Here is a 121,253-nt window from a genome sequence, read left to right as displayed (position 1 = left end):
CTCTTCAGAGAGAGTGGCAAGGAAAGTTCTCTGAGGATGTGATATATGAGCTGAAACCTGAAGAATGAGAAATATTCAGACATGCAAAGAACTGGGAAAGAATTACATGCCACGCCTTTCACAGCGCATGCCACTCTAGGCTCTTAATAAATGTTATTTTTGTGTGCTTTTTCCTTTCCTCTCCCTGCACAACCCTAGATCACATCCTATCCCCTTCAAACCCTTTAAAAAATCTTTATCAGCATCTTTTAGAACATCCTTCCTATGTGAAAATGTACATGAAACAAATGTCCAGTGGTAAGACAAGCTGTACAGCTGCTAGGAAAGAAGACACAACCCTGGTGACAGGCTGGAATCTGACTACTTTGCCACTTCTTTATTTGCGAACTGGGTTAGAAGTCTGGGCTCTCAGCCTGGCCTCCTGACTTGTTTCTCTTCATAGGACGTCCTATAGGATTTTGAGTTTGTCTTTATTAAAATCTTAGAGGAAGCCTACCTGTTATCTGAATCAGAGGTGTAGTGAACAGCCCTAGAATTTCCTGTGTAGACTTACCTATGTGACTTTATGCAGAGAGTGACACTTTGCCCTTCTGACCCTCAGTGACCTCAACTGTAAATAAGTGTCATCCACCCTGCCTGCCTTACAGAATGTTTTCAGAGTCTGATAAATTGATGGAGGTGAAAATCTCTTGCAAACTGCATAGAACGGCTCTCTTACTGCCTCTTTCAGACTTAGCATTTTCAATTGCCTTTCATTCAATGTGATATTTTGATTATCTTTTGGGAAACCTTAGCTATGCAGCCTTGTTGACATCTGTCCATTTTGGGGGACTCATCTGTATAATGGTTGAAAGGGTTTGGCCTCACTGTAGTTTATAAAGTAGCCGGAGCAGATTGTTTCCTTTGGTCTACACAGTGGGTTTTTGCTGATTTAACTGAATGTGTGGTTAACATTTAAAAACAAAAATCTAGGTGTCACCTGTCTTATCCCTCTAATCATTTGAGTCTGCCTTCCCTGGCTAGAATGTCTAGGAGTCTCTAGCTTCTCAGTGCTAGAATCCTAGAAGATTCCAGATTAGAAATTTGTTTATTTGAAATTCAAAGTCAAATTCACATCTTTTATTTGATCTGAAAATACTGGCCGTGAGAATACAACACTTAGGCCAAGAGCCTCTGACCCTGACCAGGCTGGACCCACCAGATCTCTCTCTTGAATGTTGTTTGACATCATTGATGAGTGGTTTGAAATTGTTCCTTTGGCCAATGTGGTGGCTCTCGCTTGTAATCCCAGCACTTTGGGAGACTAAGGCGGGCAGATCACTTGAGGTCAGGAGTTTGAGACCAGCCTGGCTAACATGGTGAAACCCCCTCTACTTAGCTAGGCATGGTAGTGGGCACCTGTAGTCCAGCTACTCAGGAGGCTGAGGCAGGAGAATCAATTGAACCCACATGATGGAGGTTGCAGTGAGCTGAGATCGTGCCACTGTACTCCAGCCTGGGGGACAGAATGGGACTCGAGAAAAAAAAAATTGTTCCTTTGTTCTTTTTGCATAACAAGCCCCCAGATTTTTTTGTCATTGGGAGCCCTATTTACATACAGTGAAGAAAGCCAGAAAAGTAACTCAGTTTGCCCAAAGACACACAATAAGATAGTATAACCAGAAATTGATAGCTCCCAATCAGCCAATAAATACAGAGACCAAAAAAAAAAAAAAGCTCTCTGCTTTTTTTCTACTTTTTTTTTTTTTTTTGGATGCAGAGGTTTATTACATAACAGTGCTTTCAGTGTTATTTAAAAAAAAAAAATAGTGTGGGGAAATTACAGTCTGGGAGCAAACCAAGAACACTCCGGACACACTGAAGGCACTGAGGAATGCTGGAATATTCCATTGCTACTTTTCATCTGAAGAAAAAGGAGGAGTCTGAATTCAAGGATCTACAGTTTAGCTGTTTACTTTTTTTTTGGTGGGGGGGGGACAGTCTCACTCTGTTGCCAAGGCTAGAGTGTAGTGGCACAATCCCAGCTCACTGCAACCTCCACCTCCTGGATTCAAGTGATTCACCTGCCTCAGCCTCCCTGGTAGCTGGGATTACAGGTGCCTGCCACCATGACAGGCTAATTTTTGTATTTTTAGTAGAGTCGGGGTTTCGCCATGTTGCTCAGGCTGGTCTCAAACTCCTGACCTCAAGTGATCTACCCCCTCCTCAGCCTCCCAAAGTTCTGGGATTACAGGCGTGAGCCACCACGCCCGGCCTACAGTTTACCTTTAAAGTATCACTATCATCATTATCATCATGCTTTGCACGTATGAAGTACTTTGATGTTTCATTCAAAAATAGCTCTTGAGCCCCTTCCATATGCTTAGTGGTGGGCTCTGGGTCTTCCAGAAAGATGTCAGCCCCTCTGACAACACAAAAGCAGTGAACAGAGGCACGCAGAAAGTTCCTGAATGCTAGTCACCTCTCTAATATTTGACATCTGCAGCATTTCCTATATTATCTTTTTCCCCTTAGCAATGGTCGCTTTCCTACATATTATACAAGTATTTATATATATATATTTTCTGCATATCCCTCTAAACTGTAACCTCCACGTGGACAGGGATTTTACGTGTTGTCCCTGCTTGTATCCTTAGTGCCTAGAACAGAAGTATGTGTTGAATGATGAATGCCACAGCCCCCTTTATGGACAGAGCCAGCATCAGAAGCCAAGCAGAAGGAGTACCTCCGGAAGCAAACCTCTGTTCTAACCAGAAATCAGAACCAAGAGAGAACAAGAATTAAACATGAACTGAACACTCTCTGAACCCGGCTTTGTTCTTTTTGTGTCCCCTCCAGAAACTGGGTAGCAGAGAGTTAAAAACGGCTCTTCCCTATTTTTTAGTGTAAAAATGGCACAAGAACTCCAGGCTGGGAGTCAGTGGGGTTGCTTCTGTGGGTGAAGAGTCGGAGCTGGCTCTCTGACCCTGCCACACAACTGGCACCGACCAAGTGAGGGGAAGAGTGATTCTCAGTAATCACCTCGAGCAGGCACAGATTAAGTGACCTGCCCAGATTACCAATCGGGTGACTGGAGTCTCCTTCTGGAGCTAATTGTTGCATCCCAGGACTGGGGCACAATCCTCCTTCAGGAAGGTGCCACAAAAGACCATCCATATTTTATGCTTACCAAGGTGCAAGAATAGGATTTCTGAATACGTCAGCAACCAGCTCAAATTCCAGGCCCACAAAGGAAAAAAAAAAAATGGGCATCCGGGGAGATGCTTGCCTCCAAGACTCGTAGAGAGCAGAACTACGTCTTTCCTGCCTTAGGATTATCAGACAAGGAAGGGAGCCCAACACTGAACATCTAGATTGGACAGGATCTAAACTCGCTGAATGCCACTGGAGTTCTAAAGGTCCCCAGCAACCCTATGATCTCTGGGGGTGTGGTGGGTTCCAACTACATCTGCACCCTAGTTAGGTCATACATTAATTACCCTGGCCACATGTGGCAGACCTGGAATGGTGGTAAGCCCTAAAATTGCAGAGCACAGGATGCTTGCTGTCATCCAAACATGTGGACTCTTGCTCCAATGTGGTGTGAAAACTTGAAAAACAAGATTTTCTGAAATCAAGATGATCATCCAGGGCCACACTTGGGTTGCTAATGGCAACACTGAAGTAGAGAGCATTCTAGAAGGGGAAGACTCCTTACAAACAAAGCTGGGAGAGAGGATCTGGGAGCAAGTCCGTCTTGGGCTTCACAAGCTCCTTGGCCTGTGGGAATTGTACCTTAGGCCCCTTCCCCTCACCAGGCGGGGCGCGGTGGCTCATGCCTGTAATCCCAGCACTTTGAGAGCGAGATGCAGGTGGATCACAAAGTCAGGAGTTCGAGACCATCCTGGCCAATGTGATGAAACCCTGTCTCTACTAAAAATCCAAAAATTAGCTGGGTGTGGTGTCGGGCACCTATAATCCCAGCTACTCAGGAGGCTGAAGCAGGAGAATCGTTTGAACCTGGGAGGCAGGGGTTGCGGTGAACCGAGATCGCCTCACTGCAGCACTCCAGCCTGGGCACCAGAGTGAGACTTCGTCAAAAAAAAAAAAAAAAAAAAAGAAGAAGAGAACATAAGAGTCACTGCTTCCACCAGGAGAGCCTGGATGTCATGGGCCCCAGCCCTGGAAAGGAAAGTAAGAAGGTGGGGCCCTGGAGTCCATCTGCCCTCACTAGCTGGGTGACCTTGAACACGTTACCTGATTTCTCTGGCGATAGTTCCCACTTCACAGCCCCATCATTAGTCCTAAATAAAATAATGCAGTAAAGATCTGGCACATATTAGTGGCTCCATCAGTGTCAGCGATTCGATGATTTAGTTTGGCCCGATTCCCTGAACCCACTTGACCAAGGCAATAATACATTCAGAGTCTCTTACATGGGCAGTGGGTAGATTCTAAAATTACTTTGATTGCTATGGCCCTTGTTCATATGAGAGTGACTGGAATGGGATTGTGGTGTAGGATCTAGCGGAATTTGGTGCAATGCAATGTGGATATGGTGCTGGGGACGTAGCAGAGGCCTGACTTGAAAGGGCTCAGGCCACCAAGCTAAGGGGGCATTTGAATTTATTTCCCCACAAATCGAAGACTTTTGAAAAGCACTCCCAATGATTCTAATGTGCAGTAGATGTTTGGTTGTGCACCCGACCCCCAGTCTCTCCTGGCCACAAAAATAAATAAGTATAAACGAATTGACGTGGGAAGACTGGAGCAGGGCTGCGATGACGTCATCATTTCTCATCTTGTCTGCCTCCTTCAGAAACATTTCACTTTCATCTAAAAGCCTCCAGCTTGCCCTCCTCCCCCTACAACCTACCTGCCCTTAGACTAACAGCAGGGGCAGCTTTAGAGATAGCATGCCTTCCCTGACCCCCTGGCATGTAAGTACATCTTTGTTCCTGACTGGCATTTAATAACAGTACTTTATGGTGAAACAAAAGCTGTAATCAGAGCCCAACAATGGAAGCTGCAGTCAGTGCTGAACAATACTCAGAATTCCTATGGTGATCCACCCCCATCCGCAGCTGTGAGAACCAGAAGTCACAAGCACAAATTCCATTCACAATTATTCGCCCAGTCCCACTGCGACGTATGCGAACCACGGCTTTCCTGACTCCTTGGCGCGGCTTTCAAGGGGCTGAGAAGGGATGCCAAGCCTGGGCCCCAGCCAAGGGCAGCCAGTGCAGGTGTGCACGTGGGGCTGACTCTGAGAAGCCAGTGCAGTGGCACGGTGACAGAGCCAGACTGCTCCCGCGCTGGAGACTCCAGCAGCCATCTCTGCACCAGCACTTCATGCAAAACTTCCTTCACACAAAAGAAAGCTTTCTACCTATTTCCTTATCTGAAACTGCAGTCTACATTCTAGGATAAGCCCAGCTGCAGACTTCTCCTGCACCAAGTCCTGGACCCTTGGGGAAAGAGGGTCTTTAAGAGGGACTGCTCTTATGGGTGTCATGCACATTAGAATCTGCTTCACATTAGAACCATTGGGAGTGCTTTAAAAAAAGTGGGGTTTTTTTGGTTTTTTTTTTTTGAGCATGCAGTAGCGCGATATCTGCTCACTGCAAGCTCCGCCTCCCAGGTTCACGCCATTCTCCTGCCTCAGTCTCCTGAGAAGCTGGGACTACAGGCGCCCACCACTGTGCCCAGCTAATTTTTTTTGTATTTTTAGTAGAGATGGGGTTTCACCGTGGTTGCCAGGATGGTCTCCATCTCCTGACTTCGTGATCCACCCGCCTCGGCCTCCCAAAGTGCTGGGATTACAGGCGTGAGCCACCGCGGCCGGCCAAAAAAATTCTTAAGACCTTACCCCAGACCAATCTGAATCTCTGGTCATGAGGGACTGGAATTACTATTATTTTTTCCTTCTTTTCTTTTTGCTTTGTTTTGAGGTATAACTTAAATATAGTAAAGTCTACAGCTCTTAAGTATAAAGCTCAATCAACTGTGTGTCCATCATCCAGGGGAAGATACAGTTCCAACACCCCAGAAGGCTTCCTCTAGCTCTAGCAGCCAGAGGTAACCACTATTCTGATTTCTATCTACATGGATTAGTTCTGTCTGTTCTTGAACTTCATATAACTGTCATTACACAGTATGTATTATACTCTTTTGGGTCTAACTTCTTTTGCTCAACATTGTGTCTACAAAATTTATCTTCATCAATGTGTGTTGTATTGCTGTGTAATATTCTCTTTTGCACACAAAGCACAATTTGTCTATTTTCCAGTTGACGGACATTTGAATTTCCAGTTTTGGGCTATTATGAATAAAGCTGCTATGAACGTTTTTATGCAAGTCTTTGGTGGACAATTGTACTCTTTTCTCTTGGATATTGGGTGGAGTCGCTGGGTTATATAGTAAGAGTACATTTAGCTTTGTAAGAAGCAGTGAAACTGTTTTCCAGATTGGTCCACCAGTTTTACTCTAACCAGCAGTGTATGAGAGTTCCAGTTGTTCCATATTCTCGCCAGCTCTTGATACTGTCAACCTTTTTATTTTAACCTTTCTAGTAGATGTGTAATGGAATCTCATGGTGGCATCAGTTGTTTTAAAAGACCTTCAGATGATTCTAATGCACAGCCAGGGCTGGGACCCAAGGATCTTATCTGCCTCAGTTTACAGACAGGAAACTGAAGACAAGAGGAGAAAGAGTCAAAGTCAAACTCAGAGCTCCCCACTCCTGGTCCAGGAATCTTCCCATGATACCTCTCCCTGGATGCTTAGTATTTGTCTGCCTTCCTGTCAGAACAAGGACAGATCTGGGCCAGAAACCGGGCATGACTTAAGCATCTTAGCACCACTGAGAGGGAGAAGGAATTGGCAAAGCCCCTAAAGTTGGCTCCAGGGAGAGCATGTATGTGGTCTGAGGCACCACAGCCCAAAAGCAGAGAAACTCCAAGCCGCCTTCAGTACCTGGAGAAGGCTTGAAGACAGCAGTCAGCGTCCTAAGGGCAGCACCTGGCAAAGCCGAGCCCCTTATGAGTTCTCATCTCAGTCCTGCCAGCTCCTAGTCACCCAAACAGAAGCCTGATTACCACCTTTGACTCCTTCCCGTCTTTCTTCCCCATGTCCAGTGAGAGACCAAGTCCTGCCGATTCTGACTCCTAAACATCTTTTGAATCCATCAATCCTCTGTCTCACTGTTCCTAACCTAGTCCAGGTCCTCCCATCTGTGCCTGGACTCCTGACCAGCCTCTTTCCAGAACAATCATTTTCCCATACAAACCTGACAGCGCCATCATCTTGCTTAAAAGCCTTCAGTGGCTCCCAGTTGCCTCGGAATAAAATCCGAGCTTCTCACCACAACTCTTCCTGGGCCTCTAAGCCTTCAGACACTTTGTTTCAGTCTAACCCAACTGCCTGGGGCTCCCCACACCCCAGCTATTCCAGGTTTCCTACCTTAAAAAAGAAAACAGTTTTGTTGAGATATACTTGATATGCAATAAACTGGTGGACATACGGAAAGAGTACAGTTTGGTAAGATTTGACCTATAAATACACCTGTGAAAACATTGCCACACTCAAGACAATGAACAAGGCCAGGCATGGTGGGTCACACCTGTAATCCCAGCCCTTTGGAGGCCGAGGCAGATGGATCACTTGAGGTCAGGAGTTCGAGACCAGCCTGGCCAACATGATGAAACTCATCTCTACTAAAAATACAAAAATTAGCCAGACGTGGTGGTACACGCTTGTAATCCCAGCTACTTTCCTGGCCAACATGATGAAACCCCATCTTTACTAAAAATACAAAAATTAACCAGACGTGGTGGCATACGCTTGTAATCCCAGCTACTTGGGAGGCTGAGGCAGGAGGATCGCTTGAACCCAGGAGGTGGAAGTGGCAATGAGCCAAGATTGTGGCACTGCTCTCCAGCCTGGGTAACAGAGCAAGGCTCTGTCTCAAAAAAAAAAAAAAAAAACAAAAACACAATGAACACATCTGTTACCCCCAGAACTGCTCTCTGTCCCTTTATCATTCCCCCTGACTACTTCCTCCACCCCAACCACAACCACTGGTCTGCTTTTTGTTACTACAGTTTGCATGTTCTACAACTTTCTGTAAATGGACTCATACAGTATGTACTCTTTTATGTGTGGCTTCCTTGGCTCAGCCTAAGTATTTTGAGATTCCTCTGTGTTGCGTGTATGAGTTCATTCTTCTCTGTTGCTGGATAGTACTCCCTTGTGTGGATACACCACAGTTTGTTTATCCATTCACCTGTTGAAGGATATTGAGTTGTTTCCTCTCCTGTGTCTTTTTTCCTGTTGCTTCCTCTGCGCAGAATGGGTTTTTCCTTCAGCGCCACCCCACCCCCTAACCTCCCACAAATAAAATCTGCCTACACTGGAACACAAACATTAACTCCAATCAAAACTCATTGACTCTGAGACATCTTTCTGAGCTTACAGAAGTGGCCGTCTCTCCTCTGCAACCCCACTGCTCCCCATTTTTAGATTATAGTGTTGTTTTCCCCAGGAGATCATGATTTCCTCAAGAGCAGGGACCATGTCTTAATTACCTCAATAGCATCAGACCCTAGTACAGCGTCCAGGATGAGAGATGGGGCAGTGGGGGCGGGGGTTATCAAGGGATAGTGGTGTGGTGGATGAGCCTGGGGGCAAATCTGGCTTTCAGAAGGGAGGTTGGCAGACACAAGGCAAGCCCCAGGCCTGGAAAAGGACTAGAGACCCCTGTGGACAGTCTGACAGGAAATCCAGTGGAACAAACTCAGCTTGAATGTGATGTGTAGTTGCCCAGGGCTCACTCCTGGTAGCGGCTCCAGGTGACTTAATTCCAAGCCCCCAGCTTCACATCAGATGCTGAGCTCTATATGGCCCCTGTGGAGATGGGCTTAAGAGCCTGGGAGAATGGAGCCCCTAGGTGGGGCATAAGTGAGCCCACCTACAAGGGACTGGCGGCTAGAGTCCTGGCATGGCCCTGAGCTCCATCGTGGGCACTGCTACATGGCCCTGATCTCTCCATTTCTGCCCACTTTCCACTGGGGAATGTGGAGCTGCCCGGGAAGCTGGTCAGAGGAGACCATTCTGGGATTCATTGTGGGATTCCTTCTCTGATTCCTCTTGTCCTCTCTCTTGTCAATTAAATAAGCCCATCAGTATAGTTCTCAATCCAGTATGGCAACCCAGCAGCACCACTCAGAAAGCCTAATGTCCTGGTTCAATAGTTCTCCATCCATTTAGGCTTTTTGTCCCAAAGAGATGATTAGCACATTGTTTAGGAAAACTGCTCTAAAAATATGAAAATGATTGATTTTTTGCAAAGACCTAAATGATCACATCTCTGCGATCTAAGCTTTTTGACCCATGATGCTGTTGCAAAGGGGTGCTGTTGGTGCTGGACAAACCCGAGTTCAAATCTACTGCTTGCTGGCTTGTGGAACTTTGAGCCACTGGCTAAAGGGTTCTGAGCTTCGGTTTCCTCCTTGGGCAAATGATCCCTCTGCTGCATAGAAGTTGTGAAGATGGGAATTAGAACACAGTAAGTTCTCAATAAGTGGCTTTTATTATGGTGTCTATGGGGCCATTAGAGGAGTCACACACCCACGCCTACCCAGGCCTATTCCTGGGTTCATCATCTTTACTTCCTAACAACAAATGAGCTTTTCTCTGGAAGCTCTCCTGGTTATCCTGAAATGCCCTTCTCTTAATTCTGGGGCCCACATGCTGCCTGCCAGACTGTTTGTTTTGGATGGAAGAGGCCAGCCAGGGAGTGGCGGGCCTGCCCATACGGTTCCTTGAAACAAAAGTTGCTCCCTGAGTCATTGCCGGGAGAAGCCACTGCATCCAGGCACCTACACAGACATGTTAGAGGTAGGATGCCCTGTGGGCAGGGCTGCTGGGTGTCGGCCAGGTGCAGAGGCAGAGAGACAGGGACAGAGGGCAAAGGGTGCGGGTTTTATCCTGAAGAAATGGAGAGGAGATATTGAAGAGTTTTAAGTAAGAGAGAGACACAGTCAGATTTGTGGATTACTTAAGTCCTCTGGATTCTTTGGGCAGTCTTTCTGGAAGGGAAGGCCCCACCTACATTCCATCTTCCTTTGCCCAACACAGGTGTCCTGCTCTAGCCAAACCCCTAAACAGATTCTGCACCTCTGCTTCATTCGGAGTGCTCTCCAGCTGGCAACATTCCCTAGTCCTTCAAGCCTGGCTTGGCTCTCCTTCCTTTATAAATCCTCCCCTGCTCCCCAGCACATGATCATCACCCCCTCCTCAGAACCCAGGGTTCTTTCCCATATACCCAGTGAACAGAGCCACTCAGAACTTGCTACTCCAAGTGGCTAATTCTTGGAGCACACAATGCTGTGGAAAGAACAAAACCTTTGCATTCAGAAGACCTGAGTTCAAGTTCTAATTTTGTTCTTAGCCACCATGTGGCCTCCAGCATCTCACAACCTCCCTGAGCCACACTCTCCTCATTTGCACAGTGGGGCAATATGATGCATCTCCCAGGATTGTGGTATCACAGGAATACCAAAGCACTTTGTAAATAGTGATGATAAACAGAAACTGGAAAAGACAGGGGCTAAAGAGCTAGGAAGCCCTGGGTTGGAACCTTGGCTCTGTCTCCTACTGGTTGACTGTCTCTAGACAGGTCATCCAGTTTCTCTGGCCTTACTTTCCTCCCCTGTAGGTGGGAAGCATAATACTTGCCTCTGGGATTAATGTGAAAATCAAATATGTTAAGAGGTTGGCACTGTACCTGGCACATAGTAATCTGGCAATGGATGTTAGTGCCCTTCCCTGCTTGCTCCCAAAAGACAGTGCTTTGGATATTGGAGTACATATGTGTCTATTGATTGCCTGGCTAGTTTAATTCCTGACTGACCAAATGAAAGGATGGATGGGTGGGTGGATGGAGGAATGGGGAGATGGGTGGATGGAGGGATGGATGAATGAGAAGACTGGTGGACAATGAATGTCTAACTGAATAACTGAATGAATCAATGGATGGATGACCAAACTGATAGTTGAATAAAACCAAGGAGCAAAGTAGTGCCTGAATGAATGAACAGTGAATGGAGAGGATGAGTCACTGAATGCAGGACAGGATAGACATGGTGGTAAATGACTGTGGCCCTGAGGCCGAGCCCCTCGGGCCTGGCCTTTGTGGTGTTTGTAAAGCACTAGTTACTGTCAAGGGCCTCCCCCTGTGGCAGACAGATATCCCTGCCAGGTAACCAGGGTAACGAAGTTCCTGAAGAGAAGCAGCTTCTGGTTTCTTTGAAAGTGCATCCGGGCCTATCTTGGTAACAAAGGCAAACATTCTGGGGCTATGTGGACCAGAGGAAGTGCCCACTCCAAGCTGCCACTGGCGAAGAACATCAGCCCAGGTGCCCTCCCATCCTGAGGTGGGGCTGTCCCTTTTGCAGCCACCAACCTCCTTTGGAAAAGAAAGGGCATCATTTGCTTCATTAGTGAAGATGCAACTAACATCAGCAAGCCAAGGAAGCACGTTAGAATCCCAGGAAGAGGGAGTCTGAAGGTGGGGCACGGCCCTCATCCTACTGTCTGTGAGCCTGTGGGTTGGAGATGGCTCTGTCAGTCACAGCATCACCCTCAGTTGGCATGTCTGCAAGCCACCCCAACTGACGAGCCATTCACAAGTGCTGTCTCTCATAGCCATGCTAGAAGGGAGGCAGCAAGGGAGTGCCAGCTTCTCTTTCCACCCTTATGCAGATAGGGAGCCCCCTCCATGGGAAAAGGTGTGCTCAAGGTTAGAGAGTGACAGCAGAGCCTGGGCAATCCCCTTGAGTCTCTTGATGCCCCCATCTTCTCTACCGGCTCACAGGATAAAGCTGAGACCCAGTTCCAGTTCAATTAAAGCTTCCTATCAACTCATTGAACAGTCAGTTAGTTCTGCAAGCCTTGCACCTGCACCTGTTGCCTGATTCTCTCGTCTAGATCATTTTGCATCTTTGCACCTAGACTTTTACCACTTCTTTAAGGCAATGAGGACACTATGGACTTGTTATCTCTTCTTTGATGATGGACCCTCAGACAAGTGGAGCAAAACCAAAGTACTGTGTGGGCCACACTGTTTTAGGTTCGGTTTTGCACATGTAGTTTCATTTAGAGCTTGGTACAACCCTGCCAGGTGTGTGTCCCATTTTACAGAGGAGGAAAGAGGAGCATATTATGCACCTAGGAAATGGAAGAGTTGGGACTCAAGATCTAGCATTTCCTGCCATGTCTACCATGACAATCTTAAAAGACACATAAGAGTGCTGGGCTTAACAGACACACACACACACACACACACACCACAGTTCAACTTAATATCATAATCCTGCACACACAAATTCCCCGCTGGGAAAATCAAAACAAATCCGTGCTCATCAAAATGAAGAAAAATGCCATTGAATTTGCATATGTTTATCTAATTAACCTGCATGAAAGGATCCTTCTATAATGTATTAAGAGTTGGTGATAACATTACCTAGCACACTGGGGCTCAAAAAATTATGATTACATTATTAGTGTTGTTACTAGTTGGAAGTGTTAATATCCACCAGTCTAAAGAAACAGGAGGATCTCTATTGCCTGTTTTAAATTTGGGTTTTAAACTAAATTTAAGAATTGCTGGCTCAAGTGGGAGTTAGAAATTATCTGAGTTAATTAACTGAGGCATTCTCAAGGGCATAGTAAAGAGGGGTGAGGGGACGATGCAGGTTAATTGCCTAAGAAATTAATTGCCCTGATCAATGATCAGGAAAGCAGTTGGTGCTGCACTGGGCTCTTCAGAAAGGCTATCCCATAATGAAGGTGGCAAGAATCCCTCCTGGGCCTCTGGGCCTCAAATCCATCCAATCACCCACAGTTCATGTCCGTCACAGGCCAAGGCAAAATGGAATGTGTCCTTCTTTCCACTTTCCCTCCCTCTTCCCAGTGCCTGTCAGGCCCCTTTTATCTACTTTAGATGTTAAATTAAAATAACTCGAATAACAAATAGAATATGAAGAAAGTGAAAATCACTCCTCAATGTCACCTTTCAGTAATAATCACTCAAAAACTAGGTAAACATCCTTCCAGATACCTCTCCACACAGATACATTCACCTGTAGATAAAGCTAAAATATTTTACAAAAGGACATCATGTTCTGAATACTTATTTGTCAAAAAGCTTTTTATTTTGAAATAAAGATTCATAGGAAGTTGCAAAGATAGTAGAGAGAGACCTCCTGCACACTTCACCGAGTTTCCCCCAATGGTAACCAGAAAATTGACATTGGTACAATGTGCATGTATAGCTCTATGCCATTTTGTCACATTCGTTTAACTACCAGTGCAATCACAATGTGGAACTAGTCCATCACCACAACAATCTCCCTTGTGCTACACTTTATAGTCGCAAACACTCCTCCCCACCCCATCCCCCAACATCCTTAGCCCCTGGAAACCACTAATGTCCTACATCTCTATCCTGTATCCCTATAGTTTTGGCATTTTAAGAATGATACATACATGGAATCATATAGCATGTAACCTTTTGAGATTGACCTTGAGATCCATCCAAGTTGTTGTGTGTATTAATAGTCCATTCCTTTTTATTGCTGATTGCTGAGTAGCATCCCATGGTACAGATGTACTGCAGTGTGCTTAATCATTCACTTATTGAGCGACCTTTTGGTTGTTTCCAGCTTAGGGCTATTACAAATAAAGCTGCTATGGGCCTGGCACGGTGGCTTATGCCTGTAATCCCAGCACTTTGGAAAGCCAAGGCAGGTGGATCATCTGAGGTCAGGAGTTCAAGATCAGCCAGGCCAACATGGTGAAACCCCATCTCTACTAAAGACACAGAATTAGCTGGGAGTGGTGGTGCACACCTGTAATCCCAGCTACTCAGGAGGCTGAGGCAGGAGAATTGCTTAAACCCGGGAGGTGGTGGTTGCGGTGAGCTGAGTTGTGCCATTGCACTCCAGCCAGGGCAACAAGAGTGAAACTCTGTCTCAAAAATAAATAAATACATAAAGCTGTTATGAACAATAATGTGCAGATTTTTGTGGGGATGTAGCCTTCATTTTTCCGTGATAAACACCCAAGAATGAAATTGCTGGGTCACGTGGTAAGCATATGTTTAGTTTTTAAGGAACTGCAAAATCATTTTCCAGAGTGGCTGTACCATTTTGCACTTGCACCAGCAACATAGGAGAGATCCAGTTTCTCCACATCCTCACCAGTATTTGTTCTTGTCAGTTTTTAAAATATTAACTATTCTAATAGGTGTGTAATATGCAAGGTTTCTTCTTTCATCATTTCTTTGTTTAGAGAGTTTCCTTTAGCTATTCTTTTAGAGTATGTCTGCAAGTGACAAATTCTCTTGGTTTTCTTTATCTGAGAATATCTTGATTTTCTCTTCTTTTTTTTGAGACAGTCTTGCTCTGCTTTCCAGGTTGGAGTGCAGTGGTACGATCTTGGCTCACTGCAACCTGTGTCTCCCAGGTTCAAGCAATTCTCCAGCCTCAACCTCCTGTGTAGCTGGGACCACAGGCACAGGCACGCGTCACCATACCCGGCTAATTTTTGTATTTTTAGTGGAAATGGATTTTCACCATGTTGACCAGGCTGGTCTCAAATTCCTGACCTCAAGCGATCCTCCTGCTTTGGCCTCCCAAAGTGCTGGGATTACAGGCGTGAGCCACCGTATCCAGCCTTCTCTTCATTCTTAAAAGGTATTTCACTGGATATAGAATTGTAGGTTGATGTTTTTTTTTCTTTCAGCACATAGAAAATGTTTGCCACATCCTTCTGGCCTCCATGGTTTCTGATGGAAAAACCTGCTGTCATTCAAATATAGTTTTTGTTTGTTTGTTGTTTGGTTTTTGTTCTGCCCCCACCTCCATAGGTAAAGCATCATTTCTCTGTGGCAGCTTTCAAGATATTTTACTTGTCTTTAGTTTCCAGAAGTTGGCTATCATGGATGATTCTTGGCATGGATTACTCTGAGTTTATCCCATTTGGGGTCCATTCAGCTAGCTTTTTGAATCTAGGTTTATGTCTTTGGCTAAATCAGGGACATTTTCAGTTATTATTTCTTCTGTCCCTTTCTGCCCCACCCTCTTTTCCCTCTCCTCCTGGGGTTCTGATGACATATTATAGTGCCATAGGTCCCTTAGGCTCTGTTTGTCAGTCTATTTTCTCTCTTTTGCTAAGATTGGGTAATTTCTATGTTTCTATTATCAAGATCATGATTTTTTTTTTTTTTTTTTTTTTTTTTGAGACAAGTTCTCACCTTGTCACCTAGGCTGGAGTGCAGTGACATAAACATGACTAACTGCAATCTAGACTTCTCGGGCTCAATTGATTCTCCTACTTCAGCCTCCTGAGTAGCTGGGACTACAAGATCATGATTCTTTATCTTTTCCATTCCGTTCTTGAGTCCATCCATAGAGTTTTAAATTTTGCTTATTGTATTTTTCAGCTCTAAAATTTCCATTTGGTTCTTCTTTGAATCTTCTATTTATTTGTTGAAACTTCTATTTCTGTGCTGGATATTTCTATTTTTAAAAATTTATTCCAAACATGTTTGCAATTGCTTGTTGAAGCATCTTTATGCTGGCTGTTTTAAAATCTTTGTCAGATAATTCTAAATCTGTGTCATCTTAGTGTCGGTGTTTGTTGATTGTCTTTTTTAACTCAAGTTGAGATTTTCTTGGTTCTTGGTATGATTAGTAATTTTTTAGTGAAACCTGGACATTTTGATATGAGACTCTGGAACTTACTTAACCCTTGTATTTTAGCAGGTCTTCCGTGACACCACTGTAGCAGGTGGCAAGGTGTGTCACTTTGTTACTGCTAGGTAAGGGTGGAATTCCAGGTTCTCGACTTGACCTTCATTGACACCCAGAGGGGAGGAGATTTTTGTTATTGTTGTGCAGGTGTGGAAGTTCTAGCTCTCCATTAGCCTTCCTCTGATACCACACCAGTAAGGAAGGGGAGTGGCACCCCATCATCTCTGGATGGCAGTGGAAGTCCAGGTTCCCTAGGTGTTCTAACCAACATTGTGGGTGGGGTGAGGGGTCAGAGGCTTGTTGCTGCAAGCCCTCTCCTCCCACCTGGCCTGTTCTGTAGGTACGCCAGTGTGTGTGTGTGTGGAGGCGGGTGGAATTGGAGCAACTCATTGCAGCCTGCTAATGGGGGACGTCTAAGCTTTCCACTCAGCTTTACTGGCTTGAGTGGTAGTGGGACCACAGTTTTTCCTATAGTTTGGCTGCAGTAGAGTGGCTGTTGTCTGAGAGTTTTCTGTGTTGCTTGGCTACCCCTTTCCTGGTCCTCTGGCTATAGAGAGTCCACTTTTCTTGGGGGTTTCTTTGTTTGCACCTATTGGTATTTCCGTGTTGCCAGCTTCTCCAGTGTGCATTCTGGAACACGGGAGACAAAAAGAAGACCAAGGAACTCACTACCATGTCATGCCTTGGGTCCTAAAGTGTCCAGCCAATTTGTCTTCTTTTCTCCACCATACAGTCTTCTGATGTTGTTTTAAACAGATTTCTAATGGCAGGATTCCAGGCAGTGGGACAGTTTGGGGGGTGGAGGGGAGCAATTATGCCAAAGGTTCTTTTCTGAAATGTCATTAGTGGGCATCACCTGTACTGCCAGTGGATCACTTTCTATTTTCCTTAGGATAAAAGAACTCTTCTACACCATCTTCATTGGCCTTTCACTCACGAAGAGAGGGCAAAAATGTCCTTTAATTTACTAAGAATGCCTTTAAAATACATTGACCAATTTAGATCTGTCAGGAAGATAGTGATTCTTTGCCCTCGTAATGACAGAGTGAATGACATCCAGAATGAATTTAAACACTGGTCAAGGACTGTAGTTTTCTATTAATATCATCAATCCCAAGGAAGCCATCAACCTTCCAAAGCTCCTGACTTCCTCACAGTATCTCTTACCTTGCTCAAAGCCAGCTGCAAGCACAGTTGCAGCTGGATGACGAGGGTGGGCCTTTGTCTCCAGCAAGGCAGTGACTGACAGCTCCGCAGCCTGATAGTCCCAGGCTCAAATCCTGGCTCTGCTGCTGCTTAGCTGTGTGACGTAGGGCCTGCTCCTTAATCTCTCTGTTCCTCATTTGTAAAATGAAGCTAAAAATAAACCTGGAACCTCACAAGGTTATTTAAATATTAAACAAAATGTTGTACATAAGGTATTCATCATAAGGCCTGTCATGTAGTAAAGACAATGAATCTTAGTTATCATTACTAATACAAAGGTGACATTATTGTTGTTGTTATTAGGGTCTCTCTTTCGTTCTTCGTGCCACAGATACTCCCTTTTTCCATGCCTCCCAGTTGTGGATGGGTTGATTTTGGGGGTCAGAGGAAACCAGAAAATGTCACCTGTCATATGTGGTACAAGATGCAGCTGGAAATTGAACCATGGGCTCTGTGGATTCCTGGTGTGTGTGCCTGGAGCTCAGTGGCAGGGGCTTCCTCAGCCCCACAGGCTGTCAGTGAGGCCATGAGCACCCAGCTCAGAGATTCTGTAGGAGAATCCTTGGGTCCGGAGCTTTTCCAATAGCTGAGAATATCACTGCCCACTTAGGATTCCAGGTGGTATGCCTGGGTTACATCAGGAATACTCAGTAAAGGTGGGGGACAAACAATTCTTGATATTAAAGCAAATGCACATATAATGGCCCAAAGGGCAAATTGATGGTGACTTTTGAAAATACGACATAGACGATTTCAACAACACTCTATGCACATGGGAGACAGAACAAGTCTAGGAAAGGGCACTTCATGAAGACTCCAGGAGTATGTTCCAGAAGTACGACTCCCTTTGTTACCTCCTTGCCATCTGGCCATCAGAGGCAATTAGGCCATCAAGGTCTAGGAGGCACCACACGACATTTACATGGATTGGACTTCCCTGCACCCAACTAAAGCCATCCTGCCTGCACAACCCCAGTTTTGAGTTCAAGCTCTGGCAGTTAGGGCACTGAAACAACACCCAGACCTTCCTCACCCTCCAGGTAAAGCTTGGCCAACAGCTTTCCTAGATATTATTATGCAAGATAAGGTTCTGTCTCCTTCCTTGGCTTCGGGCACATAAAGAAAAGCCCCCATTTAGTATCTTGACCCCTAGCTGCAATTAGATGTGCACTTCTACCCAACAAATATTTATTAAGTGCCAGGCATGTTTCTAGATACTTGGGATAAAAACAAAGCCCTGAGTCCTCTTGCAGCTTCTGTTCTATCTGAATGGAGTAGGTGGAGCTGGGCTGGGAGGGACAGATAGTAAACAGTACACATGATAAGTGAGTACATGTCATGAACCATTGAAGGTGGCAAAGGCAAGAAGAGTAAAGTGGATTGGGGAGGCCAAGGAAGGGAGAGTGTGGCCAGGGCCGGCCTCATGGTGAAGGTGATGCTCATGCTCACAACTGGTGGAGCAGAGAGAATGAGCTTCACAGACATCCACAGGAGAGCGCCCAGGCTGAGGCGTTTGCGGAAGAGCACCCCACCTGTGGCAGGAATATTTTAACCTCTAGGCACTAAAAAGCCAGTCCCTGGTCCTATGAGCCTTTGGACATGATTAAACGCTGAAGGAAAAAAAAAAAATCTATTGGCTCCAAAATACAAAATAACAACATTGGAATTAATACATATTTAATTAAATATTCACATATAATTTTTTTTTTTTTTTGAGATGGAGTTATGCTCCTGTTGCCCAGGCTGGAGTGCAGTGGCGCAATCTCGGCTCACTGCAACCTCCGCCTCCTGGGTTTAAGCGATTCTCCTGCCTCAGACTCCTGAGTAGCTGGGATTACAGAGGTTCACCATAATGCCTGGCTTCTTTTTTGTATTTTTAGTAGAGACTGGGTTTCACCATGTTGGCCAGGCTGCTCTCGAACTCCTGACCTCAAGTGATCCACCTGTCTTGGCCACCCAAAGTGCTGGGATTACAGGCATGAGCCACCATGCCCAGCCTAGATTTATTTCAATTCACAAAAAGTTCCCGAATATACAAGACTGCTAAGAAATCATGGCCACTTATACATTAAATATTTCTTATGGCTAAATAATTCCAAAAGCAAAATTATAAAAAATCCTCTCAAAATCAACAAGAGAATAGGTTAGATGTAACATGGAAGGGGCTGAGTTTTCACATGTTTGCTGTGATATGAAGTGGATCCTCTGAAAAGTAACACCAGGTCCAAGAGGGTCCTGAAATAATAGCCCCATCTGTCAAGTCTGATGTTGCTTTGTTGACCAGAGTGATTCACTTTTCAGGCAGAAGTCACAACACAGTGTCACCCATCATGTGCAGGTTGGATTCTAGTGCACTGAGAGCCTGCCTGCCTGGGCTGTGGGAGTGCTGGGTTGATTTATTCCTTCTCTTGCATAAAATGTCAATTTCCCTATGGAATCTCATTTTCCATTACCTTCCCATGTGTCTTAGTCTGTTTTGCGTTGCTATAAGGGAATACCTGAGTATGGGTAATTTATTTTTAAAACGAGGTTTATTTGGCTTATGGTTCTGGAGGCCATACAAGGATCATGGTGCTGGCATCTGCTTGGCTTGTTGTGGGGGCCCAGGAAGCTTCCAATCATGGTGGAAGGCAAAGGGGAAACAGGTATGTCACGTGGTGAGAGAGGGAGCAAGAGAAAGGAGGAGGAGGCAGGCTCTGTTTAACAACCAGCTCTCACATGAGCTAACAGAACAATAACTCACTCATTACCATGGGGAGGGCACCAAGCCATTCACAAGGGATCTGCTCCCTTGACCCAAACACCTCCCACCAGGCTCCATGTCCAACATTGGGGATCACATTTCAACATGGAATTTGGAGGGGACAAATATCCACACCGTATCACCTTCTCATTTCTGAGCTGAGTCAGTACATCTCCAATTTTAAAAGTAAGTAAAATAATGTGGGGAGGAAGAAAAGTATCAGCTCTTTCTCCCACCCAGAGGATATCTAGGAATTCACAGGATTTGCTAATCGAAGAGAATCTACCTGGGCACTTGGTAAACACCTAATTTGCACCTGGCACGGGGCTAGCAACATAGTCCAAGAGGTATCAGAGCATTTGCTTTTGAGCCCTCATGCCCCAAAGCTGAGTACGGCTGTGTTGCATTTAGAGAGACTGGTCCTTTGCAAAGGGGTGATGGGAGGATGTCTGGAGCAGACAGCGGAGCTATCAGCAGGCTTTTCATCCACACCCCCTCAGGACCGCCTCACCCAGGGAGTAACAATCCTATTCAGAGCACATCCCAGAGCACAGTCCTGCCTGTCTCTCCACCAGGGACTCCCAAAGTGTGAGCCAGGGACCAGCAGCCTCAACAACACCTGCTGCTTTGCTGAATGCAAATTCTCCCATCTCACCCAGACCTACTGAGTCAGAATTGCTGAGGTTGAGAGCCAGCAGTCTGTGTGATTACAAACCCTCCAGGTAATTCTGATGCATGTTCAAGTCTGAGAACTATTGCTCTACGTGACTTCTGTGGCTGAATTCTTGCTCTTACATAGTTTCAATGCACAGAGATTGCCTTTGACTCCAGGGAGCCCTGTGCCAGGGAATATTTTTCCAAAGCATCCTGAATAGCCCCTTTTACAAACCTGGGAGGTGGCCTGATGCAGCAGATAAGGGTGCTCTGAAGCCAGATGGTCCCTGTTCAGATCCCAGCTGCCATGCACAAGTCTCACCTTATTGGCCGTGCCCTCTGGCTCTTTGAGGCCGGTTGCCTTATCTCTGAAGTGACAATGATAACAATGGCAACAACCAAATAGGGTAGCTGAAGATGACACCTTGGGAGCCAACCACATAGTAAACACGCAAGCCATCCTAGGTGCCAATGGCCCTTTTTTTTTTTTTTTTTTTTTTTGAGATGCTCTTGTCACCCAGGCTGGAGTGCAATGGTGCTATCTCAGCTCACTGCAACCTCCACCTCCTGGGTTCAAGTGATTCTCCTGCCTCAGCCTCCCAAGTAGCTGGGATTACGGGCATGAACCACCATGCCAAGCTAATTTTTGTATTTTTAGTAGAGACAGGGTTTTGCCATGTTAGCCAGGGTGGTCTCAAACTCCTAACCTCAGGTGATCCACCTGCCTCAGCCTCGCAAAGTGTTGGGATTGCAGGCGTGAGCCACCATTCCTGGCCCTCCAATACCGTTTTTTAAATGGAGTCATCACGACTTGGAAGTCATGGCACAAGATTCATGCTAATCCTCAGAACTAATGTGGCAGTAACCACTCCTCTCACATGGGCCAGCTTCCCTGACAGGACTGGTGGAGGGCACCATGACACACCCCGTCTCCCACCCAACATGACCTCCAGTGTTCCCTCATGGCAGAAGTGTGGCTTCTCCCTTTCCTAACAGTCCTGGACAACCAAACAAGGCCCTCTCTGTCTGCTGCCAAGGAGACAGTGGCTTAGTGACCCTCTGTTTATTGGAGCTCGCTTTTTCCCTGTAGCAAGACCAGGGTGAGTGGTAAAGCATCAGAGTGGCTTTTCTTTTTCCGTCTCTACTGAGAAAGTCTTTGGCTGCAGATCCATATACTAAAGAATAACTAACACTTGCAGGACTCTAGCCTTAGGCAGGCAGTCTGTCCACGAATCTATGCTGTCAGCTCCAAGTGTGTTCGCAGACTGGTACCAGTGCACAGACAGTTATTGTCCATGCTCAATGGGATAGCTGCAGAAATGGGGAGTAAGCATCTAGAAACCTTTACAGCATTGGGGTGTTGCCACACACAAATGCACCATGAACGAGGTTGTATTTTGTAAATCTTTGAGTTACTCATTTTTCTTTGTACTTTATACAAGTGTCCATCTAAGATGACCCAGGGGAAGAAAATTGTTTCCTATCACACACAACCATTACCCATGTAGGGCTTTGAGAGTCTCAGAGATCAAGAACAGTTGGGATTTTGTGGACTGACTTCCAGAAGAAGAAAACCTTGAGTCAATGAAGATGTTCTCTGCCTCTTTCTTTCCCCTTTTCTTCCTCCTCCCACCTTGGTACCACAAATTTTATATCAGAATGATTCAAAATGGAAAACACAGAGATGCTAAGATCCTCTTGTGAGATTTTCTTAAGCACTGGGTGACCCAGAAGGAACTTTCCAGAACACTCTTAACACTTGACTGGAGGAGTCAGGCCTGAGAAGGGAGGACAGGCAGGGCGGTGGCGGGGACAGAAGATGCAGTCTGTAACGATGCTACAAAAATGAGGCCAAGGAGGAGAAGGCAGGAAGAGAAAGACCCCAAAGGAGAAATCCCACTTGCTTCCTCCTCCCTCCCCCATCCCCAGTCTCTCCCACACCCTCAGGGAAGAGGAAGCTGTCACGTGGCAGAGGACCAGGTCAGTTTCTCCCACAGCTTTCCACTGACCCTCCCTCAGGCCACTGCAATGGAAGAATCGCTCTGTGGGCTTCCTGTGCTATTTCCATATGGTTCATTTCTGAAATCTTCCAGCTCAGCGCGCAGTGGACCTGGAGATGTGCCACATGTCTTTCAAGTCCCAGGCACCCGCCCTCCACCCTCAGTATGCTTGGGGCGTCGACTAATTAATTCACTGAGATATGAGTGCTGTGACATGTTGCGCAGCCGTGTCAGAGCCAGGCGTTCCATGGGGGAAAAGGCAAAGTCCACGCTCTCCTGGAGTCATGACGAACAAGCCAGAAATGAGCAAGATCAGTCTGGAGAGTGGCAAGAAGCAAGAAAATAAGATAGAGCGAAGACACAGGGCCAGAAAGAGAAGCCTGGTGGCATCTGACCTGCCACTTGCCATCGAGTTTCATGGCTCTCCAGGTGGATTCAGAATATGTGTTGCAGGTAGGGAGGAGTGATAAGAACTGGAAAGTATTTTTCCCAGAGAATCATACATGATTTCCTTACATAATGGGAGGTGTGGTCATGTCTGTGCTGGGGACTCAGGTCACTGGGTCCACTAGGGAACAGGTGTCCCGGAGAGAAACCTTGGTGGATGCCAAAAGGCAGGCCCTACAGTGGCCTGGGGGTCCCAAGGCCTTATCTGTGGGTGGGCACCAACACACATTAATCCAAATGCCAGTGGCTTTTGCTTAACCACCTGCAATGGTATCTTCAGGGGAGCACCATATCTCTGGCTCAAACCTCTTGGTGATGCCTGCTGCCTGCAAGAGGATATTTCTTTACTGCCACCTGGACAGTGATCAAGATTGAGGTCTGCTAGTGGTCTTGAGATGTCTGTAGCCTTCAGGGTGTCAGAATACATCAGGTGGTGTCTATCCAGCTGTAGCCATGCCATAAAGTGTGCAACAGAAATGGAACAAATGTCCCTGCCCCCTTCCACACCTCACCTGTCACTGGGCCCCAAAGCAGCACAGCTTGTACCCACAAGCTGTCAGAGTCCTTGGAGAACTGTTCCTTAATCTCTGTCCATAGAGTGTCTCCTAACCGGGCTTGGGCTCATATCTGGGTGACCAGGCAGGGTCAGGCAGCAGGCATAGTCCAGCCTCACAGGCAGCACCCTGCAAATAAGCTCATGCAAATAGACACCTGCAGGCTGACAGGTTCCTGGCTTATCAGGCACACCCACCCCTTTGGGCCTCACCTGGCTCTGGCTACATTACAGGAGATTCTGCCATTTTCACCGGAGGACTTTACAAATCAGCCTGCATTAGTTTCCTGCAGCTGCTGTAACAAGTCACAAACTTGATGGCTTAAAATAATACCAATTTATTCTCTTACAGTTCTGGAGGTCAGAAGTCTGAAATCAGTTTCACTTGGCTAAAGTCAAGGTCAGCAGGGCTGGTTCCTTCGAAGACTCCAGGCAAGAGTCTGTTCCTCTAGGGCCTGCTTGCATCCCCCAGCTTGTGACCACATCACTCCCATGTCTGCTTTGGTAGTCTCATTGCCTTCTGCCTCTGTGAGGGCGTGCCTTCCTCTTATAAAGACCCCTTGAGTATACTGGGCCCACCTGGATAATCTAGGATAATTTTCCCATCTTAAAATCCTTAACTTCATCACATTTGCAGAGCTCCATTTGTCACATAAGCTAACTTTCACAGGTTCTGGGGATTGGGGCATGGATGTCTTTGGGGCCATTATTCTGCCTATCACATGTCCCCATTCTGCCCCTCATTTAGTATTCACAATGGTTCTGTGAGGATGAGAAACTGAGGCTCAGAAAAAATAGACAATTTGCCAAAAAGTCACCCAGCCAGAGAGTGGTAGGGAAGGAGGGGGTGGAATCTAGATCTATAGGGTCTTAACTAAGTTGAACAGATTGTATAATAGAGTAAGAGAGGGTAAGGCAGCCACCATGTGAAAAGGGCCTGCCGCTTTTCCCTCCACAATTTGTGTGTCTCCAACATGCCCGAGCAGGCCTTTGTTCCTACTTCTTTCTTTCAAGGGTTAAGAGTTGAGTGTTTGTCTGAGCACAATGGGAACACCTGCAGACTGTCCTAGTTCAAGGAGTGACCCACATTGGAAGAAAAGAGCTAAGCAGGCCACAGCTGGGTCCAATTTTCCCTCCCTATCCCTGGCCTCTATGGCAGTCCAAGGGTTGCTTGCACAGCACACACTCATGTGGTTTCGTCAATGATTTTCTCAATTAACCCATGAGTTAATATACTTCCTGTTACTTACAGAGATGCCCCACATCCCAGGGACCGTCGGTCGTGACCCAACAGCCAGGAAAAGAAATGAGAACCTATCTCCCTGGCACTGAACCAGCAAAACAAAAGAGTCTTAGTGCAATATTCACTTGTTATTGTAACAGCAAACCATTGATTCAATATTTAGTTGGTGTTGGGGGAGGACAATAAGCATTATTCATTTCCTGGGTATCTCAAAGGTACATACAGGAACAGTTGCACCTGCTTGGAATAAAACGTGCTCAGGCCACAGTAAGACATCGAGTGACTCATATCTCTTCTTGGGGGAGCCAAGCAATTGGCTGTGCTGTGCAGTGATGCGTAGATTAAAGAGAAGTTAATCACTGTGTTCAAGACTCACTGAACTCTTTCTGGTGGCTCAGGGCAGACAAATGACAACCCCCCTGCTCCCGGCTGCAGTTCCATCTGTCTCTCAGAAGCCTGGCTCCCTGCTTACAATTCATGATGCTGCACCCAAAGTTTCTCTCTCCTTAAAGGAGTCCGGGAGCACATGATGCCCCTTTGGTTGGGTGAGAAATAAGTCCTGAGACGGTGTCTCTGAGTGACCAAGAAACCAGGAAATTCTGCTAAGTGAAATGAAGGTTGAAGCTTCCTTTGCCTTAACTCACATCAGCTCTGTGCATGGATTGACCAGCCTCTCAAATGTGTCAGTCAAGCACCCTTTACCACCTGCAACAGGGACAGAAAGCAGCAGCAAGGTTCCTCAGTGTTGGGAGGAAGACGAATTATCACACCCGCATTACAGAACAATTTTATACTATCAAATCAAAGCTGCATATGCTTCTGGACCCATCAATTTCATTAAAATATATTTAGAATATGCATATTTTAATAGATCATGTTTGCATACTTAAAAAGAATTGTCTTAGTTTTCTAGTTAACAGTATATTCTGGAAATCTTGCCACTAAATTGCTTCAACAAAAACTTTTTAGTGATTGTCTAGCATACAGATCTACCCTATTCTGTTTAATTCTTGCTGCTGGGCAACTAAAATCATGCTGATGCTTTGTATTACAAACGACGCTATAAGGAATGCCTCTGTACCTAAATCATGGGCCATTTTCTGGATTTTTATTTTATAAGTATAAATTACTAAAGTGGATTTGCTTAATTCCAAGGGTATGTATTGCAGTTAGCTCTTGCAGGGTAATAAAGCACCCCCAAACTTAGTGATTTAAAACAACAATTAACTACTTCTTATGATTCTGAGGGTTGGCTGAAGAAATCCTTTGCAGAGTTTCTTCTGGAATCACTCATGAGGCTGCATTCCACAGCAGGGTCGACTGGGCTGGAAGGTTTCAGATGGCCTTACTCACATGTGTGGCAATTGGGGCTGGCGGTCGGGTTGAGGTTCTCCTCCACATGGCCACGTACCCTCCAGCAGGTTAGCAGCGACCTGCACTACACAGTCCCAGGTCTCCAAGCAGCCAGAGCAGAAGCTGCAAGGCACATTGAGCTCCAAACTACTGAATGCTACCATGTTACTTCTGCCACACTCTATCGGCCAAAGCAAGCCCCAGGGCCAACCCAGACTCAAAAGGACGTAGAAATAGACTCCATCTGTTGATGGGTGGCACCACAAAGCCAAGGGGTGTGGACACAGGGAGGTGTGATTCACCGGGGCCATCATTATCATGATCTACCACAGTAATTAACATCCTAAGCTCTTTTCTAATATGCTGCCACACTGACCTCAGAAAGGCAGTGCCAATTTATACTGCCACCAGCCAGTGTCCTTTGGGAATGTGTTTCTTTAAACAAACTGGTACAACCACTTTGTGATATGTGATAGCAGAGGAGCTTTCTGCCCCAACGGGCCACAGGCACACCCCTCAATGGTAACTCAGGACCAGGGCAAGTTAAGGAATCATGCAGGGAAGTTAAGGGATTCTCCCTCCCTCTCTGGGATGGGGCAGGGGCTGAGCTCTACATCTCTCCTAGCCTGTCCTCCTTGTGGAGTCCTGGTTAGGGAAAAGGAGTCAGGCTGGTGGGAGCAGGGGAAAGCTCCCACCAGGGGATGTGGGGCAACTCCGTAAGCTGCAAATCTGCCTTTCTTCATGGCCCGGAACAGGTACCCCTTGTGCACCCAACTTATCACCAGACACCTGCAAGTTGGCTCCCTGCAACCTCGCATTATCAGTATTGCACAAAGCCCTCTTCAGCACACAGCATAAGCATTATTCTATAAAATCTCCAGCCAGCCTTTGTTTCCTTGCAGTCAGCTCCTCCTCTGCTGGCCTGCCCACTGCCTTCTCACAACATAGTTTCATACTTTCTCTAGTAAATTTGCCTTTCATTCTCTACAACTGTCTTGGTAAATTCTTTTACCCCTGCACCACTGGCCCAGATAGTCATTGCTCACCCACAAAACATCTCACACCGTGTTGACACCTGGCATTTTTGCCCAAGCTCCCCTCACCTCTGCTTGCAAACAGCATCTAGAATAACTTTTTCAAAACCTATGTTTCATCAGGGTAGCCCCAGACTTGAAACTCTTGAATACTAGGTGCTCTTGAGAAAGACACCAAAACCCAGGGATGTCCCAGCTGCCCACATCTCCAGCCTCTGCTGCTGGCTCTGCTGGTTCTGACCACTGGGGCCTTCTTCTGTGTTTTTTAAAGGCACGAGGCTCACTTGCACATGTTGTCTGGGCTTAAATCTTCTCCCAAGCCCCTAATTCCTCCTCTTTTTTTTTTTTTCAAATAAACCCCAGTTTTATTGAGGTAGAATTAATGTATCACACAATTCATCCACTTAAGTGTACAGTTTAGTGGTTTTCAGCATATTCACAGAGTTGTCCAATCATCACCATCGTTCAATTTTAAAACATTCTCATCACCTGAAATGGAAACCCTGTGCCGTTTAGTGACCATCCTCTTATCTTCCAGCCCTGAGCAACCACGAATCTACTTTCTGTCTGTAGACGTTCCTTCTCTGGACATTTTGTATGAATGGAGTTATATAATACGTGTTTTTTTGTGACTGCCTTCTTTCACTTAGCATGATCTTTTTAGGGTTTATCCACGTAGCACGTGCCAGTCCTACATTCCTTTTTAGGGCTGAGTAATGTTCTATTGCATGGATAGACCACATTTTGTTTATCCACGCATCCACTGATGGACATTTATGTTGTTTCCACTTCTCTTTTTTTCTTTTTCTTTTACTTTTTTTTAATTTAAAAAAATTTATTAAAAACATGGTACATTTCACAAATTTTTATGTCATCCTTGTGCAGGTGTGATGCTAATCTCTGTATCATTCCAATTTTAGTATATCTGCTACCAAAGTGAGAGCTTTTTTTTTCTTTTTTTGTAAAGGGCGGTCTCATTCTGTCACCCAGGCTGGAGTCCAGTAGTGTGATCACGAGTCACTGCAGACTCCACTTCCTGGGCTCAAGTGATCCTCCCACCTCAGCCTCCCAAGCAGCTGGGACTACAGGCATGCGCCAACCCCCTTTCTACAGGCACCTCCCCCTTTTTGCAGGTGCACACCATTTCTCCTGGCTAATTTCCACTGTTTTGCCCATTGTGAATAACCCTGCTATGAACATTCATGTTCACGTTTCTGGGTGGGCATACGTTTTCATTTTCTCGGGGGTATGTAACTAGAGGTGAGAATTGCTGTATCACATGGTACCGTACGTTAATTGTTTGAGGAGCCACCAGTTTTCCAAAGTAACTGCACCATTTCACCCTCCCACTAGCAGCATATGAGTAGTCGTGTCTCTACATCCTCACCTAAACCTGTTTCAATTCCCACTCCTACTTCAGCTCTCCGTGTAAGCACTGCTTCCCTGGGAGGGCTCTCCTTGGGCCTTGACCCCCACACCAGGATCTAGGTCAGCTTTCTTTGCTTTATGCTCTCTGGAAACTGTGCTCTCCAGGGCCCTCAGGCATTCTTTAGTGCATATTCCACTAATAACTGTCTTTCCCCACACACTGTAGGCTCCGAGATGGCAGAGACTGTGTGTTTTGTTCGCCTTCGCAACCTCACCCGAAGCCTGGCCTGCAGCAGCTCGCTGTAAATCTATGGCGTGAGTAAAGTCAAGGAACAAAAGCGCAAAGGTCACATGACTCATTCAAAGTCACAAAGCTCAAAGTCATGAGGGGCAGCCATAGGAGCCCTTTGTCCCACATCTGCCATGCCCACAGGGCAGCCACCAGCCATTGAGTCCACTGAGCACTTGAAGGGTGGCTTGGCCGACTCTGGGTGCACGGCCTGTGAGTTAGCCCTCCTCTGCAAGGAGGAGTTAAGAAACAACAAAAAGAAACATGACTAGAGTGACTAAGAGTGAAATTTTAAATTTTATTTCATTTTAATTTACTTAAATTTAAGTGGTTAGCGCAAGTAGAAGGAGCAAGATAAGAATAATATCAATACCGAGCTGAGCTCCACTTCCCCAGCATGGGAACCTTCCTTTTCCGCAGCACGGCTTTCTCCAGAAAGAAGTCTGAGGTGGCCTCAGGCTGGGCCTCAGGCATGGGCATGGCCTGCCACTGAGGCTCCACTCGTGGGTGGCCTGGGAAGAGACTGAGAGGCTCAGAACCCTAGAGAGTCTGCAAAGTCAGGAAGCATCCAGTTCTGGTTTCACGCTGGGTGCTGTTGTTACCTTGCTTCTTCTACTTAAGCTTATGGCAATTTAAATTTAAATGAATTAAAATGAAATAAAATTGAAAACTCAATTTCTCAGTTTGCTCCAGCCACATTTGAAGTGCTCAAAGGCCACGCATGGCTAATGGCTACCACATCAGATACCACATCGGATGCCACATCGGATACCACATCAGATGCCACATTGGATGCCACATCAGATGCCACATCGGTTGCCACATCAGATGCCACATCGGATGTCACATCGGATGCCACGTCGGATGCCACATCGGATGACACATCTGATGCCACATTGGATGGAGCGGATATGGGACATTTCCATCATTGCGGAAAGTTCTGTTGGCTGGTGCTGCCCTCAGGGTCTGTCTCACTGAGGTTTCTTCTGTCTCTCTCTCCTCCACAAGAACCTCTTTTCCCAGCTCTCAAGGCCTCAGGGTCCAGAGGCCCAATCCCCCACATCCTACACCTACCCCCATGTTCAAGCAGGGCCTGGGACTTCTGGTACCCAAGTCATCCCTGGGAAGCTCACTCGTCTCCCCAACAGCTTGGCCAACCCCAATCAGTAGCCTAGGCTTACAAGAGCAAGAACAAACTCTCTCCTCCCCAGAATTACAAGACACACCAGTCTCCAAGGATGCAAAGCCCTCTAAAGAGGGGCAAGGAAAAAACCCTCTCTTACTCTTTCCAATTCATTCCCGTTTTGATGAGCCCACGGGAAAATAAGACAGTTTCTTTCTCCAAATCCTCCTCCTTCTGGTTCACAGGCTCAAGCACTCACATCTGTTTTTCCATATTCACAGAATTTGAGAATCTGCTGATTGCAGCCAGAAAAGACTGCAGAGAGCACCTGGGTCAACCTTTTCATTTTGCATAAAGGGAAGTAGGCCCAGAGAAAGAAAAGGGACTGGCCCAAGATCGCACAGCAACCATTTTGGCCTTCAACAAGTACTACCTGACTCCAAGCAATAAGGGTGAAACAATAAGGAATAAATTGCATAAAGCACGTATTATGTGGTAGGTGCTTTACAAATCACATCAACTTATTTAATTCTTACCATGAGTTTGATTGCCTATCTCAGATCAGTCTCTGAGGCTCAGAGAGGTTAGATGGCTTGCCTAAGACCACACAGCTGGTAAGGGGCAGGGCTGAGACTCAAACACAGGTCAGTTGTACTCTAGAACCCGAAAGACTTGGTGTGTGTGCACCAAATGAGTCCAGGGCCATCTCCCCCTTTGAAGGGGAGGGGCTAGGAGGTGAGCCAGAAGGTGGGCATCAGGAGAGGTGAACGAGACATTTCAGACATGGTACATAAGATGTTTCGTTAACCACTGCTCATGGCCACTGCTTTGGGCATTGGGACTTTGGGCTTTAAAATTCAAATTCTCCCTTGAATCTCTACGAATTTCTCCCTTGTAAGAAAAGCTTGTAAAATTATCTTAGGAATTGTTGTCTCAAAACTAACACTTCTCAAGTTCAGAGATTTTATGATGTACATACTGTGGATGTTTGGATAAACAGAGCCTCTCCCAGGATGTACAACTCACTTTCAACCACAAAGCAAGGGGACTCCCTGCTGTAAAATGAGTTTTTAGGTTGCAAATTTTTGCCACTAAAATTTTTGAGGTGGACCATGCCCCCTAGTGGAAAGGGGTGAACTGTGACTGTGAATTATGGCTCACCCACAGGAGGGGCCTCATTACTAAGGTCTGTTTATTTCATATTCTAGGAAATTTGTTTTGCTTTGTTTCGAATCAGCCAGTGTGGTGAAATCGATTCACAGGTTTTTTGTTATTGTTTGGATTTTGTTTTGGCACTGGGTAAGGAAGACAATTGGGTGTGTGGAGCACAGTAAGAAACCCTGCTGTGGAATTGACACACAGATCAGTTTCTGGGTGTGATCCACAGACACCCTGCATCAGCATCCCCCAGGAGGCCTGTTATAGTGCAGATTTCTGAGCGTCTCTCAGACTTCAAAATCAGCCTCTCTCAGCTGGGGCCCAGGATCTGCACGTGCACAAGGTCCCAGGTAATTCACATGCATATTCCGTCCTAGAGCCATGGGGCTGGAACACCATCTGTGTACTGTTTCCCTCCATCCCCACCTGCAAGGACACCCCCCCCCCATCCTTCCAGGCCTAGGTATGTGCCACTCTCCCACCCTCGCCCCTGCTCAAGGCCCCATCATAATCAAATGAGATATCATATGGGGCACACCCTGCACATCGCGGCCTGGCGTGCAGCAGATGCTCCATGCACATTGCTTTTGAACAGATAGATGTTCAAGAAATATTTGAATTAAACACCCTAAAACATTTTCACTCTTCTCAGTGGGCCATCAGGGGAACTAGAAACAGACAGGCCTATGGCCAGGCCTGAGCTGGACTCCCAGCTCTGCCACATTGAGGAGCCTTGGATGAATAAATTTACTTTACTTTATCTGGGCCCAGACTGGAGTGCAGTGGCACAACCTTGGGTCATTGCAACCTCCAACTTCCTGGTTCAAGCGATCCTCCCACCTCAGCCTCCCAAGTAGCCAGGATCACAGGCACACATCACCACACTCAGCTAATTTTTGTATTTTTAGTACGGTCAGGGTTTCACCATGTTGGCCAGTCTGGTCTTGAACTCCTAACCTCAAGTGATCCACCCACCTCAGCCTCCCAAAGTACTGGGATTACAGGTGTGAGCCACCATGGCCTGGTCTCAGTTTCCTTCTTATCAGACATGGAAAATACACCTACCTCATGGGGTCGGGAGGATTCAGCGAGATGGTGCTTAGTAAGCATTTTCCCACCAGAATCATTACTCCAGCTTGCTGGGGCTCCATTTCCCCTCTTGTACAATTAGGAGGTGGAAATGCCATCACAGGGCCCCTCCCTGACACCCCAAGTCCTACTGCCTCCGGTACCTTCCTGTTGCCAGGTCAAGAGGAAGGGGAGGAAGCCCAAGCCTTCAGTCCTTCCCTGTCTTTTTGGGGTTGCCTTCCTTCTGCCACCTCAGCCCCGCCCCAGGTTTTGGGGCTGCCTTTCTCCTGCCCGCCCCAGCCCCTCCCTAACATTCCCTGCTCTGCTCTACTGATCACCTTACAGACACATTTTTGGCATCACTGCTTTGCAAGTTTCTCCCACTCTTGCAAACTCCTGGCGAATGAGTTTACATATTTCAAATACCTAACAGTTGTTTCCCCTAGAGACTGGGCAATCATTCATGTTTCAGAGACGCTTCCAAACAACCTCTCCTCTCTTAGACATCTGCAGATTTGCTTGTCAGTGTTTTCAGTTCTCGTCATCCCTGTTATCCTACAGAACTGTGGTAAAATGCCACAAGGTTGCATTTTTGCTTGAGCCAGTAACACCAAGCCCCCAGGCATCTGCACAGGGGCTGGTCCATAAAGGGGCCTCACATACAGTGCTGCCTGCGGGGCTCACAGCGCTGAGAAGGAGGCAGAGGGGACAGCTTATGTCTCTTTTACAGATAAGAAAGTGACAGTCATGGAAGATAAGTGACAAGTGACTTTTCTGATGCCCCACAATTTGAAGGTGAAACAAAAACACCATCTCCTTTCTCCGCAAACATTGTGCTCCCTATTAAAGAAATCACCCTGTTATCTTGTTTAACCTCCCCCGCCTTCCCCGCTTTTTTTTTTTTTTTTTTTTAAATTGAGACAGGGTTTTGCTCTGTTGCCCAGGCTGGAGTGCAGCGGCACAACCACAGCTCACTGAAGCCTCAACTGCCTGGGCTCGAATGATCCTTCCACCTCAGCCTCCCAAGTAGCTGGGATTACAGCTGCGCACCACCATGCCTGGCTAAGTTTTATATTTGTAGAGATGGGGTTTCACCATGTTGCCCAAGCTGGTCTTGAACTCCTGGGCTCAAGGGATCCACCCACCTCAGCATCCCAAAGTGTTGAGATTACAAGCATGAGCCACTACACCCTGCCATCCTGTTTAGCTCTCTCAAGAGAAAAATGAGGCTCTGAACTGCAAATCCCATTTTAAATGGAAGGAAAACTGTAAATGCACCTAAAATTCCTCCTGGAAGGTCGCCTACCAAACATCTCAGTGACGGCAGTCCCAGGCCGTTTGATTTTCTTCTTTGTATTTTCTCACTTTTCTGTGACATGTATTATTTTATTGAAGTAACATTTAGTTCTTAACAAGTAAAAAAGTGAAACTATCATGTTATTTGAAAATAAACTACAGCTCCTGGTGAAAACCTGGATGAATCTCTTAAATGCGATGCTGAACAAAAGCATGCAGGCATGAAAGAGTGTGCACTGTCAGATTGTTTGTAAGATATTCAAACTGAAGAGCCAAACTAATTCACGGAGATGGAAGTCGGTGTTGTATTCACCTTGGGGGTCCACTGGGGGTGTCTGGGGTGCTGGTTATATGGGTGTGTTCACCTTATGACATTTCACCAAGTTCTGTCATAGATTTGTGTGTGTTGATTTTGGTCTTTTAAAACATTGAATTAAAATACTATTTATCTATATTACTGAGTATTTCGGTGCCCCCTTGGGTTATATGCCCAAGCAAGTGCCTCACTTGCCTCATCCTAGGCCCCGCCCTGCAGGGACGGGAAGAATCACTGAGGCCATGTTATCCAATCATCCACCCCACTGAACCACATCTGCCAACTCACCAAAACCCTTTACATTAGGGACTAACCTGGAAACATAAACTACTCTAGGGGTTTCAAACAGAATCAATATAATACAGAGAACTGGTTCCCAGATGAAGTAAAACTCAAGAAGCTAAACAGGGAATGAGGCGACCCAGGGACTGCAGTGAAGGAAGTCCCCACTGCCCCAAAGTCTGGAGGGACACAGGGATGAGGTGTTATCAGAACCAGAAGCAGGGACCTTTGATGGGTACTGAAACCCTGGCAGGAGGCTGCAGGCATGAGCTGGGGCACGAGCTGGGCAGCGGAGGAAGGAGACACAGTTACTGCTGGAAAACGTCCTCTGAGCCCAGAGGGTACAAACTACCCAGGCCTCTCCTGTTCTCTGTCTTCCAAGCTCCCATCCCCACCTCCCGTTGACTGAACCAGGCCAGAAGCAAGCTGGTGAGGCAGCCTGGGAAACAGGGCTTGGGGAAGGGCGGGGAGAACCTGCCAACAGGCTCCCAACGCCCAGTTCCTTTGCGCCTCCCTGTCAGGTCACACTGCACTGGTTTCTCTGCTGGGAAGGAGGCTCCCCCAGCTGTGTCTGACTCTAAGGTGATTATTAGACTAAACTTATCCACCTAATTGTCTGCATAGCGTCATCGACTCTCCATCACTTTTCCAAAGACAATGGGTAATACAGTGTGGTGGACACACCCTCAGGTGACCCCTTGTATAATTCTCTCCCCTTGGGTGTGGGTGGAACATGTGACTTACTTCTAGTCCAGAGAATAGGGCAGAGGGGAGGGGCTGTCACTCCTATGATTACCTTACGTTATGTAAGATGCTGTCTTAGCAGACTAGAGTGAGAGATTCTTCTGCTGGCCTTGAAGAAGCAAATAGCCATGATTTGAAATGTCTGTAGAGAGTCACATGGCAGGGAACTGCAGGGGGCCACTAAGGCCTGCGCAGCCTTCTCTCTACCCTGGTAGCAGCCGGGGCCCTTGGTCATACAGCTGCAAGAAAATGAATCTGCGAACAACCTGAACGCGCTTGGACGTGAATTCCCCTGGCCATCTCTTCAGAAGAGAAGACGGCCTGCCTGCCACTAAACCATAGTCTTATGAGGCTCTGAGTATAGGACCCAGTGAAGCTACACCTGAATTCCTCAACCATGAAAACTGTGAAGTAATCACAGTTGTGTTGTTTTAAGTCACTAAATTTGTGGTCCTTTGTGACACTGCAATAGAAAATAAATAAAGTGGGAAGGAAGGTTCTCTACTTCCCTCCTTCCGAACTGCAGAGCTTCAGTTTAAAAGGTGGGATAATAAATAAGTCACTCTGTACTTAAGAATCACTTCCGTCCCCTCCTACCTCTTGTTCTGTCTGAGCCCAAACTGCCAGGGACAATTGGCAGGCAAGTTGTTCTGTGTAGCAGACAGAGCTGCATCTAAGGGAAGTCCTCCATGCTCCTGGCTGCAGTCCGTTGCCGCCGCTGGTGCTTCCATGGTGCTGGGAGAGGGGAGAAAGTTAGGGCTGGACTCAGGGTGCCGTGGGGGCAGGGCTGGTAAATGCACTCTTGGGTCTGGCACGTTCCACCCTCAAATGATACAAATGTGGACAAAAGTTCGAATGAGACCATCACCAACTAGGAAAGGCAACGGAATGCTTGAGTGCTCCCTTTTATGTCATTTTATTTTCTTTTATGCAGACCAGTGGGGGAAAAATCCCATAGATTCTTCTGGAAACTGTCAGGATGGTGGGAAGATGAATGCAAAACTTACATAGATTGGGATGCCCACAGTTTGGATTTTCAAGATCTAAAACATGAAACAAAACCAAGCGAATGTGACTTTTAGGATAAACACAATGGCCCCCCAGAAAGGGAAAGAGGAAGGCCTAACAGTTGTAGAAAATGCTGGCTCTCAACGATGGCTGCACATCAGAATAACTTGCAGAGGGTATTGGAAATAAACTGCCAATAAATTAGGAATAACTTAAACACAATAACGTGCACAAATCTGAAGAGGACAGCTTGATGGATTCTCACAAAGTAAACACTCCTGTGTAACCATCACCCTGATCAAGACAAATATTTCATCCCAGCACTTTGGGAGGCCGAGGCGGGCGGATCACGAGGTCAGGAGATCGAGATCATCCTGGCTAACACGGTGAAACCCCATTTCTACTAAAAAATATAAAAACTTAGCCAGGCGTGGTGGCGGGCGCCTGTAATCCCAGCTAATCGGGAGGCTGAGGCAGGAGAATGGTGTGAACCTAGGAGGCGGAGCTTGCAGTGAGCTGAGATCGTGCCACTGTACTCCAGCCTGGGTGACAGAGTGAGACTCCATCTCAAAAAAAAAAAAAAAACAAAGACAAATATTTCCAGCCCCACAGAAATCTCCTTCATGTTCTCTGTCAGTTAATTTCCCAGCCCCTCTCCCTTGCCCCCACAAAGGAAATTGCTACTGTTATTTCTAACATCATAGAAAATAACCTGGAAGCCTTTAAAAATACTGATACTCAGGCCTGACCCATGGAGTATCTATCTAGTCTGGTGATCTGGGTGGGGCTCTGGCCTTGGTAGTTATAAAGCCCCCAGGTGATTCTGACATGCAGTCAGGACTGGGAATTACTCACTGGCTTGTGGCAAAGTCTTATTCTGGTCAGAAGCCAGGCCAGGCAGTGGATCTGCCTAGATGCTGGCAACCACCTACTGAGGTAGGTGGGCCCCGTCCTTCCCCAGTGGGCCAGAGTGAGGCAGGTGAGTCTGGGCTGTGGATTTCAGGGAAATTAATGTGTCACTCACAGGCATCAGTGGAGGTAGTGATGGCAAATACGCTCCACGGAGCCTGCTCACCTAAAAAAAAAAAATACCCTTTGATGCTTATAAAATAGATCTAGTGTGACCCAAATCAGGCAGTCTGATTTGGGTTATAGTTATTCATATCCATGATTTTTCATTCTAGAAGAGATTTCTCTTTAGCATTATTTGAGGCTGTGATAATCCTTAAGAAACTGAGCCAGATTTTCCAGGGATCTTCAGTGTAGAGCACTGGAGATTAGAAGCCAGTGATCCCCAAAAGGATGGGGGAGAGAAACAGCAAAAAGGAAATAAAAGAAAAAGACAACATGAACACTTGCGTGGCTTTTGCAGGATGGCTTGGTCAACCCAAACTTCTGCATGATCTGGTTTGTCCTGAACTCCTGCCACTTGCCGTCAACCAGGGCCTGGGCTCTGATCTCATACTTCACCATGCGTGCCGCTCGCAGGCTGACGGGCTTGTGCTCGTAGACCACGAAGGGGGATTCCAGGTCTGTGTGCTTTATTCTCTGCAAAGAGAGTGACCCACCTCAGGTGGAACTGCAATCGGGGTGGCCTAGAGTTAGCGAAAGCCGGCGCCTGGCACATAGACCCTGGTATATAACGTGTGCAGGCCGCAAGCGGGCTTTTCCCAATTGGCACCGTCTCCTAAAAGTTGCTGCTGCTGAGTAGGTTGTTATTTGAGCCCCCACCGTACATAAACCAGTGGCTGATGGCCTGGGCTTTGGCCAATCTAGAAAAACACCATAAGTCAAGCTTTATGATGGCTTTGCCAGAATTAAAAAACCAATGTAGTACTCAATAAGGGCATTTGGACTATTGTTGTCACGTAATTCGTCTCTTCCACCCAGAAGAATTCATTGTGTAGGGAGATGCCTGAGTCAGTGGAGACCACTGAGGACACCAAGAGCTGAGTCCCAAGAAAGAGAAATGACTTGCTCCAGGGCACATATGAGGTACTGGCAAAGCTGAGACTAAAACTCTGGTTTCTTCATTCATGCATTAGTTCACTCATTTATCCATTCATTCATTCAGCCAGCCATTTAAAGCCCCTTTATATGGAGGTTGCAGTGAGCCGAGATTGCGCCACTGCACTCCAGCCTGGGTGACAGAGCAAGACTCCATCTCAAAAAATAAAGAAAAATAAAAAAATAAAACTCCTCTATGTTCTCGGTACTGTGATTGGCAGTAGTAATAAAAAGATTAATAAAGTATGGACTCTCAAAAGCTTGCAGTTTAGAGAAGAGAGACTTGTAAGCAAATCTTAAGTGGAACACAGAGATCTTTCACCATAGTTGTCGTTGTCATCATCAACATCATCTTCCTCATCTTCCCTAACGCACATGGTGCTTTGTGTGTCAAGCTTGCTCCAAGCCACCCTGCACAGATTAACACATTTAAACTCACAACAATCTGGTGAGGTATGTCCTGTTACCTTCTGTGTCTTAAAGGTAAGGAAACTGCACAGAGGAGAGTTCCTGGCACTTGCCCAGGTCCTATAGCTCACAGGCTGTTTGCCTGCGGACTCTCCATTCCTAAACATGACATTCTCCTTCCTCTCCTAAAGTCCAGCAGGAGCACTACGGAGAAGTCAAGCACCTTTCTGGGGTCCTGCCCATAGCCCACTTTGCAGCTAAACAAAATTACCCCCTCTCCCAGTTGGGGACGTTACCGGTTATCTTCATGGGAGAATAACTGAATTGTTTGTATAAATTGAAGATGAAGTGAACCCCACATGTGGAGACAGAAGACTAGAATCTAATCCTGGCTTTACCAGTAGAGGCCATATAAACACAAAGACGCTCAGTTTTCAGATCCTCATCTGCTAAATGGGCTACCAATACCTACTTCCCAAGGTCGTTGTAAAAATCAAATGACATCACATATACGAGCATGGTTAGCACTTACAATACATTTCATGTCAATTAGTAATTAATGATGAATCAATTATTATTAATTCAACATGGATTGACTCTAACTCTAAAAGACTTTCAGAGACATAACTTTCGTGTACTCTATCCTTACCTGCATGTAAAAACTATAAGAAGTAGTATCATGTTTGAGTCCCGTTATCTTAAAGAAGAATCCATATACAGCAATCATTTTCGAATAAGTTGTATTCTCCTAAATTGAGAAAGAGAAACAACAAAGTGAAGGGGGGAAAATATTTAGTGTTCAAAGTCAGCCAGGTGCAGTGGTGCACACCTGTAATCCCAGCACTTTGGGAGGCTGAGACAGGCAGATCATCTGAGGTCAGGAGTTCAAGACCAACCTGGCCAATGTGGCAAAACCCCATCTCTACCAAAAATACCAAAAAAAAAAAAAAAAAATTAGCCAGGTGTGGTGGTGCGTGCCTGTAGTCCCAGCTACTCAGGAGGCTGAGGCAAGAGAATTGCTTGAGTAGGGGAGGCAGAGGTTACAGGGAGCAGAGATTGGGTCACTGCATTCCAGCCTGGGCGACAGAGTAAGACTCTGTCTCAAAAAAAAAAAAAAAAAAAGTCAAGAGGACGTGGTAAAACAAAGTATAGCGACAACAACAAACATCAGTCATTCAGCAACTGATTTGAAAGTGAAAATACAATGGCAATTTTAACCTAGGAAACATGGAGAAAGCAAAACTGAAATCCTTGGTAGTAGTAATTACTACTAACAATTTGGAATAAATTCACTCCAAATTGGATGGCAATTTCAACCTGAGTTTAAAAAAATTCTATACTACATATTAATGCTTTTAAGTGTAACTTATATTATTTTGAATGAAATATACTTCTAACAATCATGCAAGAAGATACCACTGCCCAGTGAACCCTGGAGACTACCTCTAGAACTATTGTTAAAGGAAGAGCCATCAGTGGCCCTTGAAGTTCAGCTTTGACTGATTCATCTTATTCCTTAAAAATATTTCAGGTCTCCAATGAGATCACTTGGACTCGGGAAGGGGAATATCACAGACCGGGGCCTATTATGGGGAGAGGGGAGTGGGGAGAGATGGCATTGGGAGTTATACCTGATGTAAATGACGAGTTGATGGGTGCTGACAAGTTGATGGGTGCAGCACACCAACATGGCACAAGTATACATATGTAACAAACCTGCACGTTGTGCACATGTACCATAGAACTTAAAGTATAATAAAAAAAAATTTCAGTTCTCACAATACTACAGAAAAAAATTACAAAGCAAAAAGGAAGAAGATATTTAGGCTGCACACAGCTCCAACTTAAAATTTCTTCTATTTTTATGTTTTTCCCCATATTTTTCCCTATATCTCCCTTCTCAGGTCCCTGGGAACCCATCAAGTTTGCAAAAGTTACAGTGTACCCCCAAAGCCATGCCTCACCCCAACATTCACAGTCCCCTGGCTGCAATCCTGCTTGGCAAAAAAGGTTTGAGATCAGGTAATCAGTGTTTCTGCAGGGTTTAGACCCTCCTCTCCTTGGTCGCACTACGAACAGTTGGTACAGTTAGTAGAAGTTAGTAGTAGCCTTAGTAGTAGCTACTGAACAGTGACAATATAATTTACTCTTCATGTTCCTCAGTGAAGTAAAGAATAGGTTAGGTATGTTCTTAGATGTGGTCTATAGACCTTTGAAAAAAGCATGTTGTTTCAATTTGATGGACCCAAGAGCCACTCATAGCACTTGCGGGAAGTCCTGGCTCTGTGATCTCCATCTGCCCACTTAGGCACGACATCTCTGCAACCAAAAGGCTGAGCCAGCCTCTCCAGGGATGACTCAGAGGGGGACTCTCTAATGATACATTCAGCACCTTTTAGTTCTTGAAACATGAATTCTTTTGAGATCACTGCGGGGGTGTCTTGAAATAATCAAAGGAGATCAGTGATTTCCTGGAGAATTGTTTCCATCACAGGAAACCCAGCACGGAGCACAGCTACCAACCCCAATGCTCCCCTGGTCACTAAGTGCCAAGATGCCTTGCAATCAAGCTCCTGGACCCACTGCAGTTTTATTCTGAGATCTATCAAAATAGCTGCCTAGACTGAGTTCACCCCTATAAGCTTAAACATGGACTTGGCGTGGAGTCTCTTGTTGAGCCAGTTTGCAACTGTTGGTGTTTGTGGGAAATAGGATGACCAACCTTTCCCAGTTTGCCTTGGCCTTTCCTGGCTTTAGAATTGAAGTCCTACATCCCAGGGCAACTCCTCCATCCCAGTATCACCAGGATCGCTGGGCCCCTTAGTGGGGTCATTATTAAATGGCCTGTCCCAGGCCCCTGCCTTGTGAATTTTATTTCCTGGGAGCTGATGACTATGCAGGAGAGACACCTATGATTCTCTCTTTTGGTTCCCTGACCTTCCTACCAGGAGCCAGAAGTGATCGTGGCTGCCCTCCAAAGGTTCTTAACTAAGCACAAGAGGGACAATTCTTCCCCTTGTTTGGGTGCAGTTCTCAGTACCTGGTTAAAAAGCAGCCCAAATCTCACAGCCTGGGTGTTAAGATCTTTCAGTTGGTCCATGTCGCCCCCATTCTCCAGCTGAAAGGAAAACGCACACAACTGACCACAGAGGGATCCTCTGGACACAAGTGCCTGTCTCCATCTTCATGCCTCTTTCTTGATGCCTGCACCCCTCACCATGTTTGAAAAAGAATTTTGCCTCTAGACTCACATTCAGCCATTCATTCAGTTCATAGACATTTACTGAACACCTACTGTGTCGGGTGCTGTGCCCAGTGCTTTCAGAGGATGCACGGAGAAGACAGAAAAGTACCTGAGCAGTCTCACCTGGGAAATAAAATGTGTACACGGGGCAGAGACGATCACGGTCACAAAATCAAGAGCAAGCGAGGCCCCTCATGGGAGGCTCCAAGGTGAGGGCTGGGGCGGGGAGGGAGTGGATATTTGAGAGGATGGCATTTAGGAGCAGGGGACAAAAGGAAGGAGGTGGGCAGAGTCAGAGGACCGAGAGCGAGGTGGGGACTTCCCAAGATGTCTGCACAGACTGTCCCCTCTCTGTTACTCCTCTGCTGCCTTGTTAGAGCATGGTCCTGAGTTATGTCCCATAAAAGCACCTCCTTCCACGGAGTCAAGATCTATGGTGCGGGGAGCGCTGAGCACTGTGGCTTGCATATTACAATAGGTATTTGTTGAGCAGGATTGAATTTTAACTAGTGACTCATACATCTTCAGAACTCACACACTGCCCCTCTTCATCTCTGAAAACGCGAGATTGAAACACATAAGAACTACAACAGTTTGCATGGACAATTCACAAAGGGGAAATGCCACATGGAAAAACATTCATAGTCACCAGTAATAAAGGAAATGCATGTTAAAAAATGAGATGCCGTTGTTCCCTTCTCAATTAAGAAAAGTAATTAGAAATGTAAACGCTCTGTGTTGCTGAGGGTGCACAGAGAGAGATATGTTCATTTATTACTGGAGGAAGAGTAATTTGGTCCCAACATTGGTTCATCTGTACCAAGAACAAAAATGCGTATGAGGGGAGCTCGAACTACCCGGATCCCAAATCTGGGTCTCCTTCCTTCTCTCCTTCCCAGGCCTTGCTCTCCCCACTTTCCCTGGAGGACAATCCAGATATGTCCTGACCTCAGAGATCTAGAGGTTTCAAAAGTGAAACCCATCTCCAGTAAAAGCAAAGTCAGAGAGGCAACACATTTCGACAAGTGTGTCCTCACAGAGCAGGCAACTCACTGCGTGGTAGTGGTTGGCTGTAACCCGGTTCAGCCACGACTCTGGGAAGAAGTTAATGTACCGCAGCACCTCCAGATCCTTGCCTGGGAAGAAACACAAAGAGAATGGTTTTTAGTGTTATTCACACCAGAGCCTCAGAAGTCTCATTTACAGAAAGGAAAAGGAAGAAGTCAGGAGCTGAGGGAAGGGAAAGGGGTGGATGGTCTCCTTTAAGGTTTGATTGACAAAGCGGAAATAAAACATCTCAGGGTCACTGTGGTTATGTTCAGAGTCAATTACTTTTATATTCCAAATCAATTCTCTTTTAAAAACTTACAGAAATACCAGCCTGGCCAACATGGCGAAACCCCGTCACTACTAAAAGTGCAAAAATTAGCTGGGTGTGGTGACGCACGTCTTTAATCCCAGTTACTTGGGAGCCTGAGGCAGGAGAATCGCCTGAACCCAGGAGGCAGAGGTTGTAGTGAGCCAAGATTGCACCAGTGTACTCCAGGGGACAGAGTGAGACTCCATCTCAAAAAAAAAAAAAAAAACGCACCTTATACAAATAATCTTCCAAGGAAAACAATACATTCACTCCAAATTGGACGGCCATTTCAACTTCAGTTTAAAAAAAAGTCTATACTACACATTAATGTACAATTTCAGTGTAACTTATCTTATTTTGAATGAAATATACTCTCAACAATCCTGCACGAAGATATTGCTGCCCAGTGAACCCTGGAAGGTACCTTGAGAACTACTGTTAAAGGAAAAGCCATCAGTGGCCCTCGAAGTCAGCTTTGACCAGTCCTCCTTATTCTTTAAAGATATTTCAGTTCTCACAATATTATCGAAAAAATTACAAAGCAAAAAGGAAGAAGATATTTAAGTTGCACATAGCTCCAATTTAAAATTTCTATTTTTATTTTTTTTCCCCATACTTTTCCCTAGATCTCCCTTCCCAGGTCCCTGGGGAAGAGTCAGTGTTCCCCCACAACCACGCCTCACCCCAACATTCACAGCCCCCTGACTGCAATCCTGCCTGGGAAAGGAGGTTTGAGATCAGGTAATCAGTGTTTCTGGAGTGTTTAGAAGCAACTTGGACAAAACTACCTGGCCCCATCAACCATTCCTGAATTCTAGAGCCACTTATTGTATCTGGATAGCTGGAAATGGCTTTGAAAATGTTCTCAGATGTCCTTTCAGATGCAAAGATCTCACTGGGTGGCCTCCTGGACTGCCAAAAACATACTCCCCCACATTTCTTTCCTCTTTCCCAGTTACAGGTACCATCCCCTGTGCCCAGAGCATGAGGTTGAGGGAGCACAAATCCAGAGTTTTCTCCCAAACTGCAGAACAAGGGGCCTAGAAGTGAAGCATGTGAAGAGGTAGGACATACAATTAGACGCCAATAAAACAGCCCTTGGCAGCTGTACACAGCTTCACAATATATAAGCCCCTTCTAGCCATCACTGCATTTCATCAGAGCTCCAATTACCCTCATTTTACAGACAGGGAAAGTGAGACCAAGAGGCTGCATGACTTTCCCGACGTCACATAGCTTGGAAGTGACAATGCCATGTTTCAGGTGATTCCCTCGGAAACATCAGGTGAGTCTCCCCCAGCAGTGGCTATGGGGTGGGCTGCAGGTGCCCAGCAGCTTTCCTGTGGATGCGCTCCCCGGGACTGGGGCTTACCTTTGGTGATGCCGTGCAGACGCAAGCAGAGGAAGAGTGGCCTCAAGCTCTGTCCTATATCCCGGTCCAGAAAGCAACAGTTCTCAGGAAAGCTTAGCAGAGGCATAAAGAAGAATAACAGACCTTCAGCAAACTCCTTTCTGGAATTAGCTCGGGCTAGGGAAAGCCATGTTGTAGAGACTAGTGGCTTCACCAGCCAGGGGGAGATGGAGCCTCAGTCTCTCTGGAGGGGTCAGGTACATGGAAGCAGATGGTGGCTTAGATGACATTTTATAAAGTCCAGCCCCAGAGACAGTAATGGAGACAAATGCTTATATTCTCCTCAGCATCTACCACTGAGTTCTGCACATAGCAGGTGCTCAATAAACGTATATTAAGTGACTGATGGGAACGCATGTTACTTCACAGAGGACCTCAATATGCATTTTCTCACTTGAGTCTCACCAACTTCCTGTGGGGCAGACGGGGCAAGGATCGGGAGCTCCATTTTACAGATGGGAAAAAGAGGCTCAGCTTGGACTGGAATCCGGGACTCCTGACTCCCCCTGTACATATGCTGCCCTTCCAGTAAGTGACCAAATTAGGCACTTCGTAAGTGCTTTCTGGTAAAATTTAAAAGAAGAGAATGACTGTGTGGGGAACTAGTTTTAGCAGCTGGTTTCAGGATCAGTTCTGCTATACTCAGCGTTCATACCAAGCTCCAATTAACTTCCTCATGAAGCTGAAGGTCAGCGCCGGGTTGAGAAGATCCAGTTCTTTTTGAGAAGACACACACACACAGACACGCATTCCCTGCCCTTGTTTTGAAATAACTTACTTCACAAAAATGGCCACTTTTCATAAATGGGGACAACGGGGAACAATGTTTCCAAGTCCCTTTGGAAATGCAGTCACTCCCTCAAGGCAGAGCCTGCACAGGACCCACCCAGGGTACTTGCACATTATTTTTCCGTAAATCAAGAGCGATGTCCAAGTCACATCCTGTCTCAGCTGGACAGAAGGCACCACTGACCCTGTGGTCCCCTCTGTCAGAGATGCCCGCCAGCTTTCCCAGAACCGTTTATTTTTATAAGATCTGGGAATTTCTGGGACCGCCCAACCGCTCCACGCCAGAGGTCCCAGAAGATAGGCCTAGGGGCGCAGAAAAGTTGTAGGCACAAAGACAAGTGAGTTCTGATTCGATTCAAGGGTTATTTACCAGCATCTACCCTGTGCCTGTCTCCGGAGGTGGACAGAGCAGCCATAAATAAAGTCAGGCAGAGGCTTTCAGGAGTGCAGAACTATTGGTTCTGGAACCAACCCTCCATTACCCAGGGTGAGTGGAGCCGGGGCTGGTGGGTGCGGTGCCTGTGCCCTGAAAACACTGACATCTTCGTGAGACAAATAACACTGGCTCACTTCCTTTCCTCAGATGATCTGAGCCTCCTCCTTCTTCTGCCTCTTTTTCATCATGTCATGGAGGAACAGCTGAGGCGTCATCATGGCTGGGCAGCAGGTGCCAAGTGGCAAGAAGGGGCCAAGCTGACGCCATCCTCCTTAGCCCTGCCCAGTGCTCTGGGGACAAGCCAGCACCTATGGCCAGGGCTCCACAGCCGGGTGCTGCCCTAAGCAGTGGGCCCCTGCTGGAGCTGCAGCTTAAAAACAGATTCAGCCCCAGAAAGGAAAGGACCCATCTGGAGGAAAGCATTGCCTCCACCAGGAAGCTCCAGATGCCGGTTCTGCTGACGTGCTTGGCATGGCAAGGCTGCTGGCAGGGGCAAGAGGAACCGAGACCCCGATCCTCCCTTTCAGAGGCACTCAGACCCACAGGCCATTCAGCCAGGGCCTCTCTGGACAGCCATCCTGTCCCAGAGGATTTGGAAACAGCTTTGTTGAGACAGCTGGTTGGATGACCCCTTGGGGCCTCTGGGAAATGGCAATGATGCCCACTTTTGTGGCTGACATGGAAAGGCCATGAGTCATCTCATCATCCAACCAAGTTGGAGTCCCTGAGGCAGGCAGACCAGGGTCCAATCCCAACCCAGCCAGTCACAGTCCTGTGACTGGGCCTCTCAGAGCTTCACTCTCCTCTATCAAGTGGGAGCAGCAGCCACAGGTGTTGCTTTGGGGAGAAGGGAGGAGTAAAGCTGACAGTGGGAAGGGCTTGGATCGGCTGCTGGCACCCAGTGAGTCCTCAACACCCATAAGCGCCACCATTGTCCTCCTGCCCCAGGGAAAGTGAATGGACTCAAGCAGGGTCAAATGCAGGGAATTGTTCTTGGCGGTGTTCATCATCATTGCCACCCTCCAAATCACCCAAGTTATGGGCCACCTCAAAGAAAGAAAGTGGTGTCCTCAGCTTCTGATTTCCTGAAATCTCAAAGGATCTAAGGGTTGTGGTTCATCTTCAGAACTGATCAATATCACCTGGCTTTGGGAGCCTAGCAAGGTCCATTGTCTTAGAACCAGTGTCCTACACAGGCCACTCAGGGCCAGTCCAGCACATTTTCCATTTTACTTGGCGCCACTTAACTGTCTGGGAGCGGAGGCACCTGCTCCTCTCTGGCCCAGTGGTGAGTGCTTTCACATGGTGTCACGTAAGATGGGAGGGAGCAAGCAGCTGCTAAGTCTGGGGACTACTGTGCTTGGCTACGCTGGTGAACTCAAAGACTGGCATGATTTCCCTGGTACTGTGCTCTGTTTGTGCAAAGACCTCTTTTGGTTTAGTGCTTACTTTTTTGAGACAACTTCAGGCGATGGTCTATGCCTCCCAAAGTTCACTGAGAAACCCTGGGGCGTGACCTCTCTAGGGAAGACAGTTCACAGTTCCTTGCTACTGAAGGATACATCCAGGTTGGCCCTCGGTTCTACTTGCCAGACCTTGGGGACAAATCTCCCATAGACTCGAAAAGACAGTGCCTGGGGACAAGTCTCCCTCTGATGGGTACATATTGTAATTTTAGAGGTGCTCTTAGCCACAACTTTCTCACTTCCTCTACCCTGTCATCTGCTGGAGCCTTCCACCCTTCCTGTGAGTATCAGGCCCACAGCCCTGATAGTCCCAGCACTTCAGATTTTTAGCCTTAACATACATATATGCTACAGCATGATGGACCTGGGAGCAGTAAGCCAGGCGCAAGGGTGAATGCTGGATGATTCTACTTTGTGAGGTACCTAGAGTCATCAAATTCATACAGACAGAAAGTAGAACGGTAGCTGCCAGGGACTGGGGAAGGGGAATGGGAGTTGTTTCATGGGTGGAGTTTCAGTTTGGGAAGATGGAAAAGTTCTGGAGATGGCTGCATAACAATGTGAATAAACTTAATGCCACTGAACTGAACACGTAAGAATGGTTCAAATGGGAAAAATTTATGCTATGCATATTTTGCCCCAGTTTAAAAAAGACATTAGGGTTAAAAATGACTTTGCTTATTTGAGAAACACTTGAACTAACATATTAAATTTTAAGACAACGTTTGAAAAAAACACACATTTTAGGGCAATAACTCACAATGAGAAGAGAAAATGGCTTTTTCCCCCCGTCCAAAATACAACTCAGCATAGAAGACTTGAGACACTTCTGAAATCAAAGAACCAGGAAATGGAGGCTGGTAGCGGTGGCTCACGCCTATAATCCCAGCACTTTGGGATGCCAAGGTGGGCGAATCACCTGAGGTCAGGAGTTGGAGACCAGCCTAGTCAACATGGTGAAACCCCATCTCTACTAAAAACACAAAAATTAGCCAGGCATGGTGGCAGACGCCTGTAATCCCAGCTACTTGGGAGGTTGAGGCAGGAGAATTGCTTGAACCTGGGAGGCAGAGGTTGCAGTGAGCCGAGATTGTGCCATTGCACTCCAGCCTAGGCGACACAATGGGACTCCATCTCAAAAAAAAAAAAAAAAAATCTATCTATCTATTTATCTATCTATCTATCTATCTATCACCAGGAAATGGTCCTCTTGGCTCCTGACACTCAAGTGTGGTAAATGAAACAATAATTCCTGCTGCCACCCCCACATCATAACCTACCAAAGGTCACCACATTTTAGGACCCCTGTCACATGCTGTCTCTTACAGGCGTCTGCCACCACGCCTGGCTAATTTTTGTGTTTTTAGTAGAGATGGGGTTTCACCATGTTGGCTAGGCTGGTCTCCAACTCCTGACCTCAGGTGATTCGCCCACCTTGGCATCCCAAAGTGCTGGGCCTTTTCTTTGAGTCAGGGCTGACCCACCCATCAGTCCTGGTGAGTGCGTGTCGTTACCTGAATGCACAGTGCTTAGGGTGCTTGCCCAAAGTCTACAGGCAGTGAACGGCAGAGGTGGAGCTAAGACTCGGGCTGACTTCTCCTAACATGCATCTCATTTATTGCTTGTCTCTGCTCCTAGATTGCAAGCTCCGTGATGACAGGGTTTGAGTCTGCATTGTTTATTGTTGTACTCCTGGTATCTTTTACAGTGCCTGGCACTTAGCTTGCAATATGTTGGGTGAATTAATTGGATGAACGACCTGGTCCCTGCCAACTCTCCAGCCTCATTTCCACCATCCCATCCCTCCATTCACCCACAACTTACCTTCTAGGAATGCCAGTAGGGCCAGCCCTGGCGCACATACTCACACACACTTGCTGCACATACAGGCCAGTCTATGCTGCTATCTCCATGCCCATGTGGTCCTATCTGCTGTCACCATGACCTACCAGCTTTTCACTGAGACTGAGTTCAATGTCCTTCTGTCTGTCAAGATGGTCCTGACCCTAGCAGAAAGGGAAATCCTGTCTACTCACAACCACAGCTGCCCTTTTTAAGAACCTTCTACACTCAGACCCTTATACTTCTTCCATTCCTCCATGCTTATTGTTGAAGGTATGTTTTGGTGCTTCTGCTTCTCAATATGCCTGGAAAGCCACGAAGCAATGTGGCAGAGGTGGAAAATTAGTAAGAACTAAGCGTAATATTTAGGGACCCTGAGAACAATAGAGACTCAGGTTCCAGAGATCCAAATTAAAGGGGAATAGAGTCATCACCTCTCAGAGCAAGAAAAGACACAAACAAGGCAAGAAGTACGAACGTCAGATAATGAGAAATCCTCTTGACCCAGAATACATCAACCTCCCTGCACAAGGCTTGGTTGAGCTATTCTAAAAGAGAACAATTTAATGGCCCTAATGTCCGTGACTCATGGGATATTTCAAAATTAATGTGCTGGTAAAGAGATCAGTGTTGACACACCAGGGTTGCCCAGTTTTATGCTAACTCTGGCTACATCTGCAAATGCCATTCATTAATCACAAGAGGCACATGACCTCGCCCTCCCTGGGGACACAGCATCATAGCACATTTCCCTCAAGAAATCAGTGGGCTCAGGGCACCCAGGATACAGGGCATGGCAGGGAAGCTCTCCTTGAAAGATTCCCCCTGCAGTTCCCTTGGGAATGGTATATGGGGGAATGGGTGGGGGAAGGTGCTGTTGGGTTCGCCAGTGCACACCCATGCAGCCAGCACATGCTCTTGTTCTCTCTGCAAAGAGGACCTAAGAGGAGGAATTCATCCAGTGCACAAGTGAGATCAGAGAAGGCTTTCTGGAACCAGCTTTGTCCCGCTCTGTAAAGGCTGGGTCAGCTTTGGGTAGGGTAAAGGAAAGAAGAGACTCAGCTGAAGAATCAGGGGAATATAGAAGTTTGAATCATATGGGAATTGGCTTCATTGGCTACGTTCAAATTAATTCCTCCTTCTGGTGAGGTGGAAGCTCATTGCCAGAATCTACCCTGCGGTGTCTGAGAGATACCTATTTAGTGACTAATAAATCAGCTAAGGATTAGAATTACATGTCTGCTGATTTGCCCTTGACCCTAAGAGCTAAGAGTGTCAGAAGACCTTGAAGACCAAGGTCAACCCCAGTACCACTATCCATTTGCAAAAGGAGCCTAAGTAAGCTCCTCATTATCCCTGGGCCTTAGCTTATTCAACTGCAAAATGAAAGGGTGAGACCAGGTGATTTCTAAGGGACCTTCCAGCATCAACCTTCTTTGAATTAATAAAGTGAGTAATTTACAAACTGACATGAACTGAATGCATTTTGTTGTCCTGTAGCTCCCAAACTGCCAATCATTTCAATTAGTACAATCATAAGAAGAGTTCTACACTATTCTCCTGAAGAAAGCTTTTTGGAGGTGGGAAGACATTTTCTGCTTCTAATTATAGTGACCAATTTCACCTGATTGAGGACTGAATTCTCCACCCTTCTAGCAGTCATGCAGATCCAGCCCTGCCCCACATACCATAAAAGGACATATAAGAAGCAACAAGAAGCTACTTGTCAATCTCCTGCTGAACCTGAGCATACACAAAGCAACTGGAGAGTCATCTCTAGGCCCTGAGAAGACAGTTCCACTTGAAATGTAACATACACACTGTAATGCCTAAGGCTGGAGGGAGAAAGTTGCAAATCAAGGTCAAATCCATACCCAGCAGGACTGAAACCATCCCATGCTTTGTGCACTTCAAGCTGTCACTCTGCAAACAGGACACTGTTTCAATTTAATACTGAAAAGCTGGCCAGAAAGTCACTATATTCCTTCTTACGGTGTGACACGCAATGCAGAGTAGTTTTCAGAGTTAAAGTGAAATATTTCAGAGGTGAAAACCACCATTAAAGAACATTCAAAGCACCATTCATTCAGTACTTAGTCAACAGCTACTAGCTACTAAAGATTGAGGACTGGGAGGGTAAAGTGAGTGAGACACCATCCTTGCTGCAAATGGCCAGTGTGGGAGCCATGCCTAGGAATAGATAATCCCAATAATTATTTTATTTACAAGTGAGAAAGCTTACAGAGATGGGCGAGCAATACTATGGAGCCCAGAGACTGAACATCTGAATCAGACTGTGGGGAGAGAGGGTGCTCCTGGAGGGTTTCCTTGGGGATAACTGAGCCAAGTGTGGAGGCACAGCAGATCACTCTAGCAAGATGGCTTTTGAAATACACCATACCCCTGAGCTCCTGATAAAGAGCTGATCTCTTTAAATTCACCATAATTAATCCAAAATAAGATCATCTTCCACAGATGCCATATTTTTGTATAAATCACCATGGATTCCAAACTGCAATGGGCTGCTTCTCCCATCGTCTTTCATCTCCTTTTCTAGCCAGGTGAACCAGATGAATGAATTAATTCTCTTGCTACCATATTTGTTCTTACAGACACTCTTTCCACTCCATCTTCTTGATATCACCAGAGCTCAGACCCTTTGCCCCTCATGGAGAGAGTGGCAACTGTTCCCAAGTCCTCCTCACTTTCTCCACCCACCTGTCCCCTACTAGAATGTCTGATAAAGCCGCCCCCACTCCTGACCCAATACACTATACACATGCAGATTATATCAAAACTCCTGGGATGCAGTTAAAGGAAATGTATAGCTCTAAATCAGAAAAGAAGAGATCCTGGAAATCAGATATCTAAATACCTATCTCAAGAGGTTAGAAAAAGAATATCAAATAATTCTTGAAGAAAGTAGAAGGAAAGGATGAAGAGAAAAATTAATGAAATAGAAAATATACAATTGAAAAATATCAACAGGTATGTCAAGTCAAAAGGTGTTTTTTAAAAAAATGAATAAAATAAACCTCTATCAATGCTGATCAAGGAAAGAAAGAAGAGAAATATATAAATTATCAATATCTGATATGAAAAGAGGGCTATCACAACAAATTCTACAGATACTAAAAACATAATAAACATTTACCAAGTGGATTAAAGACTTAAATGTAAGGCCTAAAACTATAAAAATCCTAGAAGAAACCTAGGAAATATCTTTCTGGATATCAGTCTTTTCAGAGAATTTGTGATTGTCCTCAAAAGCAATTGCAATAAAAACAAAAATTGACAAGTGGGACCTAAATAAACCTAAGAGCTTCTGCCCAGCAAAAGAAATCATCAACAGAGTAAACATAAAAACTATGCATCCAACAAAGGTGCAATACCCCAAATCTATAAGGAACTTAAATCAACAAGCAAAAAACAACCCCATTAAAAAGTAGAAAAAGGACACGAGCAAATACTTTTCAAAAGAAGACATACAAGTGGCCAAGAAACATACGCTAAAATGTTTAACATCTCTGATCATCAGAAAAAGGCAAATCAAAACCACAATGAGATACCATCTTATATTAGCTAGAATGGCTGCTATTAAAAAGTCAAAAAATAACAAATGTTCCCAAGGCTGTGGAGAAAAGGGAACACTTATATACTTTTGGTGGGAATGTAAATTAGTTCAGCCACTGTGGAAAGCAGTTTGGAGATTTCTCAAAGAACTGAAAATTGCACTATGCCATTTGACCCAACAAGCCCATCACTGGGTATATACCCAAAGGAAAATAAATCATTCTACCAAGAAGACACATGCACGAGTATGTTCATCACAGCACTATTCACAATAGCAAAGACATGGAATCAACCTAGGTGTCCATCAATGGTGGATTGGACAAAGAAAATGTAGTGCATATACACCATGGAATCCCACACAGCCATTAAAAATATATATATATTATGTTATTTGCAGCAACATGAATGCAGATGGAGACCATTATCCTAAGTGAATTAATGCAGAAACAGAAAACCAAATACCATATGTTCTCACTTATAAGTGGAAGCTAAACATTGGGTACACATGAACATAAATACGGGAATAATAGAAACTAGGGACTACTAGAGTGGGGAGCGAAGGAGACAAGGGCTAGAAAACTACCTATTGAGTACTATGCTCAGTACTTGGGTGACAGGGTTAATTGTACCACACCTGAGCATCATGTAATATATCCATATAACAGACTTGTACATGTACCCCCTAAATCTGAAATAAAAGTTGAAAATTTTAAAAATATACATAAAATACAATCATAAAGAATTTTTAAATTTTTTTACCAAGAGAGATCATATTGTGAGCCATAAAACAGGTCTCAATAATTTAAAAGAACTAAAATCATACAAAGTATTTTCTCTGATAACAATGGAATTAAGTTAGAAATTAGTAACAGGAAGATATCTTTAAAAATCCTCAAATATTTGCAAAACAAAGAACACAGTTATAAATAATCCATAGATCAAAGAAGAACTCAAAGGGGAAATTAGAAAGTATTTTGAACTGAACTTTAAACACAACATATCAAAATTTCTGAGATGCAGCTAAAACAATAATTAGAGGGAAATTTACAGCACTAAACACTTAGGAAAAAAGGTCTTAAACCAATGACTTAAGTTGCCACCTAGGAAACTAGGAAAAGAAGGGCAAACTAAACATTTGACAAAATAAAACATCTATTTCTGATAAAACTAATCATCAAACTAGAAATAAAAGGAACCTCCTCAACATGATAAAGGGTAATTATAAAAAACCTATAACCTATAGTTAAAATTTTATTTAATAATGAAAGATTAAATTCTTTCCTCCTGTAATCTAGAATAAGGCAAGAAGGTCCACTCTCACCACTTCTGTTCAACAATGTACTGAATATTCTATTCAGTGTAATAAGGCAAGAACAAAAACAGGCATACAGATAAAAAGGAAGAAATAAAATTATCTTTGTTTACAGGTGATATGATTGCCTATGTAGATTCCTAAGGAATCTATTTAAAAAGTTTCTAGAACTACAGTTGAGTTCTACTAAGGTTGCATAATACAAAGTCAATGTAAAAAAATTAATTTTATATTTCTGCATATTAGCAAAGAACAATCAGAAATCAAAGTTAAAATAATACCTTTTACAATAGTGTTAATATGAAAGCCTTAGAGATAAATTTTCTAAACAATGTGCAAAACTACATGAAACATTTATGAAAGAAATTTAAAAGGACCTAAATGAACGGAAAGATATGCCACATTCATGGATCAGAAGGCTCAATCTTATTAAGATGTAAATTCTTCCCAAATTGGCCTGTACATTGAAGACAATCCTTATCAAAATTCCATGAGATTTTTCTGCAAAAACTGTCAAGCTGATTTTAAAATTAATATGAAAGTTCAAAGAAGCTAGAGTAGTCAAAATAACTTTGAAAAAAATGAACAAAGCTAGAGAACTTACATTACCTTATGTCAAGACTTAGTAAAAATGAATTATCTAATCAAGATAATATATTAGTATAAAATAGGAATATGGTTTAAAGGAACAGAATATTGAGTCCCAAAATAAACACACACATATGGTTGATGTTTGACGAAGGTGCCAAAAGCAATTCAAGGGAAATAGGATAATTTTTCAACACATCATTCTGAATAATTGGATATCTATATGCAAAACATGAACATTAACCCTTACCTCACACATATATATATAACTTAACTCAAAATTAATCATAAATATAAATGTGAGAGCTAAAACAATAAATCTCCCAGAAGAAAACATAGAGGAAAAATCATAGTCATCTTGCTTTGGCAAGATTATTAAGTAGGACACAAAAGGAATGAACTGAAAAGAAAAAAAAGATTCAACACATTAAACATCAAAATAAAAAACTTCTGATATTCAAACTACACTATTTTGAAAGTGAAAATATAAGTAATAGATTTGGAGAAAATATCTATGAAATATATATCTGACAAAGGACTTGTATCCAGAATATATAAAGAATATATTCAATAATATTCACAATTCAATAATAATCACAATTCAATAATAAACAACCCGGTTTTAAAAATATGGGCCAAAGGTTTGAACAGATTTTTCATTAAGAAGATAAATGAAGGACATATAATCATATGAAACGATGCTCACCATCATTAGTCATTGGGGAAATGTAAATTAAAATCACAATGAGATACCACTACAAATGCATTAAATTGGCAAAAATTAAAAAGGCTGACCAAATGTTAGCAAGGATGTGGAGCAAATGAAACACCCCCCTTTGGGAGGCCAAGGCAGGTGGATTGCCTGAGACCAGCCTAGCCAACATGGCAAAACCCCGTCTCTACTAAATATACAAAAATTAGCCGGGCGTGTTGGCAGGTGCCTGTAATCCCAGCTACTCGGAAGGCTGAGGCAGGAGAATCACTTGAATCTGGGAGGCAGAGGTTGCAGTGAGCCAAGATCATGCCACTGCACTCCAGCCTGGGCAACAGAGTGAGACTCTGTCTCAAAAACAAAAAACAAAAACAAAAACAAAAAATAATGCAACCACATTGGAAAACAGTTTGGCAGATTCTTAAAAAGTTAAACATACACCTACCATTTTACCTAGCCATTCTATTCGTAGGTATTTATTTACTAAAAAGAAAAGGAAGCATATTCTCCCATACAGACTTGTACAGGAATATTTATAGTAACTTTATTTATGAAGTTACTGAAAACAACCCAAATGTCTATGAAAAGATGAACAGAAAAACGAATATTGGTAATCCATGAATGGAATATCGCTCAGCAATAAACAAAAAGACCTACTGATACATGCAACAGCATGGATGAATCACTGAATAATTATGATGAGTAAAAGAATCCAGAAAAAAAGGAGTACAGACTCCATGATTTATTTACATAACATTCTAGATATACAGTCAGACACCACTTAACAACGTTTCAGTCAACAACAGACCACATATAAGATGGTGGTCCCAAAGGATTATAATGGAGCTGAAAGACAGGACTGAAAAAGTTCTATTGTCTAGTGATTCCATAGCACAACACATGTGTTTGTGGTAAGGCTGGTGTAAAAAACACCGTATTGTGCTGCCTGTTGGATAATAGTATAGTACATGCAATTACATTCAGTACATAATACTTAATAATGAATAATAAATGACTGTTATTGGCTTATGTACTTACTATTAGATACTTGTAATCTTTATTGTATAGTGTTTTCCTTCTACTTATTAAAAAAAAAAAAAAAGTTCACAGCCTCAAGCAGGACCTTCAGGAGGTATTCCAGAAGAAGCCGTTGTTATCATAGGCAATGACGGCTTCATGGGTGTCATTGTCCCTGAAGGCCTTCCAGTGGGACAAGATATGGAGGTGGAAGACAGTGACATTGATGGTCCTGACCCCGTGTGGGCCTAGACTAATGCATGTGTTTGTGGCTTAGTTTTTAACAAAAAGTTTTAAAAAGTAAAAAATAAACATAAAATTTTAAAAAACAGGATAAGAGTTTATAGAACAGGTTATAAAGAAAATATTTTTGTACAATTGTGTAACGTGTTTGTGTTTCAAGCTAAGTGTTATTATGAAAGAGTCAAGTTTTAAAAATTAAAAAATTTATAAACACTTGTAGTAAGCTAAAGTTTATTCGTTATTGAAGAAATAACATTTCAGTGTAGCCTAAGTGCACAGTGTTTATAAAGCCTACAGTAGTCCAGGCGCAGTGGCTCACGCCTTCAATCCCAGCACGCTGGGAGGCCAAGGCGGGTGGATCACCTGAGGTTGGGAGTTCGAGACCAGCCTGACCAACATGGAGAAACCCTGTCTCTACTGAAAATACAAAAAATTAGCCGGGCATGCTAGCGCATGCCTGTAATCCCAGCAACTCGGGAGGCTGAGGCAGGAGAATCACTTGAACCCGGGAGGCGGAGGTTGCGGTGAGCCGAGATTGTGCCATTGCACTCCAATCTGGGCAACAAGAGTGAAACTCCATTTCCAAAAAAGAAAAAGTCTACAGTACTGCCCAGTCATGCCCTAGGCCTTCACATTCATGCACCACTCACTCACTGACTCACCAGAGCAACTTCCAGTCCTGCAAGTTCCATGCATGGTAAGTGCCCTGTACAGGTGTACCTTTTTAAAATCTTTTACATCATATTTTTACTGTATCTTTTCTATGTTTAGATACACGAATACTTACCATTGTGTTACAACTGCCTATGATATTCAGTACAGGAACATGCTGTACAGGTTTGTAGTCCAGGAGTGATATGCTATACCATATAGCCCAGGTGTGTAGTAGGCTATGCCATCTAGGTTTGTGTAAGCACACCCTATGATGTTTGCACAAGGATGAAATAGCCTAACAATGCATGTCTCAGAACACATCCTAGTTGTTCAGTGACACATGACTGTATAACATTCTAGAAAATGCAAACAAATCAAGAGTGATAGAAGCAGATCTGTGTTTGCCCACCAAGGGTGGTGGTGGGGCTGGAGCAAAGAGGACTAGTGGATTGTTTTGTTTTGTTTTGTTTTTGTGTTGGAGTCTCACTCAGTCACCCAGGCTAGAGTGCAATGGTGTGATCGGCTCATTGCAACCTCCGCCTCCCAGGTTCAAAGTGATTCTCATGCCTCAGCCTCCCAAGTAGCTGGGATGACAGATGTGCGCCACCATGCCTGGCTAATTTTTGTATTTTTAGCAGAGACAGGGTTTCACCATGTTGGGCAGGCTGGTCTGGAACTCCCAACCTCAGGGGATCCACCTACCTCGGCCTCCCAAAGTGCTGGGATTACAGGGGTGAGCCACCGCGCCCGGCCTACGAGTGGATCATTAAGTGTCATAAGGAAACCTTTATGTGAGATGGATATTTTCATTATTTTTATGGTAATGATCATTTTTTGGGTACTTATGTACATCAGAACTCATCAAATTGAAGCCTTAGCTATGTGTAGTTTATTGAATTCCAATTATTCCTCAAAAAAGCTCTAAAAAGATAAAGTTTGTTAATTACTGGTGTCAATAAATTTAAAACAGTTTAGATGAAAAGTACACATTCCTTGAAAAACAGACCATAACTAAAATTGACACAAAAATTCCCATAAAATCTGAATAATATTACATATATAAAGAAAATTCTGTCTGTAACTAAAAGTCTTCCAAAATCTCAAACCCAAATGGCTTCAGTGATAAATTCTTCCAAATATTTAGGGAGACAAAACAGCAGTCTCTCCCAAACTCCTCCAGAAACCAGAAGAAGAGGGACTGCTTTGAAACTTATTTGATGAAACTAGCATGACCTCAATATTAATTAAAAGCTGGCAAGGATAAACCAAGAAAGGAAAATTTCAAGCTAATGTCTCTCATGAATATATAGGTGATCGCTTCTCGGCCTTTTGGCTAAGATCAAGTGTAGTATCTGTTCTTATCAGAATATATAGGTGAAAATTCTAAACAGTCAGCAAATAGAATTCAGTGACACAAAAGAGGATACCATTGCTTGACCTAGTTGGTTTCATTCCAGGAATACACAGTTGGTTTACCATTAAAAAATAAATGAACAGTTCTCTATCTTGATTGCAGTGCTGGTTATACAGGCATATCTATTTATCAAAGTCATCAAACTGTACGTTTAAAATGTACTCATTTTGCTGTAATTAAATCACACCTCGAAGTTTATTGCTTTGAAAAATCAATATATTTTACCACATTCACAGCAAAAAGGAGAAAACTATATATCATTTTGAGGGAATCTGAAAACCATTTAGTAAAGTTGGTAAGATTCACTCATGATTTAAAAACTCTAGAAATAGAAGGGGATTTTCAAAATCCGATAAACAGTACTACACCAAACCCACAGCAAACAGCATACATAGATTGGGAATTACTGAAAGCTTTTTCCTTGAGACTGGGGAGAAAAAAAAGATATTATCACCACGTCTACTCAACATGATACTGGAGATTCTACCTAGTGCAATAAGGGAAGAAAAATAATTGAAAGACACAGATTTAAGGCCGGGCGCGGTGGCTCAAGCCTGTAATCCCAGCACTTTGGGAGGCCGAGACGGGCGGATCACGAGGTCAGGAGATCGAGACCATCCTGGCTAACACGGTGAAACCCCGTCTCTACTAAAAAAATACAAAAAACAAAAAAACTAGCCGGGCGAGGTGGCGGGCGCCTGTAGTCCCAGCTACTCGGGAGGCTGAGGCAGGAGAATGGCGGGAACCCGGGAGGCGGAGCTTGCAGTGAGCTGAGATCGCACCACTGCACTCCAGCCTGGGCGACAGAGCCAGACTCCATCTCAAAAAAAAAAAAAAAAAAAAAAAGAAAGACACAGATTTGGAAAGAAAGAGATAAATCTAGTATTATTCTTTAAAAATCACATAATTATATGTAGAAAACATATAAGAAAATGTACAGGCTATTATTAAAATTAACAAGAAAATCTATCAATATATGAACACAAAGTCAATATACAAAACTATTGTACGTCTATATATCAGCACCGAACAATTAGAATATAAAAATGTTTAAATGATACCATTTACAATAGAGTCAGCAAACATTATACACTTAGGAATAAATACAACAGAAAATGAGCAAGACCTCTATACAATAAACTACTAAATTTTATTGAGAGAAATTTTATTTTTATTTTTAATTTTTTTGTGACAGTGTCTCACTTCGCCATCTAGGCTGGAGTGCATTGGCACAATCACAGCTCACTGCAGGCTCAACCTCCCAGGCTCAAGTGATCCTCCTGCCTCAGCCTCTCAAGTATTTGGGACTACAGGAGTGTGCCACCATGCCCCACTAATTTTTAAATTTTGTTTTGTAAAGAGGTCCCACTGCGTTGCCCAGGCTGGTCTCTAACTCCCGGCCTCAGGCCTCCCCAAAATGCTGGAATTACTGGTGTGAGCCACTGAGCCTGGTCAAGAAATTTTAAACAACAAACAAATGGAGATTTATACCATTGTCATGGATTACAAATCCCAGTATTCTAAAGAGGTCAATTTTCCCCAAATTGATCTACATATTCAACATCTTCCCAGTCAAAATCTCAGCATTTTTTTCTCTTGTCTCTTTTGGTGGAATTTGACAATCTGATTCTAATGTAAATATGTGAAAATCCGAAGGACCAAGAATGACCAAGGTAATCTTGGAGAAGAACAAAATTGGTGGATGTCTTATTCCATCTCAAGATTTATAATGAAACAGTAATTAAGAAAGTGTAGTATTGGTTCAAGGATAGACAGGACTAATGGCACAGAATAGAGATACTAAAAATGATGTATATGTCATACATATAGTTGTATGACACTAACACTTATAGCATGTAGAATATGTTGTGACAAAGGTGACACTGCAGAGCAGTGAGCAAAGCATGGCCTTTCCAGTAAATGGTGCTGGATCAATTGTGCATCCTTATAAAATGAAGGACCATGACCATGGCCCGTCCCTCCCACTATACTTAAAAAAATACTTCTGGATGGACTCTAGATCTAACTGCAAGGTAAAACAATGGAGCTTCTAGAAGAAAAAAGGAGAATATCCACATGGCACTGGAATAGGCAAAGATTCTTAAATAGCACTAACTATAGGCCAGGCATGGTGGCTCCAGCCTGTAATCCCAGTACTTTGGGAGGCTGAGGCGGGCAGATCACAAGGTCAGGAGTTCGAGACCAGCCTGACCAACATGGTGAAACCCCATCTCTACTAAAAATACAAAAATTAGCCAGGTGTGGTGGCATGTGCCTGTAATCCCAGCTACTCAGGAGGCTGAGGGAGCAGAATCATTTGAACCCAGGAGGCAGAGGTGGCAGTCAACTGAGATCGCACCATTACACTCCAGCTTGGGTGACAGAGTGAGACTCCATCTCAAGAAGAAAAAAACAAAAAAAAAAAAAAAAAAAAAAAAAAAAACAGAAATAGCACCAACTATAAAAGAAAGGCTTGATAGATTGGACTGCCTTAAAATGTAAAATTTTGTTCATCAAAAGAGCATTATGAGGCCAGGCACAGTGCCTCATGCCTGTAATCCCAGCACTTTGGGAGGCCAAGTCAGGCAGATCACCTGAGATCAGGAGTTTGAGACCAGCCTGGCCAACATGGTGAAATCCCATCTCTACTAAAAATATAAAAGATTAGCCAGGTGTGGTACCACATGCCTGTAATCCCAGTTACTCAGGAGGCTGAGGCAGGAGAATCATTTGAAACCGAGAGGCAGAGTTTACAGTGAGCCAAGATCACATCACTGCACTCCAGCCTGGGCAACAGAGTGAGACTCTGTCTCAACAGCAACAAAAGGCCACTATGAAAGTGAGAAAGCCAGCCACAGAGAGAAGGAATTTGGAATTCATATATCCAACAAGGACATGGACCACCATGTAGCAGAACATAGAAAAGAACATGACCACCTAATAGAAAAGATGGAGTAAGGACTTGGACAGGCACCTCACTAAAGAAGATACCCAATGGCTAACAAATATATAAAGAAATGCTCAGCCTCATTAGCAGGGGAACGTAAATTAAAAGGGAATAGGCCAATTAGTTCCACTAGAAAAGTGAAAGACCAGCCGGAAGTGGTGGCTCACGCCTGTAATCCCAGCACTTTGGGAGGCTGAGGCGGGTGGATCACCTAAGGTTGGGAGTTCGAGACCAGCCTGGCCAACATAGTGAAACCCCATCTCTACTAAAAATACAAAATTAGCTGGGTGTGGTGGCGCATGCCTATAGTCCCAGCTACTCGGGAGGCTGAGGCAGGAGAATTGCTTGAACCTGGGAGGTGGAGGTTGCAGTGAGCTGAGACTATGCCACTGCACTCCAGCCTGGGAGACAGAGCGAGACTGTCTCAAAAAAAAAAAAAGAAAGAAAGAAAGAAAAAAAGAAAAGAAAAAGAAAAGTGAAAGACCGAAGATACCTAGTGTTGGCAAGGATATGGAAAAACCAGAATTCTCATGCGCTGCTGATTAGGGAATAAATTAGCACAGCCACTTTGCAAACTGTTTGGCAGCATTTACTAAAGTTGAATCTATTCATACCCTATGACATAGTAATTCTATTCCTAGGTTTTTACCCAATAGAAGCACATAATTATGTGTACCACAAGACATGTACGTGGTTGTATATAGCAATACTATTCCTAGTGGCTGAACATGTCCACGAACATCTGAATAAATTGTGGTATAATCATATAATGAAATTTCCTATGAGGATAAACAAGTTATTGTGACATGCAGCCACGTGGATGAATTTTACAGATACGCTATTGCGTGAAAGAAGACCGACATTTAAAAGTGTATGCTGCAGAATTCTATTTATACAAAGTTCAAGAAAAGGGAAAATGTATCAGCAGTAAAAGAGGTCAGGATACTGTTTACTTTTGGTGGAAGAGGTAGGGACTGAGATAAGGGCTTTAAAGACTGGCCATATCCCCCATTCTGGTCTGGGTGCTGGTTACCCAGGTGTGTTCATTTTGTGGAAATTCACTGAGCTCTTCATTTAAGGTTCACGCACTTTTCTGCATTTTATGCCTTGATTTTAAAATGTTCTTTTAAAAAGTTGAAAATGTGCCTGCTTCTGCCCTTTCTCCGATTACAAGTTTTTACAGCTTTCCTGAACTTCTCAGACTACCAAGTGGAATGAAATGATGACTTTTCCTTCATGGATGAAGGCAACAGTTTTGCTTATATTTTTTATTTTTCCTACAAGGAGATGTTAAATTTCATTCTGGACAGCCTATTTGTTTTTCTAAACTAGCTACTGCCAGGAAAACAGGCTGCAGAATGTAGAGGGATATGTGTGTGTGTGTGTGTGTGTGTGTGTGTGTATGCTTTAGGTGTGCGTAATTGTGATGCATTTATGTGCATATAGGTGTGCATTTGCATGTGTTTGCAAGACACACACATGACCGTGCGTGTGTGTTTATATTTCCTTCTTACATTGATATTCTTGGATAGCAACAAAAATAAACGAAGTCGTTTCTAAACATCTGGCTAGGCAAAGAAACGGCCCCTTCAATATTATGTCCATGTCTGAGGCACATAGCACATGTTCAAAAAATATTTGTTGAATGAATGAAAGAATGAAAGAAAATTAATGAACAAAAGAAAATGGGAGAGTAGAAATGGCTTGGACGTATGTCTTTAATTTTGGGTATAGTTGTTGCTGGAGAAGTCAATTATTCAACTACGTTCCCTCCTAGCCTGTCTTCCGGACACTGCTGAGACAGACGAGGAAAGGGCGTCTGACTCATTTTACTCAGTTAATGGCTCTCGACCCTCCTTTCCGGATTCTGGGCCAGCCAAGGCCATGCCCGCAGTTGCCGCTCAGCTTCTTTCCTGGTAGGGTCAAGGGCCGGGTGAGCTAATATTTGTTCAGCTTGTCCCACTACTGACATGTTAGGGAAGTGCAGATCCATGTTGTGAGTTCCCATAATGTCACGGCCTCCACATGTCCTCCTCCCCAGGAAGTAGACTGCTCTGTCATTTAAATGATTTTATCAATATTTGCAATTTTTAAAATTGGGCCAAATAGCTCTCTCTCTTCTCATTTCCGAGTCTGTTTACTGTCTTCCCCAGGGTCTGCTCCTTTGCCTGTTTACTGTCTCCCCTGGGCTCTGCTCCTCTGTCTCACTTTGAAATGCTCCTGGCACATCCCTGTCAGCAACCACTGGAGCTTCCTTGATTAGCTGCTCCCTTTGCCCCTTCGAAGTTTGTAGCTCAACTCCCCTGGTGACGCAATGCTGGCCCAGGCTATCCGTGACTCCCTGCCGTCTCCCTCCACCTCCGCAGGGAGCAGAGGTGCCTCAGGGCAGCCCGAGCCCTCCAGTCACCAGCCCCGCTAGGCCAGCAGCTACAAGGCCCCCCGCACTGTCGCTGGTCAGCCCTGGGGATCGTCGGCAGGGGATGGCAAACACGGATCCAGGGCGCCACCAAGCCTGGCTCCTGCATCCAGGATAGACACCGCTAATCTACTGCGATATTCTTCTTCTCAGAGCCTAGAGAAAAGCTGAGAATCCTTCTTGGGCTAGTGCAGTCAACGGGCACCACCCATCAATAGAAACGGAAATGTGTCTCCTCTCTCTATGGTATCAAGTTGCCACACATGTGGCGTTCTCCGAATTTTCCATCAGCATTTAAGACCCACTTCTCTGAGAAGAACGGAGCTACAAAAAAATGGACCCAGCACGGTGGCTCACGCCTGCAGTCCCAATGCTTTGGGAGGCTGAGGTGGGAGGATCACTTGAGGCCAGGAGTTCAAGACCAGCCTGGCCAACACGGTGAAACTCCGCCCCTACTAAAAATACAAAAATTAGCTGGGTGTGGTGGCACATGCCTGTAGTCCCAGCTACTTGGGAGGCTGAGGCACTAGACTTGCTTGAACCCAGGAGGCAGAGGTTGCAGCGAGCTGAGATTATGCCATTGTACTCCAGCCTGGGTGACAGGGTAAGACCCTGCCTCCAAAAAGAAAAAAAAAAAAACAAATGTACCCAGCACAGTGGCTCATGCCTGTAATCCCAGTGCTTTGGGAGGCCAAGGTAGGAGGACCACTTGAGACCAGGACTTTGAGACCAGCCTATACAACAGAGTGACCCTGTTTCTACAAATAATAATTTTAAAAATTAGTCAATTATGGTGACATGCTCTTGTAGTCCCAGCTACTCAGGAGGCTGAGGCGAGAGGATGGCTTGAACCTAGGAGATTGAGGCTGCAGTGAGCTATGATCACGTCACCGCACTCCAACCTGGATGACAGAGCAAGACCCTGTCTCAAAAAAAAAAAAGAAAAAAAAAAAGAAAAAATGTCTGATGGGGACTCATGGTCCAGCAAGGTGCCAGGCAAGTTGGGGCAAGAGAAAGGATCATAAGCCCTTTGTTGAAGCTGCTTATGGTGTCCCTGGGAGGGGCAGGACATATACATGAACTGAGGGGTTCATCAGGGGCTGGGAAGAGCACCTCTGGTGGGAGGCCCCCATCACGGATAGACAGAGACGAGGCAGAGCAGGCAGGGACTGGGGGAAGCAGGAGCAGTCAGAGCAGACTCCCAGGTGAAGGAGCCCAGGGCTCAGGAGATACATTTGGGAGATGGAGGCTGATGACAAGGACACAACTGCAAGGTGCTACCACTCTGGGGCAGGAGATGAGCCGGGCAGGAGGAGAACCATCTGCAGTGCTAAAAGTGGGCCACAGGGTCCTCCGTGCTGACAGAGTGGGCCTGGACAGTGTGCAGGGGACAGCATCCAAGCCCCACGCTTTCCCATCTTTTCTCCCAGTCTGACGCAAAGCTTACTGGAGAGAGGGGAGGGCCGAGCAGGGAAGGAGGGAGGTTGGGGAAGGGACACAGCAGGCTCTGGCTGTCTGGAGCCACCCCCCCCCCCCGCCCCCCGCCACTCTACATTGAGAGGACTCGGCCCCTGTTGAAAGATTTGTCATCAGTGCTTAGGTCGGGGCAATGACATGATTTGGAAAGAAGCAAATGGTTTCCAACAAAGAAAAGTGTACAGGATCAGGGGGCTTGGGGAAATGCATGGTGATGTGAGCTCTGGTACAAATCAACGTCGATTCGAAAGGAAAATGGAAAAGCCGTGGTGGTCAGAAACACCCGTGTGCCTGCCACTCCGGGGAAGAGCTGTGGCGTCTCTGGCTCAGGAGTGCAAGCGAAGGCCTCGGAAATAGCAACTTTGGCAGGGGGCCCACACCTTGATTCCCTTCTCCTCACTTGCTTCTCCCACATTAAAAACACAGCTCTAATGAATCACCACATTCTAGCTCTTTTCCTATCTCCCAGTGCTAAGACGTTTCCAGTAGGAGAGCTGACCTGGAGCCAAACAGCAGTTCCTCCTGGTGGTGCATGACTCATTGGAAAAAGTGTCTCATAGGCTATTAAAAGAGTGGGGGAGGGCGGGTAAAACATTTGGCTTCAAAGCAAATTATATGGAAACTAAACAAAGTACATGTAATTCCGACACTGAATACTGCTTTCCTCAAATAACAAGACAGAGAAAAAAATGGGCTCTTTAGTTAACGCAATGCACAGATGTTCCAGAAATGAATTAAATGCTTCAAAACAATGCAAATGAAACTCGGCTTAAACAGGTCAATATGTGAATGCGTGTTTATCTGCTAAACTCACACATGCAAAAGAAATGAAGCATCTTTACTTCCTTAAACTCACCTCGTCACGCTTGGAAGCCCTCATTCCTGAGGATGTGGGGACCAGAAACGTAAACCTAACAAGGTAATGCCACCAGTTACTTCCACAGAAAAAAAAAAAATGAGTTTTATTCAACCTAAGAAAGCTGATTTTTTTTCAAACGAAGTTTTAAAGGTCAGGTTAGTGTGGTCATTTTCCTGAACCGAGGAGTACCTTTTGCATCATGCCTATTACTGGACACAACAAGTTCCCAGAAGCATCTGATTATCTCACAGTACAACACCTACATGTTGTTTACTTTTCCAGGTAATTTGGTGGTTTGAAAGCATCCTATAATCTTAGACCCTATTTAAAAAAAAAAAAAAAAAACTGCCCTCTGAATGATGCTATAAAAAATTTTATCACTGATGGTTTTCCCCCGTGATATTATGAGCAGTGTTTGTACATTTCAGTGTTTGTGTATTTCATCAATCAACACTAAGTTATATTACCTCTTAAAAAATGTCATCACGGTTTCATGAGTTGGAATTGCCTGAATCTTGTAGTTTAGTTGCAAGAAGACCCACAAAAGCATTGTTTTCAGAAGACGGAATTCACTAAAGGTAAACAACCTGGCCAAAATAAAAAGATGGAGAAGAAATTTTAGAAATAGCACAAAATCATGCTGCTTGTAAGAAACTGGTTAGAATGAGTTTGGGAATGAGGTGACACCACCTTTGAGTCAGAAGGTAGCCTCAGACACCAAGCAGGTAAACAGCTTACTCAAGGCCACTCAACTGGGAAATGGCGGAGCTACGATTTGACTCTCAGCAGCCTGACACGGGGGCCTGTGTTTTCACCCACGCTCTGTGCCCCTGCAATATCATGATCATTATTTAATGAGCTCTTACTATGTGCCAGGTGTTCCCAAGATGTTCTCTGTAGATTCTTTCATTTAATCCCACACAACCATCCTGCAAAGTTAGGATATAGTCCTTATTTTTATAGATGTAGAAATTGAGATTAACCCTATGTTTATTTAAAATTTCAGTATTTTGTTCATCATGGCATTTTTTGCATCAATTTTTTTTTATAATTTATTTTCATTTATTTTTGTAAATAGTGGCCTTTACCACTATTTTTATTTTTCTTTTTTTTTTTTTATTATACTTTAAGTTCTAGGGTACATGCGCACAATGTGCAGGTTTGTTACACATGTATACATGTGCCATGTTGGTGTGCTGCACCCATTAACTCGTCATTTACATTAGGTATATCTCCTAATGCCATCCCTCCCCCTCCCCCCTCCCCACAATAGGACCCGGTGTGTGATGTTCCCCTTCCTGTGTCCAAGTGATCTCATTGTTCAATTCCCACCTATGAGTGAGAACATGTGGTATTTGGTTTTCTGTTCTTGGATTGTTTGCTGAGAATGATAGTTTCTAGCTGCATCCATGTCCCTACAAAGGACACGAACTCATCCTTTTTTATGGCTGCATAGTATTCCATGGTGTATATGTGCCACATTTTCTTAATCCAGTCTGTCACTTTTAATTCTAATATATTACAGTAAAATATGCTGCATCTTCATGACTAAGTTTTTTTGGTGCTCCCTTAAATTTTGCACCAAGGTGCCTCACTCACTTCACCTGAGTTCTGGCCATGATTGAGGGCTGAAACCTGAATAACTTATCCAAGGTCACACAATTCTGGGCTCAGACCTGGGTACAGGGCAGGTTAGGATCTCAGTTTCTCACCAAACTGGCTGTGGAACCTCCTGTGAGTTGCTTAATTGCCCTGCAGCTGCAATGTCCTCATCGGTGAAAGTGTGATCACAGCAGCTTCTCAGAGGAGAGTGGTGCGGAGCGGATGAGGTGAGTGTACGAGTTTCCTATCACTCCTATGACAAATTGTAACAAACCAAGTGGTTCAAAACAAAACGAATTTATTTTCTCATCATTCTGGAGGTCAGAAGTACCAGACAAGGTAAGATCAAGTTGTCAGCAGGGCTGTGTTTCTTCTAGAGGCTCAAGGGAGAATTGTTTCCTTGCCTTTTCCAGCACCTAGAAGCCACCCATGTTCCTTTGCTTACGGCCCCTTTCTCAGTCTTCAAGTCAGCAGTTCAGCATCTTCAAATCTCTCTATGGTTCTGACTCTTTGGCTTCCCTCTTCACATTTACATGGTCCTTGTGATCACCATGGGCCCACCCAGGTCATCCAGAATAAGCTCCTCATTGTAAAGCCAGCTGACACTATTGACAATAGCAAAGACATGGAATCAACCTACGTGCCCATCAATGGTGGACTGGATAAAGAAACTGGTACATATACACCATAAAATACTATACAGCCATAAAAAAGAACAAAGGCATGTCCTTTGCAGCAACACGGGTAGAGCTGGAGGCCATTATCCTAAGCAAATTGACACAGGAATAGAAAATTAAATGCTGCATGTTCTCACTTATCAGTGGGAGCTTAAACATTGAGTGTACATGGACACCATTAAGGGAACAATAGACACAGGGCCTACTTGACGGTGGGGGGTAGGAAGAGGGTGAGGATTGAAAAACTATGTATAGGGTTGTATAGTTTTGTTCTTGAATTGCTACAGAGAAATATCTGGGACTGGGTAATTGTAAAGAAAAGAGGTTTACTTGTCTCACAGTTCCACGGGCTGTACAGGAAGCATGATGCTGGCATCTGCTTGGCTTCTGGAGAGGCCTCAGGAAACTTACATTCTTGGCAGAAGATAAAGGAGGAGGAGGATTTCACACAGCCAGAGCAAGAGCAGGAGGTGCCACATACTTTTAAATGACCAGATCTCAAGAGAACTCACTCACTATCAGGAGAACAGCACCAAGAGGATGGTGCTAAGCCGTTAGTGAGAAATCCACCCCCAGGATCCAATCACCTCTCACTAGGCCCCATCTCCAACACTGGGGATTACAATTCAACATGAGATTTGGTGGGGACACACATCCAAACTATATCAAGGATATTATACTGATCACCTGGGTGACAAAATTATCTGTACACCAAATCCCTGTGATACGCAATTTACTCATGTAACAACCTGCACATGTACCCCTGAACCTAGAATAAAAGTTGGAAAGAAAGAAAAGAATTAGCTGATTAGTGACCTTAGTTCCATCTGCAGCCTTAGTTTCCTTTGCCATGCAACCTAACATATTCACAGGTTCCAGCGAGTGGGATGTGGACATCTGTAGGGCCATCATTCTACTGACTGCACACACATACATAAGTACAGTGCCTGGCGCATCATGGCATGCTCAGCGGATGGAAGCTCTTATGGATACGTGGCAGAGTCAGGTCCTAGCTGCAGAGCCCGTGCAGTACCTGCTGCAGCATGAGGCCTCTCTTCCATAAACAAGCATTGCCAAAGAATAGCTGCTACCCGGTAATGACAGCTCTGTAAGTACGGCTGTTTCCCAGCCCCCTTCTCTAGCAGCCTCTGATGGTTATCTATGGAGCCATTTCAACATTTCTTAAACCCGTTGACATTTTCAGTCTCTGACCATGGACATAGCACCCTGGCCTTAAAATACATCACCACTTCCACACCCAACCACTGTATGTGGTTATGGTGGGTGGCACAAAAGACAAATCGTGACTCTGAAGGACAATGAAAATGTCACCCACCTCTCATGCTATTTCTGAACACAGTAAAACTGTCTCTTTCCTCTCCTTTGGTTTTCAGGCCACCTACAAATGCATGGACTTTCACTCTGGCCAGACAGGACCAAGTTTGTCACCATCTGGGCAAATCATCGTGAGGCCAGAAAGGGAGACTCTCTTCAGAGCCACTTGGTATGATGTCCCTGTGAAGAACTTTGTCAGCTGGGCTGGCAAAGTGGTATGACTTCCAGGGTAGACTCCACACCTGAGGTCCTCAAGCCCAGAAGGTCCTTTGAGGTCTTACTAAAGAGGGGCTAGCAGCAACACTGGGAAGTCCTTGGGAGCTCCCCGAATCAGAATCCTGGTTCTATTATTTATGAAGGATAATTATTAAAGTCAATTCCTCTGTCTTTAGGTCAATATCAGACCTGAAAGTACTTGTTTGTGCAACAGATAACCACACCAGAGACATTCATACACCTTTTCATTTACCTAAGAGCTCCGATGGCCTCAATCAAGACAGAACCCACAGGGACTTGAACCTCCCTCTACGGGCTGTACCATGTGTGTTTAATGCAGCCATTGGAATGTAAATGGTATTTGTTCTTTAGGGGAAAAAATGCTTTTCATAAGACACTGTCCTCTATTTTTTACTGAGAAAATTATATATCAACAATAAAAGCCCTCTTTTGCATGTAGACCATACAGAAAATCATGACCATGTGAGTAAGATATGAACAAGGATGCCCACTGCTACATCGCTTGTCACAGCAAACAAACAAAACAAAACAAAAGGCCATTAGGAAGGGAGTGAAAAGAGATCATTGTGCATTCATTCAATAGAACCCTGTACAATTAAAATTTTAAATGCTAATTAGATATGTAAATATCAACATGGAGAGAACACAGCACACAATGTCCGCGAATAAGTTGCAGAACGTTACAATCACGATGAGAACATGTATTTCAAGTTTAAATCTTTTAAAGCAATATTATTTATGGGGTAAGAGTAAAATCACATAGATTAAATCTGCACGAGTTCCTAACAGTGGTTTGTCTTTAGGAGGGAAGGAGGCAGAAAGTGAGGAAAGGAATGGGACTGGGAGGGGAACATAGGTGACTTCTGCTTCATTGGAAATGTTTCATTTTTCAATTTCAGACAAAATATTAATATTCGTTCATTTGGGGAGATGAGTACAACTGTGTTTTGTATTATCATTCTACCTTTATACTTTAACAGTAAAAATAACATCAATATTCTTATTGTTCTTGACCATCAATAAGGAAAAAGAAGGCCTCATGCAGAGCACATCAGTGGGCTGGTAATGACCACAGGCTTTAGGCCACTCAGACGTGGGTTCAAATCCCAACTCTCATGTTGCATGAGGAGACCTTCAGCTGATTCCGTCATTTCCTATCATCTCTATTCCACAGGCAGGAAACGCCAATAACAGTATCCACCTCATTAGGCTGCTGTAGGAATCAGTCTGGATAGTCCACTTAGAGTATTTTGCATACAACTAGTGCTTAATAATTGGTGGGTATTGTTAGTATTAACTAAAGAAGCATTGGATTCAAGAACTATCATATTTGAGATGGGTGCCCAGGGTGTCCCAGACACCCTTGGGAAACTTGTCCCATGCTAGAGGGCAAGCCGTGGGACAGATGCAACAAGGAGGACATGCGTAGCTCTTATTAGGGAACTCCTGAGACCTCGAGACTTCTCGGGTTATAGGCAGGAAGTCAGGGAGAACTGGAAACACAGGGATGCAGTGCCCCTGGTTGCAAGGTAGTCTTTTGTTGAGATGGGAGCTGGACAGTGCTCTGAGATCTCCATCCTCCTAAGTCCGTGAGGAGCTTGGCTTCCAGAAAAACAGAAGTTGGAAGGAAAGTTTCTTAGAGTTAATAGAAACAGGGTAACCCAGTAGTGACCTCTAAAAAATTAACTGAAAACCAAATGCCAGGGAAATAAATTAAAACCAGAGGCTCAGGAGGTCAGGAAAACTGTTGCATATTTTACCCCAGGTGGTTTACAAAATGGAAAGCAAAACCTGAAAGAAGTTGAGCTTGAGGGACTTCAGATGGAGACAGCTGAATGGCCCAGAAGCTGCAGCATCTGATAAGAAATGGATGTTGTTCCAAACACCTGTGATCACAAAGAGGGGACTGGACCCACAGCTGGAGGACCAGATAAGTCAGGCCAAGGGCCACTCCACCCCTGACCTTGGAGTCTGCATTTCCACACATCTCATTCTGGGACCACGTGGCTCCTTGGGACCACTCGGTTCTCGCTATGTCTTTTTAGTTGCTGGTAGCTTTGGCCTCCATGACCAATGATGAGGGGTGCAGCACACAGGGCAAGACGTGGACTTTGGAGCCAGTGGAGGTCCTGTCCTGCCCATCATTAGCCCTCTTATTTCAGGGATGATAACTATGCCTACCACATGGGATGGTGGGGATAGAAAGGGACAATGCACGTAGCACCCAGCACACACCAGAATGTTTTCTCGAGAAAGGTGCCTTCTGAAACAGCTGTGGGCCACGGTGCCAAATCCACCAGCCAGCAGTCTGAAACTCACAAGCACCCTAATATGAGAAGCCCTAGCTGGTGAAACTTCTAACAAGCCCCCTCTTCCTGAACCCTGTCTCCCACCTCTGTCAAGCTTTAACGCAGGCAGCCACTGGAGATCAACCTCAGAAGATGTGAGCAGAGGCTGGGGAGTGTTCAGCCTGGGCACGTGGCTGATGACAAGCCCGAAGCCACACAGGGCTCTTCTCCCCTTCAGTGATAGCCCTGGACTGTCTGTGCAGACAGCTCCTGGGGAGGGGCCGGAGGAGCAGGACCCATTTTCCACATCAGTCATGTCTGCCAAGCTGGTGAGTCTAGACACTTGACACGTAATGCTCTTGACCTCTTTTCCTGCCCCGCATACGTTTGTCAGGCTTATCCCACCACTAACCTTCTGGTTGTGGTCAGACACTTTTTTCTCCTTTCTTGGTTAATGCTGCCAGGGTGTGACAGCTCAGCCTTTCCAAGGGAGGGACAATGTTATGAAAAGTCTAAGGGATGCCATGTTTATCTTTTCTTCAACAATTGCGCAACCTTTGCTCGCTGGGCAGTGGGGCAGCACCTAAGCAGGGAAAAGCCGAGAACACCACGGAATGACGTTAGGAGTGAGCCAGTGCCCTGGGCTGGCATGAGACTGGGACTCCTGGAGGCTTCCTAGAGAATATGGTCTCCTTCCCTCTGTCCCAGATCTGGTCTACCTGCCTCACATCTCCATAAATGTGAGGGCATTGCACACGACGTAGCCAATTCAGATCAACAGTAGAATAAATCTTTCCAAATCTAATTTCTGAAATCAGAACACTTTCCACACATAAACATGAGTAAACACTCATTTTCTAATATTCTACTAGGATTTTAAGCAGAATTGAGTTTTCACTTTTGAAATTTACTCAAAGGTAATAAAATTTTGGTAACTTGGAAGTGGGTACCAAGATCCTTTTAAATAGAGTCCTAAAGAGATATGACAACTAATGGTCCTAAACAGCATTGAAGAAAGAAAAAATGTTATAAAAGGCAATATTGGGCAAATGACATTAAAGTATTACATCGATGTAAATTTCTTGAAGTTGATAACTGCACTATAGTTATATTTTTCAAAAATTATTTTTCTTAGGAAATAAACACTGAAGCATGTGGAGTAAAGGAACTTAACAAATGCAACTTACCCCCAAATATTAATAGTTCAGAAAAAACAAGTGTATATGTAGATACACATAGAGATGCAGATGATATAGCAAGCAAGGCAGAAATTGAACTCTATGGTGATTGGCAGTACCGAGTGTAACTACATATTCTATGCATTATTGTGTATATATTCCATGTATATATTTTATGCATAGAATAGAATATATATTCTATGCATTATAGTCTATGTTCTATGCATTATATATTGTATATATTCTATGCATTATTCTTGCAACTTTTAAGTTTGAAATTATTTTCAAATAAAAATGTTTAAGAGACTAATACAAAATAGAAAGTTCTTTTGACTTAGTAACTTCACTTCTAGGAATTTAATGTGGGAAAAGAATCTGAGATAAAGACAAATGTTGAAGGATGTTCACCAGTGTGCTATTTACATTGGTAAAACATTGGAAATAACCTAAAAAGCCCGGCATTGGGAAACATCTCCATGAATTTCTGTAAGGGAGAAGGAGCCTGGCAGGGGACAGGCATTTCAGGCAGGAGGATGGGCATGAACCAAGGCCTGGTATGGGGAGGTGTTCAGCAGGGAAGTTTCAGGAGGGGGGCCCGTGGCTGCACTTAAGCTGTGTGAGTTGAAGAAGCCAGGTCACCAGAGGCAAAGGCTGTTGTCTAGAGATGCGATTAGAAGGGGGTCCAGACCAGAAGCAAGGCAGTTAGAGGTCACCTTGGTCCAAAATAAGAGACATTGGACCTCCAATCTTGGGCTGGGGCTGCTACCCGTGGAGAGAGGCCCATAGCACTGGTTTTGATTTGGAAGTAGAAATGACCTCAAGGTTGGGGTGTGGTCAAAGTGGCATCCAGGACTATCAAGGCTCTAGCTTGATTCGCTAGCCAGATGGTGGAGGAACACTGGGGGCAGGGTTGGGGTGCAGGAAAGGGCAGGGGCACCGAGAAATGGGTTTTAATCTTAATTGTCGGAGAGGTCAAGCAGGTGGTCAGATACGTGGGTGTAGAGTTATTCAGCAGAGGAGTCAGCGCTGGAGATGTAAACTGATTTCAGGTGAGAGATTTTATTTTCTATAATGAATGTGCATTAATGTTGTCAGGATTTTTTCCTAAAAATTACTTGGGTTGTTAAGTCTTCCATTTTTTGCACCCAGGCAAAAATACCTGAAACAGCAGGTACTGAGAGGGTCTGTACCCACAAGAAGGAGCGTGAAGGGAGCCCTTTCCCCAGCCCCACACACAGCACCCTGAGTTCCAGCCCCAGCCAAGGCCCAGCTGTCCAGGAGGGCAGGAAGCTTAAGGAGTGGGTGCAGCCTCCCCCAGAGCACCTCCCTCCCCAGGCCGGCCCCTACTTTCTCCCATCCTCCCGTCAGGGGCCGCACCCTGGAAGCCAGCTCTGACCTGGGGGACTTCAGCACTTTGTGGAGCAGGTCCTGCGGGATTTTGCGGAGGTGGATCTGCATCCCCACTAGAGGAACCAAGTTCATTTCCAGCCACTTCTCGCAGGCGGTGGTGAGCTGCTCTTCCTTGTACTAAGACAAGAAAAACCAGTTGATGAAGGAAGTCCTGAGCTCTTGGCGCCCCCTACTGGCCTGCGACGACACTACATGTGTGCTCAGAAGGAGGGTCTCTGCAAATGTGCTCAAACCTTTTCTACAAAATAGCTGGAAACCATCATTCTCAGCAAACTATCACAAGAACAGAAAACCAAACACCGCATGTTCTCACTCATAGGTGGGAACTGAATAATGAGATCACTTGGACACAGGAAGGGGAACATCACACACCGGGGCCTGTTGGAGGGTGGGGGGAGGGGAGAGGGATAGCATTAGGAGATACACCTAATGTAAATCACGAGTTAACGGGTGCAGCACACCAACATGGCACATGTATACATGTGTAACAAACCTGCGCGTTGTGCACATGTACACTAGAACTTAGAGCATAATAAAAGAAAAAAGAAAAGGCCGGGCGCCGTGGCTCATGTCTGTAATCCCAGCACTTTGGGAGGCCGAGGCGAGCAGATCACGAGGTCAGGCGATTGAGACCATCCTGGCTAACACGGTGAAACCCTGTCTCTACTAAAAATAAAAAAATTAGCCGGGTGTTGTGGCAGGTGCCTGTAGTCCCAGCTACTCGGGAGGCTGAGGCCGGAGAATGGCGTAAACCTGGGAGGGAGAGCTTGCAGTGAGCCGAGATCGCGCCACTGCACTCCAGCCTGGGCAACAGAGCGAGACTCTGTCTCAAAAATAAAATAAAATAAAATAAAAAAGAAAAAATACATGAATTACAGCGTATACCTTTTCTAAGTGTTTTCTATGCTTGAGGCGCTGCCCTCAGTTGATTTAAATCAATCCTCATTGAAAACTTATGACATAGGATTACTGTTATCCCTATGTCACTGGTGGAGAAACTAATGCTCCCAGTTTCCTGCTCTTGCCTGTGGTCACACAACTTGTAAGTGGCAGAGCCGGATGCAAACGCAGGCAGCCTGACCATAGGCCTTGCCACTGGCTCAAGTCAGTGGCCGATCATGGAGGGCCCAAGGGGTGTTCCCCGCGGGAGTTCTGAGGCTATGATGCGAACACATCCAAAAAGCAAGAATTAAAGGGCAGTGAAAGTGGAAAAGGCTTCCCAGAGCCAGGGACCTTGAGAGAGTTTTAGTACATCTCAAATAGCTTCAGGGCCTGGGGTCCTTCTGCAGCCCAAGCATTGCTGAGAAATGCTGACCAGGATGCAGATGCCACCACAAGTGGCCTTGGAATTACCACTGGGGCAAAGGGGAGGACGCGACGATAGGAGAACTGTGGCCTGCTGACTGGTATCCCCCCAGGTCACTGGTGGCCATATAGAGAGAGCTGGAGTCAGGAGTCCTGGGGTTCGACCCAGCTGGTTCCCCTGGGCGGGTTGCTGCCCTCCTTGGCTCTGTTTTCTCCTCTGACAATGAGGTTGGATTCTATCATTTATTCCTAACCCTGACACACTGATTAGATCCAGGTGAGTCCAGACCTCGCGACTCCAGCAAGAATGTCCTGGAAGCTCTTCTGCTGTTTCAGTGAGAAAGGCTATGCTGCTTCTTCCCCCATCTAAGATTAAAGTCTTTCTTTTTTTTGGTGTTAAAACATCCTTTTAAAAATAAAATGATGTTTTTTAAAAAAATATGTTCATGTGGCAAAATAAAATATTTGGTGACTTCAAATCAATATTCTGGGGGGAAGTAGGCCTGGTGGGTAAAATCCCAGCATGTGGGCTGCTCCTGAAGCCCCCTCAAGGGGCGATGTGCCCTGTCTGGGTTGTTCTCACCTTGCAGCCGGCCTCATAGAAGTTCTTGATGGTGCTTGGCATGAGTCTGGTTATCATCACATCCACGCACCTGGAGAGAGAGAACTGCAGTTTCTGGAGGAACCCCACACTGCTTTTGGAGAAGCGGGAAGTCCCAGAGGTTCTTATTCAACTCCAGGGCAGCAGCAGACTTTTGCACGGAAGGGAGCCTCACTTTAGGGATATGGACATTTGGCCAGAGGATAAGACCAACATGGCTTGTTAGAAATAGCTCTGGGCCTGGGAGATGAGCCCAGAGATCAAATCCTTCAAGAGAAAACAAAGTAACCCTATAGCAGGGAACAAACATTATTGCTCAAAGCTGAAGTGCCACCAGGTGCTGAGTTGAGGTTTGATTTTAGCCAACACAGCCATCTGGTCATCCCCCTACCTGAGGATTGTCTTCCTGTACAGACCCTTATGGTGTCACCAGAGGGGCCTCAAGTCCCATTCCTCTCTGCCCACAAATGGAATCAAAGAGCAGCTTTCAGATGAAGGTCTCTGTGAGCTCATGACTAGGACCCGTTGATTTGGCTCACCCACCCATGAAGGATCTAGTCACTGAGCACGTACCGTGTGCTAGGCACCCAGAGAGGTCCTTGGTGTGCAAAGAACAAAATTGATGGGCCATTGAGGTGACATGTTAAGTCAACTTTCAAACAGATAACCACATTTGACAGTCATGCTAAGGATTAAAAAGTTAAAGAACAAGGTGTGATGGGAAGGCAGAAAATGGAGACTTCAGCCTAGTGTGGTTAAATCCGAAAAGTGACCGGAAGTCAGAAGAGAGGCACTTAAAACCTGAAAGAGGAGGACAAAGAATTGGCCAGGCCAGGGATTGGAAGGCCAGCATTGCAAGAAAAGGAAACAGCATGTGCAAAGGCCCTGGGGCAGGAGCAGTTGTCACACTTTGAGGGAATGTCGGGGCTGGCATAGCTGCAGTGCTGTGAGTTTAACACTGCTCCACACTGTCCCTCTTTGACTACTGTAATTCGTCTGGGCTCAGCTCCAGCATCACCTCCTCTTGGAAGTCTCACTGATTGCTCCTCTCCACATACTCCTTTAGCTTTGATTTCCATGACTCCCTTCTTCTACCTGGTTCCTTGCCTTCCTCCTAGAAGGGCATGAGCCGGGGTGGATGGAGTATGGTAGATGTGCTATGTGGCAGGTAGGGTCACAGACATTTCAGTGACTGAACTTTCACAGCTAATATTAACCTCTCTGCAGCAAAATTGCCTTGAAGCATGTTCACTTCATCGAGTAGGGCACCGCAGAGTAGCCACTGGGATCTCATACTGAAGCACAACCTTGAACTCATTATGACTCAGTGGTTGTCCTAAACTCAGTTGAGATACACACTGCTCATGGGAAGAGGCCTAAAGGACATCCAGTACCTCTTGCACTTATTCTAAAATGTATCCCTCCATAAGGCCAGACCAGAAGGCAGCTGGGGTCTCATTGCCCCCAACAACCACATCCCTGAAGTAGCTTTTACTGAGTTGCATTTTGGCGTGCTGCTTTTGCCAACATCAAGGAAAAAAAACATTATAAGATTTATTGTTGCATTTACTCTACAGATATTGTTGAGGACATTGATCACTAGGTTGCTCGGGGTCATCTGCTGAAGACATCCACCATTTTAATACTAATAGTAGCTGTACTTCTCCCAAGTGAATTGCTTTTTAAACTTTTGTCTAGTTTTTATCTAATATCACTGATCAAGTTTCCCTTTTTATCTGCCACTAGCAAGTTCAGAGCTAAATGTATGGCCCATTTTAGGAAGAGTGTGGGTTATTACAGTTAGTATACAATGGTAGACTCTCCGTCTTTTTCTTCCTCCTTAAACAAACAAACAAACAAACAATTTGGTGTTCTGTGGCTTCTTCATTTCATGTATTCATGGGAGTCACTCAAAGCCTTTACTAGAACAAGGTAAGAAATGATAAATGAATAAATAATCTGGTCATGGCCAAGGCACTCTACCTCCTTGTATGCTAGGATCGGCCCTTCAGACAGGGAGACTGACTCTACCCATTAGGAGGTGTCCTGAGTACTGGGGAAACCTGTGCTAAGTAAACATGAGGTGCTGCTGTCATCTCCTGGGCATTTTGCCTTCTAAGACTGCTGAGTCCTGTCAATCCTGTATCTTGGCTGTCTCTTGAGCATGCCCCTCCTCTCGTTCCCACTTCCCCTGCCTATTTCAGACCCTCCTGGTCTCTCGGCTGAGCCTCTGCATAGCCTCTCAACAGCCAGCCTCCCTGCCCTGCAGCCTCCCACATATCTACCACATCCTTCACACAGGAGGGGCTCAGCCTAAAGCACAGAGGCTCTGCCACTCTCCCCTCCCAAGCCCAGGCTCCCCGCTCTGCTGACTGAACCAAGACCTGCTCATGTGGCTACAAGATCCTGCATGACCTGGGCTCATCCAAACCTCCGGCCATTGCAACTGCACTGGGTCTCAGTGGCCAGGCTCATCCCAGTTTAATGCTGCTCCGCCCTGTCCCCTCTCTCTCCCCCATTGACTGCCGTAATTCTTCCAAGCTCAGGTCCAGCACCACCTCCTCCTGGAAGTCACCCTGATTGCTCCTCCCCACATACTGCCTTAGTTTTGATTTCCATGCCTTCCTTCTTCTACCTGGTTCCTTACCTCCCTCCACCTCCCAACAGACTGCCGGGAAGCAACCCTCCCCATCCACATCCATCCTGAGTGCCAGCTCTGTGCTGACCTGTGCTGCTGGTTCTGGAAATGCCAGCAGGGACAGATAGAGGCCCTTTCCTCCTGGAGCTCATGGCCTCACCGGTCAGCACAGGGGGAAGCCCAAGGTATGACAAGGCTGAACAGGAGGCTTGGGCCCCACCCTCATTGGGCACAGGAGCCTTTAGGTGCTAGCTTTTGTCTGTCGAAACCTACAGGGAGCACTAACTGGGCTTGGAGTTGCGGAGGAGAAATGAGTGCCCCAGGAGACTGACACCTTCTCTTATGCTTCCCCTTCCTCACGGTCAAACCCATTGGCTGGGCTGGACTGGAATAATCAGACTTCCCAGACCAAAGGAAGCAAAGAAAGCCACCCAGGCTCGCCTCTGGGCTCAGGGAGGTGGGGGGTTTCCACTTCCGGAAATTCTAAGGGACCAGGAAGTTGCCCACAGAGGAAGCTCAGCCCTGCGTGGAGGCAAGGAAATGCCCCTCTGGCGCTGTGAGCCTGGAGGAACCCAAGTGACAACCAGGGAGGTGCTCCGTGTGTATGTGTGTGAGCATGTGTGTGCATACACATGCATGCACATATGTGCTGGGACGTGCATGTGACAGCCATAATCCCAGCTGTGACTCTAGCCCAAGTGCCAATGAAGATATTGACATGAGAGCCAAAGGAACATCACCCAGTGGACGCTGTGTGCACACACTGCATCCCTTCAAGATGGGAGGCCTCGGGTATGTATGATTCAGAATCAAGCAGTCATCTGGCAATTTCCCACTGTGTGGGAGCTCAGCTGAGATAATCTGTGAGGTCTCATTCAGCACCTGAACATTGTGATGCTATCAGAGTGACCTGGGGCGCTTCTGTTACACAGAAACACAAACACACATGTATCCGATGACACCACACCCTGTCAACTGCGCCATCAGCCTCTCAAAGGCAGGCAAGACTCAGCCCAACTGTGTGCAGGCCCGCCCTGGCCTCTGACCTGGAATCCCAGCCCCACCACAATTATCTGGAGAATCTTGGGCAGGTCCCATCAGCTTCAGGCAAGCCTATGTTTGCTCATCAGTGGAATGAAAGGTTTGGCTCATTAGCTGCAAAGCCCTTCCTGCTCTGGCATTCAAAACAAGGTGGGGGGAGGGGAAAGGAGGAACCAAGAAGCTGATGTTCTTGGTTCATCTCTGGAGAAACCAGGGCGAGAGTTCTGAAGGTGAGATGCGGCTTCCAGTCTGCTCCTACGGTAGGGCAGCTGAGGCTTGGAGACAGAAGGTGGCCAGAGGCCCCACTTCAAGAGGGAAGCTGCCCTGCCAGCACTCAGGTCAGAGATAACTTCCTGGACCGAACCAGGAAATAGCTGCTCAGAAATTCTCTGTGTATAGGAGCTTCGATTTCATAGTTATATATCACAAGACTATGCTGGGCTGACAGTGGGAGATATATACAATAGAAGGGGCATAGACATCTCAGGAAAACCTGGACTTTTCACCCCACCACCTTCTGGGTCAAGGCCAGATTCCTTAGATGGCTCTAAGATGCTACACCAGTTGGCTCTGCCTGCAACTACTCATCTCCCATCTACCACGGCCACCTAACCCCACAGTCTGACCATGCCGACACACTGGAGTGCCTCTTCAAGACTCCAGGCCCTTCTCAATGTGTGTCCCCTGCAGAGAGGTCCAGGCACCTGCATTCCCAATGAGGCTGCCAGATGCTCCAGATCAAAGGCCTGGACCCAGTCATTTCAGGAGTCCCCAGAATGAGGCACCAGATCAAAAACGTGCGTGGGGTTGAATCTGACTGTGTGAACTCTACAAAAAACGAATTGAAACCTGTAAGGTCCCCAGGAGAGATCTGTCTCTCCCCTCTGCAGAGCAGCTAATGTCTTCTCTTGGCTTGGATGGTATACTCATTCATCCCTTCACTCACTCAGAAAAAGAGACTGACGTTTAAGAAGTAAACAAAACAGGCAGACCACCTCCTGCCCGGATCTCTTCTTTATACTGAATCGCATCAGGAATTAGGGGAAAAAAAGCCACAAGATACCACCTCTGTCTTCAGGACATCAATGCAGTAGGCACACATCCCCGAAAAAGCCCAGGAGATGAAACAAAATATTCAAGAGAAATGAATCCCATGAATGATTTTCCACTTGGTTCACTTACCCTTTCATAAGCATTAATGGAACGGAGGAATATTACAGGACACACAGAAAAGGGAGGAGAAAATCTAAGAAATGCTCTTTCTTATTATAGATACTAATTTTGCTTGAACTTAATAATACATAGCACAAAATTTTCCAGTTAGAATTCCCAAACTTCATTCCATCCACCTTTATTCACTTCTGGTGTCTTGGAGACGGTTGGACAGGAGACTTTAGAGGGCAGGGATCCTGCCCATCTGGTCCCTCACTGTCTCCTTGGCCTCCCAGAGAAGCCCAAGAAATCGTCCTTGAGGCAGATGAATGAATGAGCGTAGGTGTCAGTGAGTAAACTGACAAGTGGGTGACCCTAAGCAAACCTCTCCTGACTAAATGCCATCGAAGGGAGGGTCAGAACCACAAATGTGCAAGTGACAACATTACCACCTCACCCAAGCAAAGTGGAATAGTACAGTGTTAGAGGTCCAGGTTCCGGGGCCCGTTGACCTTCCAGTCCTGGCTTCTCTACTTGGCAGCTGTGTGGCCTTGGCCAAGTTACTTACTTCCCAAAGTCCCAGTTTTCTCATCTGTAAAATGAGCATAGTAACAGTCCTACCTCCTGGGGTTGCAAAGCCCTATGTGCTGACATCCCCTACTCCCCAACAAAGTCCTGGGAAGTAGATGGGACAAATGTTATAAGCCACATTTTATGTCAGAGACTGCCAAGGTACATGGAGACCAAGGGGCACCTTATCGCAGAACTGAGCACAGACCCTGCACGGACCCAGGTTGCTTTTGGCTTTGCCAGAAAAGCCCAGCGCAAACTGGGAGCTCTGATCTCACCCCATCAGGGTGCGCTTCCTCGGTCGCTTGGAGGCAGGCGCAAACACCAAGCAATGTCTGTTACCCCCTCACGCTCATGATTTCCGCATCCATGAGCCCAGGCAACCCTTGTCAGGATGAGGAAGCTTTCACATTCAATGCCAACCCACTTCGAATGCCTCCTGGCCCCCACCACCTCCTCCCCACACCGACACACCCTGAGGAACCCTCCTGTCGGGCAGCCCAGGTGGGCCAGCAGGGTCTGAATGTCCAAAAGAGAGGCTATGCCTAAAATGGGCAGGGGCATTGTTGGGCAATTTTAACTTTGCATTTTCCTCTCTTCCAAAAGACCTACAATGACCGTATGTAACATTTATAACAATAAAAATATTATTCACAAGAAAAAACAAGACTATCTCAAATGAGCAGGAAAAACGAGGACTGACAGTGATGGGAAAGTCAGCTTACCCTCCAGTTGCCAGCTTGTGTGTGTGTGTATGACTTGAAGGAGAAAGATTTTTTTGTTTTGTTTTAGCCAACAATGAAAAGGGGTGAAATTGATAAGCAAGCCTGGTTTGAGGGCTACTAGGAAGTCACTGTGTATACGCATGAAGTCTCTCCCAGTGGTAGAAATCCCCCCCATTTGCATTTCATTCCTGCGAGTCGAGAATCCTTTGGTTAAAACTAGTATGTTGCTGGAGAGATGGCTCACCTGTTATTGTGAATGAGTGTCTCAGTTCCTTTCCAGGCTCAAGGCCATGCTTGGCACAAAGACACCTGAGGTGTCTTAGCCCAGTGAAGAGGAATGTTCTACCAAATGGGCCAGGAATTGCCCTTCCGATTTCCCCCAGGCCTGGCCCTGCCCGAAGTCAGCCTTGTTTCCTTACCTTTGAACCAGGCCACTGAACTGGAGGATGTGGGCGGAAGCCAGCACCCCCAGTACATCTTCCAAGTTAATCTCCACCTCACTCACGTAGAGGTTCTTCAGGGCCGTGGCGAAGGCTGGGGAGACACAGCCAAGACAGCCGTCAGTGTGGGGCTCTGCACACAGGACACCACCCAGGGCCCTCCCTCACTACTGCAGCTGGGCAGGCAGAGGTGTCCTTAGAGAAAATGCACCATCTTTGACCTGGATGCAGGCACCACCCGGAAGCTGACGGTCTATGCTGCCAGCCTTCCCAAAGGAGTTGAGGCTGAAGCTAAAGAAAGCGGAGCTTCTGCTGAAAGGATCCTCCTTTAAGCCTGTTCTCAGGGCTGAGACCATCTTTGGGTTCTCTCCTAACCTGGGGTCTGTGGCCTGTGCAGGAATGTGACTACTCAAATATGTGCAGAATGTTGTGTGCAAGTCATGCATTTTTTTTTTTCTGGAGACAACATATATCTTACAGCAGATTCTCCTTGGAGTCTGGGGATTTCCAAAAAGGTTAAAGACTCTCGGAAAGAGCTAGAATAATTGGATGGTTCAGGAACTGAACTGCATGGCTAGGGGCCAGATGGACTTGGCTGATTCACCATCAGAGTGTCCTCTGGTGACAAATGGCCCAACTAGTGCTGAAGTTTCCTCACCAAGCGATTCCTAAACAAGTGCCATCACATGGCCTCCCAAAGTGCTGGGATTACAAATGTGAACCACTGCACCCAGCCCATAGATGCATTTTTAAATATCTGTTTATACTGAAATAGTTTAAGACTCATAAGAAGTTGCAAAAACAAGAGAGACAGGGGCAACAAAGAAGTCTACCCCTGAGTGGCTGTGAGGGGATGGGGAGTGAGCCCAAGTTGGGGGAGGCAGGGGGTGGTCCTTGGCAGGAAGAGGCAGGTGAAGTGCTATTTGGGAGCAAGGCTGGGCCTGATGGCTTCCCTGGGTGGGTGTGAGCCTAGAGCGGCAACTCCTCTTGTGCTGGGTCTGTCTCTGAGAAGCCGCTATCTTTTCCCGATCTCTGCATCCTTCACACCCTTTCTCCATGACAAGAACCTCTCTTTAGTAATATTCCACCTTCTTCCATTTCCCCAAGTCACCCTAGCCTTCTCGCCCCTTCTTTCTTTGCACGTTCAGGCCTTTTGAATAAGAGAGCACTGAACACTGTCTACTGTTGGTTTGTTTTGCTTTGCCGTTGCTTGTTCATTTTTAAATCTGGGAGGACCATTTGTTCAATGGCATTCTCAGAATATAGACAGGTATATACATACCGACTTTAGTGACCAGTGGGTCATTGATCTTCAAGGAAATGATCATCCTCTTTGCAGGGGATTTTTCTTTGGTCTTCTTAGGTGATTGAGCTAGTAAAGACAATGAGATGATGATGGATGGAGGTGATAACCATGGTGAAGACACAGTGGGAGGCACCCACCACCCTGGCATGACCGTGAGGTATCAAGACATGTATCACACTATATTTTCTTTGTTTCATAGATGTAATCTATCTATCTATCTATTTATTTATTTAATTTTTGTGTGTGAGATGGAGTTTCACTCTTGTCACCCAGGCTAGAGTACAGTGGCACTGTCTCAGCTCACTGCAACCTCCGCCTTCTGGGTTCAAGCTATTCTCCTGCCTCAGCCTCCCAAGTAGCTGGGATTATAGGCATGCACCACCATGCCTGACTGGTTTTACATTTTTAGTGAAAATGGAGTTTTACCATGTTGGCCAGGCTGGTCTCGAACTGCTGACCTCAGGTGATCTGCCCGCCTTGGCCTCCCAAAGTGCTGGGATTACAAATATGAACCACCGCACCCGGCCCATAGATGCATTTTTAAATATCTGTTTATTTTGAAATAGTTTAAGACTCATAAGAAGTTGCAAAAATAGTACAGAGTTCCCTCATATCCCTCGCCTAACTTCCCCCAATGATCCTGCATAGCCCTCTGCATTGTCAAAACTGAAAAACTGATGCTCACACTGCATTTTACGTATTTATGACCTCCCTTATCCTTTCTCTTATTAGGCTGTGAGCAGTTTGAGGGCAGAGTGAACCGCAGTCATTTCTGTACCCAGAGCACCTGGGGCAGTGCAGGCAGGCAGTGGGAGTGCCACTGGCTGAAGGGTGAATGTGGGACTGAGGTGTCCATATGGTGGCTACTGTCACTCTGCCCCAGACAGCTCCACTCTGGGGACCCCTGCCACCGAGGATTTCCAGGAGGAAGGGAAAAGATAGCCCAATTCATTGCTAGCCAATGCCATCCACTCAGTCATCCCAGAATGTGAGTTACAGAGTGGCACTGCTCTCAGGTCTCCAGAGGTGCCCCACAACCTTGGCACAAAAGCCAAGGCCCTACCAGCAGCCCCAATTCCTACATGGCCTACAACCCCTGCCCACCGCTCCGCCCATCATGCCCCCACCTGCCACCCCCACCCCCCACCCCCCACCCCACCCACCAGCATGCTCCACGGGATGGTGTGGGACTCCCGCCCTCCCTCCGTCATCAGGGGTCTTCTCACTTGTCCTTCCCTCTGAGAGGCCTTTCCTGACCCCAGATGTAAGGTAGCACCCCACTCCCCCGCTAACTGGCTTTATTCTTCTTCAGAGACTAACTTGACCATGACCTTCCATTTACTACTCTGTGCCCCTGTTGTGCTTTTCTCCCTGGCAGCTCAGCTGAGGTGGTTCACTCGCCGCTCCATCCCCTGGGCCCACCCCAGGCTCGCACACACTGGTGCTAGTAAATATTGGCTGAATGAATGCAGCACGTGGATTCCATCACCAGGGAGCTCAAGGTTCCAGATAATGAAAAATGATGTGAGCCAGAGCCAAAAAGTCCATCATCCTGTGCAGCTACAAAGAAAAAGAGAGCAAAGGATCCTTTGCCCTCCGTTTCCCCGCGCTGTCGTCCGTCACCTGGCTCTGTGCTGGCTCTCACTCAGCAAATACTCACTGAGAACTTCCTAAGCGCCAGGCTTGTTCCACTCTGGGTCACATTCTTCTCCGGCATGACTACACGGCCTCACATCTGCTCATGCCAGCCTGCCATCCAACCCATGGCAGGGAGTAAATGGGAGGATGCACGTGAGTGCCTGGCACACAGTAGGCATGCAAGAGGTGGCAGTTAATATTACAATGTGTCACAGTATTTGTCATGCTTTCCAATCATTTTGGGTTTGTCTGTCCCCTCAGATGGTAAGCTCCTAGCACAATGCCTGGCATAAGCTAAGCATTCCACATAGGAAGGAAGGAAGAGAAGAAGGAAGAGAGGGAGGGAGGGAGGGAATCAGTTCTGTCAGAGTAAGTGAAAAGCAGAAGTTCAATATTCCCTCCAGGTTGAGTAAAACCCCCAAATCGGATAAGATATCAATAATTTGTTCACACTCTTCTCCAAGGTTCTCCAAAGCCAAGGTGGTTAGTTTGTTTTCGGTAAGTGGGCCACTTCCTTCTTGGATTCCCCGCTAGAGAATAAACACATCCTCTCCAGACAGCTGCTCCTCCACTCTCCATGGAAGGAAATCGAGCAGCTGGAGAGCCTGTGCATCTCTGCAGAGTCCAGCACTCCAGGGTCTGGCCAGAAGTTCCAGGATAGCAACACAGATGATCTCAAGAACATGCAAGTGATAACTGTGAGACAGGTATGCAAACCACCATTGTGAGATATGTTTGCTTTCAAAGGCACACGAAGGACTGTGACTGTTCCTATTGAAACACATGAATCCCAGGGCTTGATCAGTCCATGGAGCTTGTGAGGAGACGCTGGAGTCGTGACAGTCCAGGACACTGGGGTTTCATCTCTGCACCTTCCCTCTTGTCTCCCAGCCAGGCGCAGCCTCTAGCAGGAAGGCTTGGATCAGAGTGGCTGTCTTAGCAGGGCCAAATATTTTCATTTTAGTGACCCATTCTAGACACGTTAAAGACCATAATGTTAATGACTCCATTTCTGCTTCCAAATTCTCCTGCTTTTCCATGAACTCACTGTCTGGCTCACCAGAGCCTTTCACAGATGGTCTGGTGAATGTTTTGACTTGGGTACAGGGGAGATGGAAGAGCCCAGTCTGGCTGTTGAAGACACTGGGACAAAGGTTTCAGAAGAGCACAGAGGCTCATGAGCCAACACCGAGGTTGCCGCAGTTCTGCAGAGCCCAGCTGGCTCTCACTGCCTGCACCGCGGGGAAGGACTGAGTCAGATTCCCGCAGGCAGTGGGGCTCTCCCTCCAGGCTCAGGCTCAGGGAGGGGGAATGACTGGGGGCTCCAGCTGCCTGTCTGACTCTAGAATAACAGGGCTTTGCTGTCATGTCTTGGAAATGAAAGCCCATCATGACTGGTATGCTGGCTGGCTTTGGGGGCCTCGAATTTTCCATGGCACCTGCTTATGAGTCAGCCCGAGGGGATGCCAACCTGTAGCCCAAAGCAGCAGCTGGCAGTGCAGATGGAGACAACTTAGAGACCAGGTGAGAGGAGGCTGGGGTGGTCAGGCCTCCCTGCTGGGAGACAAAGAAAGAAGTGGCCTACATTCTTTTTGGAATGAGGTAGAAGAGAGATGAGAAGAGAAGAGGAAAGAAAAGCAAAGACAACAACAAAATAGATGCACACATGTGGGCCTTGAATAGCACACTTAGGGCCAAATAAGTCACAGATATCAGAACTCCACCTTCCTTCCAAAAAGCTCTTCAGAAAATTCCCCACAGCCCATTTTTCCTTTTCAAAGAAGTAGGTAGAGTCTGTATGTCTGGGGTGGCCAGACAAGACTCGGGTTATTTCAAGGATAATAACTGGCATGTACTGAGTGCTCGCTGTGCGCCAGGCCTTGTTCTAGAACCTCACACCTAGTACTTCCTCTACTCTTCAAAGCCGCATCCTAAGAACTATTATCCCATTTTACAGTTGAGGAAACTGAGGCTGTCACGGGATGAGATAACACCGTGGAGCCTTGCTCTTGACTGCTAGAGTGACCGTGGTCTCAAAACAGATAACCATGTTCCAAGCTGGGACCCTCAAGCTAGAGGGCACTGAGGCTCCAGCACTGGGCACCAGAGAGGAAGTACCTCGCAGAAGCTCCTCCAGCTCCCTCAAGGGGTATGTGGTGCCCTGCGTCAGGGCTTTCAGGTAGAGCTTGGCCAAGGTCTCAGACTGAAAAAGCTGGGGCTGATGGAGTTCCCATTTGAAGCCCAGGCACTCGAGAATCACATCTGAGGAGAGAAAATGATGCTGAGCAAACACATCAATAACGTCCCCACCCAAAGATGCATCAGCTTCCTCTCCCCCAACTCCTTTGCTCAGTGGATCATTAAGCAGATGAAGCAGGCAAGCAGCCCCCCCAGGCATCTCAGAAAGGAAGTGGTGAAGTGTGGGCCTCGGGGGCTTAGTGGCTTTGAGGGGGACACTAAAGGAGTCTTACGAGGTCACCCAGGACATGCCACATGTCCAGGACAGCTGTCGGCTAACAGCTGTAGGACTTCAGAGGCACTCGCGCTGCCCTCCGATGTGGGGAATCAGGAAAAGCTTTGTGGAACAGGGACATTGTCTGGGGCACTCCTGGGGGGCCAAGGCAACAAGAACGTTCTGGCTTCCCCTACGACCGTGTTTCTCAGCCCTGACATTGTAAACATTTTGGGCCAGATACATGCCTGTTGGGGAGCTGTCCCGTGCACTGTAGATGCCCAGTAGCAGCCCTGGCATCTACTTACTACATGCCAGTAGCACTCCCTCCTCAGCGGTGACAACCAAAAATGTTTCCAGACATTGCCAAGTATCCCCAGTGAAGCCAAATCACCCCCTGTTCCCTGTTGAGAACTACTGCACTATGAGTTCCAAAGCATGACCCATCTGAAATGTAATACCTACCAAAGAGGGTAGGATTCTCGTGACCCTCCCTTGACAATAAAAGAAGGCTGTTTCCAAACTGTAGGAGACTTTATTCAGGGGCATCTAACCTGAGGATAAAATCAGTGATCACTAAAAGAAGAGGCTTTTTGATAGAGGAGGGCAGAGGGCGAAACCGAGGATGCCAGGCCAGGTGAGGCACGAGAGGCCATGGGGAGAGGACTCTGCATGGCTCAGCTCCTGTGTTGTTAGTACAGAGCTGGGGAAAGGAGAGGTGCCTAAAACCCTCAATCTGAGTGCCAGACAGGACCTGAAGGGCCACTAGCCCCATCTACGTATTTCTTGGTTTTGCCATTAGTTTCACAGTGTGACCTTGGGTACCTGATTCTTCTTCCTGTTACTATTATTGTTATTCACCAATATTATGATATTGTTTGGTGCTGGGGGTCAGGGGGTTTGCATCTCAAATATTACATCGCCTTAGGTGGACTGGTTATGTTGAGTTAGAAAAAGTCTCAGCCCATTAGGGTGATTATAGGCAGGGGCAGAATTGTGGATACAACATATTCACTCACTGGATGTCAATTTCCACTTTCAGGATGGCCAATACATGGCAGCCATCACTAATCAATCCAGAGCTCTTTCTCTCATGCCAGGAGATGGTCTCAGACTACTTCTCCTGTTCAGAGTTGAAGGTGAGAAAAGAATTTGTTAGCCTCTCTTTGGAAAGGAGGCTGGCTCTGATCTCAGGCAGCCACACCATGCAGTAGGCTTTATCCAAAAAAAAAAGGGCTGCTTTAAGAAGCTGTCCAGCCTCCTCATGAGGCTCAATGAACATTTTTCTAGCAAAAAAGAACCTATCCTGATTCTTGATCCTGCCTCAGAAAAGTCCTCTTGAACAAGTGCAGCTGTGAACGTCCAAGTCACGACTGGTTAGAGCCCAAAGAGACGAAGAACAGCTGCTTTATGCTTGCTGCATTCCGTTTAGTCTTTCAATACAAAGACTACTTTTTTTTTTTTTTTTTTTTTTTTTTTGAGATAGAGTCTTGCTCTGTCACCCAGGCTAGAGCTCACTGCAACTTCCAACCTCCTCTTCCTGGGGTAAGTAATTCTCCTGCCTCAGCGTCCTGAGTAGCTGGGATTACATGTGCGTGCCACCACGCCTAGCTAATTTTTGTATTTTTAGTAGAGATGGGGTTTTACCATGTTGTCCAGGCTGGTCTCGAACTCCTGACCTCAAGTGATTCACTCGTCTGGGCCTCCCTGCTGGGATTACAGGTGTGAGCTATTTATTGACACCAACACGTTTGTCTTTATCACGGCGAGAAGCATATGAAAATGTGTTTACCAAGCTTGGTTTCACTCACTGCACATTTGACAAATATTTACAGGGCACCTATTGTTTCTCAGATACTGGGAAGTGGATAAGAATCGCAACTTATGGACAAGCGCCCTGGCTTATGGGCTGGCTTTCTTCCGTAAAGACCACAAGATGCCCCTGAAGTCAGCAGCATTCTGACTTAATCCACGGAGAACACAAACTCACCTGCTTCCGCACTTTGGATGTCCTTGTTCTTGAAATTCTCACAGAAAAACTTCTGAATTTGTGAAATGTGTAACCTCAAGGGAAAATGCAAACATAAAATCCAGGAGTTAATGTTGACATTTTTCTCCAACTACAACATGCATTATTCTAGCATAAACTTCCTTAAAGCACCCATTGATCAAGCTACTCATATCTCGCTCTTTGGAAGAGTTTCCTCAGGTCACCATTTGTCTGTCGATCTGAAAAACTGTAGCCTTTCTGATAGCTGCCTTATAATGCTGATTCCTGTTTTCAGTTTGTGGGTAGGGCTTACTGAGGGGGTATTTGAGGTCGTACTTGGCTGCCTGAATGACACTTTATTCAGTGTCTAAAACATTATCTGGCATATAGTAGACACTCAGTAATACCTGCTGGGAGAAAAGAATAGAGGTTTCTGCTCATTTCTGGGATGTTAATTCACCAACGATTTTGTTTAGAGGCCATACAGGTCCCACTCTCAGTGTGTCCAAAAACTAAACTTAGCACCTACCCCAAATCCTACCCTGCTCACTCAGATCCTCATTTCAGGAAATGGCACCACCAGCCTGCAGTTGCCCAAGCCAGCATGCCGAGTGTGGTTACATCTCATCACTTGCCTGGATATTTTGAATTTGTCCATCTCTCTTTGCTGTTCTTGCTATCGCCTTCCTCCAAGCCCCTACGATCTCCCTTCAGTCACTGCCAAAGTCTCCCAGCCTCCAACCCTGCTCTGCTCGGATGCCTGCCTCCCACAAAATGCAAATTTGGTCTTGTCTCTCTCCTGCTGAGCATCCTCCAGTGTTTCCCCATTGCTCTTGGGGGAAAGTCCAAACTCCTTAGCATGGCTAACCAGCTCCTGCATGTTTCTGCAGCCTGGTCCCTCAACGGTCCCCACTCCAGCCCTTCTCAGCAGCCTGCACCTGGACCTGCCAACTGCTGCTTTTGTCTCTTGCATGCACTACTCCCTCTCCCAAATGCTCTCCTCCTTGCCTTTCCCCTTGCTAAGCTCCTACTCATTCTTCAGAATGAGCTTCATTGCTGCTTTCTCTGGGGATGCTGGGCCAGTGGCTTTCCCCCTGCCCGTCCTGGGATTTCCCCCTTAAAACTCCTTCTGGAGTGTCTTGTGGCTGCCTGTTTACTTGTGTATCCTCTGCGAGACAGATTGGGCATGTGTTTACTGCTATGACCCTGGCACAAGCCATCACGCAGGTGCTCAGCAAATATTCATTAAATGAATCCATGACCACATAGATAAACACCATGGACTCATCATGCTAAGCCAGGAAGTGAAACAAAATTTGAGTCACATATTCACAGCTTAAAGACAGTCATCCCAGAAAGCCAGCCAGCCAAGAGACATTTGTGACCACAGCTGGTCTGTGTCATGCAGTGTCAACTTTACCATGCTGTCTCCAACAATCCCAGGAGACCCCGTGGGCCAGGGTGCATGCAGGAAGCATGGGTGGGAGCCTGTGTCCAGAATATTACCAACTACGTGCTGCCCTGTCCAAGGGGGGAGGGTGGCTGCCAATGACTCAGCCTAAGGCAGGCAGTGGGAGCTGGACTTGCTTATTCAACAGGAGCAGTGGAGATCTGACCCAAGCCACCCTCGCTTCCTCCCTCGATCCTCCTCGTGGCTTGGGTGACACGTCTGGAAAGAGCTGGCCAGAGTCAAGAGTTCAGACCGTGTTCTCAAAATGGAGCCATGGACTTTGGAAAATATGGCGCAAGGTCCATGAACTCAACTACCCTCACAAACATCAGTGTCATCAGCTGAGCCAAGGGGATGCCAGGAAACAGAGGTGAGCACACTGCCTTCTCCTGGGTGTGAGGGTTGCTTGTCAAGATATACCAACCATCATGTAGGCTCTGCCATTCCCAAGGGCTGCAGTTCATTTTAGGATCACTGGAAAAGTGAACGGAACACATGGCATCTGTGAGTTGTCTCACTGTTTGGGACTAAGTGGTCCGAGGTGAACTCCCATTGCAACACCTGGTGCGGGGATGCTGGGAACGTGCTGTTAGGCTGGAGCTCATGTCCCCAAGTCATGACCATGATGGAGAAAGGCAGAAGGGGAAGAAGGGGAAGTAAGTTTCTCATGGACATACGGACTTCCTGGAGCAAACTATCCAAAGGTCAAAATGCCAATTTGATGAATTAGAAAGAGTGACATAGACCTGGGGCTGGACCTCAGTCCTTCCATTTTCTGCCTCTTGGTCTCAGAGGAAGGGAAGAGTGAAAGAGTGAATGTTTGGAATGCCTGGCACGGACTTGCCTTTGGTTAACATTCTCTCTTTCATTGTCTCTGTGAAGGGTGCCAAAATAAAAATGGAGTTATGATGCCTTAAAAACCCTGACAGAGCCTGGCATGGTATCATGCTCCTGTAGTCCCAGGTACACGCAAGGCTGAGGCAGGAGGATCACTTTGGCCCAGGAGTTCGAGGCTGCAGTGAGCTGTGATCATGCCTGTGAATAGCCATTGCGTTCTAGCCTGGGCAAGTGGGCGAGACCGCGTCTCTAAATCTCTTTTAAAAAACAAAACGGCCAGGCACAGTGGCTCACGTCTGTAATCGCAGCACTTTGGGGGGCTGAGGCTGGCGGATCACGAGGTCAGGAGATCGAGACCACCCTGACTAACACGGTCAAACCCCGTTTCTACTAAAAAAATGCAAAAAATTAGCCAGATGTGGCAGCGGGCGCCTGTAGTCCCAGCTACTTGGGAGGCTGAGGCAGGAGAATGGTATGAACCCGGGAGGCGGAGTTTGCAGTGAGCTGAGATCGTGCCACTGCACTCCAGCCTGGGCGACTGAGAGAGACTCTGTCTCAAAAAAAAAAAAAAAAAAAATTCCACCCAACAAATAGAGGTGGGGAAGGCCAGGAAGGGAGAATTCTCACACACGAATACCTGATAATAAGAACTATCACAAAAGACTCTGCAAAACCTACAACTGCACACAAAGGCCATCATAACCTCACACACAAAAAAGTACTGCGAGGACATCTGCCTAGCAGCTCAAACTGGTGTCACCCTTGTTATGGATCCTGGTAGCCAGGGATAATTATCTCAGAGCAATGATGTAATCCTCCTCACTTTTCTTTTAAAAACCTTTGTCTTGCCAGGCATGGTGGCTCATGCCTGTAATCCCAACACTTTGGAAGGCTGAGGCAGGAGCATCGCTGGAGCCTGGGAGTTCAAGACCAGCCTGGGCAACATAGAGAGACCCCCATCTGTACAAAACATTAAATAAACAATTTAGCATGTGGTGGCCATGTCTGTGGTCCCAGCTGCTTGGGAGGCTGAAGCAGTAGGATCAATTGAGTGTGGGAGGTTGAGGCTGCAGTGAGTTGTGATTGCACTACTACACTCCAGCCTGGGCAACAAAGCAAGACCATGTCTCAAAACAAAACAAAAAAGACCTTTGTTTTCCTTTACTTCCCTGAAAACGCACGTAGTTTATGGTGGCACTGGTATTCCATTGCAATGCCCGTTCCGGAATAAACATCAACTACTTTTAGAGAGTCTTCCTCTCCTCTCTGTTTGTTATTTAGGTTAACACCTCTATAACGTGGGTCACTGGTCTCTAGTCCCACTATCCCAGAACTGCTCTCTGGTTAAAAATAAAACAAAATAAAAATATAGGGGTCCCTTCTTCCCATCCTCACCTCTTAAGCATGACCTCCTCCCACCCTTGAATGGACTTGGCATTGCGGGCAGAAAGGGAGAAAACCACCAGGCAGCTTCCCCAGCTGGGGACAGGGAGGGCTCCGGGCCTTTCCTAGAGCCACAGTCCCCTAAGCCTTCGTGGAGTGGGGGTGCCCCCTCCCCAGTCTGGCCTGAGTCACACCTCCCGCGCTGGATCTCTGGGTTTCCATGACAGCACGCATCCATACATGCCAGTGGACCCCAGGGACACACTTGACACATGTGCATTGAGTCTATATGTGCCATATACTTTTCTAAGCTCGTTACATGAATTATGTCATGTAATTCTCACAGCAACCCTGTAAGACAGCATCCCCGATTCGCACATAAACTAAGGCACGAAAAGATTAGGGTGCTTGCAAGGTAGTTCACATTTCCTCCTCTCAGCCTCCTCTCCCACGCTCAGTGCCACAGAGCCTGCAAAAGGTCCAAGGCAAGAAGACCAGCAGCCTGAAGATCAGCTCCCCTGAGTGGCTGACCAGGAACTCCCTGCATCATGAAAACCCACAGACACAGCTGAAGGAAGTGTTGGCCAGCTGGGCACAATTACATACCCAAAATAGACAGGAAACTGGGAGCCTGCTCCCTCAGCTTTCCACCATGAATGACCCTTTCCATAACTCAAGAAATACAGATTGGGCCAGCTCCTGTCCAAGCAGACAGCACCCCCAGGTGGGAAAAGCAGCAATGACACCATCCATGACATGAACACAGCTTGCCAGGTGGGGCAGTGCTTTGGGGGACAAAATGTGTGTTTCATGGAGCATTCCAGGCCCTTACTGTCAGTGGAGTTTGCCATCTGAGAGTTGCCTGATGCCTGAAGGTTCACAAGAGTTACCAGGAAAAAGCCTTTCATGTTATTATCTAAATTAAACACAACCTTTTTTCTTTCTAAGAAGTTTCTCATAATCACATGGAAGAAATTCCTCTTGTGAAGACAAAGAAAAGGGGTGTGTGGGTGTGTGTGTCTTTCTCTTTTTTTTTTTAATTTTTTTATTTTTAGAGACAAATCTCGTTCTCTCTCCCAGGCTGGAGTGAAACGGCACAATCATAGCTCACTTCATACAGCCTCTATCTCCTTGGCTCAAGTGATCCCCCCACCTCAATCTCCCAAGTAGCTGGGACTACAGGTCCTGGCTAATTTTAAAATTTTTTGTAAAGACAGGGTCTCACCATGTTGCCCCAGGCTGGTCTCAAATTCCTGGCCTCAAGCTATCCTCCCACCTTGGCCTCCCAAAGCACTAGGATGACAAGTATGAGCCACCATGCCCAGACACGTTTGGTTTATTACAGCACATCAGTTTCTCCCACACTCAGTAGACTGCACCAGGGACTTCAATTCTTCATCCCTCCCTCTGTCCAAATCTTTTACCTCCATATTGCAAAATTTCTCTCCATAAGGAAATGGAGTGTGTTTTCTGTCCCTTGACTGGGAGTTTGGCCACGTGACTTGCCTCAGTTCACGGGGCCTAGTGGATGTGAAATGGTGGAAGGTCTGAAAGACACATGTACTCCTGGGCTTACCCTCGTGCCCTCTGCTGTCACCATGATAAGCATGTGCCCAGGCTAGACCACTGTCTCAGGAGGAGGACAAGAGGCTCACGGAACAGAGCCCAGGTGCCCTGGCAGAACCGATCCTGGATCAGCTGAGCACCAGATGCATGGCTGTAGACTTGCCCAGAACCCCTGAGAGTATCTGCTGCCTCTGGACATGCAGCTTCCCAACATCACAAAGCAGAGGGCCAGATGTGTAAAAGTTTCTCCCTGGAAGACCGGTTCCTCCGCCCCTGTTGTGCTGGAGGAAGGAACTGGGGAAGGTGCAAGGAGGCAGAGTGAAATAAAGGAGGTGTTGACTGGCAGAGCACAGAGCTGAGACACCCCAAGATGAAATAACGGGGATTAATTACTAAAATGCTGCTCAGGCAATAAAGAAAATAATTCTGTTTACTAAGCATCTACTATTTGCCGGAAAAAGTGCTAAGCATTTTCAATAGATGGCTTCATTTAATCCTCAAGATGACTCTTCATCTTGAAGAAGGTGCTATATAACCATTTTAGAGATGAGGAAACTGAGGCCCAAAGAGGGTTAGCCACTGACTAAAGGTCACAGAATTAGTAAGTGAAGAAGTGGGGATTCCAACGCTGTTGATAGACTGCTGTTAACAGTCCAAATGCCCAACACCAAATGCCATTTTTGCACCCCACCCCTCAGGCCACTGCCTCCAGTTTAGCTCAGTAACTCCTAGGGACTTAGTTCCTGCTGCCCAGACCCTCTCATCAGCTTTTGGGGTCACTTTGTCTGTATTCCTAGGCCTAGCTCCAGCACCTGCATCCCTGGCCTAGGCCTGGCACTAAGGAACTCAGCAACGGAACAGGGTTGGCCAGTGGCTCTAGAGAGGGAAGATTTGGCTACTCGCTGAACAAAGATTGAGCAGGCAGTTCTTCTGTGCCAGGTGCTGCCCTAGGAGTACAGTCCATGCTCACTTCGATTTGGCTGTGAGCTCACAAGACAGATGCTGCCAGCCTAGGGATGGTAGTGGCATCAAGCCAGGTCCACGGCACCAGGGAAATGAGGTATGCCTTCTGCAATAGGGGTGGTACAAATTGCGTGGTGGCTCAAGCCTGTAATCCCAGCACTTTGGGAGCCCGAGACAGGCGGATCACGAGGTCAGGAGATCGAGACCATCCTGGTTAACATGGTGAAACCCCGTCTCTAATAAAAAATACAAAAAACTAGCCGGGCAAGGTGGTGGGCGCCTGTAGTCCCAGCTACTCGGGAGGCTGAGGCAGGAGAATGGCGTAAACTCGGGCGGCGGAGCTTGCAGTGAGCTGAGATCCAGCCACTGCACTCCAGCCTGGGCGACAGAGCGAGACTCTGTCTCAGGAAAAAAAAAAAAAAAAAAAAAAAAAAAATTTGATCCCCAATGTTGGAGGTGGGGCCTAATGAAAGGTATTTTTGTCATAAGGGCAGATCCCTCATGAATAGATTAATACCATCCCTCAGGGGTGAGAGTTCTCACTCTCTTAGTTCCCACAAGAACTGGTTGTTAACAAAAGCCTGGGACCTCCCCTCCTCTCTCCTGCTTCCTTGCTTGCCATGTGATTTCTGCACACTCGGCTCCTCTTTGCCTTCTGCCATGAGTACAAGCAGCCTGTGGCCCTCACCAGAAGCTGAGCAGATGCTGGCGCCACGCTTCTTATACAGCCTGCAGAACCTTGAGCCAAATAAACCTCTTTTCTTTATAAATTTCTGATCCTCAGGTATTTCTTTACAGTAACAGAAACAGACTAAGGCAAGGGTCCAGCTCTGTGTTTCCAGGAGAGGCAAGAGGAACTCATCACATGGGGAAGTGAGGGTCTAGCCTGCTGCTCGGAACACTATGAGATTGAGAGAGGATCAGTTGATTGGGTGAAAATGGACATTCACAAGCTGTCTACACACTGAGCCAGGACTAACTAAGTCTTGTTTGTCAAAAAACCAGTTGGTTCCTGGATGATAAACTCAGAATCCTGTTTGGGTTCAAAGTTCCCAATAGGAAGAAAAATTGTTTAAAAAAAAAAAAAATTCAATCTTTCTCTGCCCTTTTGTCACCACCCACATTCTCAGAGGTAGTAGTCACTTATGACCCTGTCGGTGCCTGAAAGCCGGCTCCAGAGGGAGCCTTCCTGGCAGATGTGCCCTTGACAGCCACTCCAGCCAATCAGAGTGGCCCGGTCATCAGCCACTCCAGCCAATCAGAGTGGGCCGATCATCAGGCACCTCCCCTCCCAGGAATGATGGGCCATTCCTTCCCACAAATCTTTAAGTCTCCCTACCTGTCTGGGTTCCTCAGAGCTTCCTCAAAGTCTATGCTCAGAGCCTTGAACATCTGGGAAAGTGAGAGCAGGTCCCCAGTAAAAGGCTGTTTGGGGAAACGCCACCGGTTGGTTGAGCCAGCGATCCGGCGTTCCAGCCGAGCTCTGTGCTGCTTGGTAATCAAAGAAAGAGAAGACATCTTTTTTTCTAACTTCACATAAATGCCAGATTTTCCAAATTGTACAGCAGGAAGGAAATCAAGACAAATTTTACAGTGCTGGTTAATTTTTGAACATGGCTAATATTTCTCACGAGACATCTCAAGGTAAAGACGCTGTATTCCATAGACCAAGGATCTCAAGCTACAAAGTAATTTGGAATTTAGGATCTAAGACAAGAGGTGCCAGAGGGCAAGAGGTCAGGGAGAAACACTGTTTTTTGCAGGTAGCTCTCTGAAGAATCCACAAGCAGGGATAGTATTATGCTTTAAGTACTGTCCTTGGAGTACTTATCCTAACTTGTCATACAGAGAGATATTAAACTGTGGAGATATTGGGCAAAGAAATTTTTTTGATGGTGGTAAAATATACAAAACATAAAATTTTATCTATTTTACAGTGTACAATTTGGTGGCATTTAGTACATTTACAATGTTATACAACCATTACCACTACCTAATTCCAGAACATTTTCATTACCCCCAAAAGAAATTCCATACCTATCAAACTGTCACTCCCTGTTCCCGCGTCCCCAGCCCCTGACAACCACTAATCTGTTTTCTAAGATTAGCCCCTATGTTCTGATTTTATGTTTTCACCTGTTCTGGGTATTGCACAGAAGTGGAATCTCACAATACGTGGCCTTTTGTGGATGGCATCTTTCACATAACATAATGTTTTCAAGGTTCATCCATGTATTGGCACTTCATTCCTCTTTAAGGCTGAATAATATTCCATTGTGTAAATTTTCCACATGTTGCTTATTCCTTCATCAGTTGATGAACACTTGGGTTGTTTATACCTTTTGGCTATTGTGAAGTGTGCTGTGAGTATTCATGGACAAGTTTTGTTTGAACACCTGTCTTTTTATTATTTTGGTTATATACCCAGGAGCAGAACTGCTGAGTCTTTGGGCAGGGGCTTTTACTTAGACATTTTCTTGAGGTTCCAGGAGAAATTCAGCAATTTACATAAAACAGAAGGACAATACCCAGCATGGATGTAAACCTTAGACTGAAGGCCCAAAGCAACCTAGCAAGGAAAAAAGCACCAGGAAGGACCCACAGGAATGGATGTCATTGATCCCAAGCCAACCAGGGCACCAATGGAGAGGTGGTGAGACCATGGGCCACGGACTAGAGCATCTGAGTTCAAATCTTGTTATTGCTACTTTCTAGTTGTGTGACCTTGAGCAAGTTATGTAACATTCTGAGGCTGTCAGGTCTCATGTGTAAAATGGGAATAACGGGTGGTGGTGGTGACAGTAATGGTCATCATGACAATGATGGTGAGGATGGCAGTGGTGGGGATTGTGGGGATATCATCTTGTTTCCAATGTTGTAAAAAGTATAAAGTAGAATAAAGTTTGGGAAATATGCCTTAGTATAGTGCCTCAAAGATGGTGGATGATTAAAAACTGTGGAATCTGAGTCTAGATATAGTGCTGCTGTCACGTGAGAAGTAAAACATCGCCAGCTCAGACCACAAGCCTGCTCTCTGGATGGCCCGCTGCCTGGACGCACTCTTTCCAGCTGAGTCAGCCAATAACGCTTAAGGTCCTCGGTGGTGCAGGACCCAGCTCCTTGTGGAAATTTGTCAAAATGACCATAACCAAGTGCTTCTTCTCATCACCTACCTTCTTGAGAAACTGATCTACTTACCGTGTTCGACATTATCGTGAATGAAAGTGGAAATTACACAGGAGAGAAAAGATAAGCAACCTAGAAGACAAAAGAGATAAAGGTGAAATTTTCCATACTTTTCAAAATATTATGGAGGAGATTGGCCTAAAGAATCTATATTTTGCCACAGGAACGACAATGAATAAGCCTTGAATGTGGGTTTTTTATCAATCAAGAGAATATCTTGTTGTTGCTGTTTTTTGTTTGTTTGTTTGTTAGCTTTTTTGTAAGCAGATGAGTAGACAGATAGATCTCTGCTGTTGTTCTGGGAAAGTGGCTCAGATCAAGCAAAACAGAAGATAATCCTCTGCCAAAGTGAGGAAGACCGAAAGATAGCTGTAAGTAGGCTGATCACATAATTGATCATTCAGACCAGGGGACTAAAGGGATGATATTAATGATTAGGCCTAGACAATGACTGTAGGCCAGGGCTGCCCTGGAGTCCTGTAGACTGATGGTCACCCTGGCTTACAGGTCATGAAAGAGGACGAGTGGAAGGACTTCCCAGCTATCTCTGAACATTATCAGGGCAGTTGGGTTACAAGCAACAGAAACCCATTTGATTATGGAGTTGGGGAGAGGTTAAGATAGATTGGAAGGATGGTGATGAGAGGAGGGTCTCATAGACTCAAAAGGAAACTGGAGAACTCTGGGAAAGAACAGGAAGCAGCTGCAGGGGCCTGGGTGGCATGCACCAGCAGTTGGTGGCTGCTGTTGTCAGGCGCTGCCTCTAGCATGAATCGGCTCTCCCACAGTCCATCTATGCAGGGTTCTGTTCAATCCAGATTCTCAGCAAGAGGCCCCAGCTGGCCTGGCTTAGCTCAGGGGCCCACTCTTTGGCCCCTGAGGGCAGACACCTTGACTAATTCTCCCAAGAAAAATGTGCACTGGTGACTGGGTAGTTCCCCAGAGCAACATCAGAGAAGAGAAGAAGTGGGCGAGCTGGTAAAACCAGCAGAAGCCATGGCACTTGATGACCAAGAACCTCAGTTGACCTCCCCTTTGTTCCCCAAACAGCACTTCACCTGCATCACAGTCATGGCTATGTTCATCCATTCACCAACAAGCATTTCCTGTGCAGTCGCCGTATGGAAAGAGGTGTTAGCCGTTTCTGAGAGACAGCAGTGAGCAAAATGCACATGATTCTTGCCTCACAGAATTTCCATTCCACTTGGGCAGACAGGCTTTTCTTTGCCTTTTAATTGCCTTAGTTGGACTTTTTAATTGTATTAATAATATATGCTTGTTGTAACAAGCGAACCAATACAATGACAGGAAAGAAAAATTTAACATAGCTGCATAAGATTACTTTTTCTATTTTTGAGACAGGGTCTTGCTCTGTTGCCCAGGCTGGAGTGCAGTAGTATGATAAAGGCTCACTGCAGCCTCAAATCTGCTGGGCTCAAGTGATCCTCCCACTTCAGCCTCCCCAGTAGCTGGGACTATAGGCGTCCGCTACCACACCTGGCTAATTTTTAAATTTTTCTAGAGCCAGGGTTGCCCAGACTGATCTATATTGCCCAGACTTGTCTTGAACTCCTGATATCAAGCAACCCTCCTGCCTTGGCCTGCCAGAGTACTGGGATTATAGGCATGAACCACTGTGCCTGGCCCTATAATATTTCATACAGTGACTGCATCATTATTTATTAAAATATTCCTCTGCCAAGTCATTGAGGTTATTTCCTATATTTTATTCTCATAATAAGAACAATGGAAACAATATGCATACACATTATTATGGCAGTTTGTGTACACGTGTATATGCATATATCTATACATGTTACCTATATCTCTATCTGTATATATATGTGTGTGTGTGTGTGTATATATATATCTTTGGGTTACTATTTTTATTTCTATGAAATAGTCTTCCAAGTGGTATAGTTATGTCAGACATCTGTATCTTCAATTGTTGTTGCTGTTTTTTGTTTGTTTGTTTGTTTTTTGTAAGCAGATGAGTAGACAGATAGATCTCTGCTGTTGTTCTGGGAAAGTGGCTCAGATCAAGCAAAACAGAAGATAATCCTCTGCCAATTCATTTGCCCCAAAATTGCAGCAATTAACATTTCTATCACCAATTTATAAGTGTTGTTTTTTCCACAACATCTGCAGTACTAGGTGCTATCATCATATTTATTTTTGCCAAGCTGGTGAGTGTCGGATGGTTTCAGATTCTTATTTTAATTTGAACTTTCCTGACTACCAGTGGGGTTGAGCATTCTTTTATCTATTTATTGGCCCTTTAATTTTTCTTTTCTGAAAACCGCCTAATCGTAGGCTTTCCGCATTTTTCTACTGGGTTACTGTAGTTTCCTGAGCATTTTTTAAGGAGTTCTCTAGGTACTGGGGACACTAACATTGTGTCTGTCATACATGTTGCAGAAGTGTATCATTTGTCTTTTGACTTTGTTTATGGTAAACAAATTGTTTCATTAGGTATGAAAATATGTCTCGTGTGTGTGTGTGTGTGTGTGTGTGTGTGTGTGTGTGTATTTCCTTTGCCAATCTCTAATTTGAAAACATATCTGGGGGCCAGGCCCGGTGGCTCATGCCTGTAATCCCAGCACTTTGGGAGGCCGAGGCAGATGGATCACCTGAGGTCAGGAGTTCAAGACCAGCCTAACCAACACGATGAAACCTTGTCTCTACTAAAAATACAAAATTAGCTGGGCATGGTGGCGCATGCCTGTAATCCCAGCTACTTGGGAGGCTGAGGCAGGAGAATCACTTTAACTCGGGAGGTGGAGGTTGCAGTGAGCCAAACTCGTACCATTGCACTCCAGCCTGGGCAACAAGAGTGAAACTCTGTCTCAAGGAAAAAAAAAAAAAAAAAGAAAGAAAAGAAAAGAAAAGAAAGAAGGAAGGAAGGAAGGAAAGAAAGAGAGGGAAACGTGTCTGGATACAAACATGGCCCTGGTGTTTGTACCCACCTGCCGGTGTCCTCATTTGCTATTGCATCCATGTATGCATGTGTGTTAAGAGCAGCTTTGTCTGTTCAAGTAGCTTTCGAGGTACACTTGGGTTTACAGCAATGTGTGTTTTCCTTGATGGCTGAGTTTCCACCTTGCGTGAGGAGGCTTCTCCCACCTCAGGGAACACATACATGCTTTTCTGATCCTTTTACCTCACAGGAGCCAGGTTGATGAACTCCTCAGCTTAAAACCCTTCACCAGCTTCCCACTGCCCTAGACATAGACCCCCGAATCCTCAACGTGGCCTAAAGGAATCTGAGAAGAGAGAAGAGGGTTCCATTCTGAAGCAGACCTGGTCAGCACAGAATAAACCCCACACAGGACTCGCTATGCCCACGGAGCACCGCTTCAGTTACAGAGAGAGGGAGGCTGGGGATGGCACTCAGCGACCCAAAGCTCCTGCTTTCTTAGATCAATATCTAAGAACTTTTTTAGCTGATCTTCAAATCCAGGGATATCTCAATGGCCTGGAAATGTGTTCTTTTTTCATCCCACCAGGCCACCTGCCTCTTCATGTGTTTTGAGAGCCTGTGCCGAGGTCTCTGTGCGTGGGCAGGAGCTACCTACAATGGTATCTCAGCTCCCAGACCCCTCCTGATTCCCCAAACTCCCTCCCTGCCAAGTAGACCAGAAGGACCAAGTCTAAGCAGCACCTGTCCCTAAGACACCCTTCTTGGTCTCTGAAGTGGCCAAAAAGTACCCATCGTACTTACCGTTCTCAAGCCCTCTTGCCCACCACAGGCGTGTTCACAGCGGGAGCTTGCTGAGTGGAGGAACTCGCATCACACTGGCCTCTGAGTTACAGGAGAGCCGGGGGCTGGGCACCTTCTGAGCCTGAAGCCCGGGAGTGCTCATCACATCTGGGGCTCACCCTTTTCTTCTTATGGGCCAAGGTGCTTTGACAGGGGGAGCTTGCCTTTTGTTTCCTGGGTGGTTGTGAGCACCACGGCAACAGCAGGGAAGGTTCCAAGCACTTCCTGTTCCAGGGCCGGGTTTCAGTTCAGGCTGGGGCTGTGTCCAAGGCCCTGGCTGATGAGGAGAAGATGTGAGTGATGGCATCTCAGAGACCAATGTGGGTGCCAAGTACCTCCATTCCTGTTCTTCCTGGGGCAACCCAGGACAGAGCCTCAGTGAGAGTCAACCCCCAAATCCTCAGGCTTCAGCTGTAAAAGGAGGAGATTAGACTAGAAACTTCTCAGATCCCTCCCAGCTCTGGCATTCTGGGGTCCTCTATTTCTAGTGTTTTCTGGGTTTTGACAAAAATATTTCAATAAAAATTGAGGGTTCTGCATTATTAAAAACTATGCCTAATGAGGTACTTCATTGATTATGATTTTTAATGCTGCTCTCTCTGGCAGCTAAGGACTGCCTAAAAGTCAAGGACAAGACTAAGAGCCTTCAAGCTGGCATCCAGAGTGAAGACGTTTGCGTTTGTTTGTTTTGTTTTGTTTTGAGATGGAGTCTCACTCTGTCACCCAGGCTGGAGTGCAGTGATGTGATCTTGGCTCACTGTAACCTCCGCCTCTTAGGTTCACCGGGTTCGAGCAATTCTCTTGCCTCAGCCTCGTGAATAGCTAGGATGACAGGTGCCCGCCACCACATCAGGCTAATTTTTGTATTTTTAGTAGAGACGGGGTTTCACCATGTTGGCCAGGCTGGTCTTGAACTCCTCACCTCATCCGCCCACCTTGGCCTCCCAAAGTGCTGAGATTACAGGTGTGAGTCACCGCACCCGGCCCTGAGTACAATCTTGCAGTGTCCTCAGCAACGTGGCCTGTGAAGCCCATGACCCGAACTAGGGGATGGAGAGGTGGAGGCCACATGGGTCAGGGCCACATGGGTCACCACGGGTTCATCAGAGGCCTGAACCACCACCCCAGGGATCACAGAAATCCCTAGTTACAGTAACAGGAACCCGGAGGCAGTACGGCCTATAAGACCCGATGCCAGCCTCTCCTAGGTCACATACAACCTAAAGTAAAACAGGAAAGTAGCTGTGCTGTCTCCTGTGGCTGTGATCTAGAAACTATGAAATACTCTAGAAATGGGAGGTGCCCCTGAATTTATCTCCCCCTCAGCCCTCAAATCCTGTGATTCTACCCCTCCCAACACCGTATTCTGCTTTGCAGAGAAGCTGATCACTGTGGAATGTTCTGTGAGTGACTTACCCATCTCTGCATCCCCAGAGCCCAGCAACCAAACTTGGACTTTAGAAAGTGCTCTATAAACATCTCTAGAATTGGGTAATTGGATGTACTAGACCGTAACCACCACCCTGCCTGTGCACATGCTTGAGTGCCACATGCATACATGTGCACATGTGATTATGTATGCATAGGTATGTCTGCTTCTGTGTTTGGGTATGAACACGGCCCTGGTGTTTGTACCCACCTGCCTATGTCCTCATTTGCAATTGCATCCATGTATGCATGTGTGTTAAGAGCATCTTTTGGCTGTTCTAGTAGCTTCCAGAGGTGCACTTCAGCTTAGAGCAATGTCTCTTGGTTGTGCACTGGATTTCGGGTTTGGGAGTGAGATGACAGGAGGTTTTGTGGTAGTATACAACTGATCCCAGCAACGGCCACCTGGTTGGGGAAACAGCTGATTGTCAGGTTTCTGGTGTTTAGTAGAAGCAGCAGCAGCTGGTGCTGCAGTCAGGATTTGAGGTGGGGTCCAAAGGAATCCACTGCTGCTCACCTCTCAGTGTAGCTCTTCTGGCGATCAGGAGGTAGGGCGGGACGTGTACAATAAGAAAACTGGTGGGAGAATAATGTAGGCGACAAGGGGCCGAAGACACTGGCATGTCTTGGGGAGGGGGGTTAGGAGCCCCAGTTCAGGGTCTGCCCACCATCCCTAGACCCTCAGGGCCAGCACGAGACAGGAAGCAGGCCTCTAACAGCTGCTGCAGGGGCCTCAGGAGCCAGAGGCAGAGGCTGCACTCCTGAGCCAGGTGTGGGCCTCTCTCAGGCTTGAAAAACAAACACTTGTTGTTAGTTTATTTTCCTGTTACAAATGCAGTGCATTTATAGACACAAATTCAGAGGCAAAAATTATTAACAATAAAAATCATTTGGATTCCACAACCAAATTCAGCATCATTAATAGTACATCAACATTTTGTATGTATACACACATTTTTGAAAATGCGGTCCTACTGTACTTACTCTTTAACCTGAGTTGTTCGCTAAGTGTTAGACGTTTTCGCCTGCATTTTTGTGCATGACTGTTAATGGCAACACTGTGCTTTGTTTTTGTTTTTGGTTTTGGTTTTTTTGAGATGAAGTCTCACTCTTGTCCCCCAGGCTGGAGTGCAATGGTGCAATCTCGGCTCAATGCAACTTCCACCTCCTGGGTTCAAGCATTTATCCTGCCTCAGCCTCCCCAGTAGCTGGGATTACAGGCGCCTGCCACCACACTCAGCTAATTTTTGTATTTTTAGTAGAGACGGGGTTTCACCATGGATGCTGTGCTTCTTGATGCAGAGGCAGATGGGGACTAGGGTAACCAGCCCTTTCTGCTGGACATGCGGCAGCTGGAGGTACAGCCCACTCCTCAGGCTGAGCTCCCTCCCCAGGCAGTGACAGAGGCTCATCTGGGCACCCACGCACGGGTGTGCACACACAGCTGCTGCGCACCTTCTCTCTTCCCTGACCATCATGTTGCTCTCCACTCCCCCTCAGGTCTGGTCCATGGCTTCCCTCCTAGCCCAGTGCCAAGAACGTGGGGGCGGAGACAGGCTGAACAGAAGTCTGTGTACAAACAGACAGATTTCCTCCCTCTACACTGCTCCTTCCCCTCCACCCCAAACTTTTCCCTGCTAACTGTCCCTGGAATGTAGGGCCCCATGTAAGATTTCAATTAACAAGTTTGAAAGACATTACCCTGGACCAGCTCTATATCCCACCTGCTCCATCATGGGCCAACCTAGGGATGCCCTCCAGGTATCACTTCTGGGGTGCAGTTGAGAGCGGGCTCCCTCTAGTGGCCACTCTGGGGAAGCGTCCCAGGATGCCACGCTCCCGCAGTCCCCAGGCAGAACCCTGGCCTTGGCTGAATCCATCGCTTTCTGCAGGGTCCAGCTCAAGGATCCGAGGCCTTCAGCTCACTCCTAGAGCTCTCAACACATACATCCCCCACAGATCTCCCAGGAGCTGAGCTATTGCCCAAAGTCAAAGACAGCAAATACAAATAAATGGAAATAGCCTCCAGCATGTTTCCCTGAGAGCTCTTTCCTGGTGGTGTCAGTAATGAGTCCCTTGGGCCCAGCCCATGAAGCAGCCAATGAGCTGGAAATCCGAAGAGCAAAGGTCTTCAGTGACTCAGACATCAAACCTCGCTGAGCACTGCCCTTAGCTGGAACCCCATTATGCCAAAATCGCCTATGTCACAGTTCCAGGGGGATTATGAAGGGAAATCCATCTTCTTCCTGCACACTCAGGCATGGGGAGCTCATTACCTTGCCAGAGAGCCCATTTCAGCCCACTCCATCCAGTCACCCATATGGAGAGGTGGTGGAGTACACTGAAAAGAACACCCAATTCTGACCTGGTTCTGACTGGCTAGCTGTGCGACCCTAGACACATCCTTCACCTCTATTGAGGAAAAGAGAAAATCCGGAGCTTCAGGGGACTGGAAGATGGAGATTCTGTGCCTGAGAGCCCCAGTGCACCCAGCCAGGGTACAGGCTGCTCTGGGAGTGCTGCCTCCAGACCAGCCCCTAGTGGAGGCCTTGCATGAGCCAAAAGACAGACAGAACATGGCCGGGTGCAGTGGCTCACACCTGTAATCCCAGCACTTTGGGAGGCTGAGGTGGGCAGATCGCCTGAGGTCGGGAGTTCGAGACGAGCCTGACCAACATGGAGAAACCCTGTCTCTACTGAAAATACAAAATTAGCCAGGTGTGGTGGTGAGCACCTGTAATCCCAGCTACTCAGGGGGCTGAGGCAAGAGAATCGCTTGAACCCAGGAGGTGGAGGTAATCCCAGCACTTTGGGAGACTGAGGCCGGTGGATTTCTTGAGGTCAGGGGTTCAAGACCAGCCTGGCCAACATGGTGAAACCCCGTCTCTACTAAAAATACAAAAATTAACTGGGCATGGTGACGTGCGCCTGTAATTCTAGCTACTCAGGAGACTGAGGCAGGAGAATCACTTGAACCCCGGAGGCAGAGGTTGTAGTGAGCCGAGATCATGCCATTGTACTCCAGCCCGGGTGACAGAGCCAGACTCTATCTCAAAAAGAAAGAACGAACGAACAAGATTGGGTCAGAACTGGCCATGAACTTGCTGTGGAACCTTGAGGAAGTCCTCCCCTTGGCTCTGGCGTCCAATTTTCTCATCTGCCAAAAAACAAACAACTCCTCTGCTCCATCCACTGTTGATCCTCTTTTCCAAGATGTTCTGGAGTGTGGTGATGCCAACGCAGCTGGCCCAGGGCTGCTTCATTCACTCACTTAGACAAGGCCTGAGTGTCAAGATTGTATTGGGTGCTGGAGACAAAATGGGGACAAAGAGAAGGATGTGCACTACCTTCGCAGCCTCTGATGTTATTTGCTTAAACTTGTTCTTTAATACTGGACTTACATTGCTACATAACGTTTTTGTTATGATGTTTTTAAAGTAAATTTATTTTATCAAGGAAGTAACATATTTGGTATGCTGGTTTATTTGGAATATACATTAAAATAACTACATAACTTAAAAAAGGTCATACATGAGCTGCCCCTGAAAATCACCTTCCATGCCTGGGCATCTTACTTTTGGAGGTTTAACATCGGCACTGTAAGGCTCACAGAGTAGTCAAGTCAGTGAGCTGCGGGAATTCATAGGAAAGGCAATCAACCACATTAACCTGCTTTGTCATTCTGACGCTTTGAATCTGGGGCCTTGCTCACTCTGGAGGGACTGCCCCTCCCAGGGCTAGCTATAAATAATTCCTAGAGTTAGTAAAGGACTCCTACAAGCATGCCTTTCATATACAAACCAATTAAGCTAGAGCCTATACCCCAACCACCTCCCTTATCAAGCTGTCAAACTCAGGGCCGCTATCCACTTGCCCTAATCACCCAGGGTCAAGTACTACCAGATGAGAGACAATCCCTATACCCCAGAGCCCACTGAAATTATTCAAACTCACCAATTCTAAACCTGATTACACTGCTGCCCTCATTTCTTCCCATGGGATCCACAATAAAGGCTCTTGCCCATGTTTTCCCCTTACCCCTTATGTCTCCTAACCTTACTGCTTCCTTGTGTGCCCTTGTGCCCAGTGGCGGGGTATGCCCCCTCCTCTTGAGAATTATAACAAACTATTCAAAGGCAATTATCTCCTTATCTATTGGCCTCGCCATATCTCAAACATAACAAAATAATAATAAAACCTACATTTTTAAACACTGACCCAGGCCCAAGGGTTCAAGGAGGACTCCCTGGAGAAAGTGACATAACAGAATAGAAATTAGCTGAAAGACAAAATGATGGAGATAAGGGTGAATGTCCCAGGCAGAGAGAAGAGCATGTGCTAAGCTGGAGTGGAGAAATAAGGAGCCACTGAAGGAATGGCCCATACAGTCTGACTGCAGTGCAGGGTGAGAACGGAGGAAGGAGGAAGGAAGAGGAGAAGTGGCTCAATAGCCCAGGGCTCACAGAGGCCAAGGAGTCTGAGTTTTATGTAGTCCTATCTCTTTTGATCTCCAAGTTGGTTTTTCAAATAAACCCAAAAGATAGTCCATGAACTCTCCAGATTCTGCCATTGAGAGTCCAGCCCTGAGAGCGCAGAAGCCCTGCCCGGCTGGTCACCACCAACCTGGGGAGGTACCACTGGTCCACTGACCACCCAAGGGAAACAAACAAAGATGAGGAAGAACAAGGCCACTCCAACGCATCTAACAATGTACACCCTAGGTGAGCCCCACTGCGGCTTCTATCCATTGAACAAACAGAATGCTTTCTATAGTCCACAAATGCAGTGGAGGAGTCCAGTCCAGACTTGAAGGCAGCACCACCAACTAGACTAAAGAATGGATGTAAGAACCCACCACATGTGCTTGGGAGCATCCTCACCCCTGTACCTCATCTCCCCACCACCTTCTGCTTGGAATTCCTCGTAAAGAAAACACTTCTCCAGGGATTGTAAAGGATGTGGGCCTTTCTGTCATGAAGACCTGGGATTGAATCCTGGCTGTCTCATTTCCTGATCGACCTGAGCAAGTCTTCTAACTTCTCTGAGCCTGTTTCCTTCTTGTAAAATAAAAACAGTTTTCATTCACTAGATCATTTCAAGACTAAAAAGAGATAGCATTAACCTGAGTGAGCCATTGTGGGTGCTCAAATGTTAATATCTTTCCTCCTTCCAACAATCCTTGTGCATACACACACTTTGACCCTGCCCATACACATCTCCACCCTGCTTTGTTCAATTTTTTCTAGGGAGAATATTGTGGAAAACAAAGAGGCTTTGTTCAGGATCTGGGCAAGATGGCAGAATAGGAAGCTCCTGATCTTGTTCCCCGACAAGGAAACTAACTTGACAATATATAGCTCAAAAAGCCTTTTGAGATCCCAGAAATGAGTTAAGAAGTTGTTGTACCCCCATGCAAGCTTAAAGTAAAGAATAACCACGTTGAAACAGGCAAGAAAAACCATTTCATACAAAAACAAGATAGCCCTTCCCCAAAGCCAGCACAACTTGGTGCAATCTGGAGCAAAAACCTCATGACTTCTTCACTGCGAAAGAAAAAGAAGACTGGAATGTGCACTCAACATTTCAGCTTTTTGGCACAATGCCCACAGGACTAGTTTCTGTCTCACCTTACTTGGAGCAATGATGAGGAATTGGCATATTCTGGATGCCTGGGTGTCACTGAGAACAAAAGAGAGCTCAGTGTCTTGTCGCAGTCCCACAGAACCTGCAGCACTACCAACAGACATTAGAAGGAACAAGAGCCTACAAGCTCCTAAAAATAAACCAGCAAACCTTTCTATTTGGGAAGTTATACACACAAGCCCAGAGAAGACACATCCTCAGAAAATGTTTGTGAGGTCCTCAGAATCACTGGCTGAACTGATTGGTAAAGGTTTTTCCCTGTAGGATGCTGGTCTATAAAGACTGGGAGGAGAGACTGCTGTGATTGTTGCTTTTCAAGTGAGCAAATCACAGCAAAAAATAAAATAAAAACAAAAACCCACAGCACATGAAACCGGAAAACATAATCCAATCAAATAAATAAAGCAAATCTCCAAAAACTGCCCCTAAAAAATGGAGATCTATGAGTTACCTGACAAGGAAATAAATATAATCATCTTAAAGAAGCTCAGTATGCTACAAGAGAACGAAAAGAGACAACTGAACAAAATCACAAAAATAATGTATAAACAAAACGAAAATAGCAAAGAAATAGAAACTTTAAAAAAAGCAAAATGAAATTCTGGAACTGAAGAATACAATAACTGAAATTTAAAAAAATCACTAGAGGGATTCAACAGCATACTTGATCAAACAAAAGTAAGAATCAGGGGAACTCAAAGAGATGTTATTTGAAATTATCAAGTTGGGGGGGAAAAAAGAAGCAATGAAGAAAAGTAAAGAAAATCTAAGAGACCCATGTACCACATCAAGCAGACCAATACACATATTACAAAAGCTTCGGAAAGAGAAGAGAGAAAAGGGAAGAGAGCTTATTTGAAGAAATAGTAACTGAAAACTTCACAAATCCGAGGAAGAAAATGGACATCCACATTCAAGAAGCTTACAGGATTCCAACTAGACTAAACCCAAAGAGGCTCACACAAAGATATATCAAAATCAAACTGTTAAAACTAAAAGACAAAGAAAGAATCATAGAACAACAAAAGAAAAGCAACTCATAATGTACAAGAGAGCAATTATAAGATTATCACAATTATAAGATTTCTCAGCAGAAACACTATAGGCTAGAAGGGAGTGGAATGATATATTCAAAGTGCTGAAGGAAGAAAACTGCCAACCAAGAATACTATATCTGACAAAACTTTCTCTTTTTTTCAAAAATGAAGGTGAAATAAAGATCTTCCTAGATAAACCAAAACTGAAGGGGTTCATCACAACTAGACTTGTATTACAAGAATTGCTAAGGGGAGTTTTCAAGTTAAAATGAAAAAACAATAGATAATATGAAAACTAACAAGAATAGAAAGCTCTCTAGTAAAACTAAATACATACACAAATTCAGAATCCTGTAATACGGTAATTGTTGTATAAATCACTTAATTCTTGTACAGAATTTAGAAGATAAAAAGCTTAAAAATAACTATAACTAGAAAACTATGTTATGTTGGGCATGGTGACTCATGCCTGTAAACCCAGCACTTTGGGAGGCTGAAGCAGGAGGATTGCTTGAGCCCAGGAGTTTGAGACCAGCCTGAGCAACATAGTGAGATTTCATCTCTATTTAAAAAAAAAAAAAAATTAGCCAGGCATGATGGCATGCACCTGTGGTCCCAGCTACTCAGCAGGCTGAGGTGGGAAGATCACTTGAGCCCCAGAGGTTGAGGCTGAGGTCCTCAGAATCACTGACTGAACTGATTGGTAAAGATGAGATTGTGCCACTGCATTCCAGTCTGGGTGACAGAGCTCTCCCCACTCCCCACCCCCCGCAAAAAACCAAACCTATGTTAATGGTTACAAAATATGAAAAGATATAATTTGTGATACTGAGGGCATCTAACTTGAGAAGGAGGAAGTATAATTATCTCTGTTCACAGATAACATGAACTTATATTTAGCAAACTAAAGATTCCAAAGATGCTGATATAACTAATAAATGAATTCAGTAAAGTTGCAGGCTACAAAATCAACACAAAAAAAACAGTTGCATTTCCATGCAATAACAGTGAACAATTAAATAGAAAACTAAGACAACAATCCCACCTATGATGGCATCAAAATAAACTTAACCTGGCCGGGCGCGGTGGCTCAAGCCTGTAATCCCAGCACTTTGGGAGGCCGAGACGGGCGGATCACGAGGTCAGGAGATCGAGACCATCCTGGCTAACATGGTGAAACCCCGTCTCTACTAAAAAATACAAAAAACTAGCCGGGCGCGGTGGCGGGCGCTTGTAGTCCCAGCTACTCGGGAAGGCTGAGGCAGGAGAATGGCGTAAACCCGGGAGGCGGAGCTTGCAGTGAGCTGAGATCCGGCCACTGCACTCCAGCCTGGGCTACAGAGCGAGACTCCGTCTCAAAAAAAAATAATAATAAAAATAAAAAATAAAAAAAATAAACTTAACCAAAGAGAAAGACTTGTACACTAAATACTCCAAAACATTGCTGAGAGAATTTAAAGAAGACAAAAATAAATGGAAAGAAAACCCACTTCATGGATTGGAAAACTTAATAACATTAAAAGTAACCTGCAGATTTAATGCAATCCTATCAAAATCCCAAAGGCATATTTTGCAGAAATAGAAAAAAAGAATCAGGCCAGGCGCGGTGGCTCATGCCTGTAATCCCAGCACTTTGGGAGGCCGAGGCGGGCGGATCACAAGGCCAGGAGATCGAGACCATCCTGGCTAACACGGTGAAACCCCATCTCGACTAAAAATACAAAAAATTAGCTGGGCTTGGTGGCGGGCACCTGTAGTCCCAGCTACTCAGGAGGCTGAGGCAGAATGGCGTGAACCCGGGAGGCGGAGCTTGCAGTGAGCCAAGATCGTGCCACTGCACTCTGGCCTGGGCAACAGAGCAAGGCCCTGTCTCAAAAAAAAAAAAAAAAAAAAAAAAAAGAACCTTAAAATTCATATGGGATCTCAAAGGACCCCAAGTAGCCAAAATAATATTGAGAAGGAAAAACAAAACTGGAGGCCTTACCCTTCCTGATTTCAAAGCATATTACAAAGCTATAGTAATCAAAACAGTATGGTACTAGCGTAAAGATAGACATATAGGTCAATGGAACAGAATAGAGTGTCCCAAAATAAAACTACACATATATGGTCAAATCATCTTCAACAAAAGTGCCAAGGCTACAAAATGGGGAAACAAATGGTGTTTGAAAAATTGGATATCTACATGCCAAAAATGAAGTTGGACCCTTACTTTACACTATATACAAAAATTAACTCAAAATGGATTAAAAACCTAAATATATAAAACCTGAAAACTATGAAACTCCTGGAAAAAACATAGGGAAAAATTTTTCTTTCCTTTTTTTTTTTTTTTTTTTTTTTGAGGCAGGGTCTCTGTAACTCAGGCTGGAGAACGGTGATGCGATCATAGCTCACTGCAGCCTCAAACTCCTGGATTCAAGCAATCCTACTGCTTCAGCCTCCTGAGTTGCTAGGACTACATGTGCACACCACCATACCCTGCTAATTTTAATTTTTTTTTTTTTTGTAGAGGCAAGGTTTTGCTATGTTGCTCAGGCTGGGAAAAACTTCAGGCTGGGCACAGTGGTTCATGTCTGTAATCCCAGCACTTTAGGAGGCCAAGGTGGGCAGATCATCTGAGGTCAGGAGTTCGAGACCAGCCTGGCCAACATGACAAAACTCCGTCTCTATAAAAATACAAAAATTAGCCAGGCGTGGTGGCAGGTGCCTGTAATCCCAGCTACTTGGGAAGCTGAGGCAGGAAAATTGCTTGAACCCAGGAGGAAGAGCTTGCAGTGAGCCAAGATCGTGCCACTGCACTCCAGCCTGGGTGACAAGAGTGAGACTCCAACTCAAAAAAAAAAAACCATAAAACTTCATTAAATTTGAATGGCAATAATGTCTTGGATGTGATGCCAAAAGGACAGACAACAAAATCAAGAATACACAAATGACACTACATCAAACTTTAAAACTTTTGCACTGCAAAGGAAACAACCAACAGGGTAAAAAGGTAATGCATAGTATGGCAGAAAACATTTACAAACCAATTTTTAATAAGGATATGTACCCTGATTAGAAGTTAATATTCAGAATATATAAAGAACTCCTACAACTTAACAATAATAAAACAAATAACCTGATTTTAAACTCAGCAAAGGACCTAGATAGACACTTCTCCAAAGAAATACAAATGGCCAAGCAGCATGTGAAAAGATGCTCAATAACCTGAATCATCAGGAAAATACAAATCCAAATTACAATAAGCTATCACCACACACCTGTTAGGGTGGCCACTATCAAAACAAACCAACAGAGAATAAGTGTTGGTGAGGATGTTGAAAAACTGGAATCCTTGTGCACTCTTGGTGGGGATATAAAATAGTGCAGTTGCTATGGAAAACAGTATGGAGGTTCCTCAAAAAATTAAAAATAGAACTAGCAGATGATCCAACAACCCTGCTTCTGGGTATACATCCAAAAGTACTGAAACCGTGATCTTGAAGAGATATTTACATTCTCATGTTCATTGCAGCATTATTCATAACAGCTAAGCAGTAGAAGCAACCCAAATGTCCACTGATGGATGAGTGGATATAGAAAATACAGTGTATACATACAATGGAATACTATTCAGCCTTTAAAAAGAAGGAAAGTCTGTCATATGCTTCAACATGGATGAACCTTGAGGACATTTTGTTAAGCAAAATAAAGTCAGTCTCAAAATGACAAATAATGCCTGATTCCACTTAACGTGAAGTATCTAGTGTAGTCAAACTGTTAGAAGCAGAAAGTAGAATGGTGGTTGGTGGTAGGGAGAGAAAAAGGGGGTTGTTCAATGCATAGAAAATTGTCACTTTGTAAGATGATAAAGTTCTAGAGATCTGTTGCACGATAATGTGCACTTAGGGTAAGGTACAGTAGCTCACGCCTATAATCCCACCACTTTGGGAGGCCAAGGCGGGAGGATTGCTTGAGGCCAGGAGTTTGAGACCAGCCCTGGCAACAGAGCAAGACCCTGTCTCTACAAAAAATAAAAGATTTAGCTCGGCGTTTTGGCACACACCTGTAGTCCCAGCTACTCAGGAAGCTGAAGTGGGAGGATCACTTGAGCCCAGGAGGTCGAGGTTGCAGGCAGCCCTGATGGTGCCACTGGACTCCAGAGTAGTAAAGCAAGACCCTTTCTCAAAAAAAAAAAAAAAAAAAAAAAAAATGCATGTAGTTAATCCTGTACTGTACACTTAAAAACAGTTAAGATGGTAAATTTTATGTTTAACCTTAATAAAAAAAAGAGACAATGTTAGAAGAAACAGTAATTTGAAATGTTGAAATTCACATTTCAAAAAAAAAAAAAAAAAGAGGAAGAAACCTCAGTACCTTACCAGGGCCAAGGAGTAGATGAAAGGAGCAATTACCAGCGAGCCAGGCAGTTCTTGCTGTCCCCGTCGCCTCCCTCGCCTGTCCCATGCACAGCACTGATGGCTTCTCTCTCCCAGGTCAGCAGCCTGGAATGGGGAGGTGTCTACAGGGGGATGTTCCCTGGCGTGGCCCTTGGGCCCCTCAGATCTTACACCCAAGAGGCTGAGAAAAGGAATCCCCAAGATCCCCTGGTCCCGGCCCTGCCGTCCTCAGTGCCCACCCCCGTCTTTCCTAGCTCCCTCTCCACTCATATCCACTCCCTGTCCTCACAAGGTAATCTTCGTATCACAGCTAAGCTACCTTTAATTTGAGAGCCCCGAGGAAATGCTGAGCCAGGAAAAAAAAAGTTAGAAGCTCAAGATTTCAGCTGACTTAGCAAACCAAAGTTCCTAAGAATGCTGAGAATCCCAAAGCTGCTGGGGCACGGCGGGGAGGGGGAAGCCTCGAATGGGGTCAGGTGCCTGCCCTTGAGTTCCCACTCAGCAAAGCAAAATAATATAAACAGTTCTCAGCTGCCATCCCGAGGGTGAACACGTGCATGAGAGAAAATAAGTGCGGGGGCGGAAAAGCGACTCATTTGAGCCCATGTGGGTCTTGGGGCCAGACACACCTCACAATGGCCTTGAGGTTAAGTTGGAATCCTCACCGTGGGCCCAGAGACAGTGTGACCTATCCCGGTCACAGTTAGAAGGTGGCAGAACTGAGATGCTGCAGCCCAGTGCTTCACCAGGGGCTGGTGCAGCCTCTGCGGTGAGCTTTCCTCTCCACCTTCCAGTCCGATCACCCATGGGGGAGTGGCGAAGAGAGCGCAGTCATCACCCCAGCCCTCTCTCGTGGGTGCCTCCCCCATCTCATATCCCTGCGCACCTTGACACAGCTCTTTAGGGTTTCAAAAGAGAAGCCAGTTGAATAGAAACACACTGCTTAGGGCCCACTGCAAAGCGTGCTAACAAGACGGGTGAGCTGATGCACGCCACTTCCTGGAGCATCCCAGGAACGGAGCCGCAGCCTGGTGATGCTGGGGCAGCGAGGCAGCCAAGCATGGAGGTGGGCCTGAGGCCAAGCCTGGGATTCTGGGATTTAGTTTTCCATTCGCTTGTGTGGGCTATAATTGCACACAGTGCAAACTTGATCCAACCTCCACGTCTCCAACCACAAAGGCACCTACGTGCAGCCCCTGGGTAGGAGGAGGACTGAGGCAAACCCCCTCTCCCGATGGAGGAATCTTTCTATAGCTTGGCCCCTGCCCCCAGGACATGAGGCAGGCCTGGCCAAACTCCTCGGGGCCAAGAGAGCTGGCCTACTTCTCCAGAGTCCCAGGCCACAAAGACCCTTACCACTTCTTTGCCAAGTCCCTATAATCTTCATTGTCATGATCATCTCCACCACTGATTAAGCTTTACCATGTGCCCAGCAGCTGCGATCATCTTCTCTAACCTTCTTAGTAGTTGCACAGAATGGGCATTGTCAGACCCATGACATAGGTCTCCAGCTACAGGAATGATCCATTATATTCTGGGACCACTCGCTTCTCAGCCTGAGTTACTCTTATCCAGAGAGACATAAGCTCTGTTAAGACACGATTCTGCAGGGGAATTGACTGCTTCCCTGAGTTGATCTGCTCTGGGCACTGTAATTTTGATGGCAGGCAGGGTCTGTTCAGTTCAGACACTTACCTGTAACAGCAAATAGAAATGTTCTTTCACTGGAGGCTTTGTAGACAGCACAACAAATTAGTTGAGAACAAGTGTAATCACAGCACGGAGGGAAAACAATAAACATTTTCTCATAGTTATACTATTTACTCCAACCACTATTCTGGATGTCTCTTCCCTCCTCCTCGCTAAGCTGGGCTGACAGGCAGAAAGAGCGCAGCCCAAGGGCTGGATCACACACCCCAAAATGTACAGACTACTGAGAGGGGAGGGAAAGGGCCATCTATCAGTACAACCTTAGAGGAAGGCTATTTGGCAACGAGCTTCCCAAACTTTAAAAATGTGCAAACCCTTTGAGAAAGAGAAAAGCAGCCCCTGGCATCCAGGGGCTGACCTGGCACTCATGGCTGGGCTGAGGCCGTAAACCATTTCACAACACATCAGCACCAGACAGGCCACTTGGACTGCAGTGAATTAAAAAACAAAAACCAGCCCACTCCGCAAATGTCTGCAGCCACACTGGACATCATCCAAACCACAAAAAAGGACCAACTCTCTCTCAATTCTGGCTAATATGCATGACTGTTGCTTCTCTACCGCTTGCAGCTTTCTCTTACTCCAGTCCTCTCTTCTTGTAGGTCAGATTTATCGAGGCACCCAGTCTTAGAATTGCCAGACCAAAGCCCAGCTTCCTGAAATCCTCCCTGGAGTGACTAACCCAAGTCCGAATCCTTTGCCTGCAGCCTTCCGAAGACCCTCCAACTGAGATGCTCAGGGCTTCCTGTGGCATGTGCCTGGCTCATTTTTGTAACGAGCAATAAACCCAACTTGCTCAGCCACTGGTCCCAGTGGTCTCTGGCTGGAGTGCAGTGACATCTTTAACCCAGGTGATCCACTCTTAGGAATTTGACCTAAAGAATACTTACATTCATAAATATATGTAAGGACACTGATGTGGCATGCATAATGATACAAAAACATGGACACAATATAAATGCTCATCAGTACAGGGGGGAGGGTTGGTTAAACACATTCTGGCACATGGAATGCTATGCAGCCTTCAAAATGACGAAGAGCTATATTTATTGATATAAAAAGTTTACCATAACATGATGGTCACATTATAGTATTAGGGGAAAAAAAGTTTCCAAAACTGTATGCAGGATCACCACAGGTGGCTGCACAGGGTGGTACTGGGTGGCACTTCTAAAAATACAAACAGGCTGGGCGCGGTGGCTCACGCCTGTAATCCCAGCACTTTGGGAGGCCAAGGCGGGCAGATCACGAGGTCAGGAGATCGAGACCATCCTGGCTAACACAGTGAAACCCCGTCTCTACTAAAAATACAAAAAAATTAGCCAGGCGTAGTGTTGGGCACCTGTAGTCCCAGCTACTCGGAAGGCTGAGACAGGAGAATGGCGTGAACCCGGGAGGTGCAGCTTGCAGTGAGCCAAGATCGCACCACCACACTCCAGCCTGGGCGACAGAGCAAGACTCCATCTCAAAAAAAAAAAAAACAAAAAAACAAACAACAAATAAGATATTTTATAGATGGAGAAAAAGGCCATAAAATGTACAAACATTAACAGTTTCTTGGTTTGGGGGTTATAAGGTTTTTTCTTACCTGTTTTCTAATCTTTTTCACAATGGAAATATTTTACTTAATGAGAAATAAGTTTCCAAGATATAAGCTGGGCATTTCTGAGAATGTAGTCGAGGTCAGAATCTGGAGTGAGGCTAGGGGTTTGGCCTAGAGAAGCGAGCACCTGGGTAAGGGGTCATGGCTGGGCCCTGGAACGTGCTGTGACCAGGAGGCTGGACCAAGCAAAGGATGCTGGCAGTGGGAAAGAGGCAGTCCCCTGCCCTGGCTGAGGGTGCCTGGCAGGTGAGGGTCTCAGTGGCACCAGGGGCAGGCTCTGCTGGATGGATTGTGAAAGTGTAGCAGAAAGAAAACAAAGGACCTCAGAGCACAAAAGACACCATGCACCCCCCACCCTCAGAGCAGCCTGCCAGGCCAACAGCACGTGTGCGGTCCTCTCTCCTTGGAGCTGTCTGACACAGCCGAACTTCATCCACCTTGTAAATCACAGAAAACACTCCCCACCCTGTCCCCAAAAAGCTGAGGCTGCCTAAGGCCTGTCCTGTTATGGTTGGGGGTTGTCCTACTGTGAGAGGAGTAGCCTGTAGCCACCGTGCCGAGGCAGAGGGACAGTCGAGCTCTGGGCCATCAGGGGCTCTCGTCTGCCTTCCAAGTTTACAGCCCACACCACACATCCCACTGACACACATGTAACCGAAAAGACATGTCTACATCCTAATCCCTCCTACCTGTGAATACGACCTTATTTGGAAACAGGGTCTTTGCAGATGTAACTGAGGATCTTGAGATCATCTTTGATTGGGGATGGCCTAAATCCAATGCTGGTGTTCTTACAAGAAAAGAGGGAAGTCTCAAACACAGCAAGAAGGTCACGTGAAGACAGAGGCGGAGATTGGGGTGCTGCAGCTACACACCAAGGGACACCAAGGAGAGCCAGCAGCCACCAGTTGCTGGAAGAGGAATGGGACAGATTCCCACAGAGCCTCTTGGGGGAACTAACCCCACTGACACTTTGATTTTGGGCTTCTGGCTTCCAGGACAGAATAAATTTTGCTGTTTGAAGCTGCAGATGTTTGCAGTGATTTGTTAATGGCAGCCCTAGGAAATGATTGCACTTTTTTTTATATATATATACTTTAAGTTCTAGGGTACATGTGCACAATGTGCAGGTTTGTTACATATGTATACATGTGCCACGTTGGTGTGCTGCACCCATTAACTCATCATTTACATTAGGTATATCTCCTAATGCTATCCCTCCCCCCTCCCCACAATAGGCCCCGATGTGTGATGTTCCCCTTCCTGTGTCCAAGTGATCTCATTGTTCAAGTCCCACCTATGAGTAAGAACATGTGGTGTTTGGTTTTCTGTTCTTGCGATAGTTTGCTGAGAATGATGGCTTCCAGCTGCATCCATGTCCCTACAAAGGACACGAACTCATCCTTTTTTATGGCTGCATAGTATTCCATGGTGTATATGTGCCACATTTTCTTAATCCAGTCTGTCACTGATGGACATTTCGGTTGATTCCAAGTCTTTGCTATCGTGAATAGAGCTGCAATAAACATACGTGTGCATGTGTCTTTACAGCAGCATGATTTATAATCATTTGGGTATACCCCCAGTAATGGGATGGCTGGGTCAAATGGTACTTCTAGTTCTAGATCCTTGAGGAATCCCCACACTGTTTTCCACAATGGCTGAACTAGTTTACAGTCCTACCAACAGTGTAAAAGTGTTCCTATTTCTCCACATCCTCTCCAGCACCTGTTGTTTCCTGACTTTTTAATGATTGCCATTCTAACTGGTGTGAGATGGTATCTCATTGTGGTTTTGATTTGCATTTCTCTGATGGCGAGATGATCGTACCTTTCTACCCACTAACTCCCCTCATCCACCCAGCCTT

At 45.8% G+C, this 121,253-nt stretch overlaps 1 protein-coding gene and 2 pseudogenes across 2 annotated transcripts; 1 reads left to right on the top strand and 2 right to left on the bottom strand.

Annotated features, from left to right (window-relative positions):
• Positions 1–27,867: 27,867 nt before the first annotated feature.
• LOC112632212 lies at positions 27,868–27,967 on the bottom strand (annotated as a pseudogene).
• A 7,604-nt stretch (positions 27,968–35,571) lies between these two features.
• BTBD16 (BTB domain containing 16) lies at positions 35,572–103,769 on the bottom strand. Of its 2 annotated transcripts, none has more exons than XM_025397195.1 (16): positions 103,545–103,769; positions 99,836–99,895; positions 97,977–98,128; positions 90,439–90,512; positions 88,115–88,258; positions 84,335–84,424; positions 83,032–83,146; positions 76,469–76,538; positions 74,567–74,697; positions 66,321–66,440; positions 44,071–44,162; positions 42,392–42,474; positions 41,135–41,212; positions 38,744–38,842; positions 37,039–37,227; positions 35,572–35,714 (listed from the first exon to the last, which is right to left on the bottom strand). In XM_025397195.1, the coding sequence occupies exons 2-16, from the start codon at positions 99,845–99,847 to the stop codon at positions 35,646–35,648; spliced, it is 1,518 nt and encodes a 505-aa protein (XP_025252980.1). In that variant the 5' UTR covers positions 99,848–99,895; positions 103,545–103,769; the 3' UTR covers positions 35,572–35,645. The 2 variants fall into 2 exon arrangements, with proteins under 2 accessions (XP_025252980.1, XP_025252981.1); XM_025397196.1 differs by having other exon boundaries at positions 97,977–98,125.
• Positions 58,055–58,282, top strand: LOC112632320 (annotated as a pseudogene).
• Positions 103,770–121,253: the final 17,484 nt, after the last annotated feature.

The sequence above is a fragment of the Theropithecus gelada genome, chromosome 9 (genome assembly GCF_003255815.1).
Source record: "Theropithecus gelada isolate Dixy chromosome 9, Tgel_1.0, whole genome shotgun sequence".
Taxonomy (NCBI): domain Eukaryota; kingdom Metazoa; phylum Chordata; class Mammalia; order Primates; family Cercopithecidae; genus Theropithecus; species Theropithecus gelada.
The sequence above is the reverse complement of the archived record's forward strand: the minus strand, read 5'-3'. Positions and strand labels throughout refer to the sequence as shown.

Excerpts from the sequence above, each read along its gene's own strand:
- BTBD16 (XM_025397195.1), bottom strand. Across the intron at positions 90,513-97,976 it reads GCTCTGAGGAACCCAGACAG|GTTACACATTTCACAAATTC; the intron begins GTAGGGAGACTT and ends TTTTCCCTTGAG. Across the intron at positions 83,147-84,334 it reads CCCACTGGTCACTAAAGTCG|CCTTCGCCACGGCCCTGAAG; the intron begins GTATGTATATAC and ends GTGTCTCCCCAG.